At 50.4% G+C, this 138,853-nt stretch overlaps 9 protein-coding genes across 14 annotated transcripts; 3 read left to right on the top strand and 6 right to left on the bottom strand.

The window, feature by feature from the left end:
• Positions 1-4,865: 4,865 nt before the first annotated feature.
• GAST (gastrin) lies at positions 4,866-5,299 on the top strand. The gene is made up of 2 exons (XM_016215055.1): positions 4,866-5,076; positions 5,196-5,299. Exons 1-2 carry the CDS (start codon positions 4,866-4,868, stop codon positions 5,297-5,299), a joined length of 315 nt encoding a protein of 104 aa, XP_016070541.1.
• A 5,014-nt stretch (positions 5,300-10,313) lies between these two features.
• On the bottom strand, positions 10,314-14,086 carry HAP1 (huntingtin associated protein 1). Its single transcript, XM_087826496.1, is given in 11 exon segments — positions 10,314-10,541; positions 10,544-10,622; positions 11,312-11,370; positions 11,373-11,488; positions 11,491-11,534; positions 11,931-12,043; positions 12,182-12,295; positions 12,710-12,767; positions 12,769-12,787; positions 13,713-13,950; positions 13,952-14,086. Coding segments are annotated over 11 exon segments (1,203 nt in total).
• An 8,575-nt stretch (positions 14,087-22,661) lies between these two features.
• JUP (junction plakoglobin) lies at positions 22,662-43,552 on the bottom strand. Of its 3 annotated transcripts, none has more exons than XM_016215109.2 (15): positions 43,414-43,552; positions 33,306-33,521; positions 31,131-31,390; positions 30,649-30,887; positions 29,643-29,844; positions 28,780-28,924; positions 28,550-28,653; positions 27,664-28,002; positions 25,999-26,154; positions 25,669-25,788; positions 24,891-25,041; positions 24,664-24,785; positions 24,204-24,243; positions 23,769-23,934; positions 22,662-23,468 (listed from the first exon to the last, which is right to left on the bottom strand). In XM_016215109.2, the coding sequence occupies exons 2-14, from the start codon at positions 33,511-33,513 to the stop codon at positions 23,783-23,785; spliced, it is 2,238 nt and encodes a 745-aa protein (XP_016070595.1). In that variant the 5' UTR covers positions 33,514-33,521; positions 43,414-43,552; the 3' UTR covers positions 22,662-23,468; positions 23,769-23,782. The 3 variants fall into 3 exon arrangements, with proteins under 3 accessions (XP_016070595.1, XP_016070594.1, XP_016070593.1); XM_016215108.2 differs by having other exon boundaries at positions 43,433-43,552; XM_016215107.2 differs by lacking the exon at positions 43,414-43,552 and adding an exon at positions 37,411-37,438.
• A 9,848-nt stretch (positions 43,553-53,400) lies between these two features.
• Positions 53,401-60,213, bottom strand: P3H4 (prolyl 3-hydroxylase family member 4 (inactive)). 2 transcript variants are annotated; one of them, XM_087826110.1, is made up of 8 exons: positions 59,329-60,213; positions 59,013-59,165; positions 58,726-58,897; positions 57,894-58,022; positions 56,431-56,576; positions 55,712-55,798; positions 54,147-54,291; positions 53,401-53,832 (listed from the first exon to the last, which is right to left on the bottom strand). In XM_087826110.1, the coding sequence occupies exons 1-8, from the start codon at positions 59,806-59,808 to the stop codon at positions 53,810-53,812; spliced, it is 1,335 nt and encodes a 444-aa protein (XP_087682236.1). In that variant the 5' UTR covers positions 59,809-60,213; the 3' UTR covers positions 53,401-53,809. The 2 variants fall into 2 exon arrangements, with proteins under 2 accessions (XP_087682236.1, XP_087682237.1); XM_087826111.1 differs by having other exon boundaries at positions 59,410-60,213.
• Positions 60,214-60,608: 395 nt separating this feature from the next.
• On the top strand, positions 60,609-68,443 carry FKBP10 (FKBP prolyl isomerase 10). The gene is made up of 10 exons (XM_016215093.2): positions 60,609-61,204; positions 63,461-63,606; positions 63,949-64,138; positions 64,247-64,392; positions 64,766-64,955; positions 65,099-65,244; positions 65,762-65,954; positions 66,266-66,408; positions 66,606-66,769; positions 67,075-68,443. Exons 1-10 carry the CDS (start codon positions 60,963-60,965, stop codon positions 67,258-67,260), a joined length of 1,746 nt encoding a protein of 581 aa, XP_016070579.1. The 5' UTR covers positions 60,609-60,962; the 3' UTR covers positions 67,261-68,443.
• A 1,353-nt stretch (positions 68,444-69,796) lies between these two features.
• Positions 69,797-80,077, bottom strand: NT5C3B (5'-nucleotidase, cytosolic IIIB). Of its 2 annotated transcripts, XM_087826112.1 has the most exons (9): positions 80,048-80,077; positions 79,705-79,803; positions 79,188-79,257; positions 79,055-79,101; positions 74,843-74,928; positions 73,947-74,036; positions 72,250-72,412; positions 71,177-71,377; positions 69,797-70,276 (listed from the first exon to the last, which is right to left on the bottom strand). In XM_087826112.1, the coding sequence occupies exons 1-9, from the start codon at positions 80,057-80,059 to the stop codon at positions 70,142-70,144; spliced, it is 903 nt and encodes a 300-aa protein (XP_087682238.1). In that variant the 5' UTR covers positions 80,060-80,077; the 3' UTR covers positions 69,797-70,141. The 2 variants fall into 2 exon arrangements, with proteins under 2 accessions (XP_087682238.1, XP_087682239.1); XM_087826113.1 differs by lacking the exon at positions 80,048-80,077 and having other exon boundaries at positions 79,055-79,117; positions 79,705-79,791.
• Positions 80,078-81,148: 1,071 nt separating this feature from the next.
• On the top strand, positions 81,149-87,407 carry KLHL10 (kelch like family member 10). The gene is made up of 5 exons (XM_016215102.2): positions 81,149-81,342; positions 83,442-83,931; positions 84,805-85,422; positions 86,670-86,819; positions 87,033-87,407. The coding sequence occupies exons 1-5, from the start codon at positions 81,149-81,151 to the stop codon at positions 87,405-87,407; spliced, it is 1,827 nt and encodes a 608-aa protein (XP_016070588.1).
• A 210-nt stretch (positions 87,408-87,617) lies between these two features.
• Positions 87,618-99,566, bottom strand: KLHL11 (kelch like family member 11). The gene is made up of 2 exons (XM_016215038.2): positions 98,977-99,566; positions 87,618-93,213 (listed from the first exon to the last, which is right to left on the bottom strand). The coding sequence occupies exons 1-2, from the start codon at positions 99,519-99,521 to the stop codon at positions 91,632-91,634; spliced, it is 2,127 nt and encodes a 708-aa protein (XP_016070524.2). The 5' UTR covers positions 99,522-99,566; the 3' UTR covers positions 87,618-91,631.
• A 1,929-nt stretch (positions 99,567-101,495) lies between these two features.
• Positions 101,496-136,948, bottom strand: ACLY (ATP citrate lyase). 2 transcript variants are annotated; one of them, XM_016215083.2, is made up of 28 exons: positions 136,764-136,945; positions 135,268-135,390; positions 133,004-133,066; positions 132,351-132,541; positions 131,830-131,909; positions 130,564-130,694; positions 129,642-129,760; positions 128,629-128,765; positions 127,876-127,937; positions 126,140-126,257; positions 124,122-124,276; positions 123,550-123,640; positions 122,452-122,481; positions 119,798-119,939; positions 119,358-119,526; positions 117,407-117,511; positions 116,430-116,626; positions 114,567-114,648; positions 113,803-113,913; positions 110,599-110,726; positions 109,896-109,989; positions 107,146-107,300; positions 105,702-105,852; positions 105,362-105,505; positions 103,997-104,110; positions 103,453-103,535; positions 102,862-102,938; positions 101,496-102,471 (listed from the first exon to the last, which is right to left on the bottom strand). In XM_016215083.2, exons 1-28 carry the CDS (start codon positions 136,920-136,922, stop codon positions 102,377-102,379), a joined length of 3,306 nt encoding a protein of 1,101 aa, XP_016070569.1. In that variant the 5' UTR covers positions 136,923-136,945; the 3' UTR covers positions 101,496-102,376. The 2 variants fall into 2 exon arrangements, with proteins under 2 accessions (XP_016070569.1, XP_016070570.1); XM_016215084.2 differs by lacking the exon at positions 122,452-122,481 and having other exon boundaries at positions 136,764-136,948.
• Positions 136,949-138,853: the final 1,905 nt, after the last annotated feature.

Raw genomic sequence — 138,853 nt, 5'->3', positions numbered from 1 at the left:
CAGTAGTGCCCTCCTTGTGGGGCTGTGGGGAGAAATATGAGACATAATGCATGTAAAGTGCTTACCATAGGAGCCTGGCCATAGAAGTGCTCCCTAAATTTTAATCACCATTATTAGGGGAAGTGGGAGGTGAAAACACGTTGTAGATGTCAGAAGGCTTACATGGAGGAGAGCTTCAAGGTTCCAGGGGCAAGGAGGAGGCTTCTCTGCTTACTTCCCACCTTCCTGCAATCATTCATGGCTTGTTAAGGTCATATCACACTGTCTCCCCTCCAAGAAAAGAGGAACAAAGATCTGCTTAATCAACATTGTGTCCCCAGGGTCAGCACAGTGCCTGGCACACAAAAAAGGCACTTAGAAATAAATTCTGAATGAATGAAAAAGTGAAGGCACAAGGTCTCTAAGCAAGCAGGAGGGTTTGGGATGAGAGGTCCTGGTGGAGGGACTGACCTTGAACAGGGCTATGCACCCTCCAGTGATGGACAAAAGGACAGAAAGGACTCAGACAGCTGTGGTCATGGCAAGGAGAGGGGGACTGACAGATCACCTTGGGGGTGAAGGGAGAAGTGATTCACAAGGTTGCCAGGCAACAACCCAGCTGCAGAATATCAATCTGCAGTGGGATCAACTGGCCACTTTCAGGAACTTTCCAGCGTACACGGAGAGGGAGACAGGCAAGGGTAGTGACATCCTCTGTCAGGAACTGGGGACCAGCCTGGCAGGTTCTGAAGCAGAAGAGGGGCAGCTATATGGGTGCATCCCACTGAAATGACAAACCATGAGCCAGGCTGGGAGGGAGGAAAGTGAGACCAGGAGGGGTAGGTGGGCTGTAAGGACCCAGGCAGGTAGAGGAACTGGAGCTCACAGGGAAGGTAGATTGAGCTTCTGGAGAGGTGGGACAGGACCTCCGGGTGAGGAGAAGCAGCAGTACTCAGAGCCCAAGGAGACTGACCAGGTTCACAGCTCCCTTGCCTCCTACCTGTGGGGCCTGGGGCAAGCACCTTCACCTGGCTGACCGTCACTTCCTCCACTCTAAAATGCACCTGTGTAAATACTTCTCTTACGTAGGTGCTTTTAGAATTATTTTCCCATTTAAAAAGCCACTATCTGACATGGCTAAACAAAATACTTTCCAATATTTTATTATAAAAATGTGCAAACACACTCTGGCTGGTGTTGCTCAGTGGTTTTAGCATCAGCCCAGGCACCAAAGGGTCATGGGTTTGATTCCCAGTCAGGGCCATGTACCTGGGTTGCAGGTTTGATCCCCAGCCTCAGTTGGGGCAAGTGCAGGAGGCAGCCAATCTCTGTGTTTCTCTCCCTACACACATACACACACATCCCCACACCTTCTACTCTCTGAAAAAAGCAATGAACGAAATATCCTCAGGTGAGAATTAAGAACACCAAAAAATTTTTTTAAATGTTCAAACATACAGAAAAGTTGAACTTTAATGTGGGGACTCATATGCCACCGCCTTACATTCATTTTCTATCGTTGCCCTAAAAATTACCACCAATTTAGGAGCTTCAGACAACACAAGTCCATTCTCTCACAGTCTGTAGGTCAGAAGTCCAGGCTCGGCGTGGCTCACTGGGCCAAAATCAAGGTGTGGCCACAGCTGCGTTCCTTCCTGAACACTCTGGGATGAATCTGCCTCCAAGCTCAGCTAGGCTGTCTGTGAACTCAGTTCTTTGTGGTTGTGGGGCCTCAGCTTCGGGCCCCTCTCAGCTTCTTACAGCCACCTGCACACCTGGTCCCGTTGCCCTCACCCTGCGATCTTCAATCCAGCAAGGGCAGGTGAAGTCTTTCTCATTCTCCGAAACTCTGACTCATCCTTCAACCACGTCACTTCTGCCTCTAAGCCAAAGAACATTCTCTGCTTCTATGGGCTCATCTGATTAAACTGGGCCTACTCAGATCATCCAGGACAAGCACTCTATTTTAAAGTCTATACCCTTAATTACATCTGCAAAGTAGCTTTTGCCATGTAACATCACATATTCACAGGCCCCATGGACTGAGGTGTGGACATCTTTGGGGGAGCATTATTCTGCCCACCACTACCGCCCCCTCCCCCCCATCCAGGAGAAGAAAGATCTCAGAATAGGCGGACAGAGACCTGAGATTGAAGCCCAGCTCTCCTTGGTCATGTGGACTCAGGACAGGGGTTGCTTCACCTGTCTGGGCCAGTTTCTTCATCTGTAGGATCGCAACACTAGCACTTGTGCCCTAGGATCATGGTAAAGAGCAATGGCATTCATTCATGCAAACATGCTTGGCACACAGCATTGTCATCACTGTGAGCACAGGTTAGGGTCTACAGGGAGGAGGAGGGGGCTGACCCCAGGGGCTGGGATCTGGTCTTCAACTTGGTAGACGCAGAAAATGAATTTCCTGGTCACCCGCAAGTCAAAGGGCTGGTTCCTGGATTCCACCCCCACCCAGCAGAATTCAAGTCTTGGGCTCTGGTACAACCAGGACTCTGCTGAAAGCTTATAATTTCCCGTTACCACAGCAACACGAACATCTCTTTTCCCCAGGATGTGAGCAGAGCTGCTCCCCACCCTTCCCCCCAAGCCCCCTCAAAGTCCCTTTTGTCTCTGAGATTCTGTGATTCAATTGTGAGCACCAACGCCCCGGCTGTTTTTGTCATTTTCATTTATTCCACCTGCTGAGTCACTGAGACCCGCCCTGGATTAGGATGGTTATTTGCCAGAACCTTCGGCCACTGGTTGCCATGGACACCTCACAGCCTGCTTCCTTCATCACTGGTCCATTCTCCACAAAGCGGGCTGTGAGCGTGGATACCGCAGCCCCTTATCTGGAACCCAAGGGGCCTCGAAACTCCTCCAGACAGGGAGGGGCCCTGATGACGCATGAACAAAAGCAAAACCTCTAGTCCCAACTGCAGAAAAAGAAAAAGCCTAGGGCTAGTGACTTCCGTCCAAACCAGGTCGAAGCAGCAGTTTATCAAAGAGGTCAACAAGTGTTCCATTTGGTTTTCTGGAACATCTTGGGCAAACCCTTTCGTTTCCTTGCTAACCATTTTAAGTCGCATTTTTATATTGAAAAGTGGTGAGTGCGTTATTTTTGCAGATGACTGTCTCCCCTTGAGCCTCGAGGTGCAGGAGCCTCAAGGAATTGGCTCTGGGTAGGGGGTTTGCAAGAGGTGGGGGTCGAGGGGCAGACCTGGGGAGATGCTGGGGTAGCTGCAAGCTAAAGCCAGCCCAGGGCAGAGGGCACAAGGAGAGGGGGCAATACTCAGGGGTTTCCAGGTAAGGGGTGAAGGAGGTTCAGAGCCAACCAGGACGCAGCCACTAGGCAGAGAGAGTGAGGCCATCAGCCCATGGCCCATTGCTCCTGATAACTACGGCACGTCCTGTTTGCAGAGGCCAGCAGAAGGGACAGGGGATCAATATGTCACTCTACATTCACACGGTTCCTGATCTTCAAACATCAGTATATGGTGAAATGTGCTTTCTCTGAATCTAAGGTCATTTGGTCCATCTGCTCCACCTGCCCCCCAAGTGGGAAATAGTCTGGGGGATAAGCACCAGGCCTCTGACCCTGAGGACATGGCAGGGATATTGTTCCTGACCCCAGGGAGCCTGTCTCCTGCTGGCCTTCATGCCCAGCTGAAGAACTGCCCCTGCCCTGCTCCTGCCCCTCACCATGACCTTCCCTTCCCCCCACATCCAGAGAACTGACTCTAAATGGCAGGGTGGGGCAGGGGTTCTTGTGCTGTGGGTGTCTGGCCTCATGGGAAAGGAGGGCAGGGAGGGGCCTTGAGGGCTTTATAAGGCAGGGCTGCAGCACCCAGCCCAGCAGAGGACTGAGAGGACCAGACCGACCTCAGCATCACCCGACTCCCAGCTCTGCAGGTGAGAGCACCCAGGAGGGGAGAGAGAGGCTGGGAAGAGGGTTGATGGGACCCCACACCGTCAAGGTACCAGGCTCGCATCTCGGAGTCTCCAGGGCTTGGACCCTTCCCTTAACCCAGGGTCGAACTAGGTCTGGGCACTAGGACCCACCCTGGCTTCCCAGCCCTTGCCTTCAAGTTAACCTGCTGCTTCACCCAGGGCCCAGCCCTGACCCTCTTACTTCATACTCACCCCAGCCCTGGGAGGTGAGACAAAGGCTAATCTCCCATTTCTCAGGTGAGAAAACTGAGACCCAGAGGGAGATGTGACCCAAATTATTGGGCAAGGCTAGGACTGGAACCCAGGGTTTCTGGACCCCATCTCAAACTCTTTCCTAGACCAGCACTATCTAGGACATTCCATGATGATGGTAATGCTCTGTATCTGGGCTGTCCGATACAGTATCCACCAGCCACACGTCACTGGAAATACGGCTAGTGCAAGGGAGGACCTTTTTATCTTAATTAATTTGAATGTAAAGAGCCACATGGGGCTAGTGGCTACCATATTGGACAACACACGTGGCTAGTGTTGGACACAGTGAATAGGTTTCAGGTCTCCCAAGAGATCCCATGTGGTATGTGATGCAGCTGAATGTATATGCTCCTTTGGTGTTACTTTCAAAGTCCACCTTAAATTACAAGACTGAAACCTCCACAGAGCTGCTCACATGGCCTTGAATTGCACATAACAGTTGAGAAACCATTCCTCTAGGTTTCAATTCCTCGAAGAGCAGAGTGGTCGCTGTAATTAGAGTAGATAAGGAGGAAAGGGGCAAGGCTTGGAGGCCAGAGAACTGGCAAGAACAGTCCACAAGTCCTCACAGAATTGCAGACCTGCCAGCAGGAAGGGGCCTGGAGTCCATGTGGTCCAGGCTCCTGACTCTGGGTGCCTGGAGTGCCCCACCTTTCAGCTCGGCCCTTCTGTCCTTTGCAGGCAAGATGCAGCGACTGTGTGTGTGCGCGCTGATCTTGGCACTGGCTCTGGCCACCTTCTCTGAAGCTTCTTGGAAGCCCCGCTCCCAACTGCAGGATGTACCTTCAGCTCCAGGGGCCAAGAGGGGCCTTGAGCCACAATGGCCAGACCAGCTGGGCCCAGCTTCTCACCACCAAAGGCAGCTAAGGTTCCAGGGTCCCCCACACCTGGTGGCAGGTAGGAGCTGCTGATGGCCGTCCCTGCTTGCTTACCTAGCCAGTCTTGGCCCTGACCTCAGTCCCAGAGGCTAGGTGTCCTTCCCCATCCTCACCTCCTCTCCCACCTCTGACCTTCAGACATGTCCAAGAAACAGGGGCCATGGCTGGAGGAAGAGGAAGATGCCTATGGATGGATGGACTTCGGCCGCCGCAGTGCTGAGGAAGGGGACCAGCATCCCTAGAACCGAGCTTCAGAGCCCAGTCACCTCCCAACCCAGCCAGGCCTCATGAAAAACCAACTCAAATAAACTAGCTTCCAATGGATCACATTGTGTTGAGTGTCATGGGGCAAGGGAGGGGAGTTGGGGATAGGGTTGAGGCAGGGAAGAGAGTTGAGCACCCCTCTAGGGGCAGGGAGCATGGCTCATCTTTCTTGGTATCCCCAAAGACTAACACCGAACAAGAATCTCCACATGTGTGGGGGAGAATAGCGGGTGGGGGTCACAACCTAGAAAGCTTTTCAAAAGACACGTCCAATCCTGACACCAACCTTTCAGTGCTCCCCATGGCACTTAGAGTAAAGTCTGTGCTCCTTGTCAAAGCTCTAAGAACCCATTTTCATGGCAGGTGATGTCATGCATTTCTTCGCCCCCCCCCCCCTTCCTTTCCCTAGGCAAAGGCACATGCTCTTTCCTGCTCAGAACCTTTGTCCTTGCTTCCCCCCACCCCCCAGATGTACCTGGCTCCTGGTTTCCTCCCCGGGTCTGATTGAAACGCCTCTTTCTAAGAGACCCACCCTTTCTGTTCTGAGGCCTCATGCACAGCCCCCATCATTGTCTGATTGCAGCACCGTATCTCCTGTAGGGCCCATTTGACAACCTGCAGTTGCTTTGTTTGACAGCTCATTGTCTGCCTCCCCCATCAGAAAGGAAACTCTGTCACAGTGGGGACTGTGTGTCCTCCTCCCTGCTGTATCCCCGTTGCCAAAAACAGGAGGTACCCAATAAATATTTGTCAAATGGGCAAGTGGCTGGCACAGGCACTTGTCGGTGTCTCACCCGCAGCCCCTCACGGTTCTCGCGTGTGTCTGTCGGCAGCACCCTCCGCAGCACATGCCACTCTCTGCCTAAGAGCTTTCCAAGTTCAAGGCAGGCTGGAAATGCAGGGGAAGTGGCGCCTCCAGGAGCATCTCTCAGTCCATGGCAGATGAGAGCTGGAGGAGAATTGCAGGGCAGACCCCAGGACTTTCTCTAAAAAGGTCAGATAGAAAATATTTTAGGCTTTGCAGGCCAAGAGGCAAAATCAAGAATATTGTGGAAGTATTCAAATAATCATTTAAAAGGTAATTATTTAAAATAGCCCTGTCTGGGGTAGCTCATTTGGTTAGAACATCTTCCAGATGTGTCAAGGTCAAGGGTTTGATCCTGCTCGGGGCACATACAAGAATCAACCAACGCATACATGGGCAAGTGGAGCAACAAATTAATGTTTCTCTCTTTCTCTCCCCCGCCCCTCTCAAATCAATCAATAAATTTTAAAAATTTTTAATAAAATGTAATTCTTTAAAATACAAAAACCATTTTTGCTTGCAGGCTGTATAACATCAGGTGATGGGAGAGATTTGGCCCATAGGTCATAGTTTGCTGACTTCTGTTCCAGAGCAAGTCATGCCATCTGCATCAGAGAATTACTGTTTAAAAAGCCACTCCTGGCTTGCTGCTGGGCCCTGGTGGGGAATGAGCCCTTGCTCATTGGACATTAGGTTACTATACAACCAGAGAGGCCTATCATGAGCTGGGTATTTTCAGACCTACCACATCACAAGGTTAGGTGGGCCAAGCAGAGATTCGGTTTAGGATACAAATGGTGCATTTGAGATTGGGCCTGAGAAGGGCCAGAGGACACAAACGAGTTAGTCACTCACCCTCCAAGGTACCTACATCTATTGCACCTCCCCTCATCTCACCCCCATGACCTCACTCCTTGTGGCCAACTCATATAGGAAGGAGAGCCCAGGCCTGGTTCACAAATGGGTAGGCTTGACATGTTAGTAAAAACTGAAAATGGACTGCTGCTGAATTATGGCCCACTCACGGGTGATCCCAAAAGACAGTGGTGAGGGACGATTCTTCCAGTGGGTGGAGTTTCAAGTAGTAGACCTGGTCATCAACTTGGTATGGAGGGAGAAGTGGCCTGGGGGAAGGGTATACACAGACTTCTGGACAGTGGTAGATGGCTCCCTGATTGGTCAGGGGACTTGTAGGAATGAGATTAGAAAATCAGAGACAAGTAGCGCAAGAGGCAAGTAGGTAGATCTACGGAGAAGGCACACGTGGATCTTTGTGTCTCACATGAAGGCTCACCTGAGAGCAGCCACCTCAACCAGGTGGGACAGGATGACTCATCCAATGAAGTCAGCCAGAGACAGTCTTAGGTCGCTCCACACTTGTAATACGGGCCCATGAATATAGTAACAATGGTGGTAGAGACAGATTATGAATGGGTCCAACATCCAGTCTAACTGCTCCCTCTGCTGAACATCTGACCCAGCAGAAGCAGAGACCAACTCTGAGCTCTTGATGTAGGATCATGACTCAAGGGGACCAACAAGCTACTCATTGGTAAATTGATTACATCAGATGTCTTCCATCCTACAAGGGGCATTGAACCATCCTTGTGGGGACTGATACATGTTCTAAGTATGAGTTTGCCCTCCCGTCTGCAGTGCCTCCACTGGCACCACAGAACTACAGCTCTAAGGATTTACAGTGTATGACTTTCATCACAAGATCCCGTAACACATGACCTCAGACAAGGGAACTGCTTTATAGTGAAAGAGGTGTAGCAATGAGCAATGGGATCCACTTGTCCTACCATATAGCGTGTTACCCAGAAACTGCGGGCCTGACAGAAAATTGGAATTAAAATGTGCAGCTAATCAGTTGGCTAGAGCATTGCCCTGACACACCAAGGTTGTGGGTTTGATCCCCAGTCAGGGCACATACAGAAAGAACCAATGAACACATAAATAAGAACAACAAATCTCTCTCTCTCTCTCCCTTCCTCTTGCTCTTTAAAATCAATTTAAAAAACTAATAAATCAGAGTTCACCAAAATTAAAAAACTTTTTAAAAATAAATAACTAAAAATAAAATGTGCAGCTAAGACACTAACTCAGGCATGCACCCTGGGGATTGGGATGAAGTATATACTTTATTTATTTATTTATATTTATTTATTTATTTATTTTTAATCTTCAGCCGAAGAATATTTTTTCCATCGCTTTTCAGAGAGAGTGGAAGGGAGAGAGAGGGAGAGAATCATCGATGTGAGAGAGACACATCAATTGGTTGCCTCCAGCCCGGTGTCAAGCCTGCAACCGAGATACATGCCCATGGCCAGAATCGAATCCAGGACCCCTCAGTCCTTAGGCTGACTCTTTAACCACTGAGCCAAACCCACTAGGGCTATACTTTGAACCAGTGGTTATTATACAGTGCTGTGTCCCTGACAGCCAGACACCCGGGCCCAGGCACCAGGGGGTAGAGTGGAAGTGGCCCCTATCACCTTCACTGCCAGGGGGTCACCTCAGGAATTTGTGCTTCCTGTCCTCTCAATTCTAGACACTTCCGGACTAGAAATCCTGGTTCCTGGGGGAGGAGGCTTCTACTCTAGATTCCCCTAAACCCTAAAGGTACAGCTGCTGCCTGGCCATGTTTGGCTCTTCGTGCCATTAGAACAGCAATCAAAGAAAAGTCAATTACTATCAGAGGTTATTGACCTTGATTAGCATGAGGAGCTAGGAGCACTGCCTCACAATGGGAGGAGGAAGGAGTGTTTAGGGTCTGGAATGAGGTGTCACACTGGGGTGCCTCTTGGGACCTCCTGCCTGGTGATAACCATAAACAGGAAATTGCTGCAACAACAGCCCAACAAGGGCTTGGTGATGAAGGGTTCAGACCTCTCAGGAATGAAGGTCTAGGTTATTTCAAGGGAAAAGCAACCCAGACCAGCTGGCCAAGGATGAGGGGAGTATAGGAAGAGTGTTGCAGGACAAAGCTGAGAAATAGCATTTAGGGCATTAGGACTGATTGCAGCAGTGGAATCACAGCTTATACCATTCGCCCTCCAGTCGTAAATTTTTATTTTAAGATTTTGTCACCAGCCAGCATATTAGAGAAGCAATGCCAGGCCAGAGTAAACTCCACAATAGAACCTGATTGGTACAAGGGGTAGACTGTAACAGACACCACGGTGCCTTGCCCATTTCCTTGGCACTCACCAATCTGGTAGGTACTGACTATGTTCTGCTACAAGCACGCTGTTCCAAGTCTGCTTCGGGGGGACCTCTACTTAAAACAATGGGTGACTCACTCCTGCTTCACCCTTCGAGGCCAAGCACTGGGTCAGAGTCCCTGGAGCACAAAGGACCTGGGAGGGAGCCTGTGCAAGCATGGGCTCGGGAGGCCCGAGGGCTCGGGTTCAAATCCTGACTCCACAACCAGCTGTTAGACTCTTGGGAGGGTCACTTAACTTCCCTAGGCTTGTTTCCTCATCTGACAACCACCACTCCACAAGGGTTGTTGATATGACTAACTAATGTATTTAATCAAACCTCTTGGCACATCATTCAACATTGGAGCCCACCCTCTCTCCACAACTTTGCCCCACCAGAGCACATACACACTCACATACACACTCATGCACACACACTCCCTAAAAAAGATGTCTGGAAGCTGGGCCAGATAGCACACAGGTATTTTATTTCCTGCACCGGCACATACACAGGCTGAGAAGCAACGGGAGACTGAGAAGCTCTGCAGGGGAGCAGGACAGATACCAGTGGGGGTCCTGAGCCCCTGACTCCAGCTGTTTATGAGTAAAGGGTGGAAAATGGGAGAACATCTGGAAGGAGAAAACAAGGGCACTGAGGAAGGCCAGTGGGAGAGAGTGGCTGGGCCTTGGGCAGGAGCCTAGGCACTCACAGACCAAGGCAGGGAGGTGAGGGGAGGGCACACCGCTGGGCAGAGGGACTCCTCACCCACACATAGAAACACCCTGGTTACAAACAGTAATTAGGGACTAAAAAGAAAGGGCCAAGAATGGGGGTCCTTGAAAGTCAACAAGTACTCAGGAGCCACCTTTAACTTGGGGGTCGGGGAATGAAGGGCACGTTGTTAGGAAGGTACTCAGAACAACTTCCTGCTCCCAGGGCCTGCACCCTACCCCCAGCTCAGAGCTGGGTCTGGCAGCTAGCTAGAGGGCCTCCCCTTGGGCTTCTTCCGCCCCTGAGGCCACCATGTGATCCAGGGCCAGCAGCCACAGCTTTTGCACCAGCTGCAGAAGGAGGGCCGGGTTTCCTTCAGCCAGAAGAGGGTCAAGGCTTGGGACCTCCTGCTCTGGCCCAGGTTCATCAGGACAGAGGGTGGGCTAGAGACAGACAGGGGGCCCCATTTCAGAGGATGGGAAGGAGGGTCTAGGGGGGTTGGGACTTGGCCAGGCAGCGGAAGGAGGAGCCTCAGGCTGTCTGTGGGGCCTCTGCAGGCTGCTGGAAAACAGCAAAGCCTGGAATAGAAGAGGGTGGGTGTGAACTGGGGGCCTGAAGACCACAGGCCTGGCCTGGGCAGTGGGCAGAGGCTGGGGCCTGGGCAGCTGTATCAGAAAAGAGCACCATTGATAGCTATGCAGGCTGCCCACTGCCCAGCCATAGAGGTCACCATTCAGTTTACAACCTGCACAACCTTCCCTAGTGACCCTGATGAGGCCACCAGTGATGATCAAACCACTGAGTGGGGACAAGACAGAAATAATGGTGAGGCTGCCAACAGGTTGTAAACTTCACGGCTGACCCAGCAGGCCAGGCAGACATCCAGACAGGGTCAGGACAGGGTCAGAGGGGAGGGATGGGCCAGGGAAGACATTATGGCATGATAGTGAAGAGATAGGGCTCAGATCCACTCTAGCTGTGTGACTTTGAATGAGTTACTTTCCCTCTCTGAACCTCAATCTCTTCACCAAATAAATGGAGATGATAGTTCCTACCCACGGGGGTGTGAAGATTAAAGAAGATAACATGTCGATAAATCATCTTTGATATCTCTGTGAGCCCCTTGAAGGCAGGGCTCACACGGCCCTGCATATAGCCTGTACTCAGTAGGAACAGATCCCCAACCTTAGGGGCTTCTAGTTGGGGAAAGGACAACCTGGCCCACCCCATCACCCTGTAGGAGACCCTAGCCCACCTTCAGACTCACCCGGAGGACTGGTCCGACTGTGGTCCCTGCTGGTGGAAGCCTTTGTCCCAGTGGCCTGGCGGCCCCAGAAGGCCCCTCTTCCTCCCAGGCCACGGGAGGGTGGTTGGCTCTGTCCTCCTCCAGCCTCCGAAAGTCCTGGGTCTGCACCCCAGGCTGCTGCCCCATGATCCTGCCCTCATGTTTGTTTTGGCTTGCTGCTGCCACTGCTGCAGGGTTGGGGAGCCTTGAGAATGGGGGAGGTAGGGGGAGGGACAGGGAAAGGGTGTGGGCAGAGACAGGAAGCTGAGACGCAGTGGGGAGCTACAGTCTGGGCCCTGACCCCCAGCCCAGCCCCCAGGAGAAAAGGGAGTGGAGATCCTATGCAAATTCCATGTAAATAAGCACTGGGGCCACAGTTCTAGCTGAGGGGGACTTGAGGTGCCTATGCAAATGATATACAAAGTCCAAGCAAATCAGCGCACTGGGTTGGGCCAGGCTGGGGGAAGTGAGCACTTGGGGGCACCTACCCTCACCTTTCATCGGCCCCAGCACCCTGATGCAGGTACAATGCCCGAACACGTCCCTGTTGGCAAACAAGCAAACAGGTTGTCCAGATGCGGTGTAAAGACAGGACACTCACGGCGCTGGGACTTCACAGGGGTGACCGTGCTGCTGCTCCTCCTCTTCCTCCCCAGTCTGAGTAGAGCTGAAGGAGGTCATCTGCAAGCTCACCTGATGTCTAAGGTGTAAAACCTGGCAGAGGGAGAGGGGCCTTGGGTCAGCTCGGGGCAGGGGCAGGGGCAAGGGCAGGTGCAGGCCCTGGCACAAGCGGACATAGGTAGGCCTGAGAGGGGCACCCCTTACCTCCTCCGCCCTGCCCTGCCCTGTTACCTCCTCCCTGGCTGAGCCCAGCATGGCTTCCAGCTTGCTGTTCTCCATCAGAACACTATTCTGCTTTGCCAGGGACCGGCCCATGCAATCTGCTGCACTCAGGTCCCGCTCTCTCTGCAGAGGGACCCCCATCCATGGGAAATAAGTTCCTGGTTTCCAAGATCTCCTAAGCAGATGGGAGAAGCCAGGGAAGACACAGGGTCAGAGGGAAGCTGGGCCACTAGGGGAAACTCCCCCCCCCCCCCAGTTCTCCGAAGTACTAGGCAAGAGTCTGTCCTTCACCGGCTGTGGGGCCTGACTCGGTTTCCCCTTATGGAAAAAGAGCAGATCAGACCAGATGGCCCTAAGAGCTCTTCCAGCCTGGATGTCTTACACCTACCTGCCTTTCATAAGAGGGACTCCCAGCTTGGCCCCCAGAGAGGTAGCCAAGCAGGAAATAGACAAGACTCCTACAGCTACAGGGCAGAATTAAAGCAGGGGGCCTGGCTAAAGCCTGGGTGGCTGGCTGGGATAGGGAAGGAAGCACACCTCCTCTAGCAAATTTAGCATCTCTCTGACATCCTCTTGGGTGATCTCCTTGACTGACGGGTCGGTCAGGACACAGCGCTGCAAGAGAAAGTGGAGCTGCGGATCAGGAAAAAGGGGACGTTTCCTGCACCCACTGTTTCCTGCCCTATTAGCAACAGGGGAGAAGCCTGAGCTTCCTTCCTGCCATTATTCTCTCCGTTCCCCCCAGTACTCAGTACTCCACTCCCTGCTCCCAGGGCCAACTGGACTTTTTCTTTTTTTTCCCCCTGGAGGGGCCTGAGTGAGCTAACCAGATCACAGCCCTCCAGGCTCGGGTGGAAATGGGCTCTCCGGACACCTGGGCCCCTGGCACTAGCAGAAGGAGGCAGCTGGCAGAAGCACCGACTCACCACCCCTTATGAAGGGCAGCCTTGGCCAGCTCGCTGGAGCCTCCTGGGTCATAAAAACAGGCGCAGTCACCCACCCTGCACCTGTTGCGCGCGCGGAGAGGAGAGGGAAAGAGACTTCTTCGGCGCTGGAGTAGGGGCACCTGAGCCTCTAGACCCAATCCAGAGACCTCCGGAGACCCGGAGAGGGGCGCGAGGGGACAGAAGGGGCAGAGTCTGCCTGAGGCCCCGCCCAGCCCCGCTGGGAGCGGTGGGGGAGAACCGCACCTTGACCCCTCCTCAGCCAAGAGGTGGGCAAACCCCCCTGCGCAGGCTCCGAGCGCGCCCCGCTGCGCCCCGCCCCCCGCAGCCCCCGCCCCTCCCCCGGCTCCCCCGCAGCCCGGGACCTGGGCCGCAGAGCGCGCAGACCTGCCGCAGCTACAGGCGCGCGGAGGGGAGCGGGGAGCGCGCGGGCCCCGGAACCTGACCCACCCACGGAAATCGGGGACCGAGAGGAGGGGAGGAGGTTTTGGGAAGAGGCAACCGGATAGGTGCTGCAGGCAGTGACATCGCGTGGGTGCGTGGGTGGGTGGGTGGAGGAGTGGGACTGAGTACCAGAGGGGGCAGAGCGCCTGTACCCGGCGGAGCCCCCTCCTCCCTGGAGCTGCCTAGCGTCTTCCAGATGTCCGCTGCTTTTCCAGCCTCCAGGCCAGTGGCCCGGGGACCCAAAGGCCCTTGGAATGTGAAGTGGGTCCACGGCGCGTCCGAGTGGCCGGGCACAGGCTGGGCATTCCCCTGGACGGCCGAGAATGCGGACGCGCTTTGGGGTCCCGCCTCGAACCCAGCCTCAGAGGCCCGGCAAGCTTCGGCTGGGGGGTCCCAAGACAGATGGGGATCCCGAACCTGCTCCCTGTCCCTCCGCGGGAGCCTGCTGGGGGGCGAGTTCAGGCTCGGCGGAGGGCTCTGGAGCGGGACTGGCTGCGGGCGGGGATGCACCCGGGCCCGGGCCCATCCCCGGTGCATCCCAGCCCCGACTCTTTCCGGCGCATCTGGGGTCCTCTCAGGGCGGCCGCAGCTCAGCTCGGCCTTTACAACTTGCGCCTGGCTAGGTGCCCGCCGGACCCGACCAGACACGAGCGGGAGGTGGTGGCCGAGGAGGAACTAGGGGTGTCCAGGACCCGGGGGGCTAGCTGATGGTGGCGGAGCAGGGCAAAAAAAAAATAAGAGAAGAGCCAGAAGACTCGTTCCAGCTGGTTCCGTGGGCTCGGTCTTGAGGGCAGGGCTTCCCCCTCCCCTCTCCACCTCCGGAGAATGGTTCTGCCTTAGCTGGGGGCGCCCCTCCCTCCACTCTCCTCGGGGTTTAGGCTGCCTTCCCTGGAGTTGGCTTGTGAGTTCGGGCAACATTGTGTCTTTCCCCAACGGTCGGAAGATCAGCTTTCCCCAAGCTCCAGACGGTCCCCACGCGCTGTCCGGTTTGGCGCGTCCCCCGCCCCCTAATTCTCGCGCTCACGCCTGCGCGCTCCTGCCGCTCCGCAGCCCTCTTTCTTACTTCTCAGCTGGCCTTGTTGCCCTTCCTCCAGCTTTACCTCCAGGCCGCATTCACTTCGCCCACCTCTTTCCACCCTGACAAACACCCGTTCTTCCCGGAGACCCCGCTTGGACGTCTCCCCGTGAAGACTCCTCGGACCCCGTCCCCCACCGCCCCAGAGCATCCCTTATCCCCTGGGGTGGCCGGCAGTGGTCGGAGTGTGCCTGCCTCCAAGGCCAGACCTGCACCCCTTCCGCGCAGGGAGCGCGTCCCTCTGTTCAGAGCACCTGAGGGATACCCACGGAGTCACCACCACCGTAAACCCTGAATGAACTGTGTGGGCTGCAGAGAAGTCCCGGGGCCATTTCTGTGCCTTGGGACTGGAGCAACCTACAGGCCAAAAAGAGATGGCTGAGGCACTGATTCTTTTAAAACCTTGGGATGGTTATCGGTGCCCCGCTTCCCATCTTTTCAATACCCAGTCAGTCACCAAGCCTGGCTTAATTTACCTCCTAAATATTCCTGGTGCCTCTTCTTTTCAGCCCTGCTGCTGTTCTGAGGCCGCATCCTCTCTCAGTGCGATACTCTCCTCCCCCCACCCTGCATCCATGTGAATCCATCTCTAATCCATTCCTCTCACTCATACTCCTATCTAGCCTAAGAAATTCCAGGAGCCCAGGACAGGGGCCCAAGGTCTGCACCTGAGACAGAGGCTTCTAAGGCTGACCAGGTGTCTTGGCAGCCAGGTGTCCATGACACGGCACGGAGCAAGAGACACAACCCGGGGAAGGGGATCAGAGTGCCCTGGCCACCAGCTCTCCAGGGAAGCATTGTGATAAGAATGTTCCCTCTTGGTGCCGTCCATTTCATGGGTTTTGATAAACGTATAATGACATGTATCCGGCATTATAGTATCGTACAGGTTAGCTTCACTGCCCTAAAGATTCTGCGTCCCACCTACTCATCCCTCCCTCCCCCCAACCCCTGGCCACCACTGGTCTTTTTTCTCTCATAGTTTTGCTGCTTCCAGTGTCATATAGTTAAAGTCAAATAACATGCAGCCTTTTCAGATTGAGTTCTTTCCCTTAGTAATATGCATTTAAGGTCCTTCCATGTCTTTTCATGACTTGGTAGTTCATTTCTTGTTAGTGCTGAATAAGATCATCTGGATGGACCATGGTTCATTTATCTCTTCACCTACTGGTGTCCTTACGTTCTTGAAAAGAGCTCTTATCTTTTACAGATAGAGCTTTCGTATGTGAAATTATGTCTGAGATTTGCTTCAAAATAACGTGGGAGAGGGAGGCAGGTGGGGACATAGATGAAACAAGTTTGGCCGTGAGTTCATGCCTGTTGAAGTTGAGAGATAGATACAGGAGAATCATAATACTGTTCTACCTCTCTTGTGTATTTTTTTAAAAATATATCTTTATTGACTTCAGAGAGAGGATGGGAGAGGGAAAGAGAGAGACACAGAAACATCAATGATGAGAGAATCATTGATCAGCTGCCTCCTGCACGCCCCTGACTGGGGATCAAGCCCGCAACCCGGGCATGTGCCCTGACCCGAAATCAAACCGCGATCTCCTGGATCCTAGATTGATGCTCAACCTCTGAGCCACGCCTCACTGGGCTCTCTTGTGTACTTTTTAAGTTTTCCATAATAAAAAGTCATTTTTAAAGTAGTAACACAGAGACACACATTACCCCCTGACAACTCCCCATCCTCTACGAGGAGAGCTGAAAATCAGCTGTCAGCCTCTCCTCTTCCAATCTTACATAGTTTTACTGTCATCATGCCAATAAAAGTCCAACGTGTTGGCGCCACATTCCTGCTCTTCCTGTTTGGGTGTCACATCTCCCCCACCTGCCCCTCTGCCATCCCCTGCCTCCCCTCCACTCCAGCCACACGGGACTCCCCACTCTTGGAAAGCATCATACTTTCATTCATTCATGAAACTGAAGCTCTGTCTAGTGGCTCTCTGCTAGCCCCCAGCTTCCAGTTTCCTGGACGGTCTCACTGTGTCTTGGACAGCTCTGTGGCTCCAACACAGAACAGGACATACAGTAGAGGGCTATTCAATTCCTGATGAATAGATGTTTGCTGAATTGGATTTTACCTGCTTGTGAGAAAGCAGCCCTGAAGTCCCTGGGAAGTTTGGGGTAAAGAAGAAGGAAATGAAATGGAGAAGACACAGAGAGATGAAGGAGACCCTCCATGTTTCAAGTTGATGGCACCATCTAGGTCTGGCCACTGGCTCCCAGCAACTCCAGTTGCAGCCACCAGAGGGCAGTGCCAGCCCACATACCACCACCCTCCAGCACGCTTATCTGCAGGGTTAGTCACCCCACAAAAGAGACAGAGCAGGCAAAGTGACCCATTTTACAGATAGAGAAACCAAGGCTCAGACCCTGGGTCATTCTTCAAGTAAACATTTTGGCCCAGGTGATAGATGTGTGCCCACAGCCCAGAAGGCCCAGCAAGCACCTCTGGAGTGATGGGTATCTTTCAATCGTGTTCCCCTTCCCATCTTGCTGCTGCTGCTCTCACCCTGCGCCTCCTGCCCTCCCTCCCAACAGTACCCTTCAACTCCTGCTGGACCAGAGTAAGGACAGAAGGAGGCACACTCTCAGCAGGCTCTGAAGACAGGCAGCCCCCCTCACACACACCAGAGCCATGAACTTGGGGCACAGTCACTCTGATGCTTATCCTTGGGCTCCACACATTCAGCTCAGGTCCCCTCCCTGGCCCAACCTTGGAAAAAGTCACCTGGGACAGGGTACCCCATGGTAACAGTTCCTGAGGGTCAGTGCCAGGGATCTGAGCAGGGCCAGGCACCAGAACTACCTTCTGCATCTGACTGGGGAGCAGGACAGAGAGGGTATCCTGAACGGGGGACAGGTGAGACTACCCCCCCCCACACACACACACACACAGGCCTCAGGGGAGCCCTCCTCCCTCTCCTGGTCCCTCTTCCACCACCTACCCCAGCACCTAGGCTCCTCCCTTCTTTCCTTTATTCCCTCTCTCAGGACCCTGGCCAGATTCTGGGGGCACTAAGCCCTTCTGAGCCTTTCCCCTGGCCTAGGACAAGGAATGGGATGTGTTGGGGACCTGAGCCTCTCAGCCTGCTGTTTTCTGTTTTCTAGGGCCCCCTGGCCGGGACAGGGAAGGAAGAGAAGCAAGGAGAGGGCAGAGCGGGTTACCTGGGTGATGGTAAGGGGGGGGTTCCAGTGGGGGTGGCCAGGATCTTAGGGAGAGAGCAATACCCTCCACTCTGACCCAACCATGGTCTCTCTCACCTGGAGGCTATTGTCCTTAAGGAACCCATTATTTCAAGAAGGGGCCCATAGACTCCCCCAGACTGCCAAAGGAGCTTGCAGCACAAAAGTGGTTTAGGACCCCTGGGTTAGATGACGCACTGAAGCATTTATGGCTGACATGGCACGGAGTCTGATTTTACTTAAACAGATTTAGCAAAATGAGGGCAGCAAGCAAAACAAGAGGGGAAGAAGGTTAAAAACTATTGAAGCCGCGCTCTGGGCACAGGGAATTCTTTGTTCTCTCTGCTTTTATGTATGTTCGCACATTTTCCAACAGAAAGCTCTTGTCGGTGTTATCAAATACTTGCATGTGACAGATAATATTCCTTATATGTAGATAAATCGCCTGTGATTCTCTGGCCACCCAGAGTAACCACTGCTGAGTTTGCCAACATATACTTTGAGTTTTGGTTTTGCTTTGTTGTGTGTGTCGATCTTTTCAGGTTGACATGTGGATCTCTCTTCTCAGTTCAGTGCCTCCCAGTTAGTATGTAAGTAAGTAAATAAATAAACAACACCTTTGCTGATCTGGACTCAGACACCCCACAGGAGGGGCTGGGTCCCAGAGACACCTCCCTCCGGGCAGCGCTGGGTCCTTCCTCTTCCCTCTTTCAGCAGCCACCACCCACCTCTCGGGAAGCCAGAACCCCAGACAGCCCCAGTGACACCCACCCGCTGAGCCCTGCAACTCCGTGGGAGGAAAAGGTGCTCGAGAGCCACCAGGCGAGGCTGGGGCCAAGTGTCCGCAGTGTCCACAGAGTCCACACTGACTGCGTGAGCCCAGGCAGAGCCTTATCTCTCCCCAGCACACACACCCCTGTATCCTGACAGCTTGGAAACCTGAGCCCGACACCCCCATAGGCCTTCTTGTCGACAGGCCCACCCCACCGGCAGGCTTTCACCCCAGTGCCTCTGGAGGGGTTGCAGGTAAAGGAGGAACAAATGCTTGTGTCTTTGCAGACGCTGTGCCCATTCTTCCTTTGTCAAGCCTCAGCTCAGGTGCCACCTCCTCAGGGGAGCCTTCCCTGATGTAACCTGTGTGGATCTAGGCCCCTGCTCCCCAGTGTTTCCCTCTCTCCCAGCCCTCAACACACTGGTGCAGAAGTAGCAATGGCCCCGGCCCCCCCGCTGCCGACACCTCTGAGCCCACCACAGCCCACAGTCAGGGGAAAACGCTGTGCACCTTGACATAAACCAGAAATAACAGGGTCACCCTCACTGGTCTGGTCTTCAAAATAATAAAGCCTAAGTTTTCCCCATGAACCTGGCTCCCTAACAAAAACAAGTCTATTGCCAGAGCTAAGTCGTGCCCTTTGTGAGTATGACTTGTGAAATAGTTGCTGTGTGGTACAGTGTGGAGGGCTTCCTCTCAAGCCCTGCAGTTCCAGCAGGTCCTCCTTAACCTCTTCACTGGACTTTCCTTTCCCCTATGCTTCTGAGAGTCTTTCTTTGACCCAGGTTGAGAATTCTGGTTTCCCGGCCTGTGGGCCCGGTAGACTCGCTGGCTCAGGGAGGGGTTGGTGGTCTCCATCTGCACGTCCCAGAGCCTAGCACAGGCTGCCACGCTTGAGCACTCAGTAAACACTTGTGAATAACAACCAACGGGAAGAGCTGGCCAGTGGACAGGCCCTGCAACTCGCTGACCCCAGGCTAGTCCTCAGGGCCAGCTTTCCCGGAATCCTTGTCCAGGAAGCCCAGAGCGTTCTTTGTGCTCTCCACCCACATCACAATCACTGGGCTACAGGAGGGCCTTGGGCTGGGTAGGTAACTCTTGGATGGTTATTTTTTTTCTGCATGGAGAGGTCACATGAGGGCTCTACATGTGCTTGAGATCACTCCACCTGAGTGCCTTGTACCTGGCGGAAGCTCCAGAAAGGTACATGGGCTCCTTAGTCCTGTTGGAGGGCTGACATGGGGGCAAGGCTGTGCTAGGGATGGGCAGGCAGGGCCTGGGTGGGCACATGTGCCCCTGCAGGCAGATATCCTCCAAAGGGGGAGATGGTGTCCACTCCTGCCCCGAGCTCTCAGCGCCCATTCAACAAGGGATGTCTTAGCGAGCCTTTGCAGAGTGTCTCAGTGCTCCTCATCTGTAAAATGGGAATGAGTCAAAGTCCTCCTGAGCAGAGACTTCGTGGCCAGGAAGTGCAGTAAGGAAAGGGAAGCGTTTAGCACACCCTGTAGCAGGTGTTCAGCGAGTGGCTACCAGGGCCACCCCTCAAGACCAGAAACAGATGGTTCCGGGGGAGGCCAGGGGAAAAGGTTCTCACCCCTTTCCCTCGGGGGGTGGAGAATAAAGAGCAGGAACATGTTTTTAAAGCTGTTTAGTGTAAGACTTACTATAATAACTTATTCTTTTTAATGACAGGCTACTTGAAGAGCACTTTTAGATCCACAAGTGATAACTTGTTTTTCAGACTTAGTTTAATAACTTATTGAAATCTCACCGTGTTGGACTCTGCCATTCATCCCAGCTTGTCCCCATGCTTTCAGGCCTTGGTTCTGCCATCGAGAGTAACCCTCCCTTGCCATCAGCGATGGCACTATGATGGGTCAGTGTCAGTCTCCACTGGTGGTGTTGATACCGAGATAGAGAGGTTGACCGAGCAGGTGACAGAGACGGCCCCTGGACAGACAGGGCCAGGTCTCCTTGGGTGTGGCTGCTCAGTCAGGTCTGCCCACCTCACCTGAGCCTGTTTCCCCCCCTTGTCTGCTACTTAGTCAGCAACTTCGCCGAAACCCAGTCACTCTGCTCTTTGCTGCCTACCCCGCTGAGCCTATATCTAAACGACGAGGTTGGTGGGGTCTCATTCCTAGTGGCCACGCGTTCACATGTCTATGTCCCCTTTCGTTTACTATCAGAACCCTGATTTTTGTCAAGGGGGCAATGTGTGCAGCTAAAGTATTCTCAATTTCCCAGCTTTCCATGCAACAAGGGTGGGTCATGTGACAACTTCCAACCAGTGTCCAGAATGTCCCTGGGTGAGTGAAAAGCTTCTCTGGGAAAAAGCCTCTCACCCTCCCTACTGCCTGGAATCCCTGTTCTTTCTCATTCCACCCTCAGGTTCAGTAGGCAGAACAGGTATTATCCCCACTTTACAGATGAGGAAACTGAGGTTCAGAGAAGTGAGTTGACCTTCTCAGACAGCTTCTACATGAAAACAGAAGCAGACAACTCACTCCATTGGTGGGAGTGAAGTCACATCCTCTCTGTGGGGAGGAAGGACACCCCCCTTGTCAGAGTCCTGTCCCCAAGAACTCCCTCCCTCCTGCCTGAGACCACCATAAGAGAGGGTACTGCCTCTCTCTTACTGTTTTCTGTACGTGTCCACATTTTTGTAAAATCTACCAAATCCTCAAATTATCCAAGCTGAGTGTTTTCTACCAGGGTCTTGTTATGGGCTGAATGTTTGTGTCCCCCCAAATTCGTATGTTGAAGTCCTAGCCCCCAAAGTGCTGGTGTTTGAAAGCAGGGCCTTTGGAACATAGTTAGATTTAGACAAAGTCATGAGAGATTAGTGCCCTTATACGAAGAGGGAGAGATCTTGCTCTCTCTTCAGAAGCATGCACTGAGGGAAGGCCATGGGAATACACCAATCTAACAGCCAGTAAGTGGGCTCTCACCAGACACTAAATCTGCTGGCACCTTGGCCTTGGACTTCTAGCCTCCAGAGTTGTGAGAAATGTCTGTCATTTAAGCCACCAGTCTACAATAATTTGTTATAGCAACCTGAACAGACTAAGACAGGCCCTGAACACAGAGTCAGAGCATTGTTAAAAGGTCTCTGAAAACTGTCTGTCCCCTCCTCCCACAATTCCCCTCAGCAGAGCTCAGCTCAGCATCTCATCACTTCTTGCCTACACCTTATAGCCGCCTCCTAAACTGGCTCCCTGCCCTCCTCACGGCACCACATCCATCTCAGTGCCACGAAGCCTGTGTTAACAAGGTCATGGCCTCCCCCCACTGCCTGAGCTCCAGGCAATAGAAATGAAGCAACAGCCCTGGCAAGAGCATAGGTGCCATAGGGTCTCAAGATTGGCAGGTTCCCAGGAGGGGAATTTGGGATGTGGGTTGGGGACTGTCACATAAGCTGACAGTTACACAATGTGACAAGTGAAATGGTCACCCACAGGACATCATGGAGCAGAGAAGGGGCAGCTACTCAGCCTGGTGGGAGCAGGGGGGTTAAGGAGGAGCTGTCCCTGGAGTGAGGGCTGAGTTGCATCCCAATGGGTGAGCAGGTGAGGGCATTCCAGGCAGAGGGAACAGCATGGACAAAGATCAGGAGGCAAGAAACAGTGTGGAGGATGCTGGCTGAGGGGACAGGGAAGGTGGCAGGGGCTGGGGTGAGCCCACCACAGACCACAGAGGGGCCTGGACTCCAAGCCGTAGACCACAGGGAGTGTTAGGCCCTGGAGAAATCCACCAAATGTACATTCAGATTAGATGGGACAGGGTGAGGCAGGGCTAGAGACTGAGAGGCCAACAAGGGGGTGGCCCACTGGAGAGAAGAGTAAGGCCTGGTGTCCCTGAAGGTCATCTCTTAGCCCCTCAGCTCCTAAGGTTCCAAGTTGGAGTGGTACAAGTTTATGTTGAATTAAATCCATTCTGCCTCTTTCAGTGTTCCTTTCTCCCTGACCCCCCTCTCTCCACGTCTTCCCCACAAACAAGGTGGCCATGAGGCTGCTAAGGGAGCCTTGCCTCCCCATCCCGTGCCTCCAAACAGCCTCCATTGGATCTGTGTGTTAGTTTTATTTTCATTGCTTTGGTCTATACAAAAAAAACCAATAACCAAAAACATAAAGCAGTATTAATAAAACTCTCCCCAGGGACCTCCCCCAGCCCTCACATCCATGTGCAGGAGGTCGGGGGTGGGGTGAGGGGGTGTTGAAACAGGAAGGGGAAGAGAAAGCCCCTCACCGCACACCAGAGGGGTCAGCCAAGAGCACTTCTGGGGTCAGCTAGGGCAGTCGTGTGGGTGGGACAGGGGTGTGAGGAAGCTGTCCCCAGAACTACCCCCGGGAGGGGGCCAAAGCCAAGTGAGTGTCCTGGGGAAAGAGCAGGGAGGGTCCTGGAGTGGGGGATTCACTTTCCACATCTCTGTCCCATTTCCTTGGACAGTCCCTGAACTTTTCAAGAGGAGCTTTGGATTCTGGGGCTTTGGGCCTTGAACCTGGGTGTTGGAGACCCCAGGGACTCAGGATAGCTGGTCGGTGGAGTTCAATGAGAAAATCAGACCCAGAGAAGAAACCAAACCCCGTGGGCCCAGGCAGCTGGAGACTGGCAGCCCGGGCAGGGAGGGGGGGACTGCTGGGGTAACAAAGTCTAAAGCTTTAGTGCCAGGGCCACAGGGTTGGGGAGGGGGTATTGGGCTGTTGACCCACAGCCCAGAACAGAAAAGTAGGAGCAGATCACCATCCCAAGGAAGACCCTATGGAGGCATGGGGTTCGGCAGGAAGTCGTGGCCCTGGTCCCCCGGGCTCAGGCACTTTTCTGTCTCGCCCCAGCGTCTGCACAGAGAGCCTCTCAGATGAGGAGCCGCACCTGGGGGATGGGCAGACACAGAGGCGTCAGGGCAGGCCTGTGACCCCTAGAAGCTCCTGCCATTATCACATCACCCACCCACCACCCATAGAAGAGGCAGGACCCCCCATCTCCAGCAAAGATAAAAGAATAAGGCAGGCCTTTCTTGGGGGAGCTCAACAGCAAAAGGCCCCACCCTCGTTCCCCCAAAAAGGAGCCAGAGTTTCAATAAAAACATGAGAGGGCCCCCGTGAGAAGGAGGTTCTAGAGGGAAGGGAAAGTGTGTCTCAGGGGCCCACAGGCATGAGAGAGGCTGCTTACTGGGGTAGAGCCAGCTAGGCCAGCATGTGGTCCGCAGTGGGGTAGGGGGGCCGGAGGCCTTCGCTGTAGGTGTCGATGGGATAATCCCCGTCCATGTCCATGTGCATCTCCAGGGGGTCCAGGGGCACATCACTTGAGTACATGGGGCGGTAGGTGGCATCCATGTCTGGGAAGGAGAAAGGGGACTCTGTCCAGGGTCTGCAGGCCACCCTGTGTGTGTTGGGGGGTCTGGACAGCCCTCAGCACCTCCTCTACCTTCGCCTAACCCCCAGTGGGCCTGACCCGCCTCCCTAAACTCCCATGTCAGGGGACCTGGACAGGATAGTACAATAGCTACCACTGGTCCTTAGCCCTGGAGACACAGGGCCTCTCCCTCCCTCACACCCCCATACCCCTCCCCCACTCTCTGGGGTCCTGAAAACTCAGCTCACTTACCATCTGCATAGGGCTCATTGATGGGGATCATGCTCTGGGCCTGAGGAAGGAGACAGAGGAACAGTGAGGGAGGGGGAAGGGTGGAAAACGCAGGGGTTGCGGGTGGGCAGCTAGAGATGCTTCTATAAAGAGGGCCAGGGGAAAAGCGAAGATCCCCGAGGGAACCGAAGATGAAATGGGGTTACTCAGTACCCTGATGAACTCTCCTCAGGCACCTCCCAGGGTGGAGGGTCCCACCATTCATGCTTGGGGGCACCCACAGAACAAGAACAGCCCTGGGGAGGGGAGGGGACCGGAGAATGGGTGCCAGGAGCTGCCCCACGCAGGACAAAACAATCCAATCATAAAATAAAATAAAAGTCCATGAAGTTGCCAGGATGGTAGAAGCCCCCATAAAAGTGCTGTCCCTGTGCAGTGTGCAAGTTGCACAGCCTCAGGCTTCAGTCCACCCGGTACTCACAGCCTCCCAGGCAGCGGGGTCGTGCTTAAAGAGGGAGTTGGTGAGCTCCACGGACACACGCTTGCGGTAATCTGGGTTCTTGTCCTCGGAGATGCGGAACAAGACAGCCGCGGCATAAGTGGCTGAGCAGAGAGGAAAGGCCAAGTCAGGCACCTGCCTCCACCCTGGCTGGGGGGACAAGGCCCAGCCCCCTCGCTCACCCCCTCTCCCCCAGAACAGCCTCTCACCGGTCCCTTCATTGCGGGAGTGAAGCAGCTCCATGAGTGGGGCTGAGGCCCCCTCAGCATCGATGGCATCAGCTGCCTCCTTGTCCTGGGCCAGCTCACACAGGACCCCAGCGGCCACACGCTGGATGTTCTCCACCGATGAGTACAGGAGCTGGGGACAGGCGGCGCAGGGTAGGGGTCAGGCAGGTAGGCAGCACCCCGCAGAGCCCTGCCCATCTCCACCTCCCCTTTCTGGATGTACCCCAAGCTCATTGGCCTATTTCCACTGGATTTTTATTATAGTCATCCATATATCCTATTTTTTTAAATCTAACATAGTATAAACCACTTCCTGAATTATTAAAAAACTTTCCCCAGTCCAGCTGGCATGGCTCAGCAGTTGAGCATCGACCTAGGATCCAGGAGATCGCAATTCGATTCCCGGTCAGGCCACATGCTCCAGCTGCGGGATCAATCCCCAGTGTGGGGTGTGCAGGAGGCAGCTGATCAATGACTCTCATCATTGATGTTTCTATCTCTCTCTCCCTTCCCTTCTTGGAAATCAATAAAAATATTTTTTAAAAAAAGAAGATAATAAGTCTTTCTTTAAAAAAACAAACAAAAAACTTTCCGTAAAAATCTCTGAGTTCACATTGATACTCAAGAAAGAAAATGCTGCAAAGCTAAACAATAACCACGCCACACCCATTACCAGACCACGGCTGCCAACCTTCCCGGTTCAGCAGCGGGGAAAAGCAGGGACTGGAGGACCTCTCCTGCCCTCCTGCCCCAGACTCACCTGCACAAACAGGGGGATGGTGTTGAGTCGGAAGATCTCCATGCGGTTCATGGGATCCCGGGCGAGGATGTGCAGGGCTCCAGTGCAGCCCTCCACAATCTCCTCCATCCTCACGCCATCCTGCACGAGAGGAGGCATTGGGACATGGCAACAGGTGGCCCCTGGACGCGGCCTCACGCCCCCCCAACAAGCTCACAACCCTCGTTGGTCCTTGGAGTGGCATCAGTTGCGACTCATCTCCCCAAGTACACACTCACGTGCACACACATTCGCACAGGGGACACCCTGACCCCCAAGGAGGGCAGTCACAGGCACCACCAGCTCGCTTACCGTGTAGGGCTGCTGTGTGCCTGCAGCCACGTGGCGCTGGGCATCCTGATGGGCCTTGACCAGCAGCTGGACGAGGCGGGGAATGACGGCTGCCTCCTGCAGTGGGGCATGGTTGGCTGGGCACAGGGCCAGATTCCTGACCAAGCCAATGGTTGCCTGGCAAGGAAAAGGACAACAACTGTCATTTCTTGGGTGTCTGGAGGATCCCAATTTCCCAGCATCATCTCCTCCTCCTCCTCTACCATCTCTCTGTCCTCCTGGCCGGACATGGACGTGCTGGAAGATCTCCAGAGAATGAGACCACCCCAGCCCATGTCCCTTATTCCATAGCATCTATGGGTTCTCATCTGTCCAGCTCCAACAGCCCCTGCTAAAATGATGCCCCATTCCAGAACACTCCGCCAGGCCCCATGCTGACTCTCACCCTATCCCCTCTCTTAACCCCCCTTCCAGAGACAACATAGTTGCTTTACCAATAGTTCCCAAACCCTGATTATCAGGGAGTCCTTGCTACAGTCGACCCTACAGCCTCTTCTGGTGACACTCATACAGTAATCAATCCCCAGCAGGGCCGAGGTCTCCTCCCCAGGGCTCCCCGACTCCCAGGAGCAACTCTGGTCTCCCAGGCCCCTCAAGAGCTTGTACAGCAATTTATCATCTTATTTGACCCTCAAAACAAGAAGCCAGGAGGGCAGGGATGAAAATCACGTGAGAAATGAAGACATGAGCTCAGGGTGGATGAACTGCCAAGGTCACTTGTCCATTAGCTGCTGGGTCAGGATGCAAACCCTTCCCCCACCTAGGCCTTGCAGCAGGCACCAACCCTAGGACGAGCCACGAGCTGCCCCTTTATTCTCACTATGAACTTTTAAAAAATGTATACAATCACTCAGAGTCATTCTCATCTGTACTGTTAAATTGTCTAAAATTTAGCCAATGCCAGCGGGCTCTCCCAGGTGGTCCCCTGAGAAGGGCCCACCCCTTCACACCCCGGACTTCCTATGGCAAGCACTAGGTTGCCCCCCAGAATCCACTCAATCCCTTGTCTTTTTAGCATCGGTCCTGAGGTTTAGCAGACCCAGAGCCCTCTGATACATGACACATTGCTAGCCTCCTTATACCTCGATGTAGCCAAATGACCAAGTGCGAGGGTGTGGGCTAAAGTGTCACGTCCAACTTCCTGGTCACTGCTAGCCTCCCACTTTTCTGGGGCTAGAATGCATTTGTGGGGATGATACAGCCCAATCATTGGTGTGAGCACAACTCTCTCATTCAGACCTTCTCCCGCTAACGTAAGAGGTGAGCTCCATGGGCTAGCAGCTACACCTAGGAGCTTGTTAGAAAATGCAGAACCTCACCTCCCCCACCCCGAGGTCTACAGAATCAGAACTTGCAGTTTAATGAGACAGCCCTAGGTGGTCATGTGACTAGTAAAACTTTGAAGTTCTGCCCTTGGGAATGGCCCAGCTATAAGAGAGAAAGATTCTGGGTCTCAGGAGCAGAGCCACTGTGGAGGTCTGAACCACTCCACGACAAAGGAATGAATTTCTAGCTTATTTAGGGCCCCTCTGTTACAGCAGCTTTGCCTGCACTGATACAGCACCTAATCCTGCCTGCAGAGCGCTCCTTTCCCTGGCCTAGCCCCTACCACGTCAGTGGTCATACCTTGACCAGTGGCCACTGGTTGGGCTGGTTGAGCAGCTTGACAATGGCCGGGATGCCATAGTTGAGGCGCACAGAGTTCTGGGCCATCTCGGCCTCAGGGTGGCGGCTGGTGAGGTGGCGCAGGGCGCAGACAGCAGGCTCCGTGATGTCATCCTTGTCGCCAGCACGCAGGATCGCGTGGATGAGAGCCTCCACGCCACTGTTCTGCGTCACCAGCGTCTTGTTCTTGCTGTTGTTGCAAGTCAGGTTGGACAGAGTGCCCGTGGCACAGGTGAGGACGTTGACGTCATCCACACTCAGCTGGTTCACCAGAATCTTCAGCACGCTCTCCAGTCCCTCCTGGGGTCGGAGAGGCAGTGCTGAGTGAGACAGACTCCCAACTGCTCCCATGTATGCCCCAGGGGAGTGAGATGGCCTGACGGGGGTGGAAGCCCACTCGGCTGATATTCACTGGGCCCTGCCTATATGCCAGGGAACCTTCATCCCTGCGATCCTACTGATGCCTATGAGAGGGCAGTGCTCTCCTGTGGGGCAGCTGAGGCCCAGAGAGACTATGTGCTTTGCCCATGGACCCATAGCTAGTGGGCAGGATCTGAACCCAGGCTTATCTCTAAGTTCCATGCTCTTTCCTCCAGCCCATCTGCTCCTCCTCTGCATCCCCAGAGCCAGGCAGAGCCCCACTCAGGTGGAAGGAGGCCTCAGCCTCAGTGGCCCAGCTGACACATTTTCACATGCTTCTACCTTCTGGGCCTTCACTGCTGCCCCCTCAGCGATCCCCAGGCCAAATCTGCTGCTAAGGTCAGACTCCTAGCCATGAGTCTGGACATGGTAAGACAGGAGGACAAGGGGCTGAAGAGGCGAACCCAGGCCTGAACACCTTCCTCACCTGTTTGGTGGCCACGTCTGAGAGGTTGCGCAGGGTCCAGAGGCAGTTCTGCACCAGGCGGGGGCTGTTGCTTGTCAGGTGTTTGCCCAGAGCCTGCATCCCACCTGGGGTAGGGGACACAGGTCACGTCAGTCACAGGGGACCACAACTAACGGAGCCTGGCCACTGGACTGGGCCCTACCTTGGCCCTCCTGGCCACACAGGCCTAGTTTTAAGGCCACAGTACTCACCAGCCTCTACGATGGCAGGCTTATTGTTGGGACACACGGACAGCACCTTGAGCACGCGGCTGGTGGTCCAGAGCAGCTTCTCGTAACTGTAGTTGCGCATGATCTGCACAAGGGCCTGGGGTCCTCCGTTGGCCAAGATGATGAGCTGTGGGAAGAGGGGGAGAATAGCGTAAGATACGCAGGGACTATGACAACGAACAAGGGAAAAAAGGGGGACAACAGAGCTGCCATTACTGAGCTTCAGCTAAAACCTGAATAGATTTTGTGACTATTAAATAAGCCAAAATCTTGAAAAAAAGGTAATACCCAAATGCCGGCAAGGACGAGGTGAAACTGTACTAACACCACCACTGATGGCATTGTAAATGACACAATCATTTTGGAAAGCAGTCTGGCAATCGGGGTAAAAGCCTATAAATATTAAAAACCCTTGGCCCTGCTGATGAAAAACTTTCCTCTTTGGGAAAAGCTGTGTACCTGAAGATGTTCATTATAGCATTGTTTACAACGGTGTCATTATAGAGGATGATTTTGCGGACAATATAATAAAAAAAAATGTTTTAATGTCATGTAGAAAGCAGATGCACGGATATACTTTTGCTATGGTTACTGTTACATACAAATATGCCCAGAGGACAGCACTGGAGGAAGCACATCAGGATAACCATGGCTGTGTGAGGATAATGCATTTGTTTTCTTTTCCTTACACTCAAAATGGTTATACGATGAAACATGTATAATAGCACATACATCTATATTTAACCTAAAAATGGGCAGGAGGCAACGAAATGAGGCTGCAGCTAATACAGAAGGTAATGTTATGGTGGGCAGTGGGTCTTGGCTGGGCGCGGGGAGGGGCCCACCTTGCTCTCCTGGTTGCCATAGGCCAGGAGCTGCAGGCAGTCAGTGGTGATGGCCAGGAACTTGGGGTTGTTCTTGTTGAGCAGGGGAACCATCTTCTGCAGCCCGTCGGCCAGGCGCACGGCCATCTTGGCACCCTCCTGGTAGAGCAGCAGGTTGTGCAGCGTGGTGATGGCGTAGAACAGGACCGACTCCACGGGGGAGCTGGGATGGTGGGCAGGGGGTCAGTGTGAGTCGGGTCCCAGGGGCCTGGCATAAATGTAGGCCACCTCCCCCAGAAAGCCTTCTCCAGTACTAACACCCTCATGGACATCACCCTTTGCTAAAATCTCATAGTCCCTCGAGCCCAGCCCACTTTTATGCATAGAGCACACATCACCTCTCCTCTCCCCACTGGGACTGTGAAGCCTGCTCCTGGGCTCCCAGCCCGGTGCTGAGCAGAAAGTAGGTCCTCTAATACCTGTCCCGACTATGTAGAATAACTACCACTACACACTCAGGCCTGAAAGGGGCCCTGAAAGGGGCTCAGAAGAGAGTAAGATCAATGTCTACCCTCAAGGAACTTGCAGCCTGGAAAGGGGCTCAGAAGAGAGTAAGATCAATGTCTACCCTCAAGGAACTCGCAGCCTGGTGCGGCGCTGAGGAAAGGCCAATCAACGTTGGAAGGCCGGAAAGGTAAAGGTGGCCAGGGAACACGCTGTTCCCTCCCTTGGAATACTCTTGCCTTTATCTACAACAGCCAAACTCCACTCATCCATCAACGTTGCCATTAGAGTCAACAGCTCCGCAGAGGTCTGAACAATCTCAGACACACCTCTGCCCTAGTCTATACTGTAGCCTCATAACTAACCTGCCTGTTATATAAGCAGCTAAGCACCAAGACTGGACATGGTTCTGCACCTGGCACATAGTAGGTGCTCAATCAATGTTGTATGGAAGCCCAGGAAAGGGAGGGGGAAGGCCAAAGGAGGGAGGCCCTGGGTCCCCACAGTGAGTAGGGGTGAGTACCTGAGCATGCGAACCAGGGCAGGGATGCCACCCGACTTAAAGATGGCGAGCAGCCCCTCACGGTGGTGGGAAAGGTTGTGCAGGATGCTCGTGGTGCAGCGGGCCGTGTCCAGGTCACTGGTGTTCTGCATGGTACGCACAACAGCTGCCACCAGCTGGGGCGAGCCCATCAGCGCCCGCCTCGATGCCTCCTTCTTCGACAGCTGATTCACGATCATGGCCGCCTTAGTCACCACCACCTGGGGGGAGCGGAGCGAAGGATAGAAGTGAGCAGATGAGCCAGGTCCAGTTGCCACTGTGAGAAGGAGGTGACCAGGAGGCTCCCTCACAAAGCTCAGAGGGACCCAGGTGAGACTCTTCCTACTGATGGGGCTGCGGGTTCAGGACCTCCCTCTGTCCCAGGTAGGGCCCTCCCTGTGGATGCCTGACATCCCCCTTCCCTGCCTGCCCCTGCCCCCGCCCCAGGGAGACCCCTCCCGGACCGGGTCCTCGTCGTTGAGCAGCTTGGTGAGCTCCGGCAGGGCGCGGGTGGCCAGCTCAGCGTCGTCCTGGTAGTTGATGAGATGCACGATGGCCGACTTGAGCAGCTGCGACGGCTCAGCCAGTCGCTGCAGGTTGGTGGTCTGCCCCTCCACCTGGGTGGCCAGCAGCAGCGAGCTGTCCTCCCCCGTCATGCCAGGACACATGGCCTCCCGCACCCGCTTAGCTCTGGCCGTTGTGGACATCTGGTACTCCAGGTCACCTAGGGACCAATGGACAGGGACTGAGCTGCAGAGGGCAGGCAAGGGGAACCTGGGGAGCAGGGCAGGCTGTGCAAACAGCCCACCTGGATGCTCTAGGCTGCCTCCCAACCCGACCAAAGGCCCAGCGCACCACCTGCAGTTCTGCCTAGCCAGTGACCTTGGGGGGGTCACCATCGCCACAGTTAAGTCATCTGTAAAATGGGGCACCACCTATTCTGTCCACTACAGGGAATTCTTATGAGAATTAAATGAGATAATAGTTGTGAATTGCTCTGAAAAGAAAGGATTCATGTGTAAGGCACATCTCACTACAAAAATATCAGTGATGATTATTATTAACAGGAATAGCTAACATTTTTTGAGTATTTATTATGTACCTGGTAGTGAATTAAGCGTTTTTCTTGTATTTTCTCATTTAATCTTAGAACAATCCTACAAGATAAGTACTATTTTTTAAAAATATTTTTTGGTTTTTATTGATTGATTGATTGATTTCAGAGAGAGGAAGGGAGAGGGAGAGATAGAAACATCAATGATGAGAGAGTCATCGATTGGCTGCCTCCTACACACCCCCTACTGGGGATAGAGCCCACAGCCCAGGCATGTGCTCTGACGGGGAATCAATGCTCAACTACTGAGCCACGTCAGCCGGGCTAAAAAATATTTTTTAATGTAGTTAATAAGATCTGATACTGATTTTTTTTTTTTTAATTTTTATTTATTGATTTGAGAGTCATTGATTTGTTGCTCCACCTATCCATTGGTTGGTTATTCTTGTATATGCCCTGGCCAGAGATCAAACCCACAACCTTGGTGTATTAGGATGACGCTCTAACCAACTGAGCTACCTGGCCAGGGCCAAGATAAATACTATTATTATTTCCACTTTACAGATGAAAAAACTGAGGCACAGAGAGATTATAAGAACCCAAGCTGGGATCTGAACTCAGACAATCTGACTCCAGAGCCCAAACCCCAACCCTGTGTCCCTCCCTTAACAACCAGGTAAAGGCCAGATGAGACAGCCTGGTTCTCTTCAACCCTGAAATCTCATGATTCTAATTATACCCTCATCATTTCCAAAGGAGGCAACTCTCCCATTATATGGACAGGCAATTTGAGGCTCAGAGGTAGTAGACACCCAATATCATATAGCATATCAAAGGGCAAGTCAGGAGAGGGGTTTCAGAGAGCAGAAGGTGGGTTCTTAGCTCAGACTCCAGGTTCTACCTCCTGGGTTGTCCTGGGAGTCCCACAAATAGATGCCCAGGCTTCCCACGCAGCCTTGTCTCAGCCAGAGTCTCAATGCCCTGGGGAGAGGGAGGCAGAGTTTCCACTCTCCAATTAATCAGGGAGGAGACATCGACATGGCTTTCCCACCTGAATGCTGGTGGGGCATCCCATTCCCTAAGGCCCAGAAATGGGCAGGTCACTTCACCACCTGACCTTGGCCCACTTCCAAGTCAGCATGTTCCACATTCCAACTTGACTCCTCCCTGCCCCCCACCAGGAGCCCTCAGGCTTAAGAACTGCACCATCTCTACCAGACAGAGGACTCCCAGAGGGTGGAGCTCTGCCTCCCCATCTAACTTAAAGGTCCCAGAACAAAAGGACTCTGTATTCCTGCAGCCCATGGGTCCCTGAGGGCAACAGTGACATCTCCTCATCACATTGTAAACTCCGGGAAGGCAAGGACTGTGCCTCTTCCTTCAGACTGGTGGGCAGGGTCTATGCCTCCCCTTCATGCTAGAGGTTTACAAAGAAGGATCTGCCTCCTTCCCAGATGGGGGCATCCTGAAGCAGCTGTGCCTCTTCCCTCAGGCTGGGAAGCCCCTCAAGTCTGTTTCTTTTTACCCTGACCTCCCTCCAGGGCCCAGCCTGGTTTCCCATGGAACAGTCCCCAAGGCTCCCAACCTTGGCTCTGAGGGGCCCCCTGGGTGTAGGTGGTGGTCTTCTTGAGTGTGTACTGGCGCCCGCAGGCTTCCTCCTCCTCCATGACGCCCTTGCTGCTGACTGAGGGCACACCGGTGTTGGCGCCCGAGTGGATGCCTGAGTCGTACGTATACGTCTGTTGCCACTCCGTCACCTTGATGGGCTGTTCGATCAGGTTCATCACCTCCATGGTGGCTGCTGGGGACACAAAGAAGAAGCAAAAAATCAGCTGGCCCCGTTGGCTGGCCCGGCCCCTGGCTTCCCCAGGCCCTGGCCGTTACCCCTTACTCCTACCACAAACCCAAGGGCCCCAGAGGGCTGTGATGGAGGGAGTGGGGAGCAGAGAGGCACCAGGCCCAGGAAGGGATATCCACGCGTGAATCCTATCTACGCGTGAGTCCTGGGCTTGCATCTCTGACCTCCACCAGGGTGGAATGAAACCCATGGTGGGTAGGGGAGTAAAGAGCTAGATGCCCCACCCCAGCCCTGGGCTCCCTCACTTGGGAGTTGGGTTGACTCTTCCCAACTCTCCCAGAGCAGAAAGCACTCAGGGCCTCCAGTAGCTACTGGGATCCCGCAGACCCACCCCCATCTACTGGGGCTCGCTGGGAAAGGCTGCTGGATGTGAGGTAGCTGCACCAAAAACCGGTTGGTCAGACAGGGAAGCAGTCAGACAGGTTTCTCTGGGAAGCCAGGGAGGCTGCTGGGAACAGTAGGAGGCGCCCCAGGATCCCTCAGGGTCTCTTTCCTGCAGATAGGGCAGGATCATAAGTGGTCCCAGAGGCCCAGGGCCTAAGATCCCGTCTCTCCAGCACCCCAGCTTCTGGAAACCTTTCCCAGAGTTCTGAGTCCCACGGAGAGTTTCAAATTTCAGCCTCGCACTACCAGGGCAGTACACCTATCTGCTGAGCCTGTGTCCCCATCTGCAAAATGGGGTCGCACCAGCTCCCTAGCAGGTTGTTGTGAGGACTGTATTTATAAAGGACCCAGCCTGGCTCACAGCAGGTTCAGGTGTTGGTGGCAGTGGTAGTGGCCATGTAACAGCACCACCTCTCCCCTGCAGTGTTTGCCCACCTCTTGGCGTCCTCGAACCCAGGCTAGGGATAAGGGGTGAGGCAGGCCTCGGGGTAGTCATTGCCACTCAGGCACCCCTTGGGATACTTGGGGTTAGTAAAGAGTTGGGCCCTACTCTGTACCAGGGAGGTAAATTCCCACTTGCTGTCTGGCTCCCTGTCTTGGAAGCTGACCTTGGAAGTTAGCGCCTGGGAAGAGACAAGGGAAGCCGTGCTCCAATGAGGGCTGACCTTCTGCCAGATCTTTCACTAATATGCCATCCTCACTAGCAGGTTTGGAAGCACATGCTCTTTTCCCCATTCACAGATGTGGAAATTGAGGGACCATCTGGTGAGGTGGCACAGCAGAAAGACGACAGAGCCAGAACCAGGGACAGGCATGAATGATACCCAAGAGTGCGGCCTTTGCTTACCCAGCATAGCCTCAGACAGCAAGCAGACCCCGGGCTGGTCTACCTGTGAGGCTGGGCAGCACCCAGCACCTCAAACCCTTTGTGTTGGGGAACTGGTGAGAATGAGGGTGGGGTGGCTGGTGCAGCCTGGCCCCACCCCAGGAACAAAGATCACCAGGAATAAGTCTTCCCAGTGAGGCCTGGAGGTCCCATCCTCAAGGAGGAAGGGATGACAAACGGTCCTTCAGGTCTTACTTCCTTTTATGGTGACACCTGGCTCCTCCCCTGCCCCTGAGCACACCTGGAACAGGCAGAGGCAGGAGTCAGACCAGCTCCCAGCACCTCCCTGTCCCCTCCTCCCTCCTTTCCCTCCTCCCATCACGTCACCCCCAGTGACTCAGAGTTTCGAGCTGATAAACAGAAGTAGGCCCAGAATACCAGACAGCCGTATGTGCCAGCTGCTTCCCAGGCACTGACCAAGTGTGGCTATTTCACAAGGAACCCCCCCACCCACCACCACACTGCCCAGCGCTCCTGCTGGAGAGAGAACAGAGGAGAGTCTTGTCACAGAACCTGGAGAAGGAAGGTGAAACTGCATCAGGAAATGAGCTGCATTAACCCTCTAAATGCCACCTGGCTAGGAGGAGGGCTGAGCCCACACCTGGATGCTGAGCCTCCGTCAAATCCACTCAGGATGGACTGGACATCTCAAACCCTGATCAATAAAATCAACCCACCATCGGAGTTGAAAAAAGTCCCCCGCCCCAAGCAGAGACAGCTGCCTATTCCTGGTGCTTTGAGCCAGAGGCTTGCAGGCCTCCCCCAGAGCCACAGGGACAATCCTTCACCTGCCTGGTGTCCAAAGGGACTACCAAGGTCAAGGCTGGCCATGGAAGCGGGGTTTCCTCAGCAGGCCCTTCACCACCCCACCAGCCAGTCCAGGGGGACACAGAGCCTCAGGAGGTCAAAGGATCCTGGGAGAGGGTAGGCATCTGCTGTTACTATCAAATGAATCTCATTTTCCAGCCAAGCAACCCTGACAGGCATTTTTATTACTCCCAGTTTCTAGGTGAGGAAACTGAGGCTCCACATTGAGAAAATGGGGGCACTCAGCTCAAATCCAGGTCTGCCTCACTGCAGACCAGCCTCCAGCCACTAAACAGGGCTGCTCCCCTGGCTCCTAATAGGGGAGCCAGGGAAAGAGGGACCCCTAGGGTCAAGGAGAGAGGGCCAGACACCCAGCTGCAGAGAAGAAGGGGGGCAGGACGTGGGCAGAGCTGAGCCCCCTCACCAAGGGAAGAAGCAGCGGGTGAGACCAAGGGTGCTCCCAGAGCACTGGCTGGGAAACCAGGAGTTCCGGGTTCCAGTCCCAGCCCCCCCGATGAACTTGCTGAGTGTCCTTGGGCAATTATTTTTCCTCTCCGTGCTTCATCTACGCAAGAGTGGCCCAGGTGATCTCGGAGGAATGCTGATATCTAAGATTCTAGGAATAAGGAACCAGAATTTTCATGACAGACAGGAGAAGGCCAAGGGTGGGCAGAATTGGAATGCAGTTCAGAGAGGACACACCAGAACTCTCCTTGAGGAAGGATCACAGGGAGGGAGAGCTATTTCCACAACAGGAAAGCTAGAAAGACGTCAGACCTCGAACCAGCCCCACCTTTCTCCCCACCTGCTCCCCAGGAGAACCAGGGAAATTCTCCCACAAGAAGTAAAAGTGCTGTTTTCGCAGTTCCCAGGGTGAAGGGGCCACACCCAGTTTGGTCTCATCCCTCCCACTCCACCCTGGACCTGAAGCGAGACCTGCCACAATGCCCCCGGACGGAGCCAGGGTGGAAGTGGGTGAGACAGACTCGGGCCCTGCCCATGGGCCCTGGACACAGACGGGCAGAGCCAGACACAGGGCGGTTTTCTGAGTTGAATGGGGGTCCTTTGTTTTTAGCAGCATGCTCTATTCTTGGCATCACTGGAGGAAGAAACCAGCTCAGAGATCACAGGGTGGGGTGGGGGACAGCACAGGGACAGGAAGAGAGACAGGGCCCTGGAGGGGGGGACCTCCCCCACAGGTCCACACCGGGGAGGAATCTGCGAGGAAGCAACGAGCTGCTTTGGGCATGCTGTCTTCCATTCTTGCTTCCTCCTTGGCACGGCCAACCCAGCAGGCTGGCGCTGGGCACCCTAAATCCAAGACTGTCTTGGCATAGTGTGGCCCAGCCTGACATTAAAAATAACTCCCACCAGAGCTACCTCAGGCTCCTGCCCCCACCAGTACTCACTGTCAGTGACGGGCACAGCTGGGCTGGGCTGCAGGACGCCAAGTGTCAATAAGACACCTGGAAACAAGGACAGGAATGGGCGGCCCAAGAAGCTGGAACAAGGCTCAGAAACATTGCATTAGGACTAGAAGAGCAGGCTGGGCCGGGCCCCCACAGGTTCCTTGGGCCAGAGGCCAACGCCCTTTGCAGACTCAAATCTTGGACTCGGTGACGGAAAAGGGAGCTGTGAGCACGGGAGTCAGGTCACTCCATGTCCTTAAATCTCATCTAATGGTCCTCATCTGTTAAGGTGAGGTGACCATGCCACTCACTCCCTTCTTCAGACCGCTGTGTGAACCAAACTCACCTGTGACCATGGAAGCCCGCTATGGACAGTAAAGACTCAGGCAAACATCCTTCTATTGAGGAAGAAAAGAAATGGCAGAGGAGGCCAGCAGCCTGCTCTTTGGTACCCAGGACCCAGGACCCAGGACCCTCTGATGAGAGCTAGGAGGGGTGCTGCCTCCTGGGCCTAGGCCAGGGTCCCTGGGGTGGGGTAGGACGTGGCTGGGGAAGAAGAGCTCTGTCCAGGTCCTGGGAGGGGAGGCCAGGTGGGGGCACTGTGCTGCCCCACTCTCCGGTCACATGTGCTCCTTACGCAGGCAGAGCCGTCAGGCGAGTCAGGCTGGACATTCCCCACATAGCAGCCCCAAGGGAGAGGCTGGGCTCCACAGGGTCACCAGCCCCCACCCTTCCCCACTCTGTCTCTGGCTCCAACTGAAATTTGGCCAGCAATACTGATGGAAAGAGACTCTAGAAAAGTACAGAGACAGACATGACTGCTTCCCTTGAGAGCCCTGCCTCCCCCATCAGGCTGGGGCTTCCCAACTAGGCCTCTCCCCTCAGTATGGTGGCTCCAGGAAGATATCTCCGAGCAGACTAGGTGTTCCTTGGCAGCCTGTAGTCTCCCCCATCAGACTGGTCATTCCAAGTGGGCAGACTGAAGCGGGTGCTAGGTATGGACAAGGCCCTGGGGACAAGAGAAGACAGAAGCCCATCCGGAGCTTCTGGAGCAAAACCCTCACTTCCTGTCTGGAGGACACCCAAGCAGTGGCCAGAGGACTGGCTAGGGGTGGGGGAGGCTCGGGTCAGGCTGCCCCAGCTGCTGTTTGTTTTCTTCCTTCTGGGCTCCTTCCCAAAGCAAACAAACCAGGGTGGGAAAATGAAGGGGACTTGGAGGAGAGGGAAATGCCAGGCCAAGTGGCTTGACCCGGGAACCTCTGGGCACCCCCGGAGAGGGCTCCAGCTGGAGCTCTACTCCCTGCTGGTGCCCTGTGTGGGCAAAACCCCAAACTGGCACATGACCCCAAAGCTGGACTCCTGGGAATGGAAAAACACTTCACCAAGCCTCAGGAAACAGCAGCAAAGGGCTAACATGTCAGTGATGTATCTCAATGCACAAGTGCCCGCTGACCTGCCCCCTGCCCACCCTCACCCACCCCAGGGGCTTGGGTGGCCTGACAACCCCAGCTGGTGTCACTCCTCTGGTGTGATTCATCAGGTGTTCATGCTGCAAGGATGGCTGCCTGGCCCACTCCTGGGACAGCAGGGAAGACCCCACTGTTTGTTCGCTGTTCAACATTTGCTGGAGAAAATGAGGATTTGGATAAAATGAGGATTGGGATCTGGTTAAAATCTGGTATTGTATACAAAGCATGAGATGATCAAGATCAAGGATATGAAACGAAGATGCTAAGAAAAAAGGAAGAAATATTTGAGGTAGTTGCCTCCACAGAGTAGGACTTTTTTTTCTTCCCTAGTAAACTTTTCTCACTTTCTGATTGTTTTTTACAATAGTACTGTTTCAGTCAAGAGGGAACGGAGTCCAACCTCCTCCTCACCCCCAAACAAGCAGCATATTCATTGCCCAACCACGGTCCCAACTCACCCCCCCCACCCTGTGGCTGCCACTCCTCAGAGATAAGAATCCGCAGGACTCCTGCTGTCTCCACAGTGAGGAAAGAAAGCAGACCAGTGAACCCACACTTTGCAGGTCACAGAAAGCAGAGCTTCCTGCCCTGAGGGCCCCCAAAGCCTGAGGTGCCCTGAGGCTGAGCAAAGGGGAGTGGTCAGAGAACTTTCTCTTCAGGCCTGGCCAAGGAAGTTGCTGGAAACTGGGGCAGTCCATGATCCCCAGACCTCCACCAGATTCAACCAAGTCCCGGGAGAGTGGCCTTCGGTCTCACTTGCAGGGACACAAACCCCGATGACCTGCCCCAGCCACACTTCTCTTTCTCTTCACAGGGGTGACTGGGCCAGCTGGCGGCTCATGGATACCTGTCCCTCTCACACCAGGTCTCTTTTCGTCCAAAACACACAAGACTGAGTTTCCCCAGGGACCCCAACAGACCTCAGATTCACCCCAAAGGAACGGGACTGCTGCCTGCCCTCTCTCGTGGGGCAAGATGGTCCTCCCAGCTCACACGGACAGGGCCCTGCAACTCTGAGCCTCCATCTCTCCCTCTGACTCTTCAACTCAAGGTCTCATCTTGAACAAACAGGAAGTCCCTCCTGTCTGGCCTCATCCCTTCCCTAAGAGCATCAGTCCCAGTGGCTTTTGTGCCCTCCGGGGTGATGAAAACCTACAAGCCCCTCACCCTCTTTATAGCTAACAGGCAGGACTGAGTTCCTTCTCTTTCCTTCTCTGTCACATCAAGTCTCCTCGGCCTTCTCTTCTCCAGCATCAATAATCCCCATGCATGGGGTCTTTTCCTGTCTTCAAGGGATCTGGAAGCCCAGTGCTGATAGACTCGGAGGCCCCTATTTCCCAGGCCCATTCTGGTGACAGGTGCCCAGGTAGCAAAGATGCCATAGTTGTGCAGGTCTGAGAAGACAGTGACACCAGCCCCTCCTTCAAGGACCCAAACCCCATCACCAGAAAGACCCTCCCAGCAGCAAAAAACCCATACTGTAGCCCCGCAGTCTCCTGGGCTCCAAAGCAGGGGATAGCTACCTCCATGCCCAAAAGCAGTCTGGCAGGACTGCCCCGTACAATCGTACAATCCAGCAGGACGTTGGCCCAGTCTAAATCTCTCCTTTCTCTCCACTCTCCAGGGAGCAGCCCCCCCTTTATCTTGGCTTAGGCCCAGCCCCCAGCAAGGCAGGCAACTCCCACTTCCTATACAGGGACAAGCCCAGCACAGCCCACCCTTCTGCCCAGCTCAGGCCAGGAGGCAGCGCCAGCTTTGACCCCTGCCCTCCTCTCCCCACCCCTAACTTCCTCCACACATCTGCCACAGGCTTCGGACCCCAGACTTGGGGAGAGAGTCCTCCACCACCCGGAACTAAAAGCCAAGCCACAGGGGAGGTTTCATAAGGCTGGAGGCTAGGACATGAGTCACCCCACCTGACAAATCTGCCCCCACCTTCACCACCTACACATACCTTCCCTGGCCTTCCTGATGTTTCTTCTCCCCAAACCCCCAGCGAAGGCTCTCAAAAAGGAGTGGCAGGAAAACTCATCCCAGAGCCACGGTGGGGTGATAAATCAGGATGGGCTCTGGGTTTAGAGCCAGAGGACCCAAATGCCAGTCTTGGCTCTGCCTGAGTCTCACTGTGCAACCTTGGGCAACTTAGTTAACTTCCCTGAGTTTCAATTTCCTCATCTGTAGAATGGGGTAATGATACCTGCCTCTAGGGACAATCATAAGGATTAAGTGAGAATAGTTAATGAAAGTGCTAGGTATCTAGGTAGAGTCCTCCTTGCTTAAGTTACCACGTATCTACTTACTGGGTAGGTAGGTATTATTATTCCCATTTTACCAAGGAGGTCACTGAAGCTCAGAGAGGTAAAGTGACCAAGGCCACATAAGTAATGAGTGACAGAGGTAGGGTTCAAACCCTGCTCAGGCCAAGCCCAAATCCCTGTGCTCAGAACTGCCTTACTGTAACACCTCTCCAAATAAATGGCCTTTCTGTTGACGAGTCTATTGTCCCATCTCATTCTAAGGTGGCTCCTCTCCTTATCCCTCCTAGGCCAGGGAGTGACCCCCTCATTGGTACCTCCCCCATGGCATCCAGGAGGGAAGCAGGCAGCAGCCGGGGGCCCTGACTTCCTTCATTCCTACAGGCTGCATTCTCAGCCCTGGCAGCCCAAACAGAGGCTCCAAGAGAATGTGGTGGAACTGGGAGGGGGAGGGGGAGGGGAGGGGGGGAGAGACTCCTGTCATCCAAGCTAGGGTTTGATCTAGCAAGAAATGACTAATTGGATCCTACCTTCCCCCTCCCCCCACTCCCATCCAGTAAGTAGCCAGTTTTCACCAGCCACCTCCTAGCAATCCTTCCTCAGTATTATCTTTTCATCTCAGCCACAAACCAGATTAGCTAAACTAATCATTTAACCAATGTAATTACAATGCCTTCCACTCCTCCACTTAGGCATCAAGAAGAGGGAAAACAGGTTATTTTTGCCCAAATTCTATGCCCTTATGTCTCCCCACAGGTACACTACCCACTAGAGAAGTGGGATGGGGAGGAAGCCTGATCCCTGGGGGTGGGAGGCATTCCATGGGGGTCTGACCCCACCCCCACTCTCCCATCTACAAACAGGAAGGAGGTGGTAGGGTCTTCCCAAGTGAGTAAGGGCAAGCAGCCTGATTCCCCTCAATCTTCCCTTCACCCCAGGACTGATGGAGAACCTGGCTCTTACATTCCCCTCTCTGTTCCCCAAGGAGGCTGGGTTCCAAGTCCCTGCAAAAATACCACACTTCAGAATTTTAAAAACCAGTGCTGGAAGCTTAGTGAGGATCCACAACTCTGGCCAGGGGTAGGGCTCTCAGAAAATTGGGGACTGGGGAGGTGCTAATGCAGCTCTGCCTGAACCCCCCCCCCCCCCAGAAGCTTTCCTTCTGCCCCACTTTCCCCATCAAATTCTCTCAGAAAAGGGGGTGGGTGGGGAAAGGACAGCAAAAGCCTCCAGAAGGAATGCACCTTCGAAATCCAGAAATCGAATGGAAATCAAGCCCCACTGCTCCGCGTTTTTCCGCCACAATTACCAGCCAGCTAAATACCGTGGGGGACCGAGTAGAGGGGAAAAAAAAAGAAAAAAAGACCAGAACAGTCGCTTCCCCCCACGTACGTCATTTGGCCCGGCCCTGCCCCACCCCCATTCCTGGGGAGGGGGCAGAGCTTGGGCGAGAGCCACTAGCTCAGGCCTCAAGTGAGGGGGTGTGGTGGTCCCCCGAGACAGGAAGAGAAGGAAGAAGCAGCTTCCCCTACGGCCCACCCCACCCCCATCTCAGGCCCCAGGGGCCCAGCAAACAGGATGGAAGTGGAGGCAGGGAGGACAGGGTCAGAGCGCAAGCACTGGCCCGGGATTAACCTGGCCAGCTGGGGGATGGGGCTTTGCTCCAAGAAGGACCCCATAAACCTGGAGTAAGCCCTGGGCAAGGAGGCATGAAAATCTCCAGAAAAAGCTGCCGTGGATACTTCTCCTGGAAAGTTTGTTTTGGGTAATTTTTTTCCGACAATAAGAGGTTAGAGAAGAGGGTAGTCCTGTTCCCGTATTAACACTCTGGAAGCCGCAGCTACTGGAAATTGGGCCAGTGAATTCTTCACCCATGCACGACCCCACCTCCCAGACCCCAGTCCGAGCCACGGGTGCCAGACACCGGTGGGCGCAGAGCCGGCCCTGCACAAGCCCACCCCACCTCCGCTGGTGAGCCCTAGCCGGGCACCCACCGGAGCGGAGGGAGGCGCCGCAGGTACAGTGCCAATGAGGCTCCGGGAGCTGGAGGACAGGGCCTGTGGACTCCGTGTGCTCACCTGCTCGGCAGGTGGGGCCCTCGTCGCTGGGAAAATGTGCGCTCGGCCCCCATAGTTGGGCAAGCCGGGCGCAGACAATAGGGCCCCACCCAGGCCTGGGGGAGTAGAGAGGGAGGGAAAGCGAGGATGACGCGTGAGGTGGGGTGTGGGTGGCCCCAAAGAGACCAGCGGCAGCAAGTTTCCCAAACAGTAAATTCCTAGTCAGAGTGAGCCCCGGGACGCAGACGGAACAGGTCAAAGTCTGCCCCGCAAGAGGCAGGCAAGAGTCTGGGACGCGGCGCCAGGCGAGTTCCGCGGGTCCGGGGCAGGCACAATTCTGGAGGCACCTGCCCTGACCACTTCCCGCCCTTCTAAATCCCCGGCTCACGACGCCCCAAAGCGCACTCGGCCCGAGCCTCGCGTCCCCGAAGGTCGTGGTGCCCAGGACCCCGGTGCGCCCCCTGTCGCCGGTGCAGGGTGACGCTCCCCGGCTCCCGCCCTCACCTGCCCTGAGACTGAGGGTTCGGCGTCTCGGCCGCTCGCCCCCCTTCCCTCGCCCCAGCGATACCTGCCGCGATCGTCCGCACCTGAGTGTGGAACCTGGCCGGGCTGGGTTGGGGTCGGGCCGGGATGGGAGCCGGCGCGGGCAGCGAACTGAGCTCGGCACGATCGGGCGGCGGCTGCTCCGGACTCTGGCCAAGGCAGCAACTCAGTAACTGAACAAAAGGCGAGGGGACCTGACAGCCAAGCCACGCCTTTCGCCCCCTCGAAGCTCCGCCCCCGAGGGAGACGCCCACCCGCTGATGCGGGCTCACTGGCTGTCTCGCCTGACTGTCCGGTCGAGGGGCGGAGCCTCGCCCCCAGTCCTCTTCCACCGCCGCCTCTGTTTATCCACTGGCCATTGGCCCCAGGGACTGCCAGTCGGCTCTGGGGACGGCCTCCAACTTGAAGTTCCATCCTAACTCTGCACCTATTGGCAAATATAAGGTTACTTTCTCCTGATTGGGCAAGGAACTGTCAGTAAGCCTAAGGAAAGAACCAATGGGAGGGACGGGGTGTGTCTCGCCCCACCCTACCTCTGAGCAGGTAGGACTCATTACTCTCCCCTTCCCCCTACCGGTCCAACAGGTGAGTCAGGGGGCGCCATGGGAAAGGACAGATGCCTTCACAGGCCAGACAACTCAGCGTCAGGTATGATGCTTCTCTGGGCTTATTCACTGTTGCCACAAAGTCGTAATAACATATTTGCACAGCATTTCATAGACTTTTTGTTGGGTTGGGTTTTTTCCCCAAAGATGGAATGCCCATGAGATTTAGAATTAAAACGCCAGGGTTTGGGTTTTGCCACTTAGTAGTTGTTTCATCTTAGACAAGTTACTTCATCTTTCACCCTGTTTCTCCTCATCTGTAAAATGGGTATATTAGTTATATCTCTCACACGGTTGTGTGTGGGGATGAAATGAAGTAAAGTTTGTGAAAAATCACTGTGACAACTGCTAAATGCTAGAATTTAAATAACTGATATGGAGGGGGTTTTTTTCATTCTCATGACAATTCTGAAAAATCATTAGGGCATCAAAATGATTCTCATTTCAAAGATGAGGAAACTGAGGTTCAGAGAGGTCACAAACCTAGAAAATGGCATGTTCGAAACTAGAACTAGAACTCCTCCTAATTTCAAGGCCCACCAAACCACATGTTCTCCTGGTGGAATAATAGCATAGACATAAAAGGTCAAAGCATTTATGGGGTGGGGCCAGGAAAGGCAAAAACAAATATTTTGGGGTAGAGACAAAAGAGCAATGATTTCGAGAAAATCATTTGTAAACATCGTTGGTAAAAAATCAGGCAGCAGATCTAAAGGAAAACAACACTGGTGTAAAAGAAAATGAGGCAGTGGGCCTCTCATTAGAGGAAGAGTCTGAGTTAGTTACCTGAAAGAACTTCCCAATAGGCAGGTTAAGAAGACAAGGTTGTTTCCTTTGTGTGGTTGATGGACTGAGTGTCTGCTGTACAACATGCCAAAGTCTTACAGACATTCATTCAGCAACACTCAAGTATTGAGCACCAACTGTATGCTAGGCACTGGGTTAGACCCAGATGACACGGAAAGTCAAAATGATCCCAACCCTCAAAGGACTCCCAAAGGGCTAAGTGTAAGCAGGTCACCTTAGCCACTCCGTGTGGGAAGCTTGGGGGAGTGTTGTTAAGGAAACAGTCCTTCCTCTGAAAAGCTTTATAGCCCCAAAGCTAGCACACAGGATGGGCTGGGCAAAGGTACCCCAGCAGCATCCTTGACCACTTTCCCCACCAGAGAAAGGAATAGTGGCTAAACAGTCTCACTTCAGAGGATGGTGCCATCCAAGAAGTCTTTCAGAAGGGGGCCAGGGAGACATCAACATTCCCAACCAGTTCTCATCCCACATGCCAGGACCACTGCCCTTTCCTGTTTCCCTTACTACCCCTCCTCCAGTTTTCTCAGAATCTTTCTTCCTCCCTTATCCCTGCCCTATCCACCTGCTTGCCACCCTACACAGTGCAGTGGCCAGTCCCCTGCTTAGGACACTCTCCTAGGCTGCTGCCACCACCACGGTTTCACTTCCTCCCTCTCCCACACCCCATCTTCCCCTGGCCCCCCCACCCCCCACCACCCTGCACACTGACACACACACCTCCCAGACCCAAGACTGGCTTAACTCCTTCCTTTTTCCCAACTTCAGCATACAGGCAGGGTAGGGCGGGTAGACTGCAGAGGGCTGGGTGGAGAAGCCTGAGTGGGGTGAAGGGGCAGAAATAAGGCTTCCGAATAAAGTGTGTGTGTCTCCCCAGAATGCTTCATGCCTGTCAGCCTGGAACGTGCTGCAACACGTTCAGAGCTCAGCACTAAGGCTGGGAATGGGTGGAGGCACCACCCCAGCATCGGGAAAGACTGGGATGAGAGCAGAGCAAGGAACTTTCTGTGCATTTACTAAGCACCAGGCATGGGGGGCACAGAAAGAATCAGAAAAATGTTTACTATAATCAGCTGTCTATATGGGGGATGTGATCTCATGGAGTGAGGAGGTGCCTCGAGATAAGGAGTCAGAATGAGTCTCTATGGCCACAGTCTCCTCTGTAGCTTGAACTTGAAGGAAAGGCCACAAGGCCATCTTACCCAGTCCCCTGCCTCCAAGTCTTGAAAGGCAGGGATTTCTGTTTGCCAGATCCCCAGAAAAGGAGATTCTCCAGCCTCCCTGGTATGAATACCTTTGTCTCCTTATTCTAACACTGGTAAGTTGCTTCTGATGTTTTGCCTCAATTCATATTTCTGCAGTTTAAACTCATTTCTCTTGCCCAAAGCTCAGTGGAAGCAGAGTCCTTGGGCCGCCAAAAACACATCTGGCTCATTCAACCTTGCAGCTTTCGGAGGCCTCAGACCAAAGAAGGAAAGAGCACCAAGTGGCCTATCCCAAGTTGCCACAGAGACAGAAGTTGCTGGCAAAGAGGGGTCAGATGAGGGACTGGTGGGAGGGAGGGTAGTTGGTGAGGGGGGGAGACACTATTGGGAGGGGTGCGGTGAATAACAGCCAGTGGCCTCCCCCACTCATCTGTTTCCCTGGTTCTCCACGAACCTCTGGGCCGTATAAGGATGTGGAAGAGATTCTGTTCTCTATTCAAACTCAACCTTTTTCCTGTGGGGGCCCCTTCCCCAGACAGAGACAGAGATGTAGGTCTGCACAAATCACACACACACACAGCCTACATGCCCACGCCTCAGGGATATACACTCAAGGGCGCAGATTCAGATACACAAATGCCAGCCCTGTCAGCTCTTTCCCCAACACACACACACACACACACACACATACACACACATTCTCTCCTCTTGCGCCTAAGGTAGCCTCAGGAATGGCCGTTTCTATCAGGAAAGACCCGAGAGCAGACGGGTTGCTAAACTTCAGGCTGACCATGATCCCTCTTCATCACACAGCAGCTCTCCCTGGCGTTACAGCTGCAAGGAGAGCAGACAACTGGACTGTCCCTGTGGCAGGCTGCAGTCAAAGGCAATGCAAAACCAAGAGGCATCTTGAGCATGGGCTTTCTCTCAGCAAGGGGAGAGCCATTTATAGACTGGGGTGGGGGTGGGGGGCTTCTGCCCTGGCTCCTGCCCTTTGGAAGGCCCCCCTTGCTGGTGCTGGGGTTGCACCTTCCACACATGGCCAGGAGGACAAGCCTACACAGAGTTCATACCTTTCCCCTTCGAGACCACATTCTGGGTACCGGCTACTCTGGAATTCCTTGCTCAGCACTGACTCTTGCTTGTAGGAGTACCTTACTCCCGCCCTTCCTCCTGAGAATGGACAGCGGCACCACACACTGTATGTGCACACTTAGACAAAGGGTGGCAAGGGGCAGTTATGGGGGAGGGATGGACACATCACAGCCTTGCAAGCTGGAATATCTACACGCATGTACTGGAGGCCCTCTGTGGTGTGGGGGGAGCCAGGGCGTGAAGGAAAGGGGAGATGGCCCAAGGACTGGGGCCAGGGGACAGTTATCCCCAGAATGCCATGTTCTGAGAAGGAGTCAGGAGTCTCAGTTCCATCCTAGCCCTTCGGTTAATTGTGGAGGTATACTTGTCAAGGTATATCTTAGTAACAGTTTGTTAGCTTGATTCCTAAGTTATTTAGATCTATGTATATGAGCCTCCATTTATACTCCTGCCCCTGCCCTCAGTGTTGGGGTGGGAGGACTTGCTCAGAGTGACCCCTGAACCAGGAGAGGACATTGGCCGCTGCAGAAGGGCCTCTGGGCTCCCAAACTCTTCTGGGGGGAAGGGACACAGGCATCCCCCAGAGCAGGAGCAGGAGCAGGAGCAGGAGCAGGGTAGGTACCGGACCCTGGGGTAGGAGTGCTCCCGCCTGTTTTCTGCCCTTTGTCTAGGAGAGGAGCCTGGGGGCTAGAGGCTGCCCAGGGCCTGGGTCTGGTCTTTTGGTGTGTGCCCAGCCAGGGCAAGGGGGGTGAGCTCTTAATTATAGAGGTAGCTCCAGTGACACTTCACAGCAAGATGTGTGGGTGGGGATAGAATGTCAAAGGGAAAACAGGGAGACAAGAAAACAGAGATAGGAGAGGCTAGAAATAGCACAGGCCTGGATGAGATACCAGGGGCTGGAGGTGGTGGAGGGAGCGGCTAGAGGAAGGTCAAGACCTCTCCAGAGGTCTATCGGGGGTTTGCCCTCCCTTTCCCTCCCACCCTCCCCATCCCCCCACCCCCCCAAGGTGCAATTCCAGGACTTCTGGAGCCCAACAGGGTGGGCTGCAAACATTAGGATTGTATTCTGATCCTGGGACTCCCTGGCTCTCTGAGCATCCCCTCCCCCTCCTGAGTGATTGAGTGGGGAGAGGGGTGGGGGAGGTCTAGCCACCTGAGTCACACCCCTTCCTGCTCCTGGCCAGGGCAACTCCACACACCGGCTGACACAGCTAGAGCCCCACCCACCCTGCCAGCCTGCCTGCCCCTCCCTCTCCCACAAACCAGGAGATGCCTGCCCTGACAGGTGCCCTCCCCACAGAGAGGCCATCCCTCCCTTCTGAGAACACACACACACACACACACACACACACACACACACACACACACAGAGAGATGGCAGGAATTTCTTTTTTCCCTCACCTGTTGAGAATCCTTGGGAAGAAAAAGAAGTAATAGTCTGATCAGAGCCTCCTTCCTGGTATATATGGGGAAACTGAGACTGGAGTCAGGAGATGAATGAACTTCCCTAAAATCACACCAGCAGATTCATATCAGGGCTGGGACTTGAAGCTTTGTCTCCTGCCCACCAGCTCTCCACTCCAGCTCTCCTCAGAGGTCTAAATCTGTAATCTCCCTTTACTTCCTTTAAACCCTCTAAAGCCCAAGAGGGCACCTCCCAGAGCCACAGCCATCAATTATGCAAAGAGACCCTTCCCCCAGCTCCCAGGCCCTCTCCAGCTCCCTTGGTGGAAACTGGAGTTAGGACTTCGAGCCCCCTGGCCATGTACATTAATCCCCGGTCCCATCCCTTGGCCACCAGGGAATTTGAGAGTTGAGATCCTTGAATATTTCATCAGCACTTCAGCCTCAGTTCAAGAAGCAGCCAACGTACAGTTCATGGATAATTTATGGCCCCAGCAGAGAACCTGGAAGTCATGAGGGGGAGGGGCAGAGAGCGTGGGGGTGGGTGAAGGCTGGACCCAGCTGTGAGGAGGGTGCTGGAGAGAAGCCAGCTCCATCCAAAGTGTGAGAGCATTTGGGTGGGGAGACCAGAGATATTTCCATTTTTGAGAATACCAAGGTATTTAAAACAAACAAACAAACAAGCAGGGTTATCAAAATAATTGTGCTAAAGGTTAAAGTCATACGACAAGCATTTTTTTACTTCATTCCTGTCTGTCCCTGTGTCTATAACTTGGTGCATAACTTCATTTGGAGATAATGAAAAATATTAACGGGAAGTCCCCTGTGGCTGTGAGGCTCCCAACACCCACCCAGGCCGGGGAGAAAAGCCAGACTCCCCACTTAAAGCAGCCGGACCTTGATTCTTCCCAGCCTCCCCCTCCAGGAAGGCCATGAGGATTTAGCCAAGTGGTGAAGGGAAAAGGAAGGAATCTCCAGCGGCCACCTCTTACTTTGCTCCAGGAACATAACATCGCACTCTTCTAAAATGAAAGATGGAAAAGGTGACCAGAAATGGCAAATGTCAAGTTCTCTTGGCCTCTTCTTTCAGAGTGGCTTCCCTTGGTGAGTCCTTTCACAGGTTAGTGGATCAAGTACATGTGTGCCTGTGTGCGCCTGTGTGTGCCTCTGTGTGTGTGGGGGGGGAGGTGTAAATGAGCAGGTATATCCTCCCCTTACCTCAGTTTCCCCACCTGAGTCATGGGCATGAGAGATGCTCCCACACCAGGGGCTGTTTGGGGGACAAAACAGATGCTATCCAGGCACCCTGGCACCAGGTGGGTCCCTCGCTGGCATTAATTATGAGGTGATGTGTCCACAGGTTGGCCTTGGGTTTGGCCTGAGGATGACTGGAGTGGGTGGCCCCAGCCCCTAGCACACTCCCATCTAATCCCCAGTCATCTTGGAGCTGGATCCTGGAAAGGGAGCTGGGCTGGATTGCACCAGCCTACCTTAGAGTGAGCCCTGGCCTTGGGGGCCCAATCTAGCCTCTCTGGGCCTTAGTTTCCCGGTCTATGAAACTGGGGGCATCCACCAGAGCTGACCTTGGAGAGAAGTGGGGAAGCTGTGGAGGGCTTGGGCCTTGTGGCTGCCTGGACTTCCCGTCAGGTTATGCAGTTGGCCCCAGTGCCAACTGGACACAGCCTTCTGACACAGGAAGGTGTCATTCTTTGTCCCCAGGGGATCCTGCTCTCCCAGAAAAGGGGAACAAGAGGGTAAGACTTCAACAACTATTTCTCAAACCTAAGAGGGGAATTTCTTCCATTGAAATTTACTGGAATTTTGGGGAAGGCCATGGGACTCCTCCCACCTCACTTGACCATCACGTCTCAGGATTCAAGAATAGGCTAGTCTAAGTGACTCCGGCAAGTCTGTCCCCAGGTGCCCTAACATCCAGCCCAGTCTCAGGGAGCTTACACAGGGGCAAGAATGGCTCTGGGATCAGGCCTGAGGGAGGGTCCCTGACTGCTGCCTCGTCTACCCTCCCTCCCTCCCTCCCTCCCTCCCTCCCTCCCTCCCTCCCTCCCTCCCTCCCTCCCTCCCTCCCTCCCTCCCTTCCTCTCTTCTGGAAGTGAGCTGTGACAATGTGGGCCTTTTGTTTCCACATCTGGCCCTCACCTTCCTCTGTTTGGCCCCTGCTGACAGCCTAAAGGGACAAAGACAACACCAGAGACCAGGGTGGCATTCTCATCTTTCTCCCCCCTGTCTGATTTGAGGAGAAAAGGCTCAAACCCAGCTCAGCCACCCGGCCTTGAGGAACCTTGGACAAGCCGCTTCTCATGGCGCAGCCTCACCTGTGGCCGAGGGGCATTGATATCTACATTGCAAGACTGTTTTGAGTGTTATAAAGAACCTGCCAAGTGTCAGGCACATAGTAGGTATTCAATACACTGTAGTAGTGATGCTTTACGTAGGATAGGGTCTTTCTGGGTCCAGGACACTTCTGTGGCATCTGAGTCTGGCCCCCACTGTGTGAGATCTCCATCCCCAGCGCCCTTTGGGCCATCACTAACCTTCTACCCATTTTCTACAGATGCTATGACTGATGAGGTGCTGGGTGGGGTGCTGGGAGTGGGGTAAGGAGACAGATGTGGAGGAGGCAAGGGCGTCTGGGCTGGGTGGGGTTGGGAGAATGGGCTGGAGGGCCCCAGAGGGCCCACGCTGGGACTTGCTGGGACTCCGTCTCACCGGTTTGGGGAGCTAGCCCAGCACTGGGGAGAGGCTGGCATTAGGGAAAGGCAGGAGGGGTTGGTGCTGCCTGGGAAAGAGGAGCTGAGCATGGCACACCAGCTGGAAAGGCTTGGGCTGATGGTCTGTCTGGGGGATCGGTGCCTAGAAAGGGGCCAGACTTCTGCTCCCAGGGGATACCCTACACACACACACACACACACACACACACACACACACACATACACACACACACTCTGCCTCATTACCACATACTCAGAAATGCTACTCTCAGATGCACACTTGGACACACACATCAACATACTTCTAAAACTGCAACCCCTCTGTTCTCTCCATCATTTTACCCAGTTCTATTTTTCCATCTTATTTATCTTTTTTTCCTTTAATCCTCACCAGAGGATATTTTTTCCATTGCTTTTCAGAGAGTGTGGAAGGGAGAGAGAGAGAGAAACATTGATGTGAGAGAGACACATCGATCGGCAGGGATCAAGCCTGCAAACAAGGTATATGCCTTTGGCCGGAATCAAACCCAGGACCCTTCAGTCCAAGGGCCAATGCTTTAGCCACTAAGCCAAACCAGCTAGGGCTATCTAATAATTTATTATTATTTATAACATTTAGTGTTTACTGCCTGTCTCCCCACTGGAATGCAAGCTCCACCAGGGCAGGGTGCTTGGTCTGCTTTGCCCACTAGTATATGCTCATCACCAGCGTGCCCTCAGTATGTTCTGAGGGAGTGAATCAGAGTCACAAATGCACAGGGACACATGTGCAGAGACACGTTCAGTCACCCACAACATTGCCATGGATGGACACTGTGACCCACGCACACAGGCACACACTCACACCCAGCCTCGCATATCCACACAACGCACAAGCATACAGACCTTCGCACTCCCGCACTTTCAGATTCACACCCACCTTTCAGATTCCAAGGCTCCTAATCACACAGGCAGGCTCCAGCACATCCCTGCTCCCCACCCGCTGAAGTGCCAGCCCCAGAGGGCAGCCCCTCCCAGCAACAAGGGGCAGAGCCTCGGTGGAAGCAGACAACACAGCAGCTTGAAAGGGGTGGGGTTGGGCTGGGCCACCCTGGCACCTGGGTGCTCTCAGGAGACACCACCACTACAGACTCACCTATGGGAGGGAGTGAGGGAGGGAGTTTAATGAGGTCACCTTCGCCCTTGACCCCACCCATCTGTGCTCCAGACTCAGACTCTGGCCTTCCCACCATCATCAGCACCAAGGGCCTAGGAAAGGGGTGTGGGGAGGGGTAGGGAGTTCTCCTGGGCACAGAGATGGGCGGGGCCCAGGCCAGGTCACCTGGCACTTCTGGGGAAAGTAGGGGTGTGGAAAGTGAGAACTCAGCTTCCCAGCTCCAGTTCCACCCTACAGTAAGAGAGAAGGCTCCTCCATCACCCTGCTCCTAGGAGGCCAGAAACATGGGGAGTGAGGCATAATTGTCACCTGGCAGGCCCTGGCCCATGGTCCCTTCCTAAAGACACCCCTTTGGCCCCTGCTTCCCCATTGTGGAACACGGAGGGGACACGGGTGAGTCACAGGGCTGGGTGATAGCCACCAGACACCACTCTCACCCCCACATCTCCAGATTCTCTGCCCCCTAGAGCCCATGCAAGATTGGGCAAGACAGTCTGGCAGTCCCACTACCACCATGAAGTCTCGTTATCCAATGGTATCCCTAGGGCTCCTCTGGCTGCTTAGATGGGGCCCCAATCTTGGCTGTGTCATGGAGAATGGGCAGAGCGGGCAGGGCATGCTCACTCTGACTCCAAGGAACCTGAGTCAGTGTCTGGGAAGTAAAAACCGGGAGTAAATGTCCATGGCCCCTTCCCCTCACTTGCCACATTCCCCAGGGGAAGCCATGCTGAACCGGGAAAACACAGGACATCCCATCTTAGGTATCTGAAACCACCATCTTCCCAGGATTCAGGGCAGAACTGTGTCCTCACGCCCTCTGGCGGCAGATTGCAATGACATGCTGCAGCTCCTCAGGGTCACAAACTCCCAGGGTCCACAGAAGCCAGACTGTGCCTCCTCACCACCTCCTCCACCTCCCTATTTACAGATAGGGGGAGACGGGTGCAGGGAGGGAGGGAAGGACCTGCACCCTCACCACACAGCCCAGGGGAGACTGGACCCCAGGCCCTGTAATTCATTCAACAAGAAACATTTATTGAGCCCCCATGGCCGGTGTGCCAGGAACTGCTGGACTCCTGGTCCAGTACTCTTCATGATGCCAGCTGCCCCCCTGCTGTCTCTGAAATTCAGGCTGAGGCTCCAACTAGGAGAAGCTGGAATCTTCTCCTCCAGGGGGAGAGCACTGGGAGGGGGGCAGGCTGTTAGCAGCTGCAGCGCCACCATCCTGTGGTCCAGAGGCCCAGTGAGGAGGCAGGAGGGGCCCCAGGAGCAGCACTCATGTGTGGGACAGGATGGGGCCTGGTCAGCTATGTCCATTTTACATTTTTAATAAATAGTTCTTGCTGCTGTCCAGGCTGCTAAGGGTGGTCCCATTGGACCCAGGCTTCCCAAGCTCTTGAGAGGTGCAGGGGTGGCTCTCTTCTCATGCTAGTTCAGGCTCTGGCTCTGCAAAGAAAAGGAGAGAGCACTGGGGTGAGCTCCCCACCCACTCCCAACACGTCTGGGTGCTGTCCTGCGGTGAGGTTGGGAAGGCAGAAGTGAGGCGCCCCAGGAATAGGTCTCAGCTGGCCCCTGCTCCCAGGAAGGATGCCACCCCAAAAAGGGGTTGCCAATAGGCTGGAAGGCCCCAGAGGAGGGAGTCTCAGCATCCAACATACATATTCCTCTCTGCCTCTGTAACCCAATGCCTAGATCCGTCTGTCCCCAACCTCCATCTCAGGCTGCATCCCCACCCCTCTACCATGGCTCAAGTCACTGACCAGCTTCAGCCTCATCACCCTTGGCGTCCGGCTCCTGCCAACAGTCAGCATAGATGCCCTCCTCGTAGTCGCCCTCCCCCTCAAACTCAGCATCAGATGGGTGGTCCTTGGGCTCCAAGGGCGGTTCTGTCTCCTCCAGTTCCATCTAGAGCAGAGTTGGGGGAGAAACCAGATCACAGAAGGCACAAACCTGGATCAGCTCCCATCCTATCTGTCTCAAGATCTCACACAGGAACCGTATGAGGGTTTCTCTGACAAAGTCCTATTTCCAAGCTGCCCCCTCCCTGAACTGGTACCTGGGGCTCCACCAGCACAGATTCAGTGTTAGCATAAGCATCCCCCTCCCCACAGCCCACCTTTTAAGTATAAATACCCCTAAAGTACTGCTAGTCTGTGCATAATGTCTGCTCACGCTATTCCCAGCTGGGAACACTTTTACTCCCCGTGCCTGGATAGCTCTTGTTTATCCCTCCAATGACAGGCATCAGCTCCAAGATGCAGCGCTTGATATGACCCTGGCTGGGTCAGGAGTCCTCTGGTACCTGGTGCCCGTGCTGACCTCTCCCACAAGGAGAGGAGTTTTGTGCCTCCCCCTGCTGCTGGAGAAAAGGACTGTGCCTCTCATAATTCACCCCAGCCCCAAACACGGTATCTGGCAAACAGCACACAACGCATAGCAGTATTAAAATGGCTACCACTTGCTGAGCACCTACTACGTGCCAGCTCTATACAAAGTGCTTTACAAACTTGAACTCATTTAATTCTCACTACAAGGTATGAGATGGGCATTAGTCTCCCCACTCAATGGAGGAAGAAATGAAAGTTTGAGGGTTACCTAGAACTTGCCTGGAGGTGGCCCATTTGGGAAGTGGTGGAGCCAAGTCTGACTAGCACCAACCTGGATGCTACGAGTGTAGACCTGGCCCCCATGTTCAATGAGGGAGCATGGTGCTCAAACGAAGGAGGGGGCAGATAAAGAAGCACTGAGCAGGGACCCCTGAGAGAATTCTCACTCTCAAACCCTCATTCAGGGTCAATGTCACACGCCATGGACCGTTCTTACTCTTCAGTCCTTTCACTGGTTCATTCGAACTCAGTTTCTGAGAGCCAGCTTTGTCGTCCCAGGCACTGTGGGAGAGCTGGGAATAACCTGCCCCCCCCCCGCCCCGTTTCTGGAGCACAACCCTCTAGGAGGGTGGCTGGAGAAGGGGCAGAGGGTGGGAGGGATCAGGATTGCAAATAAGTCCAGGTCCAGGTGGAAGGCCAGAGCTGGCATTGCAAGCCTGGAAGACAGAACCAGGGCATGCAGCAGGGCTTCCTGGAGGAGGTGCCACCTGAGCTGGGCCCAGGGGAAGCACAATTCAAATTCAGACATATGGAGAAGGGGGCATGAGAACATTGAGCAGAGAGAGAAGGGCAGGTGTAGATAAGGGACAGGAGAATCTCTCCTGCTTCACAACAGCTGACTGCTGGGAGCTGGGACTGAGCTTTCGCAAAGTGGCCCAAGGAAGAAGACCAAGGGGTCTCCATCACCACCCAGCCCCGGAGGGCAGGGGGACACTTACCTCATCATCGGACTGCAGCAGGTACATGTGCGCGAACTCCAGCAGCTCCCGCAGCTCAGCTGTCTGATTGTGGTAGAGCATGGCCTCCTGGAAGGAGGGAAGGAAAGTGAGGTGAGCTGGACCCTGCTGCCAGATGGTGGAGGAACCAGAGCTCCTAGGATGTGGGTCCTCTGGCCTTTTTCCAGCTCAAGGAGCCTGGAACAGGTATCAGCTCACATGCTGATTGAAAAAATTGAAGCTGTTTGGCGTGCTGGGTTAAGGAGGATTCTGAGGGCTCAGTGAGAAAGAGTGCCTCAATTGATTAGCAATGTCTGCCACTGACAAGGAAATAGCACCACGTGCCCCATATTTGCCAGTGTTGCCCTAGACTCCCAAGGAGTTTCTCAGTTGGTCCAGGCTGGGAGGTCCCTGGGGGAGAAGGCCAGCAATGTGGATGACGAGGGTGGGGAAGGGAGCAGGCAGGAACCAACAGCTATTTTTATACCCCCCACACCCCAGGATATGCCGGCAAGGTAGGTAGTGCCATCCCCATTTTGCAGGTGAGCAACAGAATCAGAAAAGGTCAGCAGTGTTCCCAGGACCACAAAGCTGGGTTTGAACCCAGGACGACAACCACAACCCATATTTTTTCTTTTCACTTCCCATCCTGCCTTCCCAGGGAGCCAGAATTTTTTATCAAACCCCACGGTCCCGAGAGCGCCTCAGAAGGCGATGCCCACCTCCCGGGGCTGGAAGTCCTCCTCCTCCAGGCCCCAGCGAGCCCGGTGGAAGCGGTAATACACCAGGTTCTGCTGCATGACACTGTCCTCAGGGTCGAAGAGCATGTAGCTGGCGGCGCTGCGGGCGGCCTGACGTGCGTCGTTCACTGCAGACAGAAGAGGAGTGAGAGCAGCCCTGGCACTCCCCACTTTTAGGGATGACCCCCACCTCACCCACCCCTTTCTCCCCATTCAGTCCAGTGCCCCTGCCTCCCTAGCCATCTCCCAGAATACCTCTGGGTGTCTCACCCACCCAACCATAATGCAAGCCAGGATGTATTGGGCACTTACTGTGTGCCAGGCCATTTAAGACTCAACATCATTGTCATCCCCATTTTACAGGTAAGAAATGCAAGGCACAGAGGGGTTAGGTAAACTGGTCAAGCTCACGCAGCTGGAGAATTGTCACTGGGGAATTAGAGGCCAGTGGCGGTCCTCAACCTCCTATCCAACCGGACCTATGAAGGGTCTCTTGGCCCCTTGGTCCTCAGGCCCTCCACTCCAACTCCAGCCTCTGTCTGAATCTTGGCATCTCTGCATTGCAGGAACCCTGAGATTGTTCATCCCAGCCCTCCCTGTGGCCAGGATCTCCCTCAAACGAGGAAAGCCTTAAGTTTTGGGGTTTTTTTTTAAGATTTTAAAAAACTGATTTTTAGAGAGAGGGGAAGGGAGAGGGAGAGAGAGAAAGAGAAACATTGTGAGATGTGAGAGCAGAACATTTATTGGCTGGCTGCCTCCTGCATACCCCCTACTGGGGATCAAACTGGCAACCTTTTGGTACACAGAATGTCAACCAATCATCTGAGCCACACTGGCCAGGGCTCTGGTGCTACTTTTTAAAATATCTATATATCTTTATTGATTTCAGAGAAAGGAAGGGAGAGGGAGAGAGAGATAGAAACATCAATGATGAGAGTCTTTGATTGGCTGCCTCCTGCATGCCCCCTAGTGGGGATTGAGCCAGCAACCTGAGCATGTGCCCTGACCAGGAAACCAACCCCCATCTCCTGGATCCTAGGTTGATGCTGGGGGGGGGGGGGGGGGGCCAGGCTGATGCTACTTTTTATTAGCTATGTGACTAATGGCCCCTTGCCCTCCATGAGCCTCTGTTTCCTCATCTGAAAAATGGGTCCAGTAATGTCAGGGGGTTGGTGAGAGGATGAAGTGAGATAAACAGATGTGGCAGGGCTTTGTAAACTTTCAAGTGCTGTGCAATTGTTGGCTATCTAGTCATTTACTCAAGAGGCCCTGGAATCCTCCCGAGGCTGCTCTCTGTTCTCTTCCACAAGCCTCACCTGCCACCCCACATTGTCCTCCCAATTGCCCAGGGGCCTGAATTCTGAGGATTGGCTTCCCCTGACTCTGTGATGCCCCCAGTACAGTGCTCTCCGCTCCCCACCCCCTAAGCCCACCAGGAGACTCACATTTGTAGTAGGCAAACTGCAGGTAGTGATACATGGTGGCCACAAACTTCTCCACGAAGTAGCCACCCACGTTGGGGGTCAAGTTGGCCTCACAGTCCACCTTGCACTGCAGGGATTCTGCAAAGATATCTGGGGGATGGGAAGCAGTGGTGAGAAGCTGGTGGTGTGCTGAACAGCTCCGTTCCTCAGATGGGGCGATGGAGATGACTTTAGTCCCAGCTCTGCCTGCAGAGGCTGTTGGAATCACCTGAGATGTGGTAGATAGGATGAGTAATGCTGAGGGCAGGGCTGACTTACCACCCACAGCTCTGCTCTCTGGGAGAGTGGCAGGTGAGGTTTGGAAGCGGGACTGATGCCCAGATTCAAAAGCTCAGGACAGCCCTTTCTGCCCTGCATTGAGGGACTCCTGCAGTTAGGGACTCCCAGACTAGGTGTGATTTCTGGCCACAAAATGCTTTTGGTACATATGTGCTGGGCTATTTCCCATCTCAGTTGGGCACCTTTCACCTGTATTGACCTCTCCCTGGAGAGCCTGTGAACCCAACCTCCCCAGATCCTTTAGGGATGTCACTGCCTCTCTCCACTGATGCCCAGCACCTTAGACACTCCAGACTGCAGCCCTTTTGCACCCAGTGGCAGGGGACCTATTACCCTGTCTCTCTCAGCCGACTGCACACTCCACACTCCCAGGGGCGGGATTACACCTGACTCCTGACTACCTCCCAAGCACTAAGTAGGTGCTCCATAAATGTGTTAAGGGGCCTGAGTTGTTCTGGGAAGCAGAGCTCAGTGGTGGCCGGGAAGGATGCCCCATGGGTTTGGGCAGGGGTACCTGCTATGGCAGGGTAGAAGTCCTTGAAGTCCACCTGCTCGTGGGCCCCCTCGCAGCCAGCCAGACAGCGGGCAAAGATAGCCAGGTACTCGGCCAGGGCCCGCTCCATGTCCTCTGTGCTGCTGCGGAAATCCCCGCTATTGTAGAGCTTCACCGCCCGGAGGAACACGGCCTGGAGCGGAGCGTGGTGGGGGATCAGGGAAACCCCCACCACGCTCCCCTCCTCCACAAGTCCTTTGGGGGGATTAGGGAGGAGCTTTAGGGACAGCCCTTCCCCGCCACCCCACCTCATAGGGCTGCGCCTCCAAGTCGGTGAGTGGCTCCTCGGCCGCATCCAGCAGCCCCCGGTAGTAGTTGAGATACTTGGTGGTTAGCTCGTGCTTGGGGTTCTTCTGGAGGAAGGTGTAGGCCGCGGCCAAGGCCTTCTCCAGCCGGTTAGCCTGCGGGGTGGGGACAGAGTGGGTCAGTAGGGCCAGGGCCCGCTGCTCTGAGCGCACAAGAGGGCTTGGGGATCAATGACAGCAATCGCTCCTCCGTAACCGGCCAGAAACCCGACGCCGCTGGGAGCGACGAGCCCCGCAGGGCCCGGGGGCGGGAGCGCACCTTGAACTGCGCGTAGTGCAGGTACTGGTAAGGCAGTCGGCTCTGGAAGTCGCGCAGCAGCTGGCGCGGCGGGTAGGGTACCTGGAAGGCGGGCAGCGTCCTCTTGCAGCGTCGCAAGCAGGCGGCGCGCTCCAGGACGTGGCCGAAGAGCTGCAGCTCACGGGCCCACTCGTCGCCCTGCCCGCCGTCGTGGCCGGGCGTGGGCCCGAGGGCCGAGGCGGCGGGCGGCGCGGGCCCGCTGCAGTTAGCGTGGCAGAAGGCCTCGCTGTCCCGCAGCAGCCGGTGCAGCCGCAGCGCCGCTTCCAGGTAGCGCGCGCTCTCGCGCCAGCTCTCGGCCTCGTACTGCTCCAGCGCGTGCCCGTAGGCCGTGGCCAGCGGCATCAGGTCCTCGGGCGGGAAGCCCCGGAAACTGTACTTCTCGTACTGCGCCTCGGAGCTGCCCAGCAGCAGCCACAGCAGCACCCAGGCCGCCCGCCCCATACCCCCGCGGCGCCTGCCCGCCGGCTCTCCCGGCGCAGCGCGGTTCCAGGCCAGGCCTGCGGGCGAGCAGGCGGGGTCGGGGCCGGCCCGGCGTGCCTGCTGGGTCTTAACGCCGTGCTCCGTGCAGGCAGGCGGGACGTGGCCTAGGTCAGGTTCCCGGAGAGGCAGAGAACTGCGTCTCCCCTCTTTTCGGAGGGCGCAATGGTGTCCTGAGTCTCCTACGTTGGCCTAGATCCCTGTCCTTAGGCTTACCCTCGACAAACGGGGGGACGCTTCCCGCAAGGATGGAGAGCCCAAAAAGCTCCTCCCCACCTTAAGATTGTAACATTGAGGGAAGTGCCACCTCCCTCTATTCTGCCCTAGCCCTAGGTCCTGGTTTTCCGTCCATCACAGCGCCCCTTCTGTACATGCCCCACCCCGAGTCCTGAAGGGGTCGCTCCAATATTCTCCCAACCCGCGCAGGTTTTACCCTGAACACCCTCCACTCTCCCCACCTGGTTTTACCCTGCACACCCTCCACTCTCCCCACCTCCTCCTACTGGATTTTCTTTCGTCAGAAAGTCCTTCCGACCGTCCAGCTTTTGCAGGACAAAGTAGCTTCTCGTCCCTGGCTAGAGAGGCCGTCCCTGGGACCGTAGGGATGGGGGTAGCACTGAGATATCCTCAGATTCTTAAGCCTCGCCAGTCTCCTGAAGAGGCTTTTGATTTGGGAATGCCAGCGAAAGAAGCGAGGGATGCCTCAGCCCGGCTTTAGGACCCTGGGGGCTCCGGAGGGGAAAAAAAAAACACTGAACTTTTTTTTTTTGGTCTGGAGTCAGCTCGGACTTCTCATCTTTCTGGAGCCTCCCTCCCCTGCTAGGCCCCAGTTCTCTTAGCCCCGGGTGGGGGAAGAGGGGAGAATCTGGAGTTCTTTGTGGTGCATTCCTTGGGCTCAAACACTCTCAGCCTGGCCCCCTCCTCCTATTCCACCGCGGACCCCGCCCGCCGGCTCCGTCTCCCCAGCCCCCATTCCACGTGGACCAGCCTGGGCGGGGGTGGGGAAGGAAGACAGGAAGAGGGGGAGCTAACATAGGGAGAAGGGGGGCGGCGGAGGAGATTGGTGGTGGCTCTTCTTTCCTTCGCCCTCACTGCCGGCCATCCCAGCTCCAGGCACCATGTTCCTCGAGAGCTCCCCCAGCCACACCCTCCTCCGACCCCTGCTGCTGCAGATGTTGATGCTAATGCACGCCGTGGGGAGGGGGCTGGGCCGCGCCAGCCCGGCCGGGGGCCCCCTGGAAGACGTGGTCATCGAGAGGTACCACATCCCCAGGGCCTGCCCCAGGGAAGTACAGATGGGGGATTACGTGCGCTACCACTACAACGGCACTTTCGAGGATGGCAAGAAGTTTGACTCGAGGTAATGGGTTGGGTGGCCCCAGACTCACCACTGCTCTACCCTGAGCTGGGGCCAGGCCCTTGGTTCCCTTGGTACCCTTTTAAGGTCCCTTGCTTCCCTTGGTACCCTTTTAAGCTGTGTCTGCATTCTGGTACTTACTCCTTGATTCCCTAATCCCAAAAACAGCACCTTGGGTGGGGGGCCTCCCAGACATCCATCTCCCCAAAGAGATATCCTCTGCTCTCAATTTCAAACCTTTGCCTCTCCAAGAACCCCGGTTTCTTTCATACAAGCTCCTCATACTCCCCAAAGTGTGTGATAACCAAATGAACCGCTCTATTTACCTACCAGTCCTTTATTTAGAAACAGGAGGAGGGGGATGTTCTTGTCCACAGTGTTGGAAGAGCATGGTCCCTGACGCATGTAAATCCTCTGGTGGTCTCAGCTGGGTACCCCTACATTCCCACCCACCCTGACTCCCTTTCAGGTTCCAGCCCCAGGTTTCAGCACCTTTGTTGTTAGAAAAGAGGGAGTAGAACTTTCTTCTGGAGTCACCAGTAGCCAGTGGTAAAGCAGCCTGCATCATAATTAGATAGGATGAATCTAGGCGTGTAGGGACCCTGTTTGTCTACGTGTCACAGGGTCCTGTCACAGGGTCAGACCTGCCATCCTGGGCTCCTCAGAGGATTTTTATACCTCCCTCTCCGGGTCTACCTGCACCCCCACCTCCCTCCATCTTGTTAGCTCTAGCAGGCCAGTGCTGCCGCCCATCTTGCCAGCCTTAGAGTTTGAGAGACCAGCTTCTCTCTGGTCCTGGCCTTGGGTCTGCTCTGGCAAGTCCACTTCTGTTGGTAGGGGCAGGGCAGGGCTGCATGTCAACCTTGGTTAAACCTTAGGGCTCAGTGATACACAACCCCCCCCACACACACCCCAAGAAGTCAGTTATCTTAGACCCTTCCCCAAAACACACAACTCGTCCCACGGGAAATCAGTGGCCGTGGCTTTGAGGACAGGCAGTATATTGGGTAAGAACACGAACTCCAGAGCCCAAGACCCTGGGTTCAAATTCAGACTGTGACCATGGAAAGGAAATTTTGCCTCTTGAAGCTTCACTTTCTTTAATTTGAAAAATAGAGATTAAAAACAGTCTGAAAAAACTGAGTCCCTACTTCCTAAGGCTGATAGTAGGACTCAAACATGATGATGAATGAAAGTGGCCTTGACACAGTGCCTGGAAGTCCGAAAAGGTTCAGTACTTATTAGCCTTGACTCTGGGGAGGACCAGATGCCCTGATAATGTTTAACTGGTGCTTGGGCCCTCACAACAGCACTGTGAGGGAAGCAGGTCAGTCGTAAAACCAGCTCAGGGGGAAATTGAGGTATAGGCAGTAGCCAGGAGTACAGTCCTGAGCCCTTGATCGCTGGGAGTGGGGGAGGGGTGGGGCTTTGGGGGATGACTTCCCTGGTGGGGACTCTGGGAGCCAGGCTGGGCCCAGTTTATGCAGCACTGAGCCTGGAAAACTCATAATCCATGGCCCCCTTAAGTCAATCTTCCAGCCTCTTAACTTCTGAAAACTTAAATTAAAACTAACTAAAAACAAATAAAAGCCATGGCAGTTTTAGAATAGGCTCTTTCAGAACTGAAAACCAATCCTATCCCCCATCAGCTCTGCTTCCCCTTCCTTTCCTCCTTAGCTAGGCCATGGTGCAGAGGCACAAACAGGGGCTTTGGAGTTACGCACACTACTTATTAACTGTGACCTTGAATAAGTCACTTGGTCTCTCAAGTCTGTTTTTCCCATAAGAAAAATGAAAACAATGTCTCAACTTTTTCTCATAAAAAAAAAAGGAACAATAATGCTCACTTCACAGGGACAAGAATTAAATAAGATCAAGAATGTACACTGCCAAGCAGTTAATCAGCATATCCTAACAGCTCAATAAATGTTCCCCTTCCCTCCAGGAAGCACTTAGCACTCCTTTGCTGTCAACAGATAATTGCAGCAGACAGGCCTGCAGACAGTCCTATCCCAGGGCTATAAAAGCCCCTAAACTCCCCGGGGACTTCCTTTTTGTGACAGCCTAGCCTCTTAAGTTGGGGGTCACGGCTGACCTGGGAGGGAGGTAAGGAGCATGTGGATCTACACCTGTGTAGAGAGAGGGGGATTGTATGTGCATGTGTATGTGCGTATGCACCTATGCATGTACCATGGGCAGAGGGAAACACCTGTGTACACCTGAATCCACTGTACCCCATCTGTCCTCCCTGTCCCCCAGCTATGACCGCAGCACCTTGGTGGCCATCGTGGTGGGTGTGGGGCGTCTCATCACTGGCATGGACCGAGGCCTCATGGGCATGTGTGTCAACGAGCGGAGACGCCTCATTGTGCCGCCCCACCTGGGCTATGGCAGCATCGGTGTGGGTGAGAAGGGCTGGGGCACGGGCATGGGGATGGAGGAGACTAGGAGGTAGAATCAAGGACCCCCAGGGCCAAAAAACTGAAGCTTAGAGAGGGAGAGTGGCTTGCCCAAGGTCAACTGCTTACACAGTATGAACAGTGGCAGGTCTGGGACTAGAGTTTCTATTTCATGCCCCTGGGATGGGAAGAAGGGAAATAACTGGTCCTGGGTGGGATCATAGTTTGACTAGAAGAAGGGAAACTAGTGAGGAGGAGGGGGAGGCCAAGCAGGATGCTCAGCCCTCCACTCCACCCCCACCTTGGGGGCTGCATCAAACATGAGCTCCTGCTGCATGGCCCTCACAGCGGGGCTAATTCCCCCGGATGCCACCCTCTACTTCGACGTGGTCCTGCTGGATGTGTGGAACAAGGCAGATACAGTGCAGGTGAGCACCTTGCTGCGCCCGCCCCACTGCCCCCGCATGGTCCAGGACAGCGACTTTGTCCGTTACCACTACAATGGCACACTGCTAGATGGCACCGCCTTCGATACCAGGTAAGGACTGGAGGGAGCCCTGGGGTCCTGGGGACAGTGGCATGGAGGGTGTCCAAGGTCCATCCTCTCCCTCCTTCAGCAGCATCACCTCTACTTCATTCTCTGCAGCTACAGTAAGGGCGGCACTTATGACACCTACGTGGGCTCTGGCTGGCTGATCAAGGGCATGGACCAGGGGCTGCTGGGCATGTGTCCTGGAGAGAGAAGGAAGATCATCATCCCTCCATTCCTGGCCTATGGCGAGAAAGGCTATGGTAAGGGCAGGCGAGGACTCGGGGATTCTCCAGAAGTGGCTGCCACATATGGTTGCTCAGGTTGTGTACTGCACAAGGCACCCAGCCAGGGAAGCAAGTGGGAGTGAAATCTAGCCCCTGGTGATCATCTCATTAAGAAGGGGTGCTTTATTCTGATTCACACAAAGCTTCATTACGGGCTGGTGGGTGGCTCAGGGAAAACCCAGCTCGGGCCTCACAGGGGGAGCAAGAAACAGGGCTGCTGGGGGCAAAGGAAGGGCTCTGGAGAGCAGGGTTAGCACCTTTTTCAGGGTTCTCACAGAGGCCTTCCCGAGTCTAGAAGGAGCCTGGGTTTGCTCTCCATCTGTATGGTTCAAGCCTATCCCTTCCCCAGGGACTGTGATCCCCCCGCAGGCCTCCCTGGTCTTCCATGTCCTACTAATCGACGTCCACAACCCGAAGGACACTGTCCAGCTGGAGACGCTGGAGCTACCACCTGGCTGTGTCCGGAGAGCCGTGGCCGGGGATTTCATGCGTTACCACTACAATGGCTCACTTATGGATGGCACCCTCTTCGATTCCAGGTCAGGGGGTCCTGAGGAGGGAGGGGCTGGGGGAAGGCAAGAAGCTGGGGTCACCTAGGCAGCAGCTGGGGGTGGCTCTGAGCTGCCTGCAAGGGCAGAGACCCCTCTGACTCCCTTGCTGGCCTCCCCACCTTTTACTGCAGCTACTCCCGCAACCACACGTACAATACCTATGTGGGACAGGGTTACATCATCCCAGGGATGGACCAGGGGCTGCAGGGCTCCTGCATGGGGGAGCGCCGGAGAATCACCATCCCCCCCCACCTCGCCTATGGGGAGAATGGGACTGGTAGGTCTGTTGTACCTCAGTTCCTCTCCTGAACCCCTCACTGACCTTCCTCTGCTCTGCCCCTCTCATCACAAAAACCGGTCATCCACTCAATTCCTGCCACATGGACTCCATCCTTTACTCCAGGACAGTCCCCCCTACTTCTCTTCCATCCTGGAGAAGTGATCCTGAGTTTGGGGGGGGGGGGTGGTTATGGAAAGAATTAGCATAGCCCTAGGAAGCAGAGACCTGGATTTGAGGAAGCCTTAGCATCCTCACCAATAAAATGGGACTAATCACTGTGATCAGCCAGGTAAGTTACTGGGAGGTTGCAAGATGGTGTAAAGGACTTTCTAAATGGCAGGTCCCTCCCTCCCTTGCCCCCTAAAAGAACTGATTCCGTAGACAAACATCCCGTCCCGTCCTGTCCCATCCCATCCCATCCCATTCTCGTTTGAAACCCCAGGGTGGTTTCTTGGAGACCTTGAGTGGCCCTTCCTAGACTCCAAGCTGATCCACTCTCCCATTCTGGTCCCAGGAGACAAGATCCCTGGCTCAGCTGTGCTGATATTTGATGTCCACATCATCGACTTCCACAACCCTGCGGATCCAGTGGAAATCAAGACACTGTCTCGGCCCCCTGAGACCTGCAACGAGACCACCAAGCCTGGGGACTTTGTCCGCTACCACTACAACTGCTCTCTGCTGGATGGCACCAGGCTCTTCTCCTCGTGGGTCTGGGGCAGGGCCAGGGCTGGGCAGGTGGGTGGGCCCAGGTGAGGGGAGTCCTCCTCATAGCACCCCCTTCTCTATAAGTTCCCATCTATGGAAAGCATTAGAGGCAGAAAGGGGAAGAAGGTAAAGCTAGCAGTAGGGGAGCTGAGCCCTCGAGGCCACACTTTAGGGTCAATGGCAAGATGAGAAGGGTGTCATCTCTGAGCCATTGGACCCTGCACTCTGTGGTGTGGGGTGGGCACCAATGGGATGTGAACTGCTGTGGGACAAGGAAGGGCACTGACCTGGAAATCTGCTCTTCCCCCAGGCATGACTACGGGGCCCCCCAGGAGGCAACCCTGGGGGCCAACAAGGTGATCGAAGGCCTGGACACAGGCCTGCAGGGCATGTGTGTGGGAGAGAGGCGGCAGCTCGTGGTCCCCCCGCACCTGGCACATGGAGAGAGTGGGGGTGAGGAGCAGAGACTGGTCTGATCCACCCCCTTGGCCCCTTTCGGATGGTTCTATAAACACCCCATGTCCCACTCTCGAGCCCCCAAGAGGGGTAGCTGAGACCTGCGAGCTGGGGAACACACTGGGCAGGCTGCAATGCCAGGCCCAGACCCTGGTCTGATTAGGACTCTTTCCTTCTCTTCTCCCTCCCTCCAGCCCGAGGGGTTCCTGGCAGTGCTGTGCTGCTGTTTGAGGTGGAGCTGGTATCCCGGGAGGAGGGGCTGCCAGAAGGCTACCTGTTTGTGTGGCACCAGGACCCTCCCGCCAACCTGTTTGAAGACCTGGACCTCAACAAAGATGGCGAGGTCCCCCCAGAGGAGGTGGGTGAGGAGTTCAATCCTTATAACCATTCCTGCACTCTCACCTTGCATGGTGGCACCTAGCAAGAACATGGTACATGTTCCACCATCCTGTCTGCGCTCGTGTTCCTGCCCCTCTGCTGGGTCCCTGTGCCTTAGGTTCCTTTTCCCTGCCTTCTCTCCTGGCACCCATGAGCCCTGGCCCTGCTCAGGATCCCAGCACCAGTTCCTCTCCTCTCAGTCTTCACTGGCTGGCTTCCTCTGGTCCACCCAAAGCTGCTTGGGCAAGACCCTCACGCCCACCCTCCCCTGGCCCTCTTCCCCAGTTCTCCACCTTCATCAAGGCTCAAGTCAGTGAGGGCAAAGGACGCCTCATGCCAGGGCAGGACTCAGAGAAAACCATAGGGGACATGTTCCAGAACCAGGACCGCAACCAGGATGGCAAAATCACCATCGAGGAGCTCAAGCTGAAGTCTGACGAGGACCAGGAGCGGGTTCATGAGGAGCTCTGAGAGCACAGCTTGGGCCTGGGCCCAACACCAACGCCCACTTCTGGGGGACAGTGGGCACTGGGGTTGACTTCCAACAGTCACCCACCCCTCTGCTGGGATGAGGTCTGAGCGCATCTAAAAAGTGGTCAGAGGAGATAACTCTGGTCTTCTCACCAACCCAAGTGTAAAATCCACAGCACAGACCTCTACTTGGTTTTTCTCTTCCAACCCCACACTGCTTCCATACAAGTTTGGGAGTTACAAAGGCAATCAGGGGATTGATGGAGTCTGGGGTTGGATGGGGCCATTGCTGGCCCCTCACCCACGCCTCCACATCACTGCTGAGCATGGCCAAGCTCATCATTTCTTTATTTCCCCAAACTTCCCTGTTTGTACTTTTCCTCACCATCCCCAATCTTGCCCCACTTCCTAATGTCAGCTCCTAGGACCATGGGCCAGGGCTGGAAGAGCCCCCCCTTCCTCCCACAGCTCTGGCTGGCTCCAAAGAAAGGGGGCAGCTCCAGGAGAGCAGTCCTACCACACCTATACCCCACTCACCCGTCCTGTGCCCCCTTGCTGCTGGGGTACCCTCAGGGAACTGCAGGTCAGGGCTGGGTTTTGTGTCACCTTTCATCCCTAAAGAAGGCTGCCTTTTCTAAGGGACTGGGGAGGAAGAAAGTAAAAGGGCAGGGGTGAGGAAACCTACTTAGATGGGTCATAGAGCTATGAAATGAAATCCTTGGTTTGGAGCTGAGATAAACTTGGAAGGGCTCACTGGGGACTGAGGGGTGAAGGGAGTGGGCAGAGCTCTGCACACTCAAGGCTACACTAGTGTCAGATCTCTTTCTCCTTTGTGACAAATAAAAGACTAAACCAGAGGCCCCAGGAAGTGGTCTTTCATTCGGGGGAGGCCCTTAGACCCAAAGATTGAGAAGAAAGGGTAACAAAGCAGGATGTCTCCATACCTGTGAGCTCAAGACAGGTCCCTAGGTCTTGGTCTCCTCCTGGAACTTCCTGCCTCCCTGAGATCCAACCCAGGGGCCCTAGTCCTGGAAAGAGAGCCCTGGTCTGCCAGAGGGAATAGAGGAGTGGGGCCTACAGGGGAGGTGCGGAGAGATGATCCTTGTCTCCTAATTGTCTCAAGTGAATAGGAAGATGAGGTCTCTGACCTCAAACACAACATGCAAAGCTCAAAGATTAAATCACATAGGTCAGATTCCACTTTCACATGGATCATTTTCAATACTACAATCTTCCCACTTCTCCTTCCTCCTGGCTGCAGGCCATCACCACCTGCCCGATGTTCCTTCTTCACAGGAAAGATAAAGAGTTCAAATCCCGGGTGTCTTGGGAGAGGAATTGGCTTCAGCCACCAGTCAGGCCATCTGCCTTCACCTGCCCTGCTGGACTCTGGCCAGTACAATGGAGATGACCCAAAGCATTTGAAGACATGGGTTGGAAGAGGTGCTTGAGAGAGAAAATGACGGAACTGGTGACTGAATTGTCCCCAAAAGCACTGGTTTTTTGCCCAGGATACCCTGAGAGATGTGACCTCTCCCCATGGCCACTTCTTGTCCTAAAGCATCCCAGAGGCACCTCAGGGTCTGACAGTGGCTACGGGCCCAGCCTTAGTTGGTAATCACTCCTCCCCAAAACTTAACAGAGCGGCCCATGTGCAGGCAGCATGATGCAGGCCTGGCTTTGGTCAGAAATACCCTAACCTAGCTCTAGCTCCTAGCTGCGGGGTTTGGGTGAGTTACTGGTCTTTTCTGGGCCACCTATAAACTGGAACTACCTGCAGGGTCACTGTGAGGATTAAATGGCACACATATAGGGACCTCAGCGGGATTCAATCCATAGTCCCAAGACTTTTCCCTTCTGATCTACAGATAAACATGTTTCCAATAGCCAGGCATCTTTGGGAAGGGTGAGGGACTGAATTTCTCTGAGGACAAGCTAAGAAAACACCAGGTAAAGTGGCTGGTCTACAGTTTTTCTTCAAAAGGTACCCTAGAGAGGTTTCAGCTAGTTATTCACCAAGTCAACAGGGAGGGGAGAAGGGGGAAAACTGCCCAATAGAACAAGACAACAGAGCACAAACCACTTCTAGTATACTTGGCCACAGAGCGACTTCTCCCTTCAGGTCCCTGGTCCCAACCCTCCTTAAGTCACCCATTTTAGTGGCCCTGGACCCACAAGAGGAGGAAGGACTGGAATCAAGGGCACCAGGGAAAATCAACACCCAAATGGATCCCTTTGGGGACCTCTAAAGGGGCTCTGCAGACAGGGTTGGCCAGACTCAATTGAAGTTTATAAAGTTTAACAGCTGCATCAGAATAAAGTCAAACCATTCCAGGTCAGAAACACCCTTCCAAGCCTGCCTACCCACCCTGATCCCTACAGACAAATTTAGGCTGTGCTCAGAGGGTCTTCTGGGCTAATTCAGTGGTTTTCAAATTGTATTCCATGGAGCCCTAGTGGCTTCTTGAAGATTCCTGCACCTCCAGGACCAAAAGGTACAGGCTTTAACCCCCCAACCTCCAAATCAGAACAGCTCTGGGTTTTCCTTTTTTATTTTGATCTGCTTCACACAGTCGATTTGTTTGAAGAACAGCTTTCCATGTTAAACATTTTTGAAAAGAAGAATCCTGGACCAAATGATCCCCAGAATGCAAACACCCCACAGGTCCGATTCATCTGGACTGGCTTTTGCTGCCTCCCTCAGGCCTTGGAGAACTCAAACAGAATGTGCCAGGGAAAGGAGGAGGGGAGGGCGAGGACCCAGTTGCTTGGGAATGGCCTGGACTATCCTCTGTACACACCAGGTTCACAACAGAGCAGCCTCCCAGGGAGGCTCCCCTCCCTGCCACGGCCGGCTGAGACCGGCCCTGCGCCTGCGCACTCACGAGCCCTGCATCTCCACCCAGTCCCCCTGGTGCAGGATGTGCTGCAGCAGCCTGTTGACCACCTCCAGCGTCTCGTCCTTCTCCAGCACAATGTCATACGAGTCCATGTAGTGCTCCCGCTGCTCCTCCACCTGGCCCGGGGGAGGGGTGACAGAGAGGCCCTGAAATGGAAATGCCCTGCCCTCTGCCCACTGCCTCTGCCTCTCAATCACCTGGGGCTAGGGGAGGAGAGCACTCAAGCCAAATGCTCCTAGAGGAGTTCAAGGTCACAGGGCCTGCCTTTTGGAGACACAGATGGCAATGGGCAGGCATAGGCTGCCACAATAAACTCCGAGATTAATGTCAAAAGGACAGTAACAAGGATTAAAATGTAAGAACTAGATGTTATCTCTATCTGGATTGAATTTCCACAGGCTCAAGCATTCTGGGGGACTTAGGCACGTGCTGGCTGAGGGTAAGGACTAGTGGCCTTCCAGCCTGATACCATACTGTAGCCCTTTATGACCACACTGTTTTCACCCGTCGGCCTCTTGTCTGTTCTCTAACTTGGAAACCCACATCCTAAAATACTGACACCTCCCATCTCAATCATGCCTTACAGGTATGATTTAGGAGGACTGGTAATCAGCCCCGCCACTTCCTAAACTATGTCACCTTGGGCAAGTTACTTAACCTCCTCGCCTGTTTCCTTATCTGTAAAGTGGCATAACAGTCACTACCTCAAAGGTTGTTGTAAGGATTAAATGGGTTCATGTCCCTGGTGTATGGTGAGCACTCAGCAAGCAGGGGCTCCAATGAAATGCCTGGCATCACTCTGTCTCTGAACTCATTCATCACTGGGTATCTCTTATTTTCCTGTGAGAATATGGAATACTGTCTTGAAGAATATGGATTGAGTCTTACGTCTGTACCTCTAATACTTAATACAGTGTCTAGTTTTAAAACACTCAGAAGGTGTTTGACAAGCATTTGTTAACAGAAACTGAAGGAGAAGCAAGCTCTGAAGGAGGAAGCCCTGGACCCCTACCTACCTTGTCATTTAGGAAGCCAATCTTGAGAATGTTCTCCACCCCTGGAACCCCATCGGCCATAGTGAGGTCCCCCATGGTGTCTCCCAGCAGGAGGATGTTGGTTTTGCCCTGAAGCTGTTGGAAGTAACTGGAATTCTCGCACACGGAGCTGTTCTTGTTGTATGTGTGTATGAGCTGGCCCTTGAATCCCTGTAGGAAACCCTAAATGACCAAGAAAAGAGACAGACAGAAGGGCTACAGGGACCCGTCCAGTGCCAGTGTACCACTGTCTCTGTCACAGAGGAAAGGAAATCCTGAAAGCCATAGAAAACACCAAAACAATGTAGAGCTTGTGGGCCAGACTTAGCCTATTTTTTTTTTTTCCGACTTAGCCTATTTTTGTAAATCAAGTTTTACTGGCACACCGCTGTGCCTATTTGTTTACATCTTGTCTATGGTTGCTTTTCCACATAGCAGAGCAGAGTAGTTGCTATAGAGGTCATACAGCCCATAAAGCTGAAGATACTTGGCTAAAGTTTATAACCCCTGGTTTAAACTTTTAAACTAACAGAAGCCATCAAATATAGTTGGTCACCTACCCTGGTGGAAACATGAAGCCTGTGATACAAGCACTGTTCAGGCTACATGTAAGCTAAGCCTCAGCTGGGGGCCACGTCCTAACCATATTTCAAAGGCATGGAAATTCTCGCCACTGGTTTTAAGGGAAAAAAGTTAGAACGTGGGTGAGTCGGGGCAACTAGCCTCTGGCTCTAGAAAAACAAGTCAAAGTCCAAGACCTTGAGTACCTAGGATGGCACATGACCCATGACAGTGACTTGGGGCCTGGTTAACCCCTAAACTAGGTCCCCCATGGCAGAGAAAGCTGACTGTTGGCCAAACACCAAAGAGCAGGTCCTTCAAAAGTAACTGTCTTTAGCTCGCATAAATGAATAAATAAATGCCTGAGGACACAGAAACCAGCACGTCTTCCACCCCCTTTCCTCCCCAGGTCAGAGTTAATGTTTAGGGTGAAGCTCCCTGGATGGTAGCTCCCACCCCTTGTCTATTCCCAGTCCCAAAGAGATTTGGCTCACATTTTCATCAAAATCCATGTAGTTAGACACAATGTGGATGTTGGGGTGAAACATTTTCACCTGTCGGATAATTTCTTCCAAGACATCACCAATGCCCGCGGAAAAGATGAAAAGGGGGATGTTGTTTTGGTAGAGGGTGTTGAAGAACACCTTGTATCCATCCCTGGAAAGAGATGAATGGATTCTGAAATTGCACTGCCTCGACTACTGTTCTTTATTTTCTACTTGGGTTATATATTTTTAGATTTTTTAAAAAAACATTTTTAACTGAGGTATAAAATACATACAGTAAGTGGTTAATGTGTACCAATCTTAAGTGTTCAGCTCAATTAATATCGACATATGTACACACCCATGTAATTACCAATCAGATCAATGTTCCATCGTGTCTCGCCCAGTCAATGCCATCCTCCCCTATTTTTACTTCATATCACCACTGATTAGTTTTGCCTGTCCCTGAACTTCATATGAATGGACTCATACTTTGTTTGTTTTTTAAATACAGTTGACCCTTGAATAACACGAGGGTAAGGGGTGCTAACCCCCTGTGCAGTCGAAAATCCATGTGTAACTTTTGACTCCCCAAAAACTTAACTACAGTTGTCCCTCAGTATCTGCAGGGGAACTAGTTCCAGGGCCCCATGGATACCAAAATCCAAGGCTAAACAAGTCCCTTATATAAAATGGCATAGCCCTGGTTGCTGTGGCTTAGTTGGTGGGGCATCATCCCATGCACCAAAAGGTTGCTGGTTTGATTCCCAGTCAGGGCCCATGACAGGGCTGCAGGCTCAATCCCCGGTAGGGGGCATGCAGGAGGCAGCCAAGCGATGTTTCACTCTCATATCGATGTTTCTATCTCTCTTACCCTTTCCCTTCCTCTCTAAAAATCAATTAAAAAATAAACTAAAATGGCATAGAACAATGCATACAGTTGGCCCTCCACATCTACTGACTCCTAATTGCAAGTCAAAAATACTGTTTTCAATCTGCAGTTAGTTGAATCCACAGATGCGAAACTTGGAAGGCCAACTATATATTTATTAGAAAATGACCCACGTATAAGTGAACCCACACATTCAAACTCATGCTGTTCAAGGGTCAACTGTAAAATATAACCAGGCAGCTATCCTGGAGCAAATTCATTGAGAACACCCCACCCCACCCCAGCACTTACTGGGTCTGCACACGTCTCTACTCTCTTAGCTTTTCATGAGCTGGCCTCTCCCCAGTTAGGACAGATCCTTAAGGACAGACACCCATGCCAACTCCTTCCTCTATGTGCCCTCATCCCTCCTCCTCCAGTAAAGAACACTCTAGCACAGGCTGCTGTACTGTGAAGGCTGCCAGTGATCAATGGTCCCAGGCCAGCCAACTCCCATGTCGGGATAAAGAATGCCAGTCAACATGGAGACCCCAAAAGTCTTTCTATCATTAAGAAAAATGAGCTAGATGATGTTTGTTCCAGGGGATGAAGCCCTGCTCACACTCACTACATCCACTGCCAGCAGACTGCTTCCTAGGAAGCACCCAAGGGTAGAAAATCCTTCAGCCGTATCCAGAGAGGGAAAGCAAGAGCTTCCCCACTTCAAGTGCTCATGGAGCTAGGTCTCTTCCAGCAACGAAATCTTCTCCACTCCTTCCCAGCCTCTTTTAGTGAGCAAACCAGTTTCAAATGTTTTCCAGAGCAAGCAGCTTACCTAAGCATTGCATTGGACTCTTTGACCACCTGGGCTATCTGACACTTCTGAATCTTCTGCTTACACAGGAGATTGTGTGCTCTGGTCCACCTAGAAATAAACATCCCACAAACCCTGAATTCAAATCACGAAGTTAGTAAAGTGACCTTTCCCTTTTCAGGGCCAAGTCCCCTCTGGAAGTATTGACAATGGAGGGGGCCTCCTCCTTTTCCACAGAGCCATTACCTGGAGGACCCTGGCTGTCCTCAAAAAGAGGGTACACCCTGGCAAGTGTGGCTCAGTTGGTTGGAGTGTCGTCCTGTATACCTAAAGGTTGTGGGTTCGATTCCCAGTCAGGGCACATACCAAGGTTGCAGGTTCAATCCCCGGTCAGGGTATGTACAGAAGATAACCAACTGATGTTCTCTCTCACACTGATTTTTTTTTTCTCTCTCTCTCCCCGTACCTTCCCCTCTCTCTAGAATCAGTAAGCATATCCTTGGGTGAGGATTAAAAAAACAAAAGAGGGTGAGAAAGCAACACACCTGAGAGACAAGAGGTGAGTGAGTTAACTGCTAAAGTCAAAGCTCTTCTGAATCCCTTCCTCTGTGACCCCACTCTGGAGAACTGGCACTCTGTCCAGTGATACTGGTTTCTATAGGAAGACATCTCCCCAGAGCACTTATTCCCCCACACCAAGGGGCTTCTAACTCATCCCAAGGATTCTTGGTGGGCCCCCACTCTGGCAGCAGTCACAAGTAGCTCCAGGTGTGTGTGGACAATTTGTTCTACTAGCTGGGCCTGTGGCATTCAGTTAAGCACCCAGGAAGGTAAGGAACTCTGTCATCTCATCAAAGCTCAGGAAAAATACCCTCCCTCCTAGACCGGACACTTTCACCACCACCACCATAACTTACCATTCTACCATATGAGGTAACTTCTCTTTGACAGTCCGGTGTGGGTCAATCTCAATTGGGTAATAGTGGTGAAAGAGTGCTTTCAGCTGGGGCATCCAAAGGAACAGGAAAGCCATTAGTCCCTCAAGTTTTCCCCAGCAAAGTCCTACTATTTAGCATGAGAAAAAAATCACCTAGAATACGAAACTTCATGTAAGGGAGAAACTGGATCCTAAGAGCTAGTGGGGCACCCCTTTGCACTCACCCAGAAATAAGGTCTAAGAATCAACAATGTAAAGAGCTTTGCTATCAGATAAGAGGGTGGCCAGGATTTGTTATTAACTAGCTCAGTCATCAGGGCTTAACCAGTAAGAATGATTTAATGCTGTTTTCCAAAATGTGGTATACTCTCAGGTAAGAGACGAGTTAACTCCAGGGGATACATGGATAAACACTTTGTTAGTTGTGGATTCATTTTAATCTATGTTAGAAAAAAACTAGCACATCAAACTCATGCTCTCACAAAGATTATTTCTTTTGTAAGTTAATCACATTCAGATCTTTTAAAAATATATTTAGTACAAACCATATATATATATGGCAAAAAAAAACACACCCAAAATCACAAAAGTGGAACTAGAAAAAACTGTAGTTTGGGACACAGCATGTTAGTGGATGACTCCATCACAATGTCAACATTGAGTGAACTACTGCATGAGCATCTATAGGTGCCTCCTCTGTCTTAGGTTCTCTTCCACATGCCAACACTTGCCACCTTCTAGAGAGTGATCATATGTTCCACAGGGCCAGTCAGTAACAGTGCCCAATACAAATGGGAATTGACTGGGTATAAAATTTTAACATATGCATGGTCTCAGACTATTATGAGATCAAATGGAGTCCCTGACCATGGGTCCAAAAAAGGGTTAAATGCAAAAATCACACATTGACCAAAGCAGAAAGCTCCTGAAATGTATTAAGGGTTTGCAATGTGTGTGGGTTTTGTTTTCGTATTTTTTGGGGGGATGAAAGAACATTTTTCTAAAAGTACAACAGAACTCAACAGAAGAATATAATTTTTTTTTCAATCCTCACCTGAGGATTTTTTTCCACTGCTTTTTAGAGAGAGTGGGAGAGTGAGGAACATGGATGTGAGAGAGACACACTGATTGGTTGCCTCCTTCACATGCCCCAACAGGGGCCAGGGATCGAGCCTGCAACCGAGGTACGTGCTCTTGGCCGAAATCGAACCTGGGACCCTTCAGTCTGTGGGCTGCTGCTCTAACCACTGAGAAAAACTGGCTAGGGCTACAATTCTTTTTAAAGAAGAAAAAGCCCTGGTCTGTGTGGCTCAGTTGGTTGACTGCCATCCCATGCACCAAGAAGTTGCCAGTTTGGTTCCCAGGTCGGGGCACATGCCTGGGTTGTGGGCTCGATCCCCAGTATGGGGCATAAAGGAGAAGGCAAATGGATGTCTCTTCCTCTCCCTCTAAAATCAATAAAAATATTAAAAATAAAAATAATAAAAAAGAAGAAAAAGATTTCATATATAAACTTTGCTTTATTAATTTTTTCAGGAGCCCGTCAACACCCAAAAACTTTTATCTGAGAGAAGGCAGTCAAACCTACTGTCTTATATGTGGATGCAGCTTCCTGGAAGCTGATAAATCAGGTATTCAAGGAACCAAAAAAAGTGACCTGCTAGCCCAGCTAGAGTGGCTCAGTTGATTGGACATAATCCTGTGCATTGAAAGGTTGCCAGTTCTATTCCCAGTCAGGGCACATACCTGAGTTGTGAGTTCGATCTCTGGTCAGGGCACATACAGAAGGCAACCAATCGATGTTTCTCTCTCACACTGATGTATCTATATCTCTCTCTCTCCCTCCATCTCTCCCTCCCTCCCTCTCTCCCTCTCTCTCTCTCTCCCCCCTTCCTCTCTCTAAGCATGTCCTCAGGTGAGGATTTAAAAAAAAGTGACTTGCTAAAAGCTGTCAGTGGTGGAGCCAGAACCTACCTCAAGCTAAAAGTGGCAACCCAAGAGAGAGGTTTTAGAAATATAAGAACAATCCATAATCCACTGCCCATCTTTTTTTTTTTTAATGAACTTCAGATAACAATCAATAATTGTTAATTAACTTAAAAAATATATATGTTTCTATTGCTGGTTGGGCATGGCTCAGCGGTTGAGCATCAACCTAGGATCCAGGAGATCAAAATTCGATTCCAGGTCAGGGCACATGCCCGGGCTGTGGGCTCGGTCCCCAGTCCCAGGCTTGCAGGAGACAGCCGATCGCTGACAACTATCTCATTACTGATGTTTCTCTCTCTCTCTCTCTCTCCCCCTCTCCCTTCCTCTCTCTGAAATCAATAAAGACATATTAAAAATTAAATAAAAAAATGTTTCTATTAATTTTTTTTTTTAGAGAGAGAGAGGAAGGGAGAGGGAGAGAGTGATAAAAGAGAAACATCAATTTGCTGCCTCCTGCATGCCCCCTATTGGGGATTGGGCTGCAACCTGGGCAGGTGCCCTGACCGCAATCTAACCAGCGAAGTCTTGGTGCATGGAACGACATTCAACCAACTGAGCTATACCGGCCAGGCTCCACTGCCCTCTTAATACCAAGTAATCCTGACAGAGTATTGAAAAAGCTAACCAACATAACAAACTACTTAGTATTCAATTTAACGAGTTTCATAATGTAGTGGAACTAAATGATGGAGTTGGAAGAGCTAACCAATATGACAGACCAACAGACCACTTGGTATGTGATTTAGTGAATTTCATAACATAGGGGAACTAAATGATGTAGCTAGCTATTCAGCAGAGAGAGCTCAGCAACGTGCAGAGAAATGTGCAGTTAGCACAGCTCTGCCCTGGCAAAGAGGATCCTGACGGGAAGAACGTGGAACAAAGTAAAAAGAACTCCAAGGCTACAGAGGGATCACTTTACAATATTTGTATGTATCTTATGGAAATCGGAGTTATTGTACACTGGCATTAATTCAGATGTCTTTCTTGACACTGGCTGCCTTACCAAGAAAATCATTATCAAGGAAAGAACATAATGTAGTGGAAAGAGTTTGGGACAGAATCAGATCTATGGGAAAGTCAAGCTCTGCATCCTGCTGTGTAACCTTCGGTAAGTTGCTCAACCTTTCCAAACCTGTTTTCTCATCTGTTAGATGGACACAGTAATGGTTCTATTCATCTCTCGAAGTTGTGGGAGGGTTAAATAACAAACATTGAGGTCTTTTGTAAAGTCTATAGCTAGCAGTGAGCATAACGTCCATACTCTAACTATCAATTGAGACAGGCCAGTAAGCCAGGACAAGTGGAGTAGGGAACTGAGACAGATAGCTGAACAAACCGACAGAACAATTTACAGCAGATACAGAAGGTCACCTCCCTAGAAATAACATGTTATTTTTCAGCTCCAGACCCAGAAAAGCAGCAAAGCCAGGTGGGCGACACCAGGACCAGCTGCAAAGACTACGGACCCCCTTCCCTGACACTGACTGACCAATCAGTGGAGACGACGACCCTGAAGGAGCACACCTAGAAAACTGATGAATATTCTGCTGAAACCCTCCCCTGAGACCTCCCCTAAGATTCCTGCCTGCAAGAGAGAGATAAAAGGACCCAGCATTCGTGTTCTCCCTCCCAGGAGTCCCCAGGGAGAGCACACCCATGCCCTTCCCGCTGCCTTCTTTCCCCAGAGGCATGCATCTCCTAAACCCTAAGGGACCCCACGAGGATTTCAATCAGGGCAGCAATGGGCAGCAACATCATCCTGGGGAAACCCCCTGAACCTGTCCCCAAGGTCCCCTTTTCTCTGACTTCTTAGTGAGCCAAAACAGACCAGCCTAGGCTCATTTCCCCAGCCATTCCTTGTTTCACTGTCCCCAGCTTTAATAAATGTCCTCTAAAATTCACCTGGACTCATATTGTGAAATTTTTCCTGCACGAAGTCAAGAACCCACACACTACCTTACCGGCTGGCCAGGGGCAGACCCAACTCAGGGCCAGGTCCCCCTGCTGGTAACAATATGTCTTGACCAACAAGGAAAAGCTATCCAAGTGCATTAAAACTAGGTCCACCTGAGCAAAAGAAGAAACGTTTTTTTAAAAATGAATCTTCTAAGGTCTCTACCCTGGAATCTTTGGTCCTGACCAAGGGCCATACGAAGCAATATATGATAGAGACTCTGAGCAAAGAAGGGGGGTAACTCACCTCTTTCCGGCAGTCCTCGCTGATGATCTTACTGTTATCCAGAATATCTACAAAAACACAAAGCTCCTTTCACTCGCCCCTTAGAAACCATCATCTTGTCAAGCCCAACAAAGCAAGTTAGTATGTGACTTACTGTGGGAAGAAGGGCATGGCATTCCATTATAGGAAGACCTGCTCAAGGTCCTGTCAAAGTCAGAAATGACCTAAAATGCAAAAGAGAGATGATGCCTAGAATAGGCTCCTTCTGGGGTGGCCGTGTCAGCCTGGGAGGATGATTATGAAAGTCAAAAGTGCTCAGTGTCCAGAACGTGGGCAAAGCCCTGCAGGAGTTAGGGAGGGCTACAGAGGGAAGGCAGAACTAATCTTGGTCAGTCCAGAGCTAACCCTGAGGACCACCGTAGGGAGGCGGGGAGGGGGGTGGTAATTAAAGGAAGCAGCGTGACCTTCCTGAGAAATTAGAAATCTAGGTTTTTAGGGCAGGCGGGCTCTCCCCCAAGGCAATACAGGCGAACCAACTTGCTGGCCCTTGGGCCCCCAGCCGTTTCTAGGGGCCGAGGGCTTGCAGGTGTCGCAACAACGCGGGAAGACCCACGGGCAGGACGCCTCCACCGCCGCCCCCGACCCGCCGGCCCGCCCTCGCCCCGCGGTACCTGTAAGCGGTCTCGCCCGCCCCTGCGGAGGGCGCCCACGATCTCCTGCACCCGCCCGGGCTGCCGCATCAGGACCGTGGCCTTCATCTGGGTGCTCACCTGTCCCGAGACCCGAGAGAACGGCTGACCCCGGCACCGCGCTGGGCCCAAGGGGAGCCGGGGGCTCGCCTGGGCACCCCTGCGAGGCAGGGCGGGGGACGCGGGAGGTGGAGTGGAGGCTCCGGCCCGGCTGGGGCACCTACTGGCCGGGGTGGCGCGGCTGGGCCGAGGCGCCCCGCTGGGGTCCTCCGCGCGCCCCGGGACTCGGGGTCCGCGCCACGCCGCAGGATTCCCCCCGCCTCACCTCCTCAGCCATGGTGCTCGCAGCCGCGGGAGCAGCGCCGGGAGGACGACCGCCCCGCCGCCGCACTGCGCAGGCGTCGGCCCGCCCCCGGCCCGGGGACTGCGGGCGGGCGCCCGGCGGGGCCTCCACAGGCTGCGTCCAGGGGGCGCTGTGCCGCAAGGGGGGAAGACCTGGGGGAGGGCTCTGTGTTGAGTGAGGGTGACGGTCCCAAGGAACTGGGGTTCCTGGGTGCCACTCTTTCTGGAGTAAAAACCCTAGCAAGTGTGGCCGGTTCCAGGCTTACAGTTTGCATGACAAAAAAAGCCGCTGGACCCGAGGGAATGGGAAGGAGCCATAAAGTGAGTTCTGTTGGGGTGGGGAACCCTTTTTCCGCCAAGGGCCGTTTGGATATTTAGAACATCATTCGCGGGCCATACAAAATTATCAACTTAAAATTTATCTATAGAAAAAGCTCCTAGATTTATTGAATTTCCAGTCCTGCCTGGGGTTGCCTTGGCAGGGCCAGACCTACAGGGCCCTGGCTGGGGGTTCCCCACCCCAGGGGAAAAGTTTCTGGGCCCACTCCTTATCAGAAGAAAGTGAGTGACTACCTCATGTCCAGAGGGCAGGAAGGCCCTGGATGGCTGGGCCAGAATGAAATTCTAATCAATTTTACTTCCCTCTTTTGCCTCCTCTGACTTGGTTTCCTTGCACCCTGTGTCTGGGGAGCCAGGTGTGGAGCTGTGGAAGAAGGCAGATGGATGCTACAGGGACACAAACCGGGCAACGGGAGCCAGAATTAAAAACTCTTACATGGTGTCGGTGGGCACGGTCCCGCTCTGGGTACAAGGACACAGAGGTGTGGGGTGATCTTCAGCCTAGTGGTGTGGTGGGGGAGGGGAGAAGGAAGGAGGACAGGGACAGGAGAGAGTTCCAGAACCTGAGAGCACAATCCTGAGAGTGATCTCACTGCGGGCCCAGGATTCTGGAACTTGGGCTGCCTGATAGACCCTACATGAAAGATGTAGTAGGGAAAAGGAGCGACAGCTGGCTAAAGGGGCCCCCCACAACCCTCCCCGACACCCTAGGAGAACAGCCTCTCTCGGCTGGTCCCAGGGTGCCATGGAGATGGAGAGCAAGGCGGCCTCCACACGTTTCCACCAACCTCACATGGAGAGGAAGATGAGTGCGATGACCTGTGAGATCTTCAACGAGCTTAGGCTAGAGGGCAAGCTCTGCGACGTGGTCATCAAGGTCAATGGCTTTGAGTTCAATGCCCACAAGAACATCCTCTGTAGCTGCAGTTCCTACTTTAGGTATAACAGGGTTGCTGAACTAAGCCTACGGGGGAATTGGGCGCATTTTAGACTTCTTGGTTCATTTCATGTTTCCCACCCCACCATCTTAAGTTTAGGGACACTGTCAAAGCTCTGGGCTCCTGTGGCCTGGCTCGTTTGTCATCTAAAGAGGCACAACTAGGGCCAGACCCTTTTCCATCTGGTTTTCAGTTGGATTTCAGCCAACTATTGGTGGGCCAGCTGCTTATTTCCTTTGATTCTCACTCAGACCAACCTTTGGGAAAGTTAGCATCCGTACTGGGTTTCCTACCTAAACCTAGATGATAATGCCGCTTTGGCCACTCCTGTGACCCTATCTCAGTGGAGATGAGCTTGAACAGGGTGATATATTAACAGAGATTGGGGGGATGAAGGGAAAGAACCATGGAAATATTTATCAGAAAAAAAGAATTTGGGTCCAAACCATTGTAACCCAGGAAATGGAAGGGCTATTTTGTTCTTGGGCTGAAAATGTTTGAGTAATCAATTCCAATCAAGATGTAATCAATGTAGCCTATCTGTTGCTAAAAATTCTCATCTTGATCTACAGCAGCATCTATAAAAAGACCAGATAGCACATATACTTTAAGCTTTGCAGGCCATACAGTCTCTGTCACATGTAACTATTCCACTCTGTCTTTATAGTGGGAAAGCAGCCATAGACAATACTAAATGAAAGGACACAGCTGTGCTCCAACAAAATCATTTACGGACACTGAAATTTGAATTTATTATAATTTCCAGGTGCCACAAAATACTATTTTTACCCCCCCCCCCATTTAAAAATGTAAAAAACATTCTTACCTCATGGCAGTGCAAAAATAAGATGTGGGTAGAATTTGGCCCAGAGGCTGTATTTACACAGACCCCTGCTCTAGAGAATTTGATCTCTAAGCCCATAGTCCCTGAAACCTCCTTAAAAAAGGAAGCAAAATATATTAGAGAAGGGAATTCTGTCTTGTTCAACACTTAGAAAGTACCTAGCTACATAGTGGAACAGTAGTCATTTATTTATTCATTTATTGAGTGCCTATTTTGTGATAGGCACTATAGTGGGTATTGGAAATAAAACAGTAAAGAGATAAACATTCCTGTTCTTATGAAGCTTACTTTCTGGTAGGGGGAACAAGCATTAAATAAATAAAATACATATCAAATTATAAATGCTAAGGAAAAAAAGAAAAATAGGGAGTAATGGATGGCAATTTTAAATAGGATTATCACTTTGCTGACAAAGTTACATTTGAGCAAAGACTTCAAGGGGATGAGGAGAGAGAGAGAAAGAGAGAGAGAGAGATATCTGGGCAGCATTCCAGGCAGAGGAAACAGCAGAGAAAGGACCAAAGACAGAAGCATCTCTGAAGTATTCAAGGAAAGTAAGGCCAAGGGGGCTGAAAGGGAGTGAGGGGGAGGGCAGGGGGAAAAGCATCAGAGAGGTGCGTCTGGTTCAGATCTCCCGGGACTTTTGCAGTCCTTGGTAAGGACTTTGTATTTCACTCTGAATAAGAAAAGTCAATGGAAGGTCTTGAGTTTAAGAGGAACACTGGTGGCTTGGATAAAACTAAACTCTGGAGGTGTCAAGAGCAAATCAGTTAGGAGGTTACTCCCAATCTAGGCAAGAGACAGTAGTGGTGGCTTGGACCAAGGAGGTAGCAATAGAAGTGATTAGATTACAGATATGTGTTGATTGAAGATTACTTATTTTAAAAGTATATTGTTCAAGTTTAATTTCCTTAATTTAAGCAAGGTAGAATTTGGTGGGCAATGGATTAGGACAGAGAGACCTGGGTCTTACTCCTAGCTCTAGATCCCAATTTTTCCATTCACAAAATGGGAAAAGCACCTAGTTATCATGAGGATAATTAGGACCAAAGTCAAAGCTCTTGGAAAGGTTCTCTTGCCCACTGTATAAAGCACAGTCTGCCCTCCCCCTCCCCTTCCTCATGTCAATTCATTTTCAATGTACTCTTTGGAAAATGTCCAAACTCTCAACAAGAAAAAGTGTGTGTGTGTGGGGGGGAACATGGCAAACTGGAGAGAAATGTTTCAGTGACTGCTAGTTTCTTTTCTTTTTCCAGAGCTTTGTTTACAAGTGGCTGGAACAACACTGAAAAGAAGGTATACAACATTCCTGGCATTTCCCCCGACATGATGAAACTAATTATTGAATATGCGTATACCAGGACGGTCCCTATCACACCCGACAACGTGGAGAAGCTGCTGGCTGCTGCAGACCAATTTAACATCATGGGTATTGTAAGGGGTTGCTGTGAGTTCCTCAAGTCAGAGCTGTGTTTGGATAATTGCATCGGCATCTGCAAGTTCACAGACTACTACTACTGCCCAGAACTAAGGCAGAAGGCCTACATGTTCATACTGCACAACTTCGAGGAGATGGTGAAAGTCTCAGCAGAGTTTTTAGAGCTCTCAGTCACCGAACTGAAGGATATCATTGAGAAAGATGAACTAAACGTCAAACAAGAAGATGCTGTATTTGAGGCCATTTTAAAATGGATTGCTCATGATCCCCAAAATAGGAAGCAGCATATTTCAGTTTTGCTCCCCAAGGTCAAGTTTAATTATTTTTTTGTAGGATGCTTAATTGCTCACTTTTGATTCATTTATCCCAGAGGGATTGTCCTAAGATCCATATTTAGATGTTAGACAGATTCCAGGGCTGTAGTTACATATACAGAAGGCATCTCCTACTAGTTTCTGGAATTTTGCAACTTTCTTTGTCTTTGGCATTGCTAGTGCCTTTTATCCCAGTTATATTCTTTTATTTATATTTATTTATTTTTATTAATTTGAGAGAAACATCAAAACATCCATGTGAGTTGGTTGCCTCCCTCATGTGCCACTACGGGGGGATAGAATCCACATCCTGGGTATGTGCCCTGACTGGGAATTGAACCACCACCTTTTGGTGTAGGGGACGTTGTTCCAACGCATCGAGCCACACCAGCCAGGACATTTCCCGCCGCAGTTATAGTCTTTGACCAAAATTCTCCCTGGCTGTGGGGGAAGGAGAGGGCAAGGCCTTTGAAAGAATTTCAGGGTCTCCCTTTTAACTTTGTCCATTCTGTGAGCTTCCCCAGACCTAAGAGAGAAACTGGACTAGTAGCCATTTGGTGCCAATTTGTGCTATTTTACATACAGAGAAAGGTATTCACTTAGGGATCACTACAGCTTTTTTTGGTCTAGTAGTACTGTCCGGCGGCTGAGGAATGGGCTAGCTTGCTATCACTTTCTAGTTCATTCTCAGCATTCAAATGTATACCACCTCTTAAGAACAAATATTTAAACTGTGGGTTGTAAATTTCAAAACATAACCCTACTGCAATTCAAAGGCAGGCTGTAAAACAAGGGGTTAAAGACATGAGGTAAGGGGTCCGGCCCTCCTCACCTCACTTTGAATGACTTGCTGCATTTCCTTCTTAGGTTCGCCTGGCCCTAATGCATGCCGAGTACTTCATGAACAATGTTAAAATGAATGACTATGTGAAAGACAGCGAGGAATGCAAGCCGGTCATCATTAATGCCCTAAAGGCCATGTATGACCTAAACATGAATGGACCCTCTAATTCTGACTTCACCAACCCACTCACCAGACCCCGCCTGCCCTATGCCATCCTATTTGCTATTGGTGGCTGGAGTGGTGGGAGCCCCACCAATGCCATTGAGGCATATGACGCACGGGCAGACAGATGGGTGAATGTCACTTGTGAAGAAGAAAGTCCCCGTGCCTACCACGGGGCAGCCTATTTGAAAGGCTATGTTTATATCATTGGGGGGTTCGATAGCGTAGACTATTTCAATAGTGTTAAGCGTTTTGACCCAGTCAAGAAAACTTGGCACCAGGTAGCGCCGATGCACTCCAGACGTTGCTATGTCAGCGTGACAGTCCTCAGCAATTTTATTTATGCCATGGGAGGGTTTGATGGCTACGTGCGTCTGAACACTGCTGAACGTTACGAGCCAGAGACCAATCAATGGACACTCATTGCCCCCATGCATGAACAGAGGAGTGACGCGAGTGCCACAACACTCTATGGAAAGGTAAAAACTGGGGCGGGGGGGAGTGGGAGATGTGAGAGCAAACAAGCCCAGAAATAATACTCTTCTTCTTTTTGGGGGATAGATAGAAAACAGACGTGATAGTACTTTTTGCAGTTCTAATTCCATCATATGACTAAGTAGCCCTTTGTAACTTTTATTTATGCTGCCCTACGAATCTCACTTTCCCTGGCTGAGTTGTGTTCTTTTTGTTGTGTTTGTTTTTTTAATTATCACCTGAGGATATTTTTTTCATTGCTTTCCAGAGTGGAAAGGGGGGGAGGGGGAGAGAGAGAGAGAGAGAGAATCATGGATGTGAGAGACACATCCATTGGTTGCCTCCTGCACATGCCCCGACCGGGGATAGACACTGCAATCAAGGTACTTGCCCTTGGCTGGAATCGAACCCAGGACCCTTCAGATCCCCTAACCACGGAGCAAAACTGGCTACGGCTGTTTTGTTTTTTTATTGATTTCAGAGAGAGGAAGGGAGAGGAAGAGACAGAAACATCAATGATAAGAGAATCATTGATCGGCTGCCTCCTACACACCCCTACTGGGGATCAAGCCCAAAACCCAGGCATGTCCCCTGACTGGGAATCAAAGGGTGACCACTTGGTTTATGGGGCGACACTCAACCACTGCGCGACACTGGCCGGGCCCCCTGGCTGAGTTTTTATTTGCATTGTTTCACTATAATAAACTCTGTGAGTATAACCATAAAAAAGAAAAATGAATACAAAGCAATTCATGTACATGTGGAAAAAAGAAATTCAGTTGCAGGCTCTATCCCCAGCCCCAGTCTGGGCATATGCAGGAGGCAACCAATTGATGTCTCTCTCTCACATCAATGTTTCTCCTCTCTCCCCCTTCCACTCTCTCTGAAAAGCAACTGAGAAAATATCTTTGGGTGAGGATTAAAAAAAAAAAGAAGCAATTCACACACATGTGGAAAAAAGAAACTCTGAGTGGCCCTGGCTGGGTGGTTCGGTTGGTTGGAGCATCATCCTGATGCACCAGGGTGTGGGTTTGATCCCTGATCAGGGCACATACCAATGACTGCATGAATGGGTGGAGCAGTGGGTCGATGTTTCTTTCTCCCCCTTCCTCTCGCTCTAAAATCAATAAATAAAAAATTTAAAAATAAAATCTCAGAGTGTACAGACTGCCATCAGAAGTGCCCCCCCATACATACTCTTTCATACCCCAGAGGTAACAATTTTAATAATCTTGGAACTGTCTTCACACAGGTCTACATATGTGGTGGGTTTAACGGAAATGAATGCCTGTTTACAGCAGAAGTGTACAACACTGAGAGTAATCAGTGGACAGTCATAGCACCCATGAGAAGCAGGAGGAGTGGAATTGGCGTAATTGCTTATGGAGAACATGTATATGCGGTGAGTTTACCTTTTACCACAACAAAATGATACCCCTTGATTTTCTATTAGCAAATAGGTTTATACCACCACTGGTAAGCACTTGAAAAGGTTTTTTTCCATGAAGACAGTGGAAGAGGGAGGTATGAAATCACTAGTCCTCCCCTAAGAGGGCCTCCTAGGTGAACAGAATCAATGGTTAACAATCCATCATGTTTCCATTGCTGTCCACAGGTAGGCGGCTTTGACGGAGCTAATCGACTTAGGAGTGCAGAAGCCTACAGCCCAGTGGCTAACACTTGGCGCACGATCCCCACTATGTTTAACCCTCGGAGCAATTTTGGCATTGAGGTGGTAGACGACCTCTTGTTTGTGGTGGGTGGCTTTAATGGCTTTACCACTACCTTTAATGTTGAGTGCTATGATGAAAAGACTGACGAGTGGTATGATGCTCATGACATGAGTATATATCGCAGTGCTCTGAGCTGCTGTGTGGTACCAGGGCTGGCCAATGTTGGGGAATATGCAGCTAGAAGGGACAACTTCACAGGATTAGCACTGCGAGATGAAGTAAAGTACTCCGCTTCAACAAGTACCCTACCTGTATGAGCCTCTTCATTTAGCTAATAAAAAGTCTAAGCAATAAGAATTAATTCTCTTTTTAAATAAATGCAGTGTTTAAACTTGTAAGAGTACTGGAAAATGTTCAACATAAGGGAGCCAAGGGTTGGGTAAATGAGGGAGTAAAAGGGAAGGAAGAAAGCAATTATATTCAACAGTACATGTTTAAAAAGGAAGAATTACACAGTGCAAACCAGCTTTAATGAAATACGTTTATTTAAAGCTTACATTGAGACCATTAGTAGCTTTAACACAGAACAAGATAGCTTCAGGAACACAAAACAAGCTATTTTACAACGTAATGTCTCAAAGTGTCCTAAATTCCACATCTCCTCTGATTTACAGGAGATCGTCAAGATTATACTTTCAGTAGAGTAGGGCTTGGATACTGCTAGCCTCCAAACTCACTGTATATCAGCTTAAACTAAGTATTTATGTTACAAATAACTCCGTGAGCCCTAGCACAGGGATTCTAAGATCTTCAAACATCTAGCAAGCACTACTTTTCATGAATGCATTAGGCAGGAGGATTAAGTTAATAAGTGCTCTATTGTATGTGCTTCACTGTCACGGTAATGTCATATAGAGCAAGACAAAAGTCCTACAAAGGTAAGCAACAAATAGCAGTTATTTGGCTATCTAGATTCCTTGGAGCAAAAAGACTTATGAAGCAAAAATATTATGTTATTGTATTACATCACTCAACTATGAGCTCTTTTGTTTCCAATGACCAGAACACAGCATTATAACAAAAACAAAAATGGACTGTTCTCAAGAAATTAACAAACTGGAGTGATGAACTGTGCCAAAATGTTCGACAGTTAAAAAAGGAGACTGAATTGTTTCTCAAGTATTCTACAGTTAAACAGCAACCTACAGGCACCCTATTTTTCTAGTGTAGGCAGATGAACATGCTTCACAATTCTCTGTGTTTTCAAAAGACATGAAATGTGACCAATATGCCCTTTTTACTTAAGCTTAATTTGAGGCAAGTACAAAAAAAAAAAAAAAAAAAAAATCCCTTTGGTTATGCTTGATTAGGCCAAGTAACTAAAATACACAATTTAGCTTACCTGTCTACCAATATATAGTGTTCATATTAGAATTATGAAACAGAGAATAAAATATTTAAATATACCACATGCTACACTAGTCAAGAAACATGAAGAAAACAGTGAGCACTAGAAACTGCCTTACCAGCAGCCTGAAGAATTTAAAATACAAAAGCACACAAATCTTCCATAAACACCATCTTCTCAGCTCTTCTATATTAAAAAGTTAGTGTTTAAAATTTTTGGTCCCAGAAATACTACACAAAACCAGCTGATCAAAACAAAACTGATGTCAATGAATTTTGAGATTTTTTTTTTAGCAAAATATTTTTGAATTGGCACAGCAAAAGCCAAGATACCAAGATACACAAGACTAGTCATGCAAATAACGGCAAGTGAGATACTTAAACACTAAGCTCATGACTGACATTCTCAATACATACCACTGATTTTTTCAAAAGTCATAGCCGGGTAGGGATAGTTAAAAGATATCCACTCTGAGATAGAAGTAGCTTCACTCATAGTTATGTATAGTTGTTACTTTTTGTATAATCAATTCCTCTTTTCTTTCCACAAAACAAAACCAAAAGCAACAAAAAAAGGTTTGCTTAAATACACATTAATTGCCTTTTTAAAGCTGTATTTTTAACTGCTTAGATTACCAAACACAATCTTTAAGTTTTCATCAAAAAGGACATTTTAACCCCCAAAAAGCCACTTTAGGCTCTTCATAATCAGAACCTTTCCAAATACGCCAGGAAGTTATTTTCAGTTTAGAATTTCAGAATGTCAGCCTTGAACAGATTTAAGCAAATCTGGTTTCTTTCCTGATTAACAAGTTAGTTAGGATATTTCAGAAACACAAGTTATTGATGTGAAATCACACATGTGAATTCAAATATGAAAATTAGAAATTCAGTAGTCAGGAAAACCTGCACACATCATCATGCAAGGAAGGACTTACCCCTTCTTTTCACCCATGGCCTAGGCTGCCTGCTAAGTTAAAAAACAACAATTTCAATCAAGTTTTCAAAACCAGATTATACCTAAATCTTGTGAGTTATAATTTCTGCCATATCATGTTAAAAAAAGACAACCCTCCAATAATTAATTGGTGACCATCTCAGAAAACTCTGAGACAAAACAACAACAAAACCCACATCAGCCCCAAATTCCTGCATCATATCCTTCTAGAGAGAAACAGGCATTCTAGTGAGCTACGTACTGAATTTAAACAACCAAGAAAAGGAAGTTTGCTAGCACAGTCTATCAGAGACAAATGAGAACTTCATTCAATGAGCTTTTCTGTCTTAATGCATAGATCTCCTAGATCTCTCACAACTAAGAATTAGCACTTCTCATAATCCATTGGCTTTTAATTAAAACTACAAATACCTAGAAATTGAGAAAATGGTTAGGGTGGAATAGGATAATATATCCTCATAGAGAAATATGACTTGCAGTTTCCTACCCCCATCCCAGTGGTTTTAAAGCAGATTTCCAACATGTTTACTGAAAAACTATCCTAGGTAGGGATAACAATTTAGAAATTTCAGGAAAGTTCTCAGCATACAGTCCAAGGGCTAAACATTAGTCTTGCAGCAAACTGGGAACTAAAATTTCTGGTTGTACTTATTTATTTATTGATGTTTGATACAACTATAAGAAGGTTACCTATAATGGAGTAGAAAAAAAGATCAATGCACTTAGAATTCAACTTTATGGACAGTGTTCTGGAATGTCTAAGATAGTAGAGACATTCCGAAAGAAACAAGAAAAATATACTGGACTCACATGGCAAACAGGAAGAGCAGCAGTTACTGAGCGGTAAAATAGTGAACCCGAGTGTTATTTTGTGTAAAGCTTGGGAGTGTGTTAAGAGAATCAGAAGAATGCATAAAAATAAATAAAATATAATTGTAATAAATTCTGAAGAGCCAGAATTGTGCATTTAAATTTGGTATTCAAGGCTCAAAGTTCCAATTAAAGTTCAGGGCAACTGGGGAGCATTTGAGAACCTGCTCCCCGCATACGGCATACGTGGTCAGTTTGGTTCAAATACACTCTTATGAAAAAAAGTCTCGGGCAACTGGATATAACATTATTTAACCGGGGCTGAGAAATAAGGCTTCTCTTTAGCAACATTTCTCTAAATTGTTATTTCCTTTCCATTTGAAACAAGTTTCTTTTAGAAAGGAATGAAGATTCTATTAAATATGCATTAGAGCAAAATTTAAAACTGAAGGCATTGAGTGTCGATTGTCATAGGCATTATTTACACTCATGAACTTATCCTCAAGTAAGCCTGAAACTCCTGAAAAAGGTATTTAAAAATTTTTTAATGCCTTTGATTTCTCAGACTACACTAATAATACTTCTCTCTTCTCAGAGAAACAGATTTCACACATATATAATGTCTTCTGTATTCAATCAGTCAGCTAAAGATCAATACTTGTGCCAACTACCATCATCTCAGAGTGACGGCTTCAAGTCAGTAACTCAGTTGGCTGAAGAAATGAAAAATATTCAAAAAAATGCATGAGCCAATCACAAGTTTCTCACCAGTCATCTCTTCTAGAAGGAGATGACACCATTTCTAGATAAACAAAATGTCAATGCAAACATTCTAAAAAGATTTTGCTGAAATATTGTGCTTTTTCTTTCAAATATCAGTCCCACTATTGCACATGCCTCTTACAGATGAGGGCTCAATGCATAAATTCTGATCTTGTCAAAACCAACCGTTTAGAGAAAAAATGAAAAGGAATATCAAGGTAAATGTGCAAATAAAATTGGTGCTTAAAGCATGTTCAAAACCTAAGTCCCTAAGACAAAGGAGTTATAACTTCTTGGCAGAAAACCAGCCAAATAACTACACTTGGTTTTCACGCTTGTCTTTAGTAAAATCTTATTTAGCTAGCACATACACACAAACCAAAGACAGAGACCAAAGGCAAAAAAAGACTGCAAGCTAACAAAAATTACCACGTATTGAATTGAGTTTCCCAGTTTTCTGATTTTAACTATATTTCCTTTATAGGGGGCAATCATCAATTCAGGTAGAAAATAAGTTATTGACATACTTTTTCAAGTAACAGTCTGGATATTTTCAGCTTCACAAAACAGGTATAACTGTTTTAAGCTGCATGTATTAGAGAACCTAGCATTCTATTTGAGAGCTTGGCACTCGCCGCATGTTTAAGGCGTGCCGATGTATTTCTTGCATCTGTCTGATCCGGTCCTTCTGCCACATTAAGTTTTGGGGCATAGGATATCTCTGTGTGCCATGCAAGTACCGGTATGGGATTCTCACATGGCAAGCAGTGGCTCTACAACGAGGCTGAGGCATGGGAGGAAGAAGCATCCACCTCTTTCTCTCAGCACAGTATCGGTAGGCTTCTTTCCGATACTGCTTGTCTATATCATCACTGTTTTTCCAGCCTCCAATAATGAAAACGTCATCTTTGTAATAGCAAATGGCTGCCCCTTCAATGCTTAGGACTTCTGGAGGTAAGCTTTCAAGGATCTCATCAGAAACTTGGCTGGCAATTTTTCTGACTGCCTCTTCATTTTCTAAAGAATAACTCTTGGGACAGCACGATGCTGTCTGATAGAAGTTTGAATTGACCACGGACATTTGGAAAAAGCAATAATTGTCAATAAGTGGCAAAGATTTCACATCTTGCCACTGTCGAGTCTCTGTATCATAGCAAGTAATTACAGCCTTTAATCCATCTTCAGTGTCCCGGTCCACAGGAGTGCGGGCAGCAATGTACACAAATCGGTCTTCAATGGCTAGTGCTTTGACATCTCGAAGAATCTTTGGTGCTGATTCCAAGTTGTGCCATTTATCAATCTCGGGATTATAAACAGTAACATCTTTAAAGCCAGGACTAAAGTTGCCATGTCCTCCAATGCTATAGAGCTTCCCTTTGACTTGTGTTAGCCCAAAAGAATGCTTCCTTGTCATCAGACTACAAACATGTTCCCATATATTAAAATTTGGGTTATATCTTTCCACAGTTTTAGCAAACCCTGGTTCCATTGATCCAGCAACATACACGTGGGATTCTGTTACTGCAACTGCATGTCCATCCAGGTGATTATGAATATGGGGCAGGTTTACCCATCTATCCTCATCAACAAAATATCCCACACATTCACTTAAATAGTCCCCTCCTTCCGACACGCCTCCAATAACCATGATCACATCCATGTTTTGCCCATAGCGAGGTAATAATGACACATGAGAAGCAGGATGCTGGAATGTGCCAGACTGTATGTTCTCAGCTCTCAGAGCATGCCTCTCCACTGCATCAGCCACTAACTTGACACAAACTTCATTATTGGCCACCAGCCTCTCTGGTTTGACATGCCGAGTAAGGTAAGTAGGTTTCATCTGGGACAATCTGAGCAATTTAAAGAGTTCTTCAAAGTATCTCTCCCTCTCTTCAGCATTTCTTTGAACCCATTTCAAAACTGTTTCAAAAAGAACCTCTTCGGAATCAACCGTAATTTCCAAGTCCGACAGCCAGTCTCGAATAAGATGGAAAGGTAAAGTATAAAATTCCTCATCCTGAATTACTTTGTGGAAATTTCTCCGTATCATATCGGCAGCTTTCAGAGCAAGTTGGCTCAGGGTATACATGTGAGCTAAGCTATGAATGGCAACGCAGTTAGAAAGATGAAGTTTTTTCTTGAGAAATTCTCCACAAAATTCTTTTAAACGAATTAATAGGAACCTAAAATCAAGAAAAAGAAGGATTAATTTTCAAATGTGCATATTTTATGTGGCTACATTTTGAGAGCATTTGGATTATACAAATTGGTTTCATCTCACTTTATGCACAATATCTAAAAAAAAGCAAATCCTCCCAAATTAAAATGGATTATGCTGAAAAGTATGTTTAAAAGCATATATAAAATCATCTTTATTTATGATCAGTTTAAAATTACTTATATAGTTTGTATATAATTATATATTATGCATAACACACACACAAAATGGAATTTTTAAATTATATAAGGTTTTTCAGAACATATCCTTTAATAAAGTACAATAGTCCCATACTTTATTTTCACTTTGCCTTTGGGAAAGGCAAATCCCAATTCAAACTCGTCTGTGCTGTCCTGCCCTAATCCCTCGCCAGTAACTAGCCTCTTCTTCGATGAGGCAGGGTCTCAGTGAAAACACTTTACTGAGCGTTGCCTGCATGGCAACGGAACTGTGGCTCCTAGGAGGCCGTTTGCTCAAGCATCAGAAGAAACAGCAGTAGAGGTTTTATGTCAGAGGTTTAAATCTCCTCTTTACCAGAACTTTCTTCCAGGTCAGCAAGTAGGGGATGCGGGAGGGTGCTGGAGAGTGCCAGAGCACTTTGTGCCAAGCTGCATTCTCATTAGAGCAGAGGTGGCAAAGCAAACTCAAGCATCTGAAGAAGCCAGGAAATAAAACAACAATAAAAAACACACACTAGGGCAGTCCAGGTTAAAAAAAATAAAAGAAAGTGGTTTGGCATGTAGCTGACTAGAAATTGCCCACTTAAATTTGTTTGAAATTTAAAAGACCCCAAGCAAACAAAAATCCACAATAGTTTCAGACAAATCCATAAATCTGGCAGAATTCGGCCCCAAGGGTAGTCAATTTGAGGCCACAGCTTTAAAAAGAGAAAATCCCCAGAACTGAGAACCTTAACAATATAAGGATGACTTCATCAGTCCAGGCCTCTCTAATTCAGCAATCATTTGTTGTTATAGTTATTACAGCCACTGTGAACCCTGAGAAAGAAGACACTTCCTAACAGTGGGCTCCTGGTAGCTAACAGCGCTCAAATTTTTAAAAACAGGGTCTACCTGCCATTTCTACACAGGGGCCTTTCACTTCAAAGAGAGGCAAGCGCTGAACCACCTGCCTGCACTGTTTCTGCCATCTGAGCCAGCCCTTACAATGGAGTTCCCGAAATTCAATTTCTACCAACAGGACTGAGGCTTTCCCCATCCAATCAAAGCTGTGCAGCTCCAACCAACCAGAGTGGCTCTATTCTGACCAATCAGGACAGTGCCTTTTGGACCAATCAAACTGTGACGATTTGGAGTCCTCATTTGGGTGAGGACAGACTAATTGAAGAGGATAGGCAGACCATTTGGACTTATGTCCAAAGAACCCAGCTCCCCTCTGCCTCTGATGCAGGCTGTCCTTTTCCACCAAATACTGGGTATCCCTGGCTGAGCTGAAACACCAAAGACCTCAATGGAGCAGTGCGGAGCATATTGGTGCAAGCCACAGCAGTCTGGCACAGAATGCAGCAGACCAGCATAGTGCAGAGCAGTCTAGCTAAAGAGGGGCCTAGCCCCAGGGCTGCCTCATAGCCATGTGGTGTCACAATGGAGCTGTTCCACAGCCCATGGTGTTTTCACAGCTGTGCTGTATAACAATTGAGCTGTTTTCGCAGGAATAAAATTTCCTCCTTCACCACACCCCAAACTGGAGATTCTTGTTGGCACCGAATTGGTTCGAACCACCATCAGATAACACTATCTAACAATAATATAAAGATGAGTAAGACAGGTTGCCTTCACCCTCTTTGGGAACATACATCTTAGACATAAGACAAAGACAAGGTGGAGGAGTAAGAGTTCTAGTGGCTCTCAAACATGTCTGGGTGCCAGGGTCACTAGATTCCCAGGCTCGCCACCTTCTCCCAGCTCCTATTTTTGGCAGGCACTCCAGGTAATTATGACACCTATTCCCTTGGGCAGGTTTTTAGAAACACTGCCCTATGAAAACAACTGCTAGCATAGACTAGGCATTTGCCCTGTGATGGGCACTGCACACTGCACTTCCTGTAATTTACGTTAGAAGTGCCCTATAAGGAAGGTATGATTAACAGAGTATATGGGGAGAGGGGGTGTAGGAAGAGGGATCCTGCCTCAGAACTGATAAGATTAGATGTGATGGTTTGCTGGGCACTCAGAGCAGTGCCTAACACACGGCAGCTGCTCAGCAGCTGACAGATGGAGAAAAGTTAGTGTTTTAAGCAAATTGCCTGGGGTGTTGTTTCTTCCTCCTTACCCCCAACTCCCCAATAAAGCAGGGACAAATCTGAAAAACACAAGCTCACTTTACAGAAGCAAACACAGCATGAGTGAATGCAATGACCCCTTCCCCCCCTTTCAGATCTATAACTACCCCCCTCTACCCTTTAATGCAGGGGTGGGGAAACTTTTTTTCTGCCAAGGGCCATTTGGCTATTTATAACATCATTCTTGGGCCATAAAAAATTATCAACTTAAAAATTGTCTATGAAAAAAGCTCCTAGATTTATTGAATTTATAATTCCATCTGGGGTTGCCTTGGCAGGGCCAGACCGAATGATTTTGAGGGCCATAGGAGGGGCAGACATTCTCCACCCCTGCTCTAATGGCTGACCCAGCCTCACACTTTAAGAGAAGTGAGCAGGCAGAAACTTCATCTTCCCACCACCCAAAATGCGTATAGTTATACCCTATACTATACCTTCCCAGTCTAACATTTCCATTTTTAATAAGGACTTTTAAAAAAATGTATGTTTTTATTGATTTTTTAGAGAGACGAAGGGAGAGGGAGAGAGTGTGAAACATCCATAATTGGCTACCTCCTGCAGGCCCCCTACTGGGGATCAGGCCAGAAATCCAGGCATGTATCCTGAATGGGAATCCTCTTGGTGTATGGAACAACACTCAACCAAGTGAGCGACACCCGCCAGAGCTTTAATATGGATTCTATCCCCTTCTTGATTTCAAGGACTTGGCTCCTGAAATTATTCCCATTCCTGTAACATCAATTTCTCCTCTTCTACTGGTTCATTTTTCATCAGCACACAGATATGCTCTAGTATCTCCTATCTTAGAGGGGCGGAAAGATAGAGCTCCCTGGACTCCTCCCCAAACATTTCTATGTGTATCATTTTTCTGATCCTCTTTGCAGCAAGATTTAACTTAAATGGCTCTTGTCCTTGGCAGAGTAGCTCAGTTAGTTAGAATGTCATCCCAATACACCAAGGTTGTGGGTTCAATCCCTGGTTAGGGCATATACAAGAATCAACCAATGAATGCATAAATCTCTCTCTCTCTCTAAAAAAATAAAATTTAAAAATCAATAAATTAAAAAACTATTTTTTAAAATGGCTCTTGTAAATGCCATCAAGGACCTCTATTATTGCCAAATTCAATGATCACTCACTTATGGTTGACAGAGCTGACATGATTGGCACCCTATCTTTCTAGGCTTTCATGAGATCAGTCTTCTCTGCTGGTTTCTTTTTAACATTTTGAAGAACTCCAGGGCTCAGTCCTTCCCCTTCTCTTTTCTATCTACACTCTCTTCCTAAGTAATTTCATCCAGTCCCATAGCTTTTTTTTCTTTCTTAATATATCTATATTCATTTCAGAGAAAGGGAGAGGGAGAGAGTTGAAACATCAATGATGAGAGTCATCACTGATCGACTGGCTGCCTCCTGCATGCCTCTGACTGGGGATTGAGCCCGCAACCCAGGCATGTGCCCTAACCGGCAATCGAACCTCAGTTTCCTGGATCCTAGGTTCGATGTTCAACCGCTGAGCCACGCCCAGCTGGGCCATAGCTTTATCATCTATAGGCTAATTTCCTCCCAATCTCTAGCTCCCAATGCTCTGATATCCACCTGCCTACTCAGACCTCTCCTGGACCCAAACCAAACTCCTGATCTTCCTCCCAAACTTGATTTCCTGCAGTCTTCCACATTAATAAATAACTCTATCTTTCCAATTGCTTGGGTCCAAAAACTAGCAGTCTTTCCCTCACACCCCACATCAAATCCATCAGCAAATTCATCTCCTCCATCTTCAAAATATATCTAGAATTGAAGCATTTCTTATCACCTTTACTTATCTCTTCTCAATCCAAGTCTCTACCACCACTGCAACAATCTCCTAAACTAGTCTCTCTGCTTCTGCCCTTGCAGCCCCTTCCCTGCTGCCCTATCCTTTTTTTTCTCTCTTTACCATGTTTTTATTGATTTCAGGGAGAGAGAGGGAGATATAGAAACATCAATGATGAGAATCATTGACGGTTGCCTCCTGCACGCCCCCTACTGGGGACTGACCCCAAAACCTGGGCATGTGCCCTGACCAGGAATGAAACCGTGACCTCCAGGTTCATGGGTCAGTGCTCAACCACTGAGCCACGCAGGCTGGGCCCCATCCTTTTTTCAACATAGCAGAATTCTTCAAATCAGAGTGCATCATTTTTCTGCCTCAAACCTTCACACCTCGTTCGGAGTAAGAGTTCAAGTCCTTCAACAGGCTGACAAGGCTCTATGGGATCTGGATCCATTCCCATTACCACCCTGAGGCCTCTCCTACTCCTCTCATTCGGCATCTCTTTGATCCAGCCACAATGGCCTCCTGCTATTCTTTACCACCCAGACAAGCTCCACTTCAAGGCCTTTACACCAATACTCTGATTGTCCTGCCTCCTTCAGTTCTTTGCAAAATGTCTTCTTTGTGAGGGACTCTCTATCCAATTTAAAAAATAGTTTCTCTCCACCAGCACTTTCTCTATGTCCCCACCGTATTTTATTTTTCATCATAGCTATAACAATCACACAACATACTATCTATTTCACTTATTTGTTGTCCATCTACCAATGTGAGAGCAACAAGGAAGGGACTTTTGTCTGTTTTGTTCACCACTGAATTCCCAGCACCTTAGAACCCAGTATCTGAACTGGTGCATAATAGGTACTCAATAGATAGTTGTTAAAATAACGTATCTGAAACATAAAACTGCCCAGACAGGCTCCTCCCATCTCTGGAAATGGCATTCACTTGCCTCTTAACCAGTCTTTGGAGCATCTATTCCTGCCCCCTACAATCCATTTTCCACAGCACCAGAATCGTCTTTTTAAATATTTAAATCAGATAATTTCTTTACCCAGCTTCCCATTACCCAGTAAAATCCAAACTCTTTATTCCAACGCATTTCACACATCCTTCTCCCCCTTCACCCCTACACTCAGCCCTACTGGATTTTTCTCATTTAGTTCTTCTCAAAGCCAAATTAGATCTTGCCTGAGGGTCTTTGCGCTATCAGCCTGGAATGTTCATTCCCCATCTTTGCAGTTTAGAGGTCGGTTTAAATGTCACACCCCGCCCCCCCGCCCTTTCATCCCTTTTTAATGTCAATACAGCACTTACACTTACAACTAGCAGACTTTCCTTTTCATTGCCTTTGTTCCTCCACCTGGAATCTTAACTCCCTAAGGGCAAGTAGCCCACGCCGGACTGGCCGGCTGCATCCTCAGTGTCCCGCGCAGAAGCTGCCCAGCATCACACAGCAGATATTAAACGAATGCATTTCTTCAGGGTTTACTCGAGCTGTGCCGTGGGCACTGCCCTCCCCGCCTTCTTCTGCGCGGTCCCTGGATGCGGCCCTCGGGAGGCCAGCATCTCCACCCCCCGCCTCCCCTGCGTCTGCGTCTCCTGCCTACCTGTCGGCCAACTCCAGCACCTCGTGCACACTGCCCGTGCTGACGCGGATGCGCCCGGTGTACATGTATTCGATAACGGCTTCCACCGTGTCTGGTTCGGGCCCGGGCTCGGAGCTCCACTTGCGCATCTCCACCCGGCCCGAGCGGGACTCGGAGAACTGGCCCGAAAGCAGGGGAGTGAAGTACTCGGTGGCCGCAGCAAGCACCGAGCGGTGGGCCCGGAACTCGCGGCCTCCGGCACCGCCGAAGCACAAGGTGATGTCGCAGAAGAGGCCCTGGCGCCGCTGCTCGTTCTGCCTCCACGACAGCTCGGAGCAGTGAGAGCTGCACTCGAAATCCTCGGCCTCTGGGCCCGGATCGCCCCCGCTCGCCTCCATGGCAGATAAGCAGGGCCCGGGCCCGAAGTCCACCGTGCCGCTGCCCCTGACTTCAGCGGCCAGCCCGGCCGAGCCGGCGGCGGCCGTTTCCATGCTCTCCATCTCCAGGACCTGCAGAGATGCAGCTGCGGCCGCGGCAGCCGCCGCCGCTACTGCCGCAGCCGCCATTTTGACGCCGCAGCGCCGGGCCGCCGCAGTCTCAGAACGATCCAGCCGTTCTGGTGCGACACAGAGGGATTCTGGGAGTAAATAGTGGGCGCAGGCGGAGCCGGCTGGCGGAGGGGTGTGCGCACGCGCCAGCGCGGCGGCCGGGCGCCGCTCACCTCGGGTAAGGCTCCGCGCGCTGCTCGCGCTGTGCGGCTGCCGCCCGCGCGTCGGCGGGGGAATGCTCGTGTCCTTCCCCTCATTGAGCAGCATGCTCTTCTTCATGGGCGTTTTGTAAAACAAAAGCCACATTAGACTACCACCGATTGTTAGTGTCTTGGGTGGCAACATAAGATTTTTTTTTTTTTAATCCTCACTTGAGGATATTGTTATTGATTTTAGAGAGAGGGGAAGAGAAACATGGGTGTGAGAGAGAAAATCGATTGGCTGCCTTCTGAAGGCGCCCTGGGGACCACACCTGAAACCTTTTGGTATGCCTGAGATGTTCCAACCAACTGAGCCACACGGAGCAGGGAAGGATTTTTTTTTAAAAAAAGTTCTTATTGATTTTTAGAGATAGGAAGGGAGAGGGATAGAAACATGGGTGAGAGGAACATAATCCATCAGCTGCCTCCTGCACGCCCCCCTCTGGGGATCCAGCCTGCAACCCAGGCATGTGCCCTGACTGGGAATCAAACCGGTAACCTCTTGGTTCCTGGGTCATGCTCAACCACTGAGCAACGCCAGCTGGACCAGGGCAGCTTTTTTACTTAAATATTTAAAATGACTTTGGAGTAAATTAAAAAAATTGTTTTAAATAAAGACTTGATACCAAATCCGAACTCATGAACGAGGGTGAGCAAGTTACTTATCTGTGAACTCATTATCTTCTAACAGTCATATTATCAACATTGCAAAATTGCTGTGAGGATTAAATGAGATGCTTGTGTTTTGCAGTGCGTGGCCTGTATAGCTGCACTGTTCCCTACATACTTGTTAAAAAGATGACCAAGCCCTAGCTGGTTTGGTTCAGTGGTTAGAGCGTCTTGCCTGGCCTGTGGACAGCAACCAATCGATGTGTTTCTCTCACATCGATGTTTCTCTCTCTCCCCCTCCACTCCTTTAAAAAAATCAATGGAAAAAAAATATCCTCAGGTGAGCATTCACACACACACTCGCTCGCTCACTCACTCACACTCACAAAGATGAACAAAAGCCACTTTGGGGTTTTAAGCAAGGGAGTGTTTCAAATTAGATGTTCTAAAAAATATCACTGGTGGCTGCATGGAGAATGGACTGTACGGGGTCAAAAGCAGAGTTAGGGGCACAAGGGAGCATAGTAGATATGGATCCATCAGAGGGATAATTAAAGGGTAAACTGGTAACTAGAGCTGTTGTGATTATTTTGCAGAGTATACAAATACCAAATTATTATGTTGTACAGGTAAAACTAATATGTCGGTTACACCTAAATAAGGATAAATTGACAGGACTTGTCAACCAGATAGAGAAGGATGACTCCCAAAATGTTGGCTTGTGTATCTGGATGGGTAGAGCTTTGGTTCTCATTCACTGAGAAAGAGGAAAGTACAGATTTAGGGGTGGGTGTTTTGGTTTTGGAAATAGTATTTTTTTGTTTTTTTTTAAAGAGAAAGATCTATGTGTTGTTTTTTTTAATATATCTTCATTGATTTCAGAGAGAGGAAAGGGGGGGGGAGGGAGAGAGAGGGAGAGAGAAACATCAATGATGAGTCACTGATTGGCCCCCTCCTACGGGCATGTGCCCTGACCGGGAATCGAACCCCAATCGCCTGGATCCCAGGTCCATGCTCAACTGCTGAGCGATGCCCAGCTGGGCTGGAAATAGTGTTTTAACTCCTTTTTAAAAAAAACAAAAACCACCAAAAAGAGGTAGATTAACATTTTAAAACTACAGGTAGTAAAATTATTAGAAAGTACAGATGAAAGGACATGGATGACACGAGACAGCAGTAGGTATTCATTGTTACTATATAGTTTATTCAAACCAAACTACAATAATATGGAGAAGAGACTGAGGTGGCAGCTGCCCAGAATCTTTGTGGATTACAATGCAGACTGGCTGGAGAGGAGTCCTTGGACCCACACTTCAGTAAAAGACAGACAAGTCAGTTGCATAAATACAGAGAAAAGACACAGACATTTCACAGTTTGTTTTGAGTTTCCATTTTAAACATATGTATGTTACAACTTTGCATTTTAAATTACTACTACACATATTTTGGGACAATGGCTAAGGATGCAATGGTCTCAACCCCCTGACATAAGCAGACTTTGGTCTGCAACATGGAACGTTTCAGTGAGATACCAAACAAACCCTTAACACAGAACACACAAAAAGATCCTTAAAAGATCAGATTAATACAATGCTCTTTATGTTACATGAGCAGGAAAAAGGAGAAGTGGAAACACAAGACATTAGGGGTGCTTTAAATGTATAGTATCTTGAGGTCTTAAAAGTTTCAACCCCTTCCTCCAAGGGGAAAAAAAATTTTTTTAACTAATCGAAAAAAGAAAGCAACATCAGAAAGCCCTACAATGAGGAAAAACACTATCCTGACAGTGCTTAAATGCTTTTATGTAATAAATACAGCAGGTAGCAGAGCAAATGTCACAAATATTGGCTTTGTTTTTATTTCTATGCTTATAAAAAAAATATTAAGCTTCTTTGTATGGACTGAACAGTGTTAGCCTATGGGTGTTGGTCTTCAGTGCCTGTACACCCATGGCTGTTTACATTTCAGGCCCATCCTATAGCAAGCTCCAGTGCCAGCTGTCTGCACGCTATTTCCCAGGGTAGGAGTTGTCTTCACTTTACTGTAACAGGGTTCCTGGCTCAGTTACATGCTCATGTGTTCTGGAAGAACATATGAAATATCATCCCACGGGTGACGATACAGCCCCTGCTTCAGCCTCTTCTGATCAAGATAGTGTCCTAAAATGCATTTTTTTAAGAGTTGGTAAACTTGTTAAAGTTTGTGAAGGAGAAAGGATAAGGAAGGGAAATCTATCTACTACAAAAAGGCAGATACAAAGAAATGGGGAAGTAAATTCAGATCCATTCCATAGGTAGATGTCAGGCTTGGTAAAAAAGGTTAACTGGTTGAATTTAATTATATTTTGCTGGGTTTGCAATGGAAGTCATTTCCAAGATAAAGAAATAAAGATAAGGGGGAAGTGAAAATAAGGAAGGAAGGATTAGGAACAGCAATTAAGTCAGTGTGACATCTTGTAGAAACTCACCACTTGGGTTAAGTGGTGTAGCTGAACCATGGGGTAAAAAAACACACCTAAAAAACTCTTAAAACAATAACAACTAACTCACCAATGAAGCCCATACTCCTTCCCAGCACAAAGATGCCATTGAGGGCTCCAATGTCAATATATTCATCAGATTCTTCCCTGTAACACACAATCAACATGTTGTTTTTCTGTTTCATTTTTAATCCTCACCCAAGGATATGTTTCCACCGATTTTAGAGAGAGAGGGAGCAAAAGAGAGAACCGCCAACTGCTTGCCTCCCCTATGTGCCCCAACCAGGGATTGAAACCGTCACCTAGGTATGCAACCTGACCGGGAATTGAAAAATAACCCTTTGGTGTACTGGACGACGCCAGAACCCACTGAGCCACACTGGCCAGGGCTCAACATGTAGTTTTAAAATGGCTCACATGACGGCCCTCCTCCCCACAGAGAGTACAACCTCTGCCCAGGAGTGAGAAGCTAGCTCTCTTTGATTTAAAGTGGTAAAGAGGGGTGCTATGGGTGGTAGAAGTAGAGGCAATTTTTGTTTTTTTATACCTCACCATATTTTCTAAATTCTCTGTAATGAGCATGCATTGCTTTCAGAGTTGGGAGGGGACAACAATAAAAATCAATGAACATTATGAAGAAGGAAAGGGCTGCAAAGCTCACCGAGTGAAGGACCCACAGTTTCTAAGCATGTCTACAAATGCAACACCGATGAAGCCATCTACATTCAGGATAAGATTTGGTTTCTGGGAAAGCAAAATATTCAAAGCATTTATCATTATTTCTCATTTTTCCCTTGTAATTTTTACTACTACTACTACTACTATACTGTGCATTCTGTCTGGGAAAGCAAAATATTCAAAGCATTTATCATTTCTCATTTTTCCCTTGTAATTTTTACTACTACTACTACTACTACTATACTGTGCATTCTGATCACCATTTAAAAACCTCCTACCAAAACATCCCACTTGGTTAGAAGAGACTGTCTTATTGAGTTTAATCCCCACTGTCTAGCCAAGGGCCTGACACCTAGTTGACATTTAGTACATGTCTACTGAATTTAGTTATGCAACAGAAATAAAATTTTTCAGAAAACCAGGTTTAATTTTAGCTACATAATCAAAAGATAACTTGGTTATCTCATTTCCCCCAAGAAATTCACCCAAAACTGTAATTCAGGAGTTAGGGACATTTTCTTTTTTACCTTCGAGGTGGTAATCTTTTCTACTTCCAGCGCATAGTCGAGCAGGGGGGTGGCAGGGAAGTGCTGTTTGACATAATCTTTGAGGATCTGCACTCGCATGTCTGGGTTGTTTATCTAGAAAGTGACTCAAGGTTACAGAGGAACCCACACTAACACTGCTATTGAGAAATACGTTCATGCTCATGTCGCAAGGAGACGCACTATACATTTCACATACAGGTGTGTTCTAGGGACCAGATCCATATCATGATTCCATGTAGCCCAGATTATGACACGTAAGTGTTAAGAAAAGGGCTGCAAAGCTCACCGAGTAAAGGACCCCAGTATGAATGTGAGTCATAAGGCCCGTCTCGACCAGTAGAGTGACTGACTAGATGAGGTTTCTAGAGCTACAGAGCCAAGGACCCCAAGGCAAAGGGAGCTATAAAGATCTGTCCCTGTAAGGCCCTGAGCACCTGCAACTACCTCTTCTCTTTCCCTTTGATTTCTTTTTATTTATTACTTTTTTCATCCTTACCTGAGAACATGCTTATTAATTTTAGAGAGGAGGAGGGACAGAGAGAGAAACATCGATTGGTTGCCTTCCTGTATGCACCCCAACTGGGGATGGAGCCAGAAACCTAGGTATGTGCCTTGACCAGGAATCAAACCTTCAACCTTTCGGTGTACAGGACAATGCTCCAACCAACTAAGCTATATGAGTTTCCTTTTATTTCTAAATACAGCTCACTATCAGGACACAGAGAAGACTACCTGCCCTGTGGGAGACTCTATTAACTATTTAAAATATTTACTCCCTGGCCTCTACCAATCAGGCTTGCCCTGATATTGCTTTTCCTGCCCCACTGATGTCAGATGTAACCATGTGACTTTCACTGGCCAATGAAATTCTAGTCAGTGAGCTGTACCAAGCAGAAGCTCCAAGAGCTTTCACATGATTCTACCATGACTGTTTTCCCAGATAGGGGCTGCTTCTTCAGTGTCAATGACAGAGAACAGAGCAGGAGACAACGAGCAGTGGGTGTAGGGTGAATAAACCTTTGCTGTTGCAAGCCACAGAGATTTTTGGAGTTCTGTGTTACTGTAGCATGCAGCTAGCCTCAGGTGACTGATACGTTCCTTTAACTCTGACCTCAGTCCTTTCTCCTATAAGGTTAGTAGGATGAGTCTCCAGCTCATCATATTTTCACACAACTGAACACAATAAAAACTGTTTAAAAGCAACCTGTATTACAATGTTGGCATCTGTCAACACATCCAAAGCTTTGCATGTTAGAGTCAAGAGCCTGGGTGTTCTCAATTAAACTGATGCTCTTTTGTCCCCATTCACCCTATAGATCCAGTCCCTTAAGAAGAACAGCTTACCGACTTCACTCGGTGACCGATGCCCATGATCAGTTTTCCTTCCTTCTTCATCTTGTTCACAAACTCCATGGGGATAATGCCACTATCAAAGGCTTTGCTGAACATCTTGGCCGCTGCATCCAGGGCACCTCCAAACCGGTCCCCCTATAGGAGAAACAAGCCCATGTTGCCCTGAACTGTGAGTCTCCTTCAATTTTGCAAACCAATGTGGCATGCCATGAACAACGCCAGCGCAGGTTTTTATCCTCCAGGGCTCCTCCTAGGACCCTGCTGTAGCCAAGCTGCATGGGGCCAAAGCCCAGTGTCCCAGCTGTGCACCTCCCAGGGTGACAATACTCACAATAGTGAGCAGCCCCGAGGTGAGGCTGGAGACCAGGTCCTTCCCAGCCCGAGCACAGATGATGGTATTATGAGCCCCAGACACGGCTGGCCCGTGATCAGCTGTCACCATCAGGCACATCTCAATGAACTGGCAGGAGTACTTGGGCAACCTAGAGAAGGGCAAGTAAAGGGACAGGAAAAGGAGGATAGAAACAAGGGTGAGCTGCCGAACAGGAGTTACACTGACAAGGCCATGCTCCTCTCTCCCATCTCCCTAAACAAGTCACTCAAATTCAAGAAAGGCAGCAATCTGCCAGTCCAGGTCAGATACTATCATACAACTCCAGGCAAAACTTCAAGATTCTTTTTTTTTTTTACATCAATGAGATGTGAGAGAATCACTGATCTGCCTCCTGCATGCTCCTTACTGGGGGATAGGGCCCACAACCCAGGCATGTGCCCTGACTGGGAATCGAACCATGATCTCCTAGTTCATGGATCAATGTTCAACCACTGAGCCATGCCAACCGGGCAACCTCTAGATTCTTAAGCAGCTCTGAACTATGCTGATAACAAATACTGCTTTTAAATAGCAACCAAGGTTTGAAATCTCTTCTTTAGTCAGTTTTCAGCATGAGCTGCTATAACAAGATTTGGCCTGTATTTGTGGCTACCTTCCATGGACCAGACAGAGAGGAGGTGAGGTCCCCATCCCTTTCACAGTATAGGAGGCCCTAGACCTCTAGTGTTCATCCTACCAACTGTGATTAAGAATATAGTCTGGAGATACGGGGATGCAAGAGTGGAGTGAAACATGCTCAAGTATTAAAACCCATGCACATTTTCCAGGAAGGGTCCAAAGCAGGACCAAGACCCACCTTTCTGCAGGTGACGGCATGACAAACCAAGACTTTGGCTTAGCCTTCTGCCCAGGCCCACACCAAGCCAGGGGTGTGGATCATGTACTCACTGTGAATCATGTACTCACTGTCCCCCTTGCCTAGCTGTCAATCCCAGGGGAGGGCTAAGTTTGGGAGTTGCTGAGAAAACCTCATATTCAGGTTGATGATACAAGGTACTCTATGTCTATTCGGCAACTCTACCAGCCCTGCACTCTTTAAGCTACCAGATCCATCCAGATCTCCCCTGCTAAACCTCATCTTTCTCTCAAGAGGCCTGCATTTACTCCATCTCATGTCTTTATAAGTTCCCAAGGGAACGGAGCTGATCCAAGATTCCTGATTAAGTGATGCTTTCTACTTGTCTTGGTTTAGATTGGCCTTTCTGTCTTTGGAAGACATAGGAGCAGCCTGTATTTCTTTCCTCTAGCCTTACAATTGATTTGTGGCCATAAAGACTGACCCTGGACTACTCTGAAAGGCTGCCCATTTGCGTTTCCATCAGGGGAAAATCATTAACTCCAGCTTGCAGGGCCGTACCAATTTGTGCATTCCACGCCTCACCTTCTCTGGAACCAAAGGAGGCCGAGGACTCCACCGATGCCCATCTCTTCCTTGAAGACCTCAGTGATGGGCATGCCCGCATAGATGAGCTCTTGTCCCCGCTCATCGCAGATGCTGGTCATGAATGAGGCAGGTTTGCGGATCAAGCCCAGCTCCTGAGCAGAGACAGGGGCAGAGGCAAGCAGCGCTATGGTAACCACAGAAACTTTTCCTGGACTGCCCCACCATCTGTGCGCTCAGAACCAGTGTCCCAGGAATGTCTTAAAAATCCTGGTGGCCATGTATTCGATAACAGCTTCTACCACGTCGGGTTCAGGCCTAGGCTTGGAGCATCACTTGCACATCTCCACCCAGCCTGACAGACAAACTCCTCCCGAGAAAGAAGTACAAAAGCCCTTTTACTGGATTCTTTCATGGGTAAAAACAGGAGTGCCAGGCCCATGGCACCTGCTTAGCCTGAGCAGTATTCTGTTCTTTACTGAGCATGTGCAGGGCCAGGCAGTGCGCTAAGCCATTTACATCCATCAGTTCACTCTGACCTCACAAAGGAGAATCATTCCTCATGTTCAGCAGAGGAAATGAACCTTATAGTGGCTCAATAACAGTGGCCTGGCTACAAAATGAAATGGAAAAGTGAATCCAAAGGAAAAACATTTAAACACTTAACACAGAGCTGCCAACCCCCCACCAAAATGTAATGAGGCACATGGCTGTGGATGTCTTTTACCCAGGGGATGGGTATGAGCTCCTGAATTTCCTATTTCCTGAGGTGGGGCACATGGGTATCATCAGCCAATATTCTCCAAGCCCATTTCTTCAATCATCCCCTATGAACTTTAATTAAAAAATGCTTTTAACTTAAGTTTAATTACATGAGTACATTCTCCTTTTTAAAAATTTAAAACAGAACAGATCAAGTTATGTGACCTTTGGCCTCCACCTCATCTCAGTTTTCTTCCTTAGTGTGTGTTAGTTTAGTGGACATCTTTCTGGGCCTTTCTTTCTCTACTTTTATTTACATGCACACAAAAACACACGGAGAATATACAACACCATTTTGTGTGCACAGTTTTTATAATCACAGTAGATATACTGTCCTGTAATGTGTTTACTCAATGAACTTGAGCTCTATAAATGTCGGTACACACACAGATCCAGTTCATTCCCTTACCTGCTGTATAGTATCCCATCATATGACAATACCACCACTTAGCTATTCCTTCACTAATAACTATCAACTAGAAAAACATTCTCAAACATGTTTTTTGTTTGTATATGTAAGCATTTCTCTGAAATAGTTCTCTAGACATGGACTCCCTGGGCCACAAGGTATGAGCACTTTTAAATTTGATTCATATTACCCAACTGCCTTTCAGAAAGGCTGTGTCAATTTCCACTCCTACCAACCACAAATGAATGCATGTTTCCTCACACCCATTCAAACACAGCATATTACCAAAGAATTTTTATCTTTGCTGGCCTAATAGGGAAAAACTGGTGTCACAGTTCTGTTATTTTTTTTAATCCGCACCCAAGGGTATTTTTCCATTGTTTTTCAGAGAAAGTGGAGTGGGAGGAGAGAGAAACATCAATGTGGGAGAGATACAACAACCGGTTGCCTCCCACATGCACCCCAACCAGGGCTGGGGATGGAGCCTGCAACCAAGGTACATGCCCCTGGCCGGAACTGAACTCCGGAAACTCCAGTCTGTACGCTGATGCTCTAACCACTGAGCCAAACCAGCCAGGGCTTGTTTTGTTTTTTGAATCCTCACCCAAGAATGTTTTCATTGATTTTAGAGAGAGAGGAAGGGAGAGAAACATAGACGTGAGAGAGACATCGATCAGGTGCCTCCTGTATGTGCCCCAACCGAGGATTAAGCCCGCAACCTAGGTATGTGCTCAGACTAGGAAGTGAGCCCGCAGCCTTTTAGTGTATGGGACGAAACTCCAACCACCTGAGCCACTCAGCCAGGGTGTTATCCCAGTTTTCACTTTGGTTCTTTTTTTTTTTTTTTTGGTTAATCTTCACCCAAGGATATTTTTTCCATGATTTTTAGAGAGAGTGGAAGGAAGGGGGGGAGAAAGAAACATCAATGTAAGAGAGACACATCGATTGGTTGCCTCCTGCAAACCAGGCACGTGCCCTTGACTGGGAATCAAACCCATGATCCTTCAGTGCACCAGCCAGGTCACTTTGGTTCCTTTTATGAGTGAGGTTGAGCACTTTTTACTCTTGAAAGGCCCTTTCCTACCTATTTTTCTAATTGGGTCTTTTAAAAATTGATTTCTAAGAGTTTTTATATATCAAGAAAATGAGCCCTTTATGCCCCTTAGACAAGAAGGTAGACACTTTACTTCACCCTGAAATCTCTTAAGAAATACAAACAACTCTAGGGGACACTGTCTGCCCCAGCCCATTTTCAGGTCATGCCACCCAGCCGTGGGAGATACCCGCTGCCCTCTGCTGCCCTGAATTTGTTTTACCCATTGGTCAGAAGGGGCCACCTCACAAGCTCCAGCACACAGGGAGGAGATGGAATCCAAGAGTCTAACCGGTTTTTCCTTAGCCCTTGGAGAAGCCTCCCTTAGGAGGAGTGGTTTGGAACCCAGAGCAGTGATCACATGGTTGCTCTAACTACTAGGGCAGGCTTTGTTTCCAAGGATTCAAGACAAATCACCTCAAAGCCCACCACCTCAGACCCCAAATCTCCCTTGCCCACACTGTAGGGGACATACACAGTACCTACCCTGGCCCAGGAGTAGTCCATTGGCACCGTCGGGGGAGGCACCTCCTGAGCAGGTACAATGACCCCTTTGGTCACAAGATCATCGTACACAGACCTGGGAGGCAGGGAAAGGGCAGGAAAAAGACACCCATGTGGATTTTCTTCTGGGCTTTTCTAAGTCATCCCAAGAACACTCTGCCATCTAATCCAAACACTTTAGGTTTTCCTTCTCTGTACCCCCTTCCTGTCAGTGACTTACTCTTATAAGTTAGATTCCCAAGAACTAAATGAAACAGGTTCTGGCAAAGACTCTCCTACCACGTCTGAATGGGGCTTTATAGAAAGCTGAATCTGGAGACCAGGTAAGGACAGAGAGGAAGAACGGGAAAAGACAACAGCATATCAACAACTCTTTATCCGTCAATTAGGGTGATACTTTCCAAATGTTTCTATGCTCATCTCTCATTTATGGCCAGCCAAGTAAGAAGGTTAAGAAACTGAACATGTTTTGTTTAATACTAGCCTGGATGGACTGTAACTGCTGCTTCTACAAGCAAACAAACAAACAAACAAACAGCCAGAGAGAAAAAGGATTTTGGTCTCTCCATGCAGCTGCTGAGACAGACCAGGAATATCAGACACCTCCCTGTTAGAGAGGCTGTTGACCTCAGGAGGCATTTGGAAAGGGAGAGGGCAGCTGACATCCTACCCAAGGTTCACTTACTGAATGATTTCTCCAAGTTCATCGAAGCTCCGGGGCACAAACACTCCTGCCTCCTTCAAAGCCTGGTTCTTGGCTACTGCAGTTTCAGACGCCTGGTTGGCACAAGCTCCTGCGTGGCCAAATTGCACCTGGTAGGCAAAGGAGAGCCACATGACTGGACTTGTTAATCCCCCAAGAGGGAACAAAGGCTCCTGGGAAATGTCAGCACTCATTACAGGCTGGACCCTGCTAAACAATCTTCATAAACCACTTCCTTGTGCCCCAAGCAGGTCCACTGAACAGGTATGATGGAGGACTTATTTTACAGACAAGGAAACTGGCGCACTGAGGCGTCAGGAGCTCACACTCAAGGTCACACGGCTGGTGTGTATTGAAGCCAGGATACAAAGCCTGGCAGCCCAACTTCCCAAACTCTTCATTTGGTTCCCCCTGGGCAGTGCTCAGGACAGGCATTATTTCTGAGCAACAGGCGAGAAGTGAAGTTACCAACTGGCAACCTGAGGCTGAAGTGAGCTCACAGACATGATCTGACTGTCCTGCACTTTTTGTAAAATAAGTACCAATATTAAAAAAAAAAAAATTACTTGTAAAATCACAAATTCCCAGCTTCTCTGAAAGTCAGATTTTGCACTCTAGGCCTAAATTCCCACAGAGCAACAATTACTTGAAGCCAATGAGCAATGGCTGACTTCCACCTGAGCACACATTGAGGTAAAATATAAATCCAATGGAACAGAGATGACTGATTGTGGGGAGCAAGCGAGAGGGAAGAGAAAACCAAAGTCTCTGATGAAGCAATGAGGAAAATCAGTGAACTCAGTGAAACCTCTGGTACAAATCCTGACTTGGGGAGGCGGGAAGAGCGGGGTTGGTCATAATCATACCTAACCTGTTTAAATAACATTTACTATATCCAGGCACTTCTCTAAGAGCTGTGCTTATTTAATCTTTCAGTAGCTATGGCTGTTTTCTATAAAAAAGAGGCCGTGGAAGCACAGAGGAGTAAAGTAACTTGCCCAAGGTCACACACGCAATATGTGGTGGCATTTGAACCCAGGCAATTTGGCCTCTGATTGTGCTCTTAACCACCAAATATAATAAAAGGTGCCTTAAGTGTGTTGAAAAGGTTAGCAACCGCTACTGTGGTTAGCAACACATGCCTTAAAACATGGGTTTCCAATACATTCTTTGTAGGTCTTAATCTGCATGAGTGAATGGGATGGGAAGAAGAGATTCTGCATTCAAATGATCTTAGAAAATGCTGGGTTTGAGGACGTTAAAACAAGTTTCTTTAACTCAGAGATGTCTTAAAAGTAAAACAAAGAATGTTGAAAGGGAGATAGATTATATTGCATGTTCATAGTTTAAAAAGTTCCTTTGCTTTTCTGTTTATTTCATTTGTTTTGTGGACCACTGCTATAGGACCAATGTTTTGTGGAACATACTCCTGAAAAATGCCACCTTACCAACAGCCCCCCTCTCTACTCCCTTTCCTCAGTTCTTAATTCAGTTTTTCCCAAGGAGCTGTCTCAGTGTGCCAACAAGTAGAGATTTATCTAATCTCCTCTATAGGGTGGAAAGTTCTGGAAGGTCATGTGAATTCAAACGTCACCCATTTGCTATGTAGTCACTGCACTCTTTTACATAAAGTTTAAAAAGTTAATTAAAAAACAAAACCAAAACACCTCCTGAGGACCTCCCTACCCATGAGGTGGTGATGAGGGCCCAGCCAGAAACAGAAAAGCAAGGTGCTCGCCCTCTTGGAGGCGTCCTCAGCAGAGTGGGGCGAGGAGGCGGGGGGCAGCAATGCAAAGCTGGTTTAGAGAAACAGTGGAGGGGGAGGGAGGAATTATGTTTGGTAGTTGGAGTGTGGAGGAGAAAGTGGTCAAGAAGAAAGAAAGTCAGAAACAGCTTCACGGAAAAAGTGAAGAATGGAAAGGAATAGCTGCTAAGACCTGTACGTGCCAGACCTTTACAATTACCTCTTATTTAAGCCACACAACAATCCTCTATCACTCCTTTTACAGCTCAGTGAACTGAGGTACAGAGAAGCTAAATGACTTGCCCATGCCACAAGATCCATCGAGATCTGATTCTAAAGCCTGTGAAAGTAGAGCTCACCCCTGAAGGATGGGCAGGATTCCATTACCCACTCACACACTCCCATTTTATCTACTTGAAAAAATACACACACACAGCTAATACTTATACAAAATGGATAGCATAAATACTTACTGAACTCTGTTCTCTTTTGATTTAACAAATCTTAAACTTTTTCTATATCAATATATCAAAACCCACCTCATGCTTCTCTGGCCTGCCTAGCTTTTTGTTATATGACTGGGATCACACTACATTACATGATGACCCAGTGCCCTCTTGACCAGCACTGAGGTTGTTTCCATATTCTGCCATTACAGCATTGCAGTGAATCCTTGCACACATACTCTGAAGTATTTTTGCATGCATGCCCATAAGGGAAATTTGTAGATATGGAACTCCTGGTTCAAAGGAGAAGTGTACTCTACAACTGGACAAATATTGCAACTTTGAGGTGGACTGGAATCTGAAGGGAAGAGGCAAGCATTCTAGGGAGAAAAAATTGTGATGCAGGCTTACTGGTAGGAAGAACTGAGGGTTTAAGCACAGGGATTATCACTGATGCAGGAAGCCTTGAAGGCCAGGTTTTATCTTCTTATATACACAACATGAGGACAAGGCCTCACACTCAGAGCCTGCTATCATATGCTGAACTTATTATATGCTGCCAGGATGTTCACTTACATTACATCACACCACACATGCCAAACCTTTCCTCCTATGGCCTCTCCCCACACAGAACTTCTCGCAGTGCCCCTTCCCAACTCTGCACCAAGAATGGGTCCTCTGTCTCCCCAGCCTCCCTTCTGCTCAGTCAACTTCTCAATGAAGCCTTCTCAACTCCTCCAGACAGCAGGTTGCTCCCACTCCAGTTAGGGACTCTGAAACTTATTCTCGCCTTAATCCACTGATGAGTTTGTCTCCTCCAACTGGATTTAAGCGCCTAGAGAGCAGGGCCCTGGCTAGACCTTGCAGTAACCAAGCAAGTAATGAATGTGTATCAAAGGCACTAGCTGCTTACAAGATTACCAGACAGTTCACCTCAAAGACCCCATCTCTTGGCTTCCTGACTCCCCACCCAGGAGTGATCTGAACCTGCCATACCTCAGAGGAGAACATAGTGGCACAGGTCCCGATGCACCAGCAGACCACGGGCTTGGTGAGGCGGCCCTCCTTGATGCCCTGGCAGATCTTGTACTCCTCAGTGCCCCCTATCTGCCAAGGAACAGGGAACAAGAAAAAGCCTGTGAGTTGAAGGCACCCATTCTGAACTGCTCCAAGAGCAGCACTGTAGCAGGAAAATCTGTCCCAAATCAGGCAGGAACCAGTCTCAACTTGGCTAGAAAATGAGGGGACATGGCCTTGGTGCAAACAGCCTGGAAGATTGAGAGTTGCAGGGAAGAACTGTAAAGGGGCAGTGAGTATCCTAGGTGAATCCCTGGGACTCCTCCTTTCTAACCTACAGGTAAGATGATTTAGGACCAGATCTATCGGAGGCAAAACCAGGGGATGGGATGGGATTATAGGACTCTCCCAAACTTAAAAAAAAAACCAAAAAAATCACACATTTTACTCTTTACTCCAGCTATCCACTGCCCACCAGGTAGATACTGTGGCTAGCAGTGCAAAGCCTCTCCTTTATTGGCACTAAAATGTCTTCTGCAAACAAGAGGCAAGAACTTCTTTTTTCTGGAAAAATACAGCAGTGATAAAAGTGACAACCCCTAGGCCCCAAAGTCTAAGGAGTGAGGTTATCAGGGACTGTCACCTTAAATTATATATGCCCAAAATGCATGAGTTTTTAAAAAACTGGTATCATATATAACTTTAGCAATCAGAAAAATTAAAAAGATTTTCCTTTAACTCACCTCTCCAAGAACCACAATCATTTTGACTCCTGGAGTGTCCTGGTAACGTAACACATGATCCATAAATGTGGAGCCGGGGTACCTGGTGAGAGCAGGGAGGGCACATGGGATCAGGAGGCAGCTTAGGGAGGTATGTGTTCAGGTGTGCACGTGTGGGAAGAACGCTACTGGTGTTTTGTGGGTGTTGGATACCCACGGAGGGTCCACAGATGCCTTAGGAGTAATGGGGGTTAATTGGGAGAGGGAGTAAATGAAGCATAAGGAAAGGGAAGGAAGAGAAGTTAATAAGCCCAGAAGGTTCGCTTGCTGGTAAGAGATACCTGGAGAGCACATGTGGTGGTTTTAAAATATGGCCACAAATTCTTTTAAAAAGGTGGCACCTCATCCCCCTCCTCTCGAACATGGGCTGGACTTAATGATTAGTTTCTAACGAACAAAACATGGCAAAAATGATTCTACGATATTGATTCTCGAGGCTGGGTTATAAAAATAATAGCCTTTTCTGGCTCTCTCTTGAATTGCTCCCTCTGAGGGAAGCCCCACACCAAGTCCTCAGCACAGTAAGCAGCCTGCGGAGAGGCCACAGAGAAGAGCCACCTTGCCGGCCACCTGGATGAGCCCCCGCCAGTCTCAGGCCCCCCTTCAGCTGACTGCAACCCTGAGGATAAATGTTTAGCCAGACCCCCGAGGAACTGGGCAGGAGTCCTTCCTTACCCAGGTGTTCCATCTGAAATGACGAGTGGGAGTCAGGGAGACTGACAAGGTGACTCATCTCCCAACAGCCTTTGGTTCTGAGCCAATATATACATTATACTCTACCCCTAGTTCCCGACACAGAGCTCTTACAATCCTTGTGATCTCCGGAGTGATAGGAGCATCTTTTGTTCTAGTGTTTGATCTTTGACCCCAGTTCCTGACACTGGGCTCCTAAAACCTTTTGATTTCCTGAGTAATGGGGGTGATAGACGCTCCTAAATCCTTTGGAAGTTCCCATGTTATAGAAGTATCTTCTGTTCTAATGAGGCAATTCTTGGTGGGCTCCTACATAGCTTCCTGAATGGCGGCTGGTCACCCGAAAAGACCAGGCCATGATTAGAAGCTTGGAACTATCAGCCCCACTCCCCATCCTCCAAAGAAGGGAGAGGGGATGGAGACTGAGTTAATAATCAATCATACCTACATGATGAAGCTGCCACAAAAATCCTGAAATATGGGAACTGGATCTTCTGGGTTGGTGGCTAGAAATCTGAGTGTCGCAACAATAGAGAATAAAGCAATAGTTTTTCCTTTCACTAGTTAGCTACAATGAACACTTACTGAGCACTTACTAAGTGCCAGCCCCTTTGTTAGCCACTTTATAGAGTATGACCTCATTTAATCCTCCCACTGATTCCATGAAGTAGGCACTAGCATTTTACCCACTAATATGTAAGGGTGATGAAGGTCTTGGGGGGTGGGCAAGGCAGTAAGTAACCTGTCTAGGATGCCCCTCTGGTAAACAGGGAAACTGGGATTTGAACCCCTTTGGTCCGATTTTAGTATTGGCCCTGCTAACCACAGCACTCTGCTGCCTCCCAATGGCCACCTCAGATAATAAATAGAACTACCTCGCAGACCAAAACCCCTTTTGAAACACCTTTCCCTGTTTTCTGATTTTTATGTTCATGTTAGTCCTAACATAAAAGTGGAGATGCCCCATTTTATGGACTTAAGATAACATTCCCACCTGGAACTAAGATAATATTAAATGTCAACTGTAACTCAAAAAACAAACAAGATAAAAAAAGAAGAAACATTGCTATATGCCAGGAACCCAGCAGCAGGGAGCAGTATGAGAGGTCCCCATAGTCCCTAGCTGATCACCTGTCCCCGCCAATGGCCACACCCTCATAGACGCCATCTGTAGTCCGAGAGATGATATTGTTGAGCTCATTGGACATGCCCCCAGAACGAGAGACATAGGCCACGCTGCCTGGGCGGTACAGCTTGGAGGCCAGGATGTTGTCCAGCATCCCGCCTGTATTCCCGATCTTAAAGCACCCGGGCTTGATGCCTCCGACCTGGAGGGGCAGAAACAGCAGTCAGGGAGGAAGGGTGAGCTCCTGGTTCACCACAGAGCTGAGGAATCACCAAGCCCAGTATTACCGGCCCATCATCCCACTCTGACCAGACTGGTGAGGAAATGGCCAGGAGAGCTAACACCTGCACATTGGGTTTCCTGCTTAAGAATCTCTTCTCTTCCTCAAGAGACGTTATGCAGGAAAAAAGTGAGCCTTATTTGTAAAACATGGCTTCCTACTGATAGGTATATTCAGGGTTAAGTCACCTCCTTTGCTCTAGAAAAGCGACCACACCCAGTAAAGGGGTATAACACAGGTGTGTACCTCTGTTCAAACACACCCACTGCCTAAAGATAAAAGGTCCCTTTGTCTTAGCTTCACATAAACTTTAATGTAACAATTAAGTAAAAACAACAAAAAAGCATTCACAGAACAATTTCTACTTCTATGAAGGCCTTTACCTTTAGGTCAAAAATAAAGCCCCCGGGTAGACTGTCCTTGGTTTACATTTAAAGGAATAACCAAAGGCTAGGATGGCTGTATGCGCACGCACTTAAAGCAAGAGTCCTCTCATTAGCCCCTGGCAACGACAAAGGTGGCACGGACTGGAGAGCCCTTTAAAAAATTAACTGGAAACGGACAGACCGACTTTCAAAAGGTACTTCCTAAATCATTTCAACTTAGGAGGAAGACAGAAGAGTCAACAAGTGAGTTTCCTGAGGGCCCAGAACTCTGTAAGATAGCCTGGAACTTAAAAGGCTTTCTGGAAGGGACTCTCACAGTGGCAGGTCCAATGATGGTCACACCCTTCTGGTCGGCCTTCTTGATCAGCTTCCTTGTGAGGGCCTCAGGGATACCTTCAGCTATAATGGCAATGGTCCGGATCTGGAGGATGAGAACAGTCCTTCCCCATTAACTTTTTGCCTCGGATGAGACAAAGAGGCAGCAACCTCCCATGAACTCACCTCCCATGTCCCCTTCCAGGCTCTAAGGACAAAGTAATATTAATAGCATGCACCGCTTCTCCCCACAGGTCTCTGTTCCTATCCTGATCATGCCAATCCTCCCCCAAAAAGAGAGGTGTGGACACCCAAAACTGATCTCCATAGTTAACACCACAGTGATTCAGTAACCAAACAGGAGCAAATGTTTCTAAAAAACCTGCTACAGTCAAAGCTGCAATATTCTCTACCATCCAAAAATTCACAAGACTCAGACACCTGTTCCCTACCTCCTCATAAAGCAGCTATCTATGACTTTCTCCAATGTGCCCTCTGAGTCTCTGACTCTCTGTCCTCACAGGTCAGGGCCAGTATGTGACAGAAGCAAGCTGCTTCCACACTGGGATCAGAATGTGGGCTGGGGAGAAAGCCAGAGGAAGTGGGGGGTGGGCGGGAAAGATCAAGAACCATCTCTGATTCTAGTCTGGGGGCCAGCAAACTGTTCTATAAAGAGCCAAATAGTATTTTAGGCTTTGCTGATCATGTGGTTTCTGTGGTAACTAAACTTTGCCTTTGTAGCACGAAAACAGCCATGGCTAATATATAAATGAATGGGCATAGCTATGTTCCAATAAAACTTTATTTACAAGAACAGGTGGAGGGCTGGATTTGGCCCTTGAGCTGCAGTTTGACAATCTCTGATCTAGACTAATAACCTAGCTGATTTTTACCAACTGTGCTTTCATTCTTGCTGCATCTAGACATCCAAACAAATTTATCTTCTCTAGTCATACACTGAACCAAGCCAATCTGGGGTCAGACAATAATTCTGAGCAAATGAATCAGTATCTTATTCTATCAGGGGGTCTTACAAATCAGTAACAAAGAAGACAGACAACTCAATAGAAAAAAGGGAGAGGTCAAGTCATACACTAAAAATGGCCAATAAATGTTTTTAAAAGCTCATCTTACTTAATAACCAAAGGTATGCAAATTAAATAGGATGCCTATTAACTTGTCAAATATGTTTTTAAAATCCAAACATTTAGTGTTGACAAGGGAATGAGAAACACGCATTCTCAAACTCCTGATGGGAGTTTACATCAGCACAACTTTTCTGGAGGGCACCTGGGCAGGATGGAACAAAAGCTTTAAAATCTGTTCATTCTGATGCAGCAGTTTGACTTCTAGTCATTTACTCTGGGGAAATAATTACGGATATATACAAATGTTACTCTAAGATGCTCATTACCAGACTTGACAAAGCAAAGCTGAGGCTACCAATGAATATGTATTGCTGTGGAAAGAGTAACTGAAGAAAACAGATTATAAAATAGTCCTGTAAAATATCATTCCACTTGGTCAAATCCAGGAAAAGGTGTGGACAAGGGTGTACCCAAACACAGCAGCTGTGTTTCTGGGGAACGGGACTTGGAAGTATTTATTTTCTCCTTTTATTTATCAGTATTTATATTTTTTCTATAATATGTAATGACTTTATAAGAAAGGAAGTCCTTTTGATTCTGTTTCTACAGCCAGGCTTAGATAGCAGAGAGAGGATCTGGTGGGGGCAGGTAACCCTGAACTAACTCTTTGTTGGCCCAGGTGAGCAGCCCACCTGCCCTCGGTTACTACCCTGCCTTCTGAAGATCAAGTGACTCCAACCATTTTCATCCACAACACTGGCCAGTCTAGAGTCCAAGTCCTTTGTCCCAGGTGGTGGTGAGCATGGACACCATTCAGGAGCTGTCCCTACTACCCCCTCCTTCCCCTAGGCCCCAGTGATCTACCTGTGCATAACTCATGGTCTCAACGGTACTGTCATAGGCAGAGCGAAGAGAGGCGAAGTTGATCAGCACGTCTACCTCTGGGTGTTTCTTCATGGCATCAGCCATATTCTTGAAGACAGGGATCAGGATCTCCTTGTGACCCCAGTAAAACTTCTGCTTGTGATCCCCACTGTGAGAAAGGCGGAGAAGGGGTCAGGACAACCTGTCAGGGTTGGGGAGGGGGAAGTCAAGGGGAACAGCTTCATCTAGAAGGTGGAAAGGGTTTCCATCTACCGGAAAAGACCCTCCAGGAATGGTTCGCCCCAGTCTGGGATGGGCAGTCGCTTCCCCAGCGAACAGGAGAATCTAGCTGCTCCCCCAGCTCAATCTTAGTGAGGGAGATTAGATTAGGAAATTCCACTTGGCAGCATCTGCAGCCTCCCTGCAGTGGCATGACTCACGTGAAAGGGTAGACCATGGCGGCCACTGAGGGCTCGTCTCGGGAGCAGACGTAGTCAAAGTCCAGCATGCCTTGCACGGCCCTGGTCTGCATACCCCACACAATGGCCTTGGTATGGCGGCTGAAGAGGGTGGTGCTCTTTCCTGGTGGGCAAAGACACAGCGAGTGCACCCAGAACACACACCCCTGTGAGACCTGCAGGGGCAGGGGTAGGGGCCACCTGCCAGACCCCTCCATGCCCCAAGTCCAGGAGGGTGGCTAATCAGAACCACAAAGGACCATTAAGAGGATGGAATTCTGAGAACTTGGGGAAGAGGTGCCTCAATTTATTCTGGAAAGAGGTTGCAGAAAGTAAAAAGAGCTCAGAAGACCTGCCTGGCTAGTAAACAGTTCAGCAACAAACAGAGAAAGGACTCCCAATGCAAAGAATTCCTACAGGGCCTGCTCAATTTCACAGGAAAGGCACGTATGTAATCAGCCTCCTGCTTATATAAAAATGGGCACTTGATAAATTATTTTTAAAGTCACTGGAAAAATTGTGGTGACTGCAGGATGTTACACAACTCTCCAACAAGTCTTATCACCTCAAAACCGGGACATAAACCACCTCAGGTCAGGATTTGAATCCTCACAATTCTAGGTTGGTGTAGGTCCAATGAAGAGGTTTGCTCAGCCTAATCTCTACCTGAGGTTCCAGCTCTGGCCCTGGCCCAGGCCCTGGCCCAGGCGAGGCGGGGAGCAGCATGCTGGCTATTCCTCTCACCCTCCTCCCTCCGCTAGGTGGCTCTTTCCTGCTCAGAACAATGCTCTTGGATGGGTTCTCTGGCTAGCAGGAAAGGGGTGAGGGGAAAAGAAAGGAACAAAAATAACTGAGGTAGACTCCTCAGCGTTGGAGGGAAAGACCCCTTTACCACCCTGCAGGCAGGTGACCTCACTCTCCCTTCCCTGAAAGTCCTAAGAAAGTAGCCCTCAGGGGAGGTTTTCAGGTCCTGGGGAAAACTGCACCAAGCTCAGTGGCATCTGGCATTAATTAACCTACTGTACTGATGCAGACTTGGCTAACCAAGTTCAAGGCCTGATTAAGTGAATTTAAGAGCTCACTTTCCCAAGGCATATAGGATTCTTATCCCCATACGCCCGCCTCTTCCATCAGAGCCGTAAGCTTCTCATGACACAGGCTCCTGATGTTGCAAATACCCGGGATTTACTGTCACTGGACCCATCTGGGTTCTGATGAGACATGGGATCACAGAACAAGGGAAGCCACCTAATCCAGTACTCTCACTTCCCAGTCCCAGGAAATTGAAGTCCAGAGATGCCAAATGACTGAGATCCTAGGTCATCTAGCATCAGAGCCAGGATTACAGCTTGATTGCGCAAGTGAGGAGGAGATGAGCCCTGCCACTCCCCACCCTCCAGGGAACCCATGTGCACATACACACACCTGTCCATCCAAGAGGCTACAGGAATCAGAACAAAGCCTGGAATCTCTACAAACCCACCTGCACCTCCAGCACGAAAGGGGCAGAACCACAGTGCTCACCTCGAGTACAGAGGAGCCAAAGCCAATGGGGGCAATCCTCAGCCCACCAGCCGCAAGGAGGTCCCAGGGAGAAACCCTGCTCTAGGACTAAGAGCCCCTCCCTAGAACCACTAAGGGGAGGACCCCCCCTGGTACAATCTGTTCTCCCCCTCTCACTTCTCAGCATAGCTAGTGACTGATAGAAAGCATAAATTCCTCCCCTAGGGTGGAAGAGCTCTGAGAAAAGAGTGGCCCCTGCTCTCTGCACAGGGCTCAGCCTGTTCATGTCTTTTAGAAAACAATGGATCTTACCCGATGCATCTAGGGGCTGCATTCCTGGCCTTTCTGGAGGGATATAAGCAACCCTGCCTAGTTATTCCTTCCCTTTCCCTGAGCATGAAAGGGGTCAAATATCATCATAAGATTCCCCTTCCTCAGGGTAAAATCTTCCAGACTATTAATGTAGAGAAGTTAAACAAAGCCCTGATGGTTTAACAGGTGAACCGGTGTGTTCTGTGTGTGAAAATGTCTGTCCTAAACAGTGACCTCATACCAGACAAAGCCCAGACTCCCATCTACTGTACACCTTTCTGGGTTTCTCTCTCTTTCTCTACCCCGTCTTCCACCCAAACCCCAGAGAAATGTGAACTTGTCCCTGGTATTGGGAGCTCTGGGATAAAGTCGGCAGTGGTGAGGCCAAGGTGGGGAAAGTCAGAAATGAAGCCATCATGAGATGTTGATGAGAATTGGGGCAGTTCATGGCTCCCTTCCTCACCCACTGTGCTCTGCCACTTCCCCTTCAGTTTCGATGGCTCCCTCCTTCCCAGTGGGAATCTCCCTCCTCAGCACCACTCCACTCTCCAAGGATGTGGGCCTGGCTCTCTACACCCTCACCCCCTAGTTTGGAGCCAGAGACAGCCACATGGCCAGGAGAGCACTGAGGGGGGTTCTGAACTAAGTAGGAGTGGGAAGGGAGGAGAGTGGACTAGGATTTGGGGGCAGGCCACACCAAGGCAGGGACAATATACCAGACAACACTACAACCCAATGGGGAGGGGGAAACAAAGCAAAGGGTAAGACTGAAACCCACTAACAAGCCACACGCAGATTTGGGCAGGGCAGGGGCGTCCTACCTTGCAGGGATCTTGGACTTGGGACTGAATCTGTCAAAGAAAATGACCAAGGCAACTGAGTGACCTGCTGATGGCTCAAGGCTTTGGAGGGAGAGGGTGGGAACGGGGAAGGGTCCCATGGACAAGCCTGGCAGGGCTGACGCCCTCACCATCTCTAGTCTATTCCGCAATAGACAGAAGTAAAGCCAGCAAAAGAGAAGACAGCAGTGATCAGCAGAGCGATAGCAACAAAGAGCAAAGTACCAAAGGGGGCAGAGAGAAGGGCAGGAGGAACACGAAGGCTTGGTGCATGTGCTGAACACTGAATCTCCCCCAGGGATAGCTGGCCTGGTTCCAGCCTTTTACATCAATCCCTTGTCCCTACAAAGCACAAGATGATTAGGCTGACATGGGTTGGATATATCATTTTGTGCTGTGGGTTTGGGAACTATAGGGCAGTGGCTTCCAACTCTAGTGTCTGGAGCCAGTGTCACTATTTCACAAAATGCCTTATGCATGCTGTCTGTACCAGGAAGAGGGTGCACAGGCCACACCAGCCCAAAAGCTAGTTACTGAATGCTGGTTGCAAGGGCTGGCTGGCTGGCTGGCAGGGATCACACCTTTAATAAATCAGAAGATGGAGAGACAAAGTAGGCAATGTACAGATGGGCTGGTAGACAGAGCATGTTCTTACAGTAGGATCACAGGAAAGGAGGATCTTTGTTGGAGGCCCAAGAGGATGGGGTGGGTGTGAACAACCACTATAGGGGAGCTTGCTCTGCCCTCCACTTAGGAAGAGAGTCTGGGAGACCTACCCACTTCCTAGAACTTTTATAATCCTGTCTCCTTGGCAACCTCCCTGCCCAGCTCACACTTGCCCATGGGAAGTAGGGGATGGAAGAGAAAACAGTGGGAAGTGAGGTGACCCAGGTGCAGCACAGGTCCTCAGCACCAGGAGAGACCACTGGGAAGGCTCAGCACATTGTCACGTCTGTTCCCATCCCACGCATCATGCCCACTCTCACAGCAAAGCCCAAACACCTTCCATCACCTCTACTGGTCCAGTGAGGTTTGGAAAGGGAAGGGGGACAGGGAGGGTCCAAAACCGCTGGGAGTTACCTTGTGGCACAGTGGGCTTAGCCTTCTTTGCAGGTGCCACCTCATCAGCCCTGGACTCAGAAAAAGACGCAGTCCTGCTGGGGGCTGGAGTCTGACATGAGATAAGGAGAGGGAGTGAGAATCATAGGTAGCAGCTAGGAAAAAAAGCCACTGGTCCTTGAGGTAACAAGAGAAATCAGGTAACAAGAACTCAGTACAGCAGTTATTTATAGCTGCTTCTAAAAGCACTAACTACCTTCTGAGACAGGAATTAGTATTGTCTCCATGCTCCAGGTGAGCAAACAGAGGCTCTGAGCAGGTATGATAACTACCAAGGTCCCTCCCTCAGCAGGATTTGAACTCAGGTCTGATTTTAAAACTGCTGGTCTTTCCATTATACTACCTTGACTGGCATGGAAAAAACTGGCAGAGATCCAGAAACCAACCATGTACACCCCCCCCCCCGCATTTCCCCAATATCCCCAAATGGCAAGGGACAGAGGAGAGGCCCCAGGTCCTAGATGGGATAGGGGTGTGAGGGGCCGACAAAGATAGCATGGCAGGCTTTAAGGTGGGGGCTGGCCAGCACCTACCGAAGTGCTCCCACTGGCGTTGAGGAGGAAGTTTGCAGTATGGGCTGCTGTGGGTGGCTGATTGGGGATGGGCCGGTGGCCCAAGGCCATGCCCACAATGGCTGTCATGTGAGTCTCAGTGCCAAACACGTGAATGGGGATCCCAGTGGTCTTCCCTGCAAAGGAGGGAAGAGTCCATCATTCAAGTCTTCAAATAAATGCCCAAGTCCACACAACTCTGGAAAGGTGCATCAGGATCCTGCCTGATGTCTGGCACTTCCTGTGCAAGACCAATTCTCCAGCACATGTCAGTTGTCATATCTTCATCACCAAATCTTTGTAAAGACCACTTGCTGCGAAGAGCAAGAAATAGCTTTGCCGATACTCTCAAGTGAGCACAAGCATCATTAGAGTCTGCACTCCTCCCATTCACAGCCTGGACCCTCGCTCTCCAAACCCCCCGACTTCACACTCTAGCCTCCCTGGCCTGGCCTCTTCCTAAACAGTGGCCCTGCTCCTTCCTCCACATAGAGCTCTCATCCCAGACCTTCACCCAGCTGTTCTCGTCATTCAGCTCAAGTGCGACCTCCTGATGACTTTGACAGCTGCTCTCCTCCACCCCACCCTGCCTGCTTCACCATGTAGAGCACTACCTGACAGCATCTTGTTCCAATGACTGTTTACTTGTTTAATGTCCCAACCGTGACTGAGTGGTATTCACTGTGCTGTCCCAAAGGTTGGGCCCATGGCAGGTACTCATTTTGGGGGGCAATGAGGATTTAGCACTGCTTCAACTGCTTGAGATGGGTTTGGTGGTTGCCATGGACACCGGATTTGGAAAAATGGGAAGATAAAAAGGTTTCGTCTCTCCGCTCACTCACTGAGCACAAGCGTCTTATGCCTGGCACCCCTTTGGCACTTCACGTGAACCCCGGCTCCACACCTAACTGCTCTTGGCAATGGGGGCTGCATTTCACTCAACACAAAAGCTGCTGGTCACACAGAGTTCACGTGTTTTAGGTTCAGGTCAACTTAGGGAGACCTGATTTTAGTCCTGACTGATGAGACGTGGTCTCAGACTTCTTGAAAGCTCTGAGTTTGAAGTCTTATAAACCTGCAGGAGCCACTCAAAATGCAGAAGGGAGAAAGAAAACCAAAATAGATGCCACACCCTTCCTCCCTCAGCTCAGTGAGGGGCAAAGCTCTCCTGTCCTACCAGTTACCAGACCCTTGCCTGCCTATCCCCTACATCCAGGCCACCGGTGTCCAGGACTCTGCCCCAGTCGCCGAAGAGTCCTTTCTGCTTCTATCCTGGCTGCCATTTACCTAAGTCAAATTGTGTCACTCCTCTGGGCAAAGACTCCCCACAGCTGCCAACCCAGGGACGAAGCCAAGTGCCTCCTGGGCACTTGACCTGTAGTAGCCCCACATGCCCGTTCCTGCTGCCTCTCTGCCTCCATCTTCCAACTCCCTGCCCCATCCCCACTGGGCCTGCACACACTGGCACACTCCCACTTCAAGGCCTTGGAACTTGCCTTTCCTTTGCTGATAGTCACACTGACCTGCTTCCTCCTCTCCTCTGGGTCTTTAGCCAAAAGTCACCTTTTCAGTCAGTCAAGCATTCTCTGATCACCCCACTTAAAACTGCTCGTCCCCTCCCCCACACACTATCTCTTCACCCTGCTGTCTTCCTTCATGCACTTAGCATGACCTGACATTACAGTCAATGTTCTCAACTGCACAAGGGCTTGGCTGTCTGTCGTGTGTTGTATGCATGGCTGTAACCACAGTATGTAACCACACTGAGCAGGCATTCCACAAATGTTTGTAAACAAATAGCCAAATGAAAATGCTTTACTGCCCATTCTGAAGTTTAGGACAGATCTATGTGAGGGCAGAAGTGGAAGTAGAAGCAAACTACATATCCAGAGAGGGGAGGGGAGAGCACGGAAGTGTTCACAGACTGACTCCTTCAGGAATCCCAAGGAAGTAGGCCTCGGACACTCAGGGTGGAAGGGAGAGAAAAGTCCCCATCTTACCAACTTCTCCCATCACCCGTAAGCCTTCCTGATAGTTGGGGCCACCTCTTCGGACAAAGATCGTGACCTCATGCTCCTTCAGGGGGCCCTGGTAATCTCGAATAGCTCTCACGATGCCCTGGAAGCACAAAGGGATGAAGAGACATGTGGCTAAAAATAAGGAGCCATAATCAATTATTTATAACCATGATAAACAAACACACCAGGGTGTATATAACAAGGGCTGTTCCTCATGAAGTATGGCAGGGCCCACTAGTCAAGAATTTTACATGTGTGGACTGGGCTATGCATAAGCTACCCAAAGGCATAGGGCATGAGATCATTTGTAAAGATGCTGTGGTAAGAATCTGGATTATCTGGGAGTAACACCTCTCAATGCATGGGTGCTGGGCTTCTAACATCAGCAAGACTTTGCTGGTTTCTCTCTCGTCCTAGCTACAGTCATTCTAGTTATCTTATTGCAATTAGGGGGTGGGGAGGGTGAATTTATGCTGAGTTCCTACACAAGAGTTATCAGAGGTGAGGTGGCATAGCCTATTTAAATGTCAATGTCTTGCCCTGGCCGGGTGGCTCAGTTGATAGGAGCATCGTCCTGTACGCCAAAATTTTGGACAGGGCACATACTAGGTTGTGGGTTCAATCCCTGGTTGGGGAGAGTACGTGAGGCAACTGTTCGACGTTTCTCTATCACACCGATGTTTCTTTCTCTCTCTCTTCCTTCCTCTCTCTAAACATATCCTCAGGTGAAGAATAAAAAATAAAAATAAAAAGTCAATGTTCTACAAAAGCTTCTTCAAGAGACTTAGGGGAACAGCCCTTGCAGTGGGAAACAAGAGAGAATATATAGGTATGTACCAATTTTGTCTCTCTAGGCAGAGGCCTAGTATACTGAGTCAGGAGTCTAATTTCTGTCACCCAAGGCTTTGCACACAGTGCCTGCACTAGACCTAACCACCCTTATCACCAGTGCTGCCTTTATTATGGGACTTCTAAGAAGTCAAAACAAAGTTGTTGAGATTGACCTGTTTCAGATTTGTCTGCTGAGTCAGGTCCAATTAGGGACATCCTGTTTTAGGAAGGACTGATGAGGCCTGGTCCTCCACTTCTTGAGAGCTCAGACTTTCAAGGTTGACATTTTTTTATTCATTATTGCAAAGCCTATATCAAAGTGCCAAATGGGGCACATCCTTCTGAATAGTTTCAGTGGGCATCTGACAGTGTGGGATAATAAAAGGCCTCCCGCGGTGGCTGCCTTGAAGGAAACGGCTCGAGACACTTTAGCTGTGTCGTCCTTGTTGACTGAGAGTCACATTTTAAAACTGTGTGCCCACGGCCCTGACCTATGCACAGGGACCCAGGCTGATGGCCTACTGGCTGGATGAGCAGATATCCCAGGTCATCAAAACACTTTCTTCATTCTGATCTTTTGGAGAAGGGGCTGATGACTGAAAGACGAAAGACTAGGAGTTGCCGAGTTTCACAATGGAGGTTTGAAAATGATGGGAGAATTACAGCCCAGTGAGTGCCAGCTGTTTGCCCAGAGACACAGCTTCAGATCCAGATCTGACCCAGTGTCTTCTGCATCTGCATCAGGAATCCTGGGGCAAGAGTCTCTATCTGGATGGGCAGTTCATGGGAACTTGCTTCTGTCTTAATACTCACTTGTGAGAACCTCCCCTTTCCTGATTCCCCCAAACTCGTATTCCCCAGAAACTGCAGTCACTGTGGCTGGTTACCTTGAATGTGGCAGCCACATTGGTGAAGTTTGCAATGCTGCCTCCGATGATGAGGATCTTACCTGGGTTTGGAGTAAGAGAGAAGTCAAAAAGGGTTAGAAAAGTAGACTTGAGCATCTTACCAGAAAGCAAACTGAGTTCTCTCCTCTGAGTGAGGGTCCCCAGCTATTAGGAGGTATCAGTGTAGAGGTGTGTTAGGGTGGGGGGAGGCTTGTCTCCTGATAACTGTCAGCTTTATCAGCTCCACTCCTCCATCACCTACACCCCCCAAGAGGTGGTTAAACCACAGAATCTAGACCGCCACCCAGAAATCCAGCTTGGTTTCTGGATACACCTGGTGGGAATCTTGCTCTATCTGGCTTCAGGGTAGAGTAACTGATATGGGTAGTCCCCGACACTGAGAACAGGTGGTAAAGGGAAGCTGGAATGGTATAGTTGGGTAATAAATGTCTAAATGGACACTAAAAACTGAGTTTATAGCAGTCTTGAGAGAGAATGCACCTCGCCCCTCCCTTGCACTCTGCTCATAGGGCTTTAAGTACATGTGTCACCCACCTCCTTATCGTCTCAGAGACCCTCATCTGATAGAGGCTGTCACTGCCCACTGCACAGTCAGGGAAACTGGGGTCCAGAAGTTAAATGACTAGCTCTGATTGCAAAGGGCCAGGACCACAACCTCAGTGCCTCCTAGCCCAAAGCTGTCCCCTCTGTAGCATGGTGGGCTGCCCTGAGGAACGAGGATGTGTGTCTCACCATTTGGATGCTTCTCGCGGGTCATGAGGGAGAGGATCGTCTTGGCATAGTCATAGGTCTGCTGCTCGCTGGGGGCACCAGAGTACTCCCCATAGTTCGCCAGCTCATTGACACCCCCTAGATCACAGATGGTATCACTGCCAGGGAGACAAGGAAGTCAGTGCTGGCTCAAACTCTAGCAGTGAGGGTGGCAGCCTGGTGACTGGGAGGACACACAGATGCCCCTGAAGTCCTGAAGTCAGATTATGAAACTGACCTCTCAGACTTCAGACCCTCAAGCCCCACAAGTGACACTTGAGGGTTAACAGTGCTGCATCAGGCTCTCCCAAGCGGTGCACTTTGCCAGCTGTGGGCCACCATGAGGCCCTGGACTGACAACGGTAAGTGAAATGAACAAAGAGCACCTCCCAACACAAAGAAAAAATGCACATTCCAGGAGTTCCTGCCAGGATGCCCAATGGAGAAGGAAAACTGCTGTAACCAGAGGAAAGCCCAGTCAAGCACAGAAGGGGGTGTGGCCGATCACAGGCTTACAAAAGAGCAAATGTCTACTGGGCTTCAAGTGAAAAACCACCAATCATCACCAAGGGTGTACACTAGGATCCCAATATTTCTATGAAGGGTAAAAGTATGCATACTTCCACAGGAAGGACACACAGCACCGGGTTTACCCTGGTGACCTGGTAGGGGGAGGGGTCACAGCAACAGTCACTTTCTGGTTCATTTTCTATATTTGTTGTTCTCTCAAGTCAGATTATGAAACGGACCTCTCAGACCTTGGACCCTCAAGCCCCACAAGTGACACGTGTAGGTCACTAATTTCAAGAACTGAACTAATAACATTAACTTATTTTGAAGTAAACAGGAAGGCACATGGACTCCTCTGGCAGGCCCCATAATTCTTGCTCTGCACCAAAGTAAGAAACTAGAGACCCCCATAGGTGAAGCAGCTTGCACCAGGCCATGCACAGGTGGACCCAACTGGCATCTCCTTCAGCAGCCCCCTCAGTCACCTGTACACGACAGAGGCACCACCTCCAGCCACCATGGTCCAGATCCTCCCTTTGGGGTTCAGCAAGGTCAGCTTCAGGCTTGCACCACTTTTGGCATCCAGGTCTGCAATGTAGGCTTCCTAGGAACCAGACAACAACAGGTAGGCCCTGAAGACACCCCCTTCACCAAGGTCCTAAATCCCAGGACTCCTCCCCTTCCCTTTCTCTAGAAACACATGAAGAGGTTCTCAATTGCCTTAACAAGGCCAGGAAAAAGGGATTGTATGGGGCCCTATGTGGCTGGGACAAAATATGTTGTCTTCAAGGACCAAAACCAACCATCGCCACTGCCACCACCTGGGGATAAATTTCCCAATTCCTTTCTCTCCAACTTCAAGTCCTTGGCTCTCTGCCCAAGTCTCAAGCCTTGCTATGTCACTGTTTCTACAACGGACCCCACTCCCAGCATCTGCAGCTTAGCTCACAGGACCCTCTCCCCTCCCCAGGCCCACCTCTTCTCCCAACCCGCCTCTTCCCTTGGCCTGGGTTACGTCATGCCATGCAGGCCTGATTCCGCGGTGAGGACCTCACAGAGGATGAAGTGGAAAGGAGCAAGAAAATTCTCAGCAAGTAGCAGAGAGAACTACCTTCCTGACAGGATTAGGGGGAGCCATTCAGAAGGATGGAGAAGCAACAAATCAAGTTAAGAGCCCAGGAGGTTGATTGCGAGAGAAATTTAAAAGGATTTCTGGCTGGGATTCAGAGGCTTGGCTCACTCCCACCTTCTACCCCCTTTGGAGTTTTAAAAAAATTAAATGGTTCTCAACCTTCCTTTCCCTGCCAAATATACAGCCCACTATGGGGCCAAATGCACATCTGAGATTAGTCACCGTCCCCCTTCTTGCCCCCATCACTCTTCATCTCCTCCCCAAAGCAGCCTTACCTCTGGATAAGCCTCACGCCCAAAGGGGGGAGGGAACTCTATATCACCCCACTTCACTTTGCAGATGTAGTCTGCAGTGGCATCCACCTTGGCCGCCAAGTCAAGCACATAGACGCCATCTTTGGTGACAACTGTGAGAAAAGCAGAGGCAATCAGACACTGGCCCCAGGCAGAGGTGACCACCAACCTCCAAACCCCTCCACAGACTTCCCCACATACCACTCCCACAGGGTCCAGGTCCTGCCCAGGCCTAATGACTTCCTCACTCAGCAATAAATCAAAATAACTCTTATGGAGGCACAGCTTTCCCCCATCAAAGGAAAAACAAATCCTAGACGACCAGTTCCCCCTAACCTATAGGTAATTTGATAGGAAAGCCTGTTTTAGTTGCTATGGCAATTTTTAAACATTTTCATAAAATGCTACACAATGTACTTTAAATCTAACCATTCACCTATCCATGGCCCTGCTATTAAAAAAATGTTTAAAGGTACAGGTTGCTGTCAGAAGAACCCTAGGTATGCACATATGTATGTGCATTTGGGTTTCTGCAGTCTGGCTAGGGGAAGCCTCATTGTCGGGGGGAGAAGGGGCAGCTGCTGCTGGGAAGCTGTGGGGGCACACTGGGACCCCAGCCAGCAGGGTTCATTTATTGCCGCCTCACTGGACATCTATCTTTCCTTTCCCCCAGGGCCATTTAGCTAATTAAGTTAGCACAGAACCATCTGGTCCATTAGAGGGACTGCACGCCCAGCTGGATCTGGAATCAGGACTTTGCCCTCAGAAGCCCTGGCCAGAGTCAGATCACACCACCTGCCGCCTTCCCCGCCTGAGAGGCTTGGGCCAAGGCTTCCTGGTCTTGGGGATCAATGATTGACCAACTCCCAGAGGGAGAGGCCCGGGGGGCTCTAAGGGCACAGAGAGGAAAGAAGGGCCTAAAGGATCAGACCAGTGCAAGGTAGCACTGCTCGCTGCTGGGCAAACAGCCTAACCTACTGGCAGAAACAGCCACAGAGCACACAGTCAGATCAAAACCAGGACTTCCCCATCACAGAACAAATTAAGGCCAAAGAAACTGGAGTTGGTTAAAGAGGAATAATCATGGGCTTCAGAAACAGAAGCCTGCACTCAATGAGCTTGAAGATCCCTCTGAACATGCACACCTGCCTGCACTGCCCTCTGAATGTTAAGGCTAGGCTTACTGTTGGCACTGGGACCCTGCTATAACTGACCCATGCCCCATCCCACCCACACAGAGCCAGTTACCAAGGGGGTTGATCTCGAGGTAGGTGAAGTACAGATCCTCATAGAAATTGAAGAGGCCAGAGATAAAACTGGCCAGAATTCTAAAGGGAGAGGGAGAGAGAGACAATCCATCTATCAATGAGTGGGCTCAGCAGCAATGTCACTGCCACTGACAGCTCTACTTCCCACCACCCTGACACCTCACAGACACCCTTGCTTTCCTCTGCCAAGCCTGCTCCCTGGACATCACTCTTCAGCCACTATGCCGGAAAGAAGCTGTCAGGCAGGGAGCCAGAGGAGGCAGCACCAGACAAACAGGGGCAAGGTGAGGGAAGCTGATGGCATATTTCAGTCTGAGCCAGCCAGCTATCCTCCTTGGGACCAGGGGGCGGGGGGGAGCCAGGGCTGTGTGTGTGCCTACCACCTGCTCCTTACCACCCACCCAGATAAGGAAGACCACTGTTTTCTCTGCTCTGTGCCCAGAGCCTGTCAGCCTTCCCATTTCCCCCACTGCCATGTCCCTGCAGACCCTCTCACTCAACTCTTTCTTGTCTTCAGGGGCATGGACCAATAGGCGTTTCTTGATGTCCTCAGGTTTCAGCTTCTCGTCTACCCCGACAAGCAGTTTCTGGGCTTTAGCATCCACATCGCCCACGTCCACCCCGCCTTCGTGGTGGAACAGGACATAGTCCCCTTCTCGGGTAGCATAGATGCAGACGTAGAACTCCTCCGCCTTATAGGAAACAAGAGCACCACAGGGGTGGGAGCACTGAACTGAGGACTAGGAGCCCAACCCCTATAGTCTCATTTCTAAAATCCGCAGAGGACACTCACCAACAGAGACCTGTTTACCAACCCCAGTTGGCGACAGGAGAAGAGACTGCTGCCTGGCTTGCTGACAGTCCAGACTGAGCCAGTAGGACCTGATCTAGCGGAGGGGGTTCTGCCTTCATGTCTTTCTCATCTCAGGGCTGAAAGTCACCAGCCCTGATTCCTCCTGGCTGCAAACTAAGCCCTTTCCTTCATTGCTGGAATCCCTGCTCCATGAGCCCCTTAGGCCCTCAGTGCTGCTTCAGAGACTCTGGTACCTTTGACTTTTCTCCAGCAGCTTAATTTCCTCTCTCATCATTTTAGGGTCAACAAACACGAGGCTCCAGGAGAGAGAGGACCCAGTTTGGAGCCACATCACACATACCTGACTGTGCGGGACAAAGGGTTCAATCAGAAAGTTCTTGAGGAAGCCTCTGGCCTTGCCCACCTACAGAGACGAAGGGAGATAAAACTTAGATGGATAGCATGTCTTCTCCCCAGGGCAGAAGGAGGAAGCACTCTCTGCTCCTCCATCTCACCTTCCCATCAGAGGTGGAGCCCAAGCACTACCACCATAACACTCAGCAAAGAGATTTTTCCAGAAACCAGGGTAATCAGGCCACAGACTCCTAAGCTAGCGATAGTCAATGGGTGTGCTACAAAAACTTTTAAAGCATGCAATACGTGACTATTTAGTCAGGGGCAGTGACCTCTTTTCCCTTAGATTGTCAAATAAAAACACTGTCAACAGCCAACACAATAGCTGCCTGGTGGGAATGAATCAAAGTTACACCTTTTTGTTGTTGTTGTTGGATCGGCAAAAAAATATATTTTTTGGTGTTCCACGGATTTTTAGTAATTAGCTCGTGTCCCATGAGATGAAAAAGGTTGAAAAATCACTGCCCTAAGCTAAAGGAGTCCTCATGAGATCCCCTCTTCCATCCGCTTGCCCTTGTGCGAGCCACACTTCAACAGGCACATTCTTTTTCTGCCTCCTCTGGAGGGTGATAAATGAGCTGCAACACTGCCTCACCCCCAAAAGCACAGAGATGGGGAGTCACCCCACCACCACCACACAAATTAAAGAGCTCAGACAAATCAAGGCTATCTTGGAGCTCAGGCAGGGACAGCCAGCCTGAGAACAAGAGTCTAAGCATGGGGAAGAGTGGTGGGAGTAGAAGGGCAGGAGAAGAAGAGAGCGAGAGCTTGACTAGGAGAACTTTTCCACACAGACCTTCATGGCTGAGGACAACAGGCCTGCAGAGCTAATCAGTTTGAGTGGGTCCCTGGTGGCAGCCAAGGCAGACAGTCCTCATCCCAGAGTGCCCTGAAGCCCCCGCCCGCCTGTGTATCACTGCTGAGTCAGAGACCAGACAGTGATCCATCAGAGGTAATGAGCCGCTCCTGGGCTGAAGCTACTGCCAGCTCAGATATCCCGACTTGCCCTCCAACAGCCAGCTAAGGAGAAGGGAACATGAAGTCCTCCCTGGGGACACTGCTCAGCCCCCAACCCTGCTGTCCTCTCCCTGCAAGCACAAAGGTCAAGATCTTTCAGCCCCAGACTCATGTACAACTACAAGGATCCCTCTTTACCTATGAGGGCCAGAAACAGAATTAACACAAAGAGCTGATGTAAGAAAGCCCAATCAGAGAGGAAGATGACTCCATTGCCACCTTCTTCCTACTTCTGAGGAGCTGAGGAAGAGAACATTCATCGCCAGTCCAGCTACCCCAGATAGGACAAAGCCAGGTGTGGACGGCACATCTTTCCCAGTCTAAACGAAGCCTTAGCCCATCCCTCCCTTCAGTTCTCCAGTTCCCTTTGGGAGTGAGAAGAAAATGAAATGCAATTTTATTTCTGAGAATCTCTTAGCCTTCCCAAATCATATTTCACTTTAGCTCTCTCGTCTACAGAGTTGAGATTAACCACCATGCCAGGAGAAGCCAAGAACTGAAATTTACTTGTCAGTAATATTAACTGTCATATTCTAGATTCTTGGTCCAGTCATATCTCTGCTTAAATGATTCTGCATCTCTTTTCTTCAACTTTTTTTACCCACTCTCTCAGGGTTTCCATGCGATAACAAGCTACCATACCCTTTTTGGAAACTGAAAAGAAAAGAATTCCCAGAATGGGCCTCAGAGTCCCATCTCAGATTTGCCAATAAAAAACAGACTACTTGCCCGGCTGGCATAGCTCAGCGGTTGAGCATCAACCTAGCATCCAAGAGATCATGGTTCGATTCCCGGTCAGGGCACATGCCCGGGTTCCCGGTTCAATCCCCAGTAGGTGCGTGCGGGAGGCAGCCAATCAATAACTCTCATCATTGATGTTTCTCTCTCTCTCTCTCCCTTCCTCTCTCTGAAATCAATAGATATATTAAAAAAAAAACAAAAAACAGACCACTTCCATCTGGCTCTCAAATTATACTGGGGTCACTTTTGCAGCACATCTGGCCATTCCCTGATAGGGGGAACTGAGAATGAGCACCAAGACTGGCCCTGCTAAGTCAGCTCCACAGGACTCCCACCTTCCCCAGGCTGCAATCTGACCAGTGTGGGGGTCAGCCATATGGTTACTAGTCTAGAGTGAGCACGTTTGCTTCTGCTACTATAGCATGGTCACCCCGACCCTATACCCAGACTCACTGTGGCTTCCTGTCCAAGCCGTGGCTTCAGCCAGGACTTGACCCCATCCAAAGTGAGGTTGACCCCAACTAGGCCCAGCTTTCCACGCCGTTTGATCAGCTGGTCTGGCTTGACCACCAAGCTCTGGAATGAGAGGAGTTTATATTTAGACCAAAGAAAGAGAGGGTAGAGTAAGAGGTGACAGTTTGGGGACACAAAGCACAATCCACCCCACTCCCCAAACCAATCCCACCCCTCCTTTAGGATCAACTGCTTCCCTTACCTGTCCCAGCCTACATCTTTCTTTTGACAATCAGGAATCTAGAACTATCCCTGCCCAGAATGGGGCCTGGCACAGAGTAGGTGCTCATCAAATACCTGCTAAATAAATGATTCCCTCCCCTCCCCCTATGTGGTACCTTAGCTTCAATAAACCATAAGCTTTAGGTTTAACCTTAACTTCTATTTCCCCCATGCTCACAGTACGGACCAGCCAGTGTTCCAAAACGAAGAACAGAGATAGAGCCTTGGGGTGACAAAGGACCTCAGAAGTCATCTGGTCAACTCCATCCCTGTGCTTGAACCCTGTCTACAAGCCCAACAGGCAGCCCTCAGCCACTGTTCATACACCCCAGTGCCAGGAAATTCACTACCTCCAGAGGCAGCTCCCTTTGTGGTTGGGCTGCCTCCCAGTGGGGGGAAATGTGCATCCCTGAAATCCCGAACATTGGTCCTAGTGCTGCTCTCTGGGCCCCAACAAAGTCCAGGCTTCCCAACCCCTCCCAATAGTGGCCCTACAAGGATCTAAAGAAAAGCCTCTATGCCAGGCTGCCCCCCACCCGAGGCCATTAGCAGTCCTACACAAAATACAATGTCACACTTCCTATTGGCCCTGACATTCATGATATGCTCCACTTTTGTGTGTGTGGTGGTGGTGGGGGGGGGTGTGTGTGTGTGCACATACCTCCTTTTTACAGAGCATCTACCAAGTGACAGGCAGCACACTAAATTCTTTCCAGACCTTACTGCTAATCCTTTCCGCTCACAGGGTGAGTGTTATGCCCATGAAACTCAGAGGTAAAATGGTTTGCTCCAGGCCACATGGTTAATAAACAGAGGGCTGCCATTTAGACTCATTTGTCCAGTTCCAAGCCCATGCTCTGTACGCCATGCCAGGGTACCTCAACATGCGGGGAGCTGAACACAAAACCCTGCTCACGCCCTGGACAGTGTTGCTCAGTGGTAGAGCGTTGGCCCATGCACCAAAGGATCACGGGTTCGATCCCCCTCCCTCCCTTCCACTCTCCCTAAAAATTAATTGAAAAAATATCCTCGGGTAAGGATTAACAAAACAAAACAACCACTAAAAAAACCCCTGCTCAGCCCACTTCGTGCTGGCCACTGATGCAGGCAGTCTGCCATCACATGATCCATTTGGACATCTCTAACAAACTGACTGCTTTCTCTTCCGTGGACTCTGGGCCTGGATGAAAGGTCCAGGACGGGGGCAAACTCACTTGGCTGAGCAGCCAGGGGTGGTCCTGCAGCAGGCGGGCCCAGTCTGTATCAGGGGTGACCCGGGCGTACTTGAACCTGTTCTGGATGGCCGAGGTGGTGCAGATGTACTTGTAAAGGAGTTCTTTGCCCGTCTGCTCTGAAATCGCCTTGGCCGACATGGCTGCGGAGGGGCCTGCTCTACCTGCTGGGGTAAGAGGAACTGGTCAGAAAGGGCAGAAAATGGAAGTACTGTCTTTTCCAGCAGGGCTGACACAGGCAGATGGATGGGGAGACCAGGATTATCAGTGGTATGATCCAAACCCGAGTGCTGGTCCCTCCCAAGGTGGGCACACAGACACTGAAACACACCCTTTGGTTCTGTGACCTGTGGGGAGTGCAGCCAAATTGTGCAATGCTGGCCTGACTCCCCCTACAGGTTTTGTCTCCCTCACACCCAGATTCACCCATTTCATACACACACACACACACACACACACACCTCCAAGCTGAAGGCCAGGCCAGCAAGTTTACTTAGCCTTAGGCAAGATCAAGCCCCACGAGAAGCACAGAGCAAGAGTCATCTCAAAGCTCATTTCTTCCAGGGACTAGACTCTCACCCCTGAATTCAGACCAGACACAGGGAGGAGGAACTATGACCTTCAGTGCAACCCACCCAGCCCGCTGAGTCACCCAGCTGCTAATTTAGAGCAAAACAGGGGCCTCCCTGGGGACCACCCTGTACTGGTCATTTTTAACTGAGCCAGGGCGGGGGGAGGAGGCAGGAACCATCCTTAGTCAGATGTATATAGAAATTCACCTCATGTGAGCCCTGTGAGGTGCACTGAGATTCATAACCCTGTTTCTCAGATGAGAAATAGAAGCTCAGATTTAAGATAATTTGCCCAAGAAGCCTAACTAGCAGGGGGCCCAAGACTTGAACCTAAACCCTCTTACTCCTGGTCCCCAGAAAACCTACACCTCAGCTCAAGAGAAAAGACCATTTCTAAAAGGAACAGGCCATGTCCCCCCTTCACCTCAAAAAAGGGTCTGTGTAAAAATTTCATTCCCCTCCCCACCACTGTCCTGACACACCCATTCTCTCCCATGGGTAGTGACAAGAACAAGCTGAGGAGAGGGACAGGGGGAAGGAAAGGAACCCAAGTCATCATGCTAAGAGCTTGCCAGATCAGGAAAAGTCACTCCTGTCTCTCCCACAAAGATTCAGAACTGAAGTTGTTGTATTTTCTAGAGGAGAAAAGCCAAGTGCAAATAAAGGAAGGCAGAGTTAGGGAGCTGGCTGGTTTATACACACAGGAAGGTTGGTCTCCATTCCCAGCTCAGAAAGGCCAATGTTCCAGGGGCCACTCTGCACCTCCCTCCCAAATGGCCAGGCTGGAGCTTCAAGTTCTAATCCTGGCTTGGCTGGTTCCCTCATCCTCCCAGCTGGTCTAGAGCTGGACACAATAGGAGCATTCAGTCTGGAGTCTGGCCCAAAGTGGGATAGTAGGGAAGGGGCTCAAAGCATTCCCTTTTCTGGCCTCCCCCTGAAATGACTTCCAGCTCCATCTCAACATGAGTATCAGAAGGACAGGAGATGCCTCAGCCAGCCCCACTGCCCCACAGTCCTCCACCCCCACCCACTCCAGCTCCATTTCCCAACCTTCTTGACTCAGACCAGAAAAACTGGTCCTGAAATCAGATGGGTACACCTACCTGCCCCCACTTTCCTCCCAAACAGAGTACAGCCAAGGGCAGATCAAACAGCGAAAGGAGGTGGGCAGCAGTTCAGACACATCAGGCACAAGTGATCACAAAAATCCAGGAGGAAGGAAACCCCTCAGCTAAGGCCTCTCCAACAGAGAGAAGTCTGACAGACACTCCGGGAACAGTCCCCCAAACTTGGCACCTGCCAAAACAGACCGAGACCCAACTTTAGAAAGGACAAGGTGAGAAAAGGGACCTTTGTAGCTGAAAAAAAATCACAATTTTCTTGAACACCAGATCAAATCTCAGATCCAAGAGCTCATCTCTATAAGGTCCTCAAAAGAGGTTGGGAGAGAAGATACAAAAGGGGGGTGATACATGACAGGATTTGCCAGCTTACCAAAAC

Source organism: Miniopterus natalensis, chromosome 17 (genome assembly GCF_054644295.1).
Source record: "Miniopterus natalensis isolate mMinNat1 chromosome 17, mMinNat1.hap1, whole genome shotgun sequence".
Lineage (NCBI taxonomy): Eukaryota > Metazoa > Chordata > Mammalia > Chiroptera > Miniopteridae > Miniopterus > Miniopterus natalensis.
Note: the sequence above shows the minus strand (reverse complement) of the source record. Positions and strands in the feature narration are given on the sequence as shown.

Bases quoted from the DNA above. Each gene is read 5' to 3' on its own strand.
- GAST (XM_016215055.1), top strand. From the start codon at position 4,866: ATGCAGCGACTGTGTGTGTGCGCGCTGATCTTGGCACTGGCTCTGGCC. The intron at 5,077-5,195 runs GTAGGAGCTGCT...TCTGACCTTCAG, and splicing joins TCCCCCACACCTGGTGGCAG to ACATGTCCAAGAAACAGGGG.
- JUP (XM_016215107.2), bottom strand. The intron at 28,925-29,642 runs GTGGGCCCCTCC...CTCTTCCCACAG, and splicing joins ATGGCAACCAGGAGAGCAAG to CTCATCATCTTGGCCAACGG. The intron at 24,244-24,663 runs GTGAGTACCGGG...CTCCTTCCTCAG, and splicing joins ACCCCGCTGCCTGGGAGGCT to GCCCAGAGCATGATCCCCAT.
- P3H4 (XM_087826110.1), bottom strand. From the start codon at position 59,808: ATGGGGCGGGCGGCCTGGGTGCTGCTGTGGCTGCTGCTGGGCAGCTCC. The intron at 56,577-57,893 runs GTGAGTCTCCTG...TTCTGTCTGCAG, and splicing joins GCAGTTTGCCTACTACAAAT to TGAACGACGCACGTCAGGCC. The intron at 53,833-54,146 runs GTCAGTGACTTG...TTTTCTTTGCAG, and splicing joins GGGTGATGAGGCTGAAGCTG to AGCCAGAGCCTGAACTAGCA.
- FKBP10 (XM_016215093.2), top strand. From the start codon at position 60,963: ATGTTCCTCGAGAGCTCCCCCAGCCACACCCTCCTCCGACCCCTGCTG. The intron at 63,607-63,948 runs GTGAGAAGGGCT...TGGCCCTCACAG, and splicing joins CTATGGCAGCATCGGTGTGG to CGGGGCTAATTCCCCCGGAT. The intron at 64,956-65,098 runs GTCAGGGGGTCC...CTTTTACTGCAG, and splicing joins GGCACCCTCTTCGATTCCAG to CTACTCCCGCAACCACACGT.
- NT5C3B (XM_087826112.1), bottom strand. The intron at 74,929-79,054 runs GTGAGTTACCCC...TGGATGCCCCAG, and splicing joins GCGAGGACTGCCGGAAAGAG to CTGAAAGCACTCTTTCACCA. The intron at 74,037-74,842 runs GTAAGTTATGGT...GTTTATTTCTAG, and splicing joins TTACCTCATATGGTAGAATG to GTGGACCAGAGCACACAATC.
- KLHL10 (XM_016215102.2), top strand. From the start codon at position 81,149: ATGGAGATGGAGAGCAAGGCGGCCTCCACACGTTTCCACCAACCTCAC. The intron at 81,343-83,441 runs GTATAACAGGGT...TTCTTTTTCCAG, and splicing joins AGCTGCAGTTCCTACTTTAG to AGCTTTGTTTACAAGTGGCT. The intron at 85,423-86,669 runs GTAAAAACTGGG...GTCTTCACACAG, and splicing joins CCACAACACTCTATGGAAAG to GTCTACATATGTGGTGGGTT.
- KLHL11 (XM_016215038.2), bottom strand. From the start codon at position 99,521: ATGGCGGCTGCGGCAGTAGCGGCGGCGGCTGCCGCGGCCGCAGCTGCA. The intron at 93,214-98,976 runs GTAGGCAGGAGA...TCTTGATTTTAG, and splicing joins GTGCTGGAGTTGGCCGACAG to GTTCCTATTAATTCGTTTAA.
- ACLY (XM_016215083.2), bottom strand. From the start codon at position 136,922: ATGTCGGCCAAGGCGATTTCAGAGCAGACGGGCAAAGAACTCCTTTAC. The intron at 107,301-109,895 runs GTAGGTACTGTG...GTCTCTGCTCAG, and splicing joins TGGACTACTCCTGGGCCAGG to GAGCTGGGCTTGATCCGCAA. The intron at 102,939-103,452 runs GTGAGCTTTGCA...TGTGTGTTACAG, and splicing joins AACTGTGGGTCCTTCACTCG to GGAAGAATCTGATGAATATA.